We start from the raw sequence: 121,896 nt of genomic DNA, 5'->3' as shown, positions 1-121,896 counted from the left end.
TAAATCAACCTGAGGAAAAAATACTAACATTCAAATTTCACTTTTAATTTCAAAATAAAATGGAATGGATCAGTGTGACAACAGCATTTTTTTTTTTTTTGAAAACTAACCATCCCTGGTAAGGGAACATGTGAGTATTGCAAGTCCTAGTGGAGTCATTTTCCCCCAGAAGTTATGAATATGGTGTACTCGTAATGTGGATAAATGCATTATCCCAATGTGCACTATGCTGTATGCTCTCATATTTAGATAATATATATATAAAAAAAAGCATGTGTAGCAATGTGTATTCTGATGGTTGATACACGGCTTTTAAAAAGTAGGTATTCACAGTTCTCAGTTTTTTTCATTCCTCTTTTATCAAAGTCCACATCATTTAGGAGCTCAACTGACCGTTGTGATGGCTGGAGTCTTCCCAGCTTCTTCTCCTTCAGCCCCTTCGGCGCCTGCTTCCACCTGATTGAACTTACCAATCTTTTTCAAGCTCTCCAACGCAGACTTCAGAGTGTCCTTCAGGCTGTTCTCTAGAATCCACCCTTCACTTTCACACTCAGGGTCTTCAGGATTTGGGATGCTTTCCAGAGCGGTGTGCAAAAGGCGCAAGCCAACCATCACCGATGTCTGCACCATGCAAAGGAGAAGACAGAGACTGTCAGAAAAAGCTTCCTATCCCTGTCTTCCACCCTGCCTCCAGAGGCTGTTTTTAGTCGGTTTATCATCTTCTAACACCAATGAGAACAAGTGACCACTTACTGTTTTTAACAACCTCATAGGATTTGTTCTGAAAATGGTGGATGATGCGTCTGTTATCCTATCCAAATTCCCAAGGAAGTGATTACATCTGGTCTTCCAAAACCATGATGGGTTTAAAGTAGTTGGCATTCTTGTAATTGTTTACATGGTGGCACCTCTGAGAGCTGCCCTGGACCTGCAAGGTGCTGCTTGCTGCTAGGCTTTTGAACTGGAGATGGAGGAAACTTGCAAACTGCCTCAGGTAGCTGGGCAGACTTGAAGTTGGGTATCAGGCACATAGCGTGGCCAACTGCAAAATTCACGTTGGGCTTTTGGACTCATTTGTAACAAGCTCAAGCATGTGTTTCTGTGGACCAGTCGTTAGACTTTTTACCCTGGTCATCCTGCCTATGTATGATCGGTGTCTCCAAACTCTTGGAAGACTAAAGCTACCATTGGTTACCCTCAACATTTTCAGATGTTCTTCTACTTTCACTCAAGGCCAGAAAGGGAAAATCATTGGTCAAACAAACCAAAAGGGAAAAACATTGGTCTAACAAACTTCACCAAATACTTCAGTATCCAAATGCAACTTCTCATCCTCTTTAACATAGGAAGACAGGACACCTGACTCCTTGGTCTTCAAAAAAGGTTCTCATGACCCTGAATCTGGAAATAGTCTAATTTTGTTGTGGACCTACCTAATACAACAATGACTTTAACCAATTGAAGCACCACTCTATAAAGGCCACAAGAAGGGGTAAGTCATATCATTCTAGTCACAAGATTTATAGTGTTTGACATCTTCCTTTCAGTGAAACCCAGTTTTCCTGCTCTCACTCCTGGTACTAATATCTTTCGTAACAGTTGTTGTGAGTAAAGTTTAATATATTAACAGGTCTGGACCTAAAAGCTTATTTCCATGTTGCTCTCTGCCTGTGCTACCTCACTGTATGTCAGCAGTAGCTTTTTCTTGTGATTGACTTACTAAGTCCCACCGTTTGACAGCAAAATTAGATGTACTCTCAGGCTCTAAGTCACTAAATATGGTTTTGCTTTAAAGAAGAAGATGCTTGTGTTCAAGGCAGCAGCTGATCTGCCCTTGGATGAGATTCTGTAGCATTTTCTCTCAGTTTAAGACTTCCTTTTCATAAAAGTCCTACTCAGAAAGAGTTTTGAGTCCCCAGGTGTAAGAGGCTTGCTAAAAGCTGTATGAAATGCTCAACCTCTCATCACCTCCTCTGACCTGAGCCTGTCTTCTCTGCCAGATGAGAAGAGGGTCCAGAAGATTGGAGACAATGATCTGTTAAATTAACCTGTTTCCCATATGATAGCATAGGGCCTTAAACCATCAGTTTTGCTGAAGTAATTTATGTTGTAAGTTATGTATTTCAAACCTTCCATGAAGGCAGCTTTTCAATAGTCACATCTCTTTCCATTTGCAAATCCTGGCTAGGACACTTAGAGCTGCATGCAATGCACAGATCACATTATCAGATAAATTATAAATGAAAACTGGACACGTCTGCTACCTCAAAAATGCCTCAGCATGCTTCAGTTTTGTAGGGATACTTAGAGTTGACCTAAGTCTGTAGAAATATTTTGAGGGACCTTGATGAGCCTGAGAAATGGGCTGAGAGAAACCTCACAAAGTTCAACAAGGGGATGTGCAAAGTCCTGTACCTGGGAAGGAAAAACCCTAGGCGCCAGAACAGGCTGGTGACTTGCCTTCTGGAAAGCAGCTCTGCAGAAAAGGACCCGGGAGTCCTGCTGGTCACCAAGCTGAATGTGAGTCAGCAATGTGCCCTCGTGGCAAGGGAGGCTAGCATTTTAATGAGCTGCATTAGGCAAACTGTTGCCAGCAGGCTGAGAGAAGTGGTCCTTTCCCCTCTGCTCAGCACTGGTGAGGCCACACCTGGAGTGCTGGGTTCAGTTTCTGGGCTCAAGAGAGACATGGACAAGAAAGACATGGACACACTGGGGGGAGTCCAACATAGGGCCATGAAGATGACTGAGGGACTGGAGCACCCCTCCAATAAGCCAGAAAGAGCTGGGGCTGCTCAGCCCAGAGACAAAAAGGCTCAGAGGGATCTCATCAACATACATAAATACCTGAAGAGAGGATGCAAAGATGGAGCCAGACTCCTTTCAGTGTTGCCCAGTGCCAGGACAGGAGGCAATGGGCACAAAGTGGAGCATGGGAAGTGCCCTCTGAATGTCAGGAAACATTACTTAAACATAAAGTTGACTAAGCATGGGCACAGGTTGCCCGGAGAGGTTGTGTAGTCTTAATCTTTGGAGATGTTCAAAAGCTGCTTTGACATGGTCCTGGGCAACCTGCTCTAGGTGTCCCTACTTTAGCAAGGGGCTTGGACCAGATGGCCTCCAGAAGTCCAGCAGAGAAGAGTCCCACAGCTAGCCCAGTCTTGCTCAGTGATGATTTACCCTGGCCAGTGAACAAACCGTCATGAAAACTCTTGTCATTTTACAGCAGCTTTAGAGTGGCAGGAAGAACAGGCCTGTGACATTTCTCCAGGGCTGGGAGGGCTCGTTAGGTCTGCATCCGGTGCATCCCCCTGCACCACAGCATGCTTAGCCTCTCAACCTATGCCAGCAGAACATACTCTGTTCTCCGAACTGGTCCCTTCTCCCTTGCTGGCTACGGGCAGGTTTTCAAAATTATTGTGTGCCTCTTCTGGTGCTGAGTTCCCCCCTGGCACATGATTTGCAGTGCACATTCCACTCTGTGCCTCTCCTGGGCTCCCAGCTCCCATAGGTCAGCACTGTGCTCTCTCTGTGGTGCCATGCATGAGATGAATTTGGCACCACACATTTTATACAGGTGAAGGCCCTGGCATGGCTGGGACCACTGCTGCCCTCCCACCCTTGATTTGAAAGGCTTTATTCCAGCCCCCAGTTTTCTCTTCGCTGGCTGAGGCAGGTCACAAAGATGGCCTGGCTTGCTCTGCTTGACCTTCTGCAACCAAGCCCATCTGTTTGCCAGGGTTTAGCCGGAGGCAGCTTAGCCAGGGCACCGTGTGATCTTTTTTTGTCACCCTCATGACTGATTGTCACTCCAGGGAAGCCTACAGCTTTGCTAGTAAAAGCAGTATGCAGATAATAATATACTTGCAGAAAATACAGCTGGCTGCATATATTTAGTTTTTCCAAATGGAAGTCCTAACACTTCAAAACAGGTTTGTACAGACACTTGAGACCCCAAGGCGGTGCCACAGAGACTTGGTGCCTGGAGGTAACAGTGGTGAGGAGCCCTCAGTGCCCCAGGCCCTGCTGGCAGAGCCCTCGCAGGCCCCACGGTGGTTTTGGCCACACAGGAGGTGCCAATGGCTCTGGTTTGCACCAGTCCCAGAGGCAAAGTAACACAGGACATACTTTTGTGTTTGCATTTTTCCTGTAATTTCTCAGCACGCTGGCTGAAAGTGAAATACAGCATGTAGAGCCCACAGCCCCACTCCCACCGTGTTCCACCCTGGTGAGGCTGAAGCCTGACTTCACCAGGAGCCCAGGCCTCTGCTGCGCTGCTACTCAGTAGAAAACCATTTTCTACTCTGACTGCAACTTAAAGAAAGTGGTTGTATTCCAAGGGAGGATAAATTGCTGTCTGCTTCCTGCTTTGCTTCCTCCCTTCAAAGTTTCCCCTAAAAGCAGAGAGAGTTTGAGACCAAGAACTGGACCTGTTATTGTGGTATATTAGGTGAGTCATAAATATCCGGGAGGGCCAATTAATATAACCTGGGACTGCAAGTGCTTGCGAGATTTTTTTAAAGCTTTGCCCTGAATGTCCTCTGATTACCTGAAAAAAATATCTCACATTTCATTTCAAAATAGATGAAGGAAATAGAGAAGATCATATTTCTCATTACTCCACAGGCTGAAAACACTACCAGTGTGGAATTTGAAAAGTTAGAAATAAAATGCTGTATTTTTATCACTGTTATTAATGTTAATGTATCACTATCACTGCTCTCCCAGAAGGCAGCAGAGTTATATTATGGCTTCTACTCATGATTTTTCACAGCTGGCTTTAGTATTTCTGTGCAATTTTCCCCTGAGTTTTTGAATCCCCTTCTGATTTTCACATACAGCTGAAATTGCCCTCTCCTCAAGGACGCAACACTTGAATCTGTACTGATAGGCGCCAAAAACTTCTGTTTTCTGACCAGCATAACGATGCTACAAGTAGGTAGGACATCTACCAGGTGTGCAGAGTAGTTATTTTTACAATAACACAACATGGAGTAACTTTGTGATGGTTTTATTTTCCCACTCAGTTTGTAGATTATTTGGGTAGATGTTTGTTTTTTTAAAAAGCATGTTCCTCCCAGGGAGGAGTAGACTCGTGCTTGGAACAAAATACAGTGCATCTTTCTGTATTTGTGTTTATCCAAATTTTGAGAAAAACAGCCAAACCATTTCAGATAGGTGATGCAGTTGGGCAGCAGCCGTTTCCAGTGTCAGAAGCAGCTTGCTTTGCTCAGCACCCTGCAACAACCCTTCCTTTCTCTTCCCTTCCCTTCTGCCTCCCAGCCCTCACGCGCCAGCCCTCGTGCCCCTTCCATCCCACGCTCCTTTCGCATTAGCACTGATTAAACACCACAGCGAGAAAATTGGCTGTCTCCTAAGGGCAGAGGGACATGTTTTTCTCACATCTAATGGACAGTATTTTAGTAACTTCAGGTTTTGGTGCCCTCATCTGTACTGGGCAGTATTTTCACCTGTTTACACATATACAACAACTTCTGGAAGTACACTAAAATAAAATTAATCTGCCTGCTTTGCCTAAACCCTTTGTGTGTGTGTGTGTTTGTGGCCAAAACCATTAATGGGACTGATGGAGAACCTTAAATCAAATGCTGATCTGAAGCTGGACACTCTGCCTGTGTTATTTTTATCACCGCATAAAACACTTAATTACACTTTCTGTCCCACAAATTGATGCCATCTCTTTCTGATGCACTGCTCTAAGTACTTTCTATTCCCTACTAGTGGGAACCTGGGTAGAAATAATATACCTGGAGAGCTGAGCTCTCTGCATAGGGCACAAAGCTGGTCCTTTTATTCCCCTTGCTCTGGGGATGCTCAGCCCACTACCAGGCTTCCCATCTCCAGGCTGGGACCTTCCAGGCCTGCTGATGTCCACTGCTGTGTGGGATTTCCCTGCCACAGAGCAGTGGCAGGTGATTGATGTATTTTACACAGATTTTTGGGTCAGAAGTAGACATAGGTCTGGCCAAGCTAGAGCTTTGGCAAAGCAGGGTGAGGGAGAGAGGGCACCGTGCCAACAGGTTACCTCGAAAAGCCAGACGAGGAGGACGACGGCACCCATGGAGCTCATCATGCTGCTGTAGTAGTGCAGGAGGGCTTCCCGGCAGCCACGGCCCCAGAGGTTGAGCTCCTCTGTTTGGTAGTCGTAGCTGTAGTGAGCCGAGTTGTTGGTGACCTGGTACTGGATGCAGGGCCTTGGGGAGCTGGGGTTGCAGCAGCTGAAGGGGACACCATCAACCAGGTACCGTCCATCCACGTTGCTTTTGATTCGACTGCATGCAGGCAAGGGCAGAAGGACGTGTCAATGCACACATACATGTAAAGACACACTGCAGTGAACTTGAACATGGAAGGAAGCAAATGAAACACAGATTTTCCACAGTGCTTCCTAGCCATGCAACTTCTCTGCATCCCTTTTTTAGAGAGTAACATTCCTCCTGGGTGGTTTTCCTCCCTAAAACCCTTCTCCATGTCAAGGTTGCTCTGAATCTATAGGTAACCCTTCTTTATGGACACAAGCCCTCTTGAGTGAGTTCCTCAAAGAATGTAATGTTTAAGAAAAGTAGCGAGAAAGTTAATGAAAAACAATCAGAAAAGAGTGATTGATCACTGCATAGTTAGGGTGGAAGGACTGCTGGAGGTGACCTGACTCACAACAGCCTTAGGACCCACTATACCCTGCTAAATCATTGATCCAGCAAATCTAGTATCTTCTCTTCAGTGACAATAGCTCCAGGAAGGGGCTATGCATTTATTATTGGCTTGGGAAGGTATCCAGTATTTAAAACATGAAATGTGTTTCAGCAACAAGATGTTCAGAAATTCCTGAAGTCCTTGCAGGAGCTTCCCGACTATAATTCATCTGAGACCATGGTTGCTCTCAATAAATATACATTTAATCCGGTGCCTTATCAAGATGCTTAGACAGGAGATATTTAAAACATGAGTAGTTCCGCTGGGGCTACAGAAGAAAACTATAATAAGAGCACTGTAACTCTAATAAATACCATTTTACTTAGAAAATGGTACAGAATGGAGAGCCCTGGTGATTTAGAAAGGAAACAAACAAACAAACAAACACTGAGAGTCACTTGTAGCTTTTAATAACAATATTTTAAATTTGTGTTATAGAGATGATGACAAAAGCCCAGTGTGGCAAAATTCCACTTTGCAATCAGCGCCTAAATACATCTAAACACCAAATGCGGTTCATTCCCATTGATGTGTAAATGCTCCACGAGATCCAGAGAGATTGGATCAGACCTTAATTCTACAAATAACCTAAAAATTGCATTGCAGAGGATGGACTCCCACCTTCCCTAGAATTAAGGAGAACTTTGCAACTGACTTGAAAGGGGCCAGAAGATCCCACCAGGAATATGAGCAGAGTTTGTGCCTCACCATGTAGCTCAAACCTTGAATTCACTCATTAACATCCATCTGTGAAATTTTAATGCCTTATTTCCTGTTTCAGCAGCACAAAGAAATTGCTGTGAGCCTCGGTCCCAAATAAGACATCGTTTATTAAGGACAATATAACCTTGTTTTCCCTCTGTGCTTTGTCCTTCCACTGCTAATGGATTAAGTTATAGCTCTCAAATCTCCATATAATGCTGGCAAGGTGAACTTATTATGTTTTCAAGTAGTTATTTATACCCACAGGCATACCTTCGCAGCACAAATACTCCCTTATTAAATAGTGAATGTATCTGTTATAACCCTGCAGTGCGATATGTTAACCCTGTAAGAGTTTTCTCTATACCATCCTGGTTGAGAATTGTAAAAGTCTGCAGACCACCAGCTAGTCGAAACAATATGCAGAGAGGCACATAAATGAAGTAGCCTTTACACTGTCGAGCAGGGATCCCACGAGATGCACAAAGCTTTTTTCAAGAGTACTTCAGACATTTTTAACATACTCAGTATATTTAAAAAGCAGATGGCTCCTAGTTTACAAGCCTCTCTGTGTAACCATCCAGTACCAACCTAACGAGTGACATTCCCAAAGAAATCAGAATAAAAATCTCTTCCTCTACTGCTTAATTTATTAAAAGATTGTGGCTATTTATGCTCAGCATTAATTTTTTCATTTCAAAAGTTCATTTGTTCTCTTGTTTATTTTTTACTTGTTCTTACTGCGCCTAAACTCATTTTGAGATTAATACCTCTTTACACCGACAATAGAGCCGTTAAGGTGGTTCTGGTCAACAATCAGTTCTGGTTTGCATAGAGGAAGCTAGCGCGTTTTCATATGAAGTTTAAAAAAATAAGCATGAATATAGATTTTATACTTTTTTTTTTTTTCACATGTTTAAGAACATACAGTGCGCCTGACTGTAAGAGACAGTATATAAAGCTGGGAACATCGATGGATGCTGACAGACCCAAATTGACAGAGTGGTGAAGCAATCCACTGAGTGAATTTAATAATGAATTCTAAATCTTAAGGATTGAAAACACACGAGTTATTGGTAAAGCATTTCTGTTTCTGCTTCTTTTCATGAGATTCATTACTTACCAATATCTAAATTGGAGTTTTAGAAGCGGTGTCAACCCAGTGGCCTCTGCATGGGAACTTAGGTCTTGTGGAAATCTGCTTTAGGTACAGTGAGGTTCTGATACTTTGCTGTTAGCCACACGCTTGATTTTGGGAGTAGGAATGTGTGGCTTGGTGTAATGAGTTTATAAAGAGGTAAAAGATAGAAAAAAAAGATATTTTTTAAGTCTGTTTACATTGCACCATGTAAGAGTGGGAACTGCATTTTACTGCTTTGCATTTTACATTCTGGATAATGTTAGAGGAATCTGGCAGAGGAGAAGGTAATCTCACTGAGCATTTGGCATCTCTATTAAAGCAAGAGCAGAGAAAAAAAGAAAAACATTTTATACAAGAAAACCCTGCAGTCAGCATCTGTTGTGATGTATGTTTCTTTAGCCTAAAGCTGACCAAATCATGATACTATGCAATACAAACCCCACTAAGTCACTTACTCTTTCACTTCCTTGGAGCTGAAGTCCAGGTATCTGTTGCTGATCCACTGAATTTCAAACCAATCTTTGAAGCCATTGTTTCCACAGCATTTGAACTCAATTTGGAGCATGTCAATTGTCTTCTTCATGAAGCATCTTCCGGGGGTGTCTGTGTCCCGGTAGAACTTCATGCCGTTCTTCAGCCCCTGAGCCAGCGTGCTCTCCAGAGAGCCCCGCATGAGAAAGCAAATCAGAGCGACGAAGAAAATGAGTATGTTGAAGAGGAAACATAGTGCCAGGTAGGGTTTCAGCAAAGGTTTCCACTTGGCAAATTTAGTGGGATCCAGAGAGTCGTAACAAATTTTGCCAGCAAAACCATTGAAGGCGCAGGATAATATACCCATCAATATCAAAGAATTGGGCACAAAATGGCTTTCAGAATTGTCCATCACTTCGCTTCGCTTCCGGAGCTCAATTTTGAGGAACAACCCCATGCTAAAAACAATGATTCCAGCAAACACTGAAAACCAGTTCATGAGCCATAGTCCCTGGGCTAGTTTTACCCGTTTCTTCTGGTTGAATTTGACTTTCAGCAGTGCCATCTTTGCAATACGTGAGGTGTTGAAAGGTTTCGCAGCCTGAACCCCTCTTCTCCGTGTAAGCGATTCGAGGAAGAACCATTCAGGCGTTTAGAAAGGCTCCGACCGGCACAGCCTGAAGCGAGATGCTGCACGGCCCCTCCATCTTGAGCTCCCTGTGCGTGGGTTCAAGCAAGCAAATACTCAAAGATCCAAATTAACAATTTCTCATTAGTAAGAATAATGGGCAATTAGCGCCTACAACTATTTCTGGTGGTTCCTTCCAAGCAAAGGAGAAACAGTCTCAAGGTTTCAAATGATTTGATCTGGATCTGCACGACGTCATTCTAATACCTTTAATCATTTGATCCAATTTGGAGAAATGTCTGTCAACAGATGAGTGGAAATAATCCCTCATTTTACTATTTAGTAGATTTGGGCTTTCTTGTGATAGGCTGCTTGGCAGAATGTGAAAACCCAGCGATATAAAAAGATCCTTGTTAAAGGAAGAACATGGATGGTTTGAGGGAAAGGGAAAAGGGCTCTGAGATAAAAAAAAAAAAAAAAAAAAGCTTTTTGAATACATAAATACACTTCCTCTGCATGACCCTGATTTATTCATACCTACAGCCAGAAACACCTTTCCAGTCCTCATCCTCCCCTGTTTACCCGAGACGACATCCCGTGGCTTATGCATTCTGGAAGCAGCTAAGCATGTCGTTTACAGTGACCTAAAAAACCCAAGCGTGGCATTTTCTATTTACTTTCAGGCTTTGTACAATCTCCGGGCCTTGACAGGAGGGAAAGCGAGAGGAAAAGTTCAGAGAAACTCAATAAATAACACACATGCGTGCTTGGAAAAGCTCTGCAGTGAAGAAAAATGAACTTAAAGGAAAATCTGATCCCACTGGGCTGGAGCCAGCACAGGGAGGGAGAAAGGGGCTGCCCTAGGGTGGGGATGGAGCCTGTGCCCTGGCTGTCCTGGGGAACGTGGTGGCACCCGCTGCCAGCACGGGGCCTGCCTGGCAGGAAAGTGAGTGGAAAAGTAAAACACAGTGCTCTGAAAACAATGCTTTTGTAGAACTGCTGCTGCCTGGTACCATGGGTGCTGCTTAGTTATTGCTTGAGATTCTGAGATACTGGAGGTTTCTCAAGTGATGGTGAAGGGTCAGGCTGCTGTGTTTTCCTGTGCTAAGTCAATAGCAGGTCTTAGTGATGGCCCTCCCCTGGCCTGTCTGGACCTGGAGAGCAGCTAGTAACTGGGCTTTTCTTAAAGCAGGTCGGTTGTGTCACTGCTGCCCGCACAGGTGAGCGTGCAAGGGAAAGGAGGAAGGAAACTGCATCGGGGCTGTTCTCTCTGCTTGCTGAGAGGTGGATGAAAAGGGCTATTTCCTGGGAGAGTCTCTTAAATACTTTTGTGCAGAAAGCTATAGCACTGAAATAACCTCTCTCCTGGTTTCTTTTATCCTACCCATGCAGTGCACTTTGCTACATTTCACTGACTTCTCCGGAGCTCAGCTGGGGAATACAAGGTAGTTTGGAGGGTGTATTTATCTGACAGCCTGAAGTCCATTATATATAAATGAACCTGATTTTTTTCTCCTTTTCTTTTCAGTGATGACAGAGTGAAACTTTGGTAAGTGTAAACAAACAAACAAACAAACAAAACATAGGACTATGAATCAGATGGATATACAGTGAAACATGTTCTGCTCTGCAATTAACAGGACAAGAAATAGTAAAACTGCCCACAGCAGATGTAAGCCTGGTGCCACTCTGGGTACTGGGAAGTTTGTATTCCGGGGCACAGATGAGCCTTCACACTGCTACCTTAATAATTTATCATTCAGATGCCCACAGTAAATATGATGAATCAAGATTATGTGATTGGATTGTGTGCACTGTGGTGTTTCCTGTTACTTCAGGAAAAGAGATAGTGAAACAGAACATGTAGCATAAGCCTCAGGGCTCATTGGGGCCTCCAAATCCACTGCCTTACTCCTCTCCTTAATGAAGGTATCAGGAGAAGTCCTGATAAACCACCTGTAAGTGGTTAACACTTTCTGGGGGATGATCCCTGAATCACCTGATGCCCAGGAAGGTGATTCACAATTAGGCCTCTGAGACTTCAGGTGATTCCTTTAAAGTCATCACTGGGAGTAATGAGCACAATTAAAGCAACCCAGAGTTGGATGTTTGCTGTGTTTATTTAAGTAGTTTTGATAGGCTGATACAACTTGATGCAGTAAAAGCTACTTGCTTATCAAGTTGGGTTACCATACTGATAAGTTTTAAAGAGGATTACCGATGGTAATTCATGTGCTTTTGCTTAAAATAAATAAATAAATAAAAATGAAGTCAGTGCTTAAAAAGTTGAGAGTTGATGTTTCCAGCCCATCCCAGACAGAGGTGGCAAGCCCTGCGTGACCTTCAGCAAGCTGGTGAACTGAGGGGTGTCTCCAGCACGGTAACCTAGGGAAGAGGAAGGTTATGGGGGATCATAAAAAATGTGGTTTGGGGTGTGGACAGCATAGCAAAGAAAGATGGTTTTGTCAGTAATCCGCTCTTTTTGTAAATATTTACCTTGGCTGGGACTGGCCTTTAACTGGGTAAGTTTACTACCTCCTTCTATTTCAAACAGAAAATCTTGAAACTGATCCATAGAAGACAAAGGCTAATTGCAGCAAGGATGGTTGAGTTAATGGTCTCCTCAGAGGTTCCATATTAAACAAACACACAATTCATACGCTGTTCCAGAGGGGAAAAAAAAAAAAAAAAAGTTAAAATATTCAAATGATTATTGATCTGCTAGGACTCACTGTGGAAGTGTTCAAATTCAAAATATTGTTCCAGAATTGTAATATCTACTGATAACAATGTAATACTGATACCTTTCCAAAAAAGCTAACCTAAAGGTAACACACAATGTTACCAATTAACTTTGGGAGGGGAGGAATAAGTTGCTTTTAATACCTATGATTCAATCTAGTATTTGCTATACAGTCTGCTGCCCAGCCCTGGACCTACCATTCTCCTTACCAAATCTTCATGAAAGTGAAATAGAAAAGGCAAATTCCCTTTATACAGGTATACCCTACATGCCTAAATCATTAAAGTGCTTTTAGGTGGTAGTAAAAATAATTTCTTGGCCTAATATGCTTCGTTCATGCTGCTCTATGATGTGAAACAGTTCGCTTTCTTACTGGTGGTTGTTTTGTTTTTTTTCTTCCTTTAGAAGTGGTTAGGTGTCACTGCAAGGATGAAGGTGCCCCTTTTAAACATCATAGGATGTTACTGTGTGGAGCTAAGCAATTTGTTTATGTACTGTAGTTCATGGTTTTGCTTGGGTTTATACCCATATGGTGTGTGTGAGGACAGTGCTAAGGCACAACGCTATGAAATGGCTGTGCTGTGTGGTACGGATAACAGGAGGAGGAACAAGTCTGATTTGTGACTCGTCTCTCCTGCGTTATGCCAGTAACTGGGCGGGCTGCCCAGTTTGTGGCATGTGAAGTGCCTGCAGGCCCTGAGGCTGGGAATGGAGGCAAGTGGCTAAATCCAGTGCCTGGGCTGTTGTGTGCCCCGGGAAAGGTGAGGAGGGGCACTGGCCCCTGTGGCTCCCCAACAGCACTGGGGCGTACAGTGGGGTCTTCAGCGTGGTTTTGCTCTGGGCAGTTCCCAGCACTTCACCCGTCCTTCATCCACAGTGTGCTCAGAAAACACAGTCTGTTCTTGGACCACAGGATGCTCATTGTGAGTATTTATTTGTATGATTGTGATGCCTAGGGTGTACTGCTCACTGCTGAAAGAATAACTTATAAATCAACGTCTGTACTTGCAGAAATAGGGAAGAAATATGTTGGGAATTTAAAGAAGCTTCCAAAAGGATCACAATAGCCATTATTACAGGAAAACATCAAAACAGATGGAACCTGAACTCAGATAAATTAGATCATGTTGTGAAAGGAAATGCTGAAAATCCACAGGCTTCTCTTGCTATTTGTATCTATCCTTGTGTATGATGAAATTGGCTTTTTGGAACAGTGCAGCCTATAAGCTCTCTTGTGTGGCTGTCTGATCTGCAACGAGAAGGCTGCACAGGAAAAAAAAAAAGCCTCAGTCATAAGTGGGGAGGGCCTGATGAAAAGTAGGAGACGAGGGGAGAGATGAGCAGCAAAAGGATGATACGCAAGGGAGGGAAAGACGTGTACTTGTCTGCAGGCAGCTCTCAAATCCAGCAAGTCTGCCCTCAGATCCCACTCCCACATCCTGGGACAAATCCACTTGGAAAGACAGAAGTAGGTGGATATGGAAGGGCCCGGGGCTCAGTATGTTCAGTGGAAAGAACTGACGAATTGTTTAGCGGGAAGCTTTTGAAGTATTTTTGTAGCACCTGAAGCTTTTCCAGGTAAAGGCACTGACACTTGATCTTTGTCTATATATAATTATTCCCCAAATAGTGAAAACATATATATATATATTTAAATCAATTAAAAAAGTATAAATCTAAGCTTTCAAATATATGGGTAAAAGTATGTAAGAAATTATTGTGTGTACTTCTTACCTGTTTTTTTCAGGCAATAATTTTGCTAGAACCCGGAACCCTTCTAAATGAGATAGGGCTGGATAAAGAGAAAATACCAATGTCTTCCCTTGTGGTCCTGCTATTCAGAGAGCCAGTGCAGGCAGAAAAGAGGGGCAGCCTCTCTCAGGGTGCGATGGCCAGGTGAAATGCTGGCCACGCTGGAACCAGCAGCTCGGCTGCTGTTCTGGGATCAGGTTTTCTCACCACTCAACCCAAAACATCAACAAATACCAACACTCAAAGATCTGCACAGTGCTGAAGAACTCTTTTTGAATAAAACTATTTTGTTCTCAGACACATGAGCTGTAAAAAGCTGAGTTAGATTGCTGCTAACAAAGTTACGTTTATCTGCAGATTTCTGTAAGGTCACCAGCTAGAGCATGGCAATCCAAGCAGCTTGTTTTTTGAAATGTTTTAAGAGTTAGCTCTCATGACTCTGGAAAACTGTTCCATGCCTCAGTGCTCTGCACGGTTCAGAAGCTTTCTGACCATTAGTTCAGGGCTAATTTTCACCTAGTTCTATTGTGCCAGTATTCCTGTCATCCTCATGATATAGTCACACCATGCCCCTGGCAGGCATTTGTTTTCCAGCCACTGAAGCCTAGCAGAAGTTGTTGCTGTTATTACTATAGGGGATGTATTTCTAACGAAGCTCCTTATTTATTCTGGAGATGAAACAAACCAGAGCTGAAGACCTTGAGGAGACATCGTTCACTCCAGTCTTGTGTTGTGCTGGTTACGTGACTGGGGTGCAGCTCCCCACCACCTGTAGCACGAGCGTGAGCCTGAGTTTGCCGGCTGGCCACTAAGCTGTGAAACTGCTCCGTACAACCCAGGGCTGAGCAAAGCCTCCTTAACATGATAACCTCGGGAGGAGGAGATTCTTGCGAGCCCTCTGTAGCAGGTTAGACACAAAGCAATCCCAGCTCCTGGCCTACAGGAGGTTGGCGGGCGATTTTCTTCGTGTCAGCATTGCTCATTGTACCGAGGGAAGAAAGGGAGCGTGCTGCCCTCCTCCTCCAAGCTGCGATTAGCAGAGGCACAAAGCAGCTCTGGCCAGGCTGGCATTGTGTCTCCTTGACCCAGGAGAACAGAGAGAGCCCGGCACACCTCCTGGGACCTGCTGCTGCACAAACCCTGCCCAGCCCTGCCTGATCGTTCTCAGGTGCAAGCTTCAGAATTACAGCGTGGTAGCCAAGTCGCTGTCCAAACAGCTCAGGGTGCATCGTGACACGCTCCTTATTCTCTTTGAGGTTTGCTCGAATGTGATGCACGAGCTGCTCTGTCATAAACTCATCTAGAGACAAGATGGCACGCAGGTCCTGACTTGTTAAACCCATCGTAAACCCCAGGTGCTCTCAGTGAACCTATTTCATCACGTACCTGCTCAAGAAGTGTTCTGACCTCTTGAATGAAGTGCTTCAGCCTTACCTGCTGGCAGCAAGGGTTTGTTTCTGATGTCTTCTTTGGCAGTTGAGGCAAAAGGTAAACAAACACAATCAAGCTGCAAGTCTTGTGAACCAGCCTCTTAGTCTTACGGTGCTCATTGTTTAGTCGGTAAGTGGTTGCAGTGGAATACTCTACACAACTCTATAGTCTAGAGCTGCCAAAGCATCCCCGGTGTCCTATTTCCAAAATGTACACTGAGTACATCACTAAAGATTTTTTTTTTCCATCTTAGAGGAAGAAATTAGTTTAGTAACAGCTGGGAAGTTTTAAATATGATTATTATATATAACTACCTGGTTAAACATTTTTGTATTTAGTTCTACCATGCTTTTAAATAACTTTTGTCAAAAAAATAAAGGTGAATGAGTACACAATTCTCAATACATCTGAGTTCCCACTTCACGCTAAATTTGACTGAAAAATGTATTTCTCCTCAAGTAGCTAACTGTACTTCTGGGACATCAGCTGCTGTTCCTCTCTCACTTGCACAGTGCTTGCTGGTTCTCCTTTTGCTTCCTGGTAAGGCTTGCAGAAGGCTGGCTGTTCCTGCACAGGTGAGTAACACCAGAGCTGCCTGCACTCCTGCTGTCAGCAGCGTTCCTTCTGGGACACACAGACAACAACCTGCTAGTGCCTGTGCTGTCTGTGATTTCCTCCTACATGGGGAGATTTTTACAAGTGGCATCGTTAAAATAACACAGTGAACAGCAATGCATAGGTGCTTCTGTTTCTTCCATAAAAAAGACTTGGGAATGTTGCGATTTCTATACTGATACAGTCTATGAATACACTAGCAAAAAATTTCTACTGCTTGCGTTCATATCCTGCACTATTAATGTAACGTTTCTGTTTCAGGAATTTAAATTTCTCCTAGAATAATTCTGTATAGGGAAATGAACATTTTTTAAAGTGCATGGAAATGTGCAATTACCTGTGTATATATTAAACAGCTTCATAAAAGCATGTAAAAAATTAGCTGTTCTCATACTTGCTATTCTGAAATTGCATTTTCTTGGCTCGTGTCATGCTAGAGAAATGGATTAATTTACCTATTTTATATTACAAAAGTAACGCTAATCTTTTAATGGAAAGTAATTGCCTGGAATGTCTTCAGCAATTTGCTGTAAGGTTATATTCCTGAAGGGTATTATCTAATAACTTTGGTTTGACAGAAGTACTTTGAGAAAAGGAACGTGTGAGAACTCGGATCTTAGTAACTGACCTCTGAAAAAGATTTTGGACCCAAGTTCAAGTCTAAATTCTGTGTTTTTAACTTCTGCTGTTTTTTTTTTTTTTTTTTTTTTTCAGACAATACCATGAACTAAGGAGGGACAGCTAACACAGCTACATGTTTACAAGCCAGTTTGTGAGGTCTCTGAGAAGTGCACATCCCCGACACCTGCTGCAGCCCAGCAGCAGCATCCACTTGTCCAGCTGAGCTGCTGTCTGGCACCACAGGACATGAACATGATGCTTACACAGTCTCTACCCAGCAGAACAAAGGCACCTCTGTGGTTTTTACAGGCTCAACAGTTTGCTACTGCTAGACTAGAGGATGCTGAAGGGATGGATTTGTCACTACCAGGAAGCGATGGGAAGAAATATCAACTACACATTCAGGCTCTGTACTTAATTTCAACACATCCATCTAATTTAAGAGACTCCATCTAATCATACTGCTTTGACACCAAACATTAACAGCTCCGTACATTAAGCCATGACTAAGGGTGTTTTCTTTAAATTGATCTATGCTGCTGTCACTGCAGGGAAAAATCACCAGAAACAACTCCATCCAAAACAAATATATTTGAAATGCAAAATCCAGTTCAGACTAAGTATACATAACAAAAGTAAACAAAACTGAAAAGTTGTGGAAAAATATTAAAAAAAAATTTCCTTCCCCCTTTAAATTAAATACGTTGAAAACAAATTAAGTTTTTTCTGTTGCTCGAAAGCAGTCAAGTACTCAAGTGAAGTTTCAAGTTTTTCATGGCAATGATGCAGTTTTTGATAGTTTAATTAGTATTCATTTTCTGTTAGAGGCACATACAACAGGGCAACAAACATTTTGCAGAGTTCTTATATACAATTCTGAGCTGCTGCTTAGGCAAGGTAAGGAATCACAAGTTAAGGATGTTTTTGAATACTGGTTATTTCACCATTAACAGGTTACTGTACAAAAAGAATCATAACACTGATATTTTTACTGGTGTTGAACGTGACAGAAGAAATGGACTCAAAGTCACTGTGCACTAAGGGCCTTTATGCAAAGTAATGTACTATTTTAGAACAGAAATATCATGCTTGTCACATTTTAATTCCCTCTGCCAACATTGCACTTGATATACAGAAGCAGAGAGATGATCGATGATCATGTTTATCTGCGATCACAGCCAAGCCTGCTGGCTGGTACACAGACAGACCAGTGGGATGCACCCGGACATCTCTGCCCTGAGGCTTCTGTCACGTTCACCAGCACCTACTGCATGCCCTAGGAAGCCTGCCCACATCTGGTTTTGTTTCAAGGTAAAACTGTTTGCAGAAGGAGCATCGTTTCACATAGCATTTTCAGTCTGCGAAGATTCAGCATTTCTGTAACCTCTACAGGTTTGCTTGTTTCAACCAGTCATTAGCATAGCAGGAGAGCATTCAATTTTCATTAGACTTTTTCCTCTTTATCTTGCTTAAGACTAAATAAAGACAACTGACGGATATCACCCATCAGCCGAACCTGGCTCCCCATTACATCACAGCCTGGTTCACCTGTCTGATACACTTCCCCACCTGTAAAACATCCCCCTCTCATCTTTTGTCTCTGTTGCCTCACTGAAGTCATCTCCCCCATACCCATGACTGGTCTGTAGTTTCAGCACCACAGAAATAGGACAGATTAGGCATTTGGTCTTTTTTGTCTGACTCCAACTTGTACTACTTGCAGGTAATTCTAATTCTGTCTGGGTGAGTGAAAGCAGCACAACAGCTCTAGTAGAGGCTCACTATTATTTGTGTACTGTGCCCCTTGCCCCACCTTAACTAAAAATGCTCAGCAATGAGGTACCACAGTAGTTGGCTAATTCCACAGTGAAATATAAAGATTATAGCAGTAAATTGTTTAAGAACAGTAAACTACATTTGACTGGTGTTTTTTGGTTAGTGAGGACAGTCGTACATTGTAACTCACAATTCAAATACCACCTGCAATCACTTTATGGCCTCTCAGGGCAGAACTCCTCCTGCTTATGAATCAATGCATTTACATCAGGATTTCTCCACGGGTAGGTACCAAGCTCCCCCGCGGTCAGTCCCAGCTGCTGACCCTCTCCTCCTCGGGGATGAGGCACCAGTTGGGTGAAGGCTTGTCGCTCGCCAGCCAGTCAAAGTCATCCACCAGGTTCCAGTTGTTCCTGCTCCTGTCCAGCCCGGACGACTCGAAATCCCCCTCGATCCCCGGGTAGCTCCAGGCGTAGGGCGCGAAGGACACCTTGCTGCAGTCCTCGATCACGGCCCGGCTGGTCACCTGTATGTAGAACCGGCTGTCGCGGGTGCGGTGCGTGCGGAGCTGCTGGCAGGCCACCACCAGCTGGCAGTCGCTGCAGCCGTCCACCAGCACGGAGGTGGACACGGGCCCGCAGAGCACGGTGCAGCCGCGGCAGTCCCGCACCCGCAGCGTGTTGGCGTTGCCCCGCAGCCGCACCCGGCAGCCGCGCAGCTCGGCCAGCACCACGTCGCGCTGCAGCAGCTCCGAGGGGCCCAGCTCCAGCTCCCGGCCCTCGGCGCCGCTGAAGCCGCACAGCGGGGGCCCGCCCGGCTCCCCCTCGGCCACGCCGCGCCCGGGGGCCGGCGGCTCGGCCGGGGGCTCGGCGGCGGGGCCGGGCTGAGCGCCGGGGGCCGCTCCCTTGCGCAGGGCGCGGAAGGCGAAGCGCTTCTTGGGCTGCAGCTGCTGCCGCCGCGCCGCCAGCGCCGCCTGCAGCCGCGCCACGGCCTCCTGCGCCTGGCGCAGCTCGTAGGGCGCCAGGCAGCGCACGCTGTCCGTCAGCAGCTTCTGCAGCGCCTGCAGCCGCGCCGCCGCCTCGTCGGGCGGGCCCGCCGCCAGCAGCTCCTCCACGGCCTGGCGCTCGCGGCCCAGCGCCGCCAGCACCACCTCGCTGCGCTCCTCCTGCACCGCCCGCGCCTCCCGCTGCCGCCGCTGCCGCTCCACGCCCTGCTGCCGCTCCGCCTCGCGGCGCTGCAGCCGCTCCGGCAGCGCCGGGGCCGGCGATGGGGACGGGGACGGGGCCGGGGCCTGCGGCGGCTCCTCCGCGGCCGCCGCCGCCCCTCCTGCTGCCGCCGCCGCCATCTTGCCCGCTCGCCTCCCCTCCGCAGCCCCTGTGGCGTCGCGGCCGCCCATTGGCCGGCGGGGCGGGGAGGGGCGGGGCGAGGAGGGAGGGAGGGAGGAGCCCCGGGCGGTTCTTAAAGGGGCCGGCGCGGCGCCGCGGGATGGGTGAGTCCGGGCGGCGGGCGCCCCGCGGGCTGCGGCCTCCCGCCGGGCTGCAGGACCCCTCCCTCCCTTCCCGCGCCGTGCGCGCGCGGAAGTGCCCCTTCTCCACGCCCCGCCCCTCCCTCTCCGGCCGCGCGCGCAGCGGCCGTTGGGCCGTTGGTGGGGGGAGGGGGAGGGGCGCTGTGGTGGGCGCGGCCCCGCTGAGGGGAGGGCGGGGGAGGGGCGGTCCCTTCCCTTCCCTTCCCTTCCCTTCCCTTCCCTTCCCTTCCCTTCCCTTCCCTTCCCTTCCCTTCCCTTCCCTTCCCTTCCCTTCCCTTCCCTTCCCTTCCCTTCCCTTCCCTTCCCTTCCCTTCCCTTCCCTTCCCTGTGGCACAGGAGCTGCTGGCAGAGGGTGTAAGACAGAGCACGACAGAACATGGCAATGAATCCCATTCCTACAAGCTCCGTGCCCCATTCTCCTGGCACATCAGTGTTACCTGCAGTACATTAACTGTGACCTAACGCTACCCATTTGTACAAAACCACGATAGCCCAGAGGGTATTCTCAATGTGCAGTCCTCTCGTGAGGGCTTGAGGGGCTTTTCCCTCATGATTTTTGCTTGGAAGTGTTGGGACTGTTCCGTCACATAGAGAGCCTCTAAAACTTGCCATCGTCACCTGTCTGAGGAACACAGCTTAATTTCCGTGTCAGACATGGTACAACATTGTTAGGGGGTAGGAGTGCCCACACACACGATGTCAGCCCGCGTAGGGTGACAGAAGAAGGGTGGCGAATGCCTGTAATACTTGCAATGCACAAGAGGCTTGCACTAAAATATAGATTATTCTTTCTTTGTCACTCACAAAATATAAAATTAAGGAATGCCAAGGAGCTGCCTGGTAGAGCAGGTTGGTAGAGTGTGCAAAGTACTGCAAGGTCATTGCAAAGTATTTGTATATTGATCCACAGCAAGCCGGAGGTGATGGTCTGTGAGGCTGATGGAGTAAGGGTGGGCAATGTGGTGTTCAGCGCGTTATGGCACCGAGCTGTCTCACTGCTGCAAGGTTAACCTGAACAGAGCTTTGCTTCTGAAGTATGAGGCTTTAAGGCATAACAATGAAAAGCTCTTATGTCACAGAAAAGGAGAATGCTCAGTCATGAAAAAGAGAAGGAAATCTTGAAGCATTCTCACTTGATTTTCTCTACCAGTATATTTAACTGATGCACTTGGTAAGTCTTTGGCATTTTTGCTATTAAATAGTCAAATCCACTCCTACAGTAATGTAAATGTAAATTAATTCACTGTAAGACAAAAACGATCCTTATTTGTATCTTGTTTCATAGGAAAAGGGTGTAAGTTTCACAGCAGGCCTTTTTGCTCCCACCAGTGTAGATAATACTGATGGTAACTGTGATGCAAGTTCTTATCCCATACATGAGAATATTCATAGACAAATAGACTTGTGCTGTTTTTTCAGTGTGTGTAAATATATAATATGGGGTATGGCTTTGTTATTCTTAAAGAGATGTGACCACGCGGATGAAATACAACATGTAAAATACATTTATACAGGAAAAAATTACAAGCAAACACTAATGTACACTGGTCAAAAAATATAACTCTCTATTTTATGCTGCGGTATAATGATTATTTTTTTATGACATTCAGTCACTCAGAAAGAGATTTTTTTTTTTTTTCCTGGAGCTGATTGGAGGTTTCAGTTAATGAGGACCAAATACACTTGTGAATAGAAGCTTCTGGGACAGATTGGAATCTTTTCACATTGCTAATGCACACAAATTATTTTGGGGTTAGAAGTAAAATAACCCCAGATACAAGACAGTAAAGTGTATGACCATAATGAAAAATCCAAAAAGGAGCAATAAAATTCTTCCAACCATCTCATCTCGATACTCCAAAATTACTTTCCACACTTACAATTTGAGGTTTTGGTATAATTGATATTGGTGTGTATATATATATATATTTTGTGGTAAGCAAACGCTGACAATTTTCTTCCTGACTTTGCTGGCAGCAACATTTATGTTTTAAGGCTGTTTAACATGCTCCAATATAAGCCATAGAAAATAGAGGATTTACAATTTCCTAAGCAGTAACCACACCTAAATATCAGCCTTATAGCTTGGGCTTGGACTCACTTCGGTAAGCTGCTGCAAGCAGTCTAGCTGCTTGAGAATACTGGATAAAAGCCAGGCACATAGTTCTGCCTATAATTTATTTATTTATATTTTTCCCTGGACATGCTTTAGTTCCTCCCTGCTTTGGAAGTAGTTAATACTCATTCCAGTCACATCTTTTGCTGTTGCTTGGGTTATATACTGTTATTTATCTTACGGGAAGTTGCAGGTTGCACATGCTTACTTGGAACTGCAGAAGCACTGTGGAACTCTAGAAGCTAGACTACACATGCTTCTAGATTTAAATCTGTATCACATGGATATAACTCCCGAATGCTGTCTACTTGGAAATATTGTACTGATTTAAACTAAGTCAACAGCATTAATGAGCGGTCTTCTTGAAGTGAGGTGCATTGCATAGGTTCAGTGAGGGTTCAACATCCTGTCTCATTCCATCATTATTTCAATAAGAAGGAAATACATTCAAGATCAATATAGGCAACTGGGTGTCTGTTAAGAATCCACACAATGGATTCTTGAACCTGAGGTTTCTGAGCTTGTGAAAACTAAGAACTTTATAGTTGTGGTGTAGTCTTGAGATGTAGGTTTGCGTTCTCTCAAACAGAGGAAGGAAGAAAATACAGCTGTTCCTTACGATTGGTACATACGCCAGCACCGTCATTTTTTATCTCAACGAGTGTACTATACATATGTTGCACCATAAAACACAAAAGTGCTGTTTCATCTTTTAGCTGTGTTTTCAAGAAAAGCAGCAGCCTGTGTCTTGTATGGAGTTCTTATCTGCTAGATGGGATCTCTGAATGCCTGTGCGATTGGGCTTCTCCAGAAGAGATTAGCAGATGAACGTAATTACTTCTGGCTACAAAGTAGGTACTTCACTGACTTCCACAACTTCCAGTAGTATTCTACTGCCAGTTTTAGTACGGTCTCTTTGAACTTTTCTGGCACTGTGATCAGCCACGTTAGATGTAAGCTATATTATGATTCATTGAAGATACTGTTGACTACATTTTTCATGGTGTATTGGGGCTTCACTAGAAGAGACTGTCAAGGCTCTGTATTTTTTTGTGTTCTCTTGAAAAAACATTAACAAATTCCTTTAACATGTTTGGCATACCTTTTTTATGTATTTATTTTTTTAAAACGTTTGTTTGGACTAATATATTTTTTATATATTTGGCCATATGGAAAGGCAAGACAATGTAAAATATGTGTACTTTTTAAATCACTAATTAGAGAGTTGGAACAACAACTGTAAAACTTATTTGGTGCATCTTAATTGCAGTGAGTAATGCAAAAGCTTTGAAACGTAATCCTTGGGAATGCTTAAGACACTAATTATATTCCAACCAGTCAAGGTGCACTTGTTTTGAAACAAGTCTGAGCTGGTCCCTTCCGAGAACCTGGTGTTCCCAGTGCCAGAGGTGGAGAAACAAATTCATTTCTGTGAAAATGAGCTATCCTCCAAAGGCCAAGACAGACATCAAGTGTACCATTTTATGGCAAGTGACACTAACAGATTAATAGAGTGAGTCCCAAATACACACAACACAAAAGCTCAAGAAGAGAAGAGATCTTAGGTTTGGTCCAGCTCTAGCTTCTAACTGATACTTAGGACCCTAACTTGCTAATTGACCTAATGAAATTCCAAAGACCCAAGTATGTAAATGACAGATGCTGTCTTACGGACTCTCTGCTTATGCTATGCATCCTTTGAGGTAGTTATTAGTTCTGAAGTTCCTCCCTAGGAGATTTTTTTTCAGTGCCTTACTTTAAATGTCTTTTTTTTTTTTTTTTTTTTTTTTTTTTTTTTTAAGGCATTTCAGAAAACTATGTTCAGTTACAGGACTAGCCAGTTCCATGGACTGCTTAGGTTCAATAGTGTTTCAAAGTTTTCCAGTTTTTTGGAATCGTGAATCTTAGTTGCAAACCTATTCCATTTCTCTTTCTGAGTAACTTCTATGGAATGAACTTGAAATAATTTTATCCAAGTTTACTGATTCTCTGTAAGCTCTCCTATAATTTATTCATAGTTAACAAAACTAAACTTTTTTTTTTTTTTTTTTTTTTTTTGCCTTTTGCTCATCCAATGAAAAAATCTGGCAGTTATCATTTTGCAGGACTGCTTCCTCATATTAGTAGCATTTGACCCTCATTTCTAAAGAAAGTCTGAGAATAAATTCCATTCATGTTGATGAACTTTCTCATGATAATATTAAGACTTACAATAGAGCAATCTTAATTCACATCCAAATCTTATACTGTTGGCTTCTAGTAGGGCTCAATAAATATACAAGGAAAACCATTTTTTCTCAGAAGTTGTGACTTAGATGAAGCTTTATTCATAATGTCCCTTCTTTAATTAAGACTTTCTTTTTATCTAAACTATAAAGGATAGTTTAGCAAGCTTGTATTTCTTTCCTGAACATGAATACTTTTGGAGTGACTTAGTATTTCACTGTGTTTCTGTGATCCCTGTAATGCCTGTTTTCATGCTTTAGATCTGCATTTTGTACTTAGGTTCCTTCCATTAACATTTTTTAAAATTTATTATTATTATTAAATTCATGGCACTTCAGTTGTATAAGGAGTGGCCCTTTTGTCAGCTTCATTGCCTGGCTGCTGTTTCTACTACTACTGATATTTTATGTTTAAGCCTTGTGTCTGTGTGCTCATTATTTACCTGATTCGTTCCCATTTGTCTCTGCTAAACTAGCTATTAATACTATACAATCTCCTCCCAATTTTCTGCCACTGTTTTGTAGTTTAAATTTCTTCTACAAATTTTGGCAGTGTTATTTGTTGAAGATTATTTCTCCAGATGCTGTAGTAAAGCTCTGTCTCTTCAGAGGTGTTTTTTCTCAGTACACTCTAGTGGCTGAAGGTTTTAAGATTATTTTAACTCGGGAGTGAGAGTTATTAATCTTTCAAATTCAATTCTCCTTTTTAAGGTACTCTAAACTGAAGAATGAGACTCCATTTAAATAACCTGGAGCATGATATAGTTATTCTTGATCTGTTCCACTAATAATTTTCCATTGTAATTTGTTTCAGTGAGAGGTCCAGTCACTACATTTTTGTTTCTACTGATCACCTTTCATAGCTCAGTTCTACCTCTCCAGAATTTGTTCATGATTCATCACGGAACAGCCCTGTTGGCCTTTACACAACCTCCAGTCACATAAACCTGTCTTTCTCCTGGTATTGGTGTAAATCACTTGTTCTTAGTTACCTCCTCTTGCTACCTACACCCTAACCAATCACCCTTCTGGTCAAGTACTGGCTAGGTGGTCTTGTGTTTGATGTGGAGACTGATACTGTAGTCAAGCAACTATTGTGCGTTATGTTACGCAATTACGACACTCATTTTATGGGTAATGTTTTGTGCAAGGCCGCACCTCGAGTGCTGTGTTCAGTTTTGGGCCCCTCACTACGAGAAGGACATCAAGGCCCTGGAGCGTGTCCAGAGAAGGGCTACAGAGCTGGTGCAGGGCCTGGAGCACAAGGCCTGTGAGGAGCGGCTGAGGGAACTGGGGGTGTTTGGTCCTGAGAAGAGGGGGCTCAGGGCAGACCTCATTGCTCTCTACAAATGCCTGAAAGGAAGGTGTGGGGAGCTGGGGGTCGGCCTCCTCTTGCAGGTAACTAGTGATAGGACTAGAGGGAATGGCCTCCAGTTGTGCCAGGGGAGGTTGAGGTTGGAAATGAGAAGACATTTCTCCTCAGAAAGAGCAGTCAGGCACTGGGACGGGTTGCCCATGGAGGTGGTGGAGTCACCGTCCCTGGGGGTGTTCAAGGAGAGGTTGGATGTGGTGCTTGGGGACATGGTTTAGTGGGTGACATTGGTGGTAGGGGTTGATTGGACCAGATGATCTTGGAGATCTCTTCCAACCTTAATGATTCTAATACTGAAGAGATGTTTTCTATGATTAACTGAAGTATGTAATGCTTAGGAAAATTTTACTGGTGTGTCCTCTAAGTACTGGTGGTAATTATTCAAAATTTGGCAGTTCATATGGATATCAAAGAACTGAATTTTTCACATGGCATGTTGCATTTACATACGAAGTTGAATTCCTTGTCTTCCTTCCTGGCACTATCTGAGTGCCCTACTTTTCAAGTGCTTTGACCTCTACTTCTGTATTGCTTGTAGCTTCTAATGATGACCTATTTGTTACTGTGCCTTCAAGCTCAGAGTTATTTATGCTCATCTAAATTAGTAATTCTTAAAAGCAGTATGCAGTTGAAGTGTTGCATCTGCTGATCAGCTCACACGAGAAACATATTAAGGGATGGAGGGATAAAGAAGAATGGGAGGAAGGAGAATCATAAATAGAGCTGAAGTAGTCCACAATCTACACTTGGCACGAGGAAAGCAAGACTGCAGTGGAGTAAATGACATTCTTTTCCATCCGATATAGCTCAGAGAGGGTGCAGTGGGTCGAGGTTACAAAACAGCTATTCATGCAGGACTCTTAGGATGACTGTGGAATTCATTCATTTAATGCTTAGTCCTTAAATTCTTTCATATGAATCTTCTGCTTCGGGATTTGCTTTTGGGGTGGTAATGTAGGTTTGCACAAGAATAAGAATGTTTGCAACGTAGAGGTGGAGAAATGGGCTCTTGACCTAGGAGAAACCGGAGGGCAGAATGAATGGGGAGAGTTCTGTAGCGCCCTTATGTTCCTCCTCTCAGTAACTCAGCCTACTTCTCGCTTCTACACATTCTGTCATTTCAGGGCTACGTATCTCAGCTCACTCCAAATGTGATTTGGTGTCTTTGCACACCTATGAGAGCAGCAGTTGTCAAATTGCATGGTCACAGTTTGACAGCTGATGTCAAAATATATCCAAGTATTATGTTGTGTGACGGGTGCACATGGTGTTCCTGGTAGCTGTACTTAAGAATTACTACGCCAACGTCTGTCTTCCAGAGATTTCTCCTATTCCTTTTTGACACTGGTCTTTCTCCGTATTTCCCCCTACTCCTCCTGAAACTGCTACATGAAAATGAATGAGAGAATGAATGAATGTGATTGAGGAAGCTACAGAGAGACGGCAACCGAATGTGCATTGCATGCAATTTGGAGAATAGGGCTGGTTGAAAAGGACAGCTCTGGACAGGTGACCTTGGGGTGTAAGTTTTGACACATTGGGGTCTTCGGCACTAATGCAGTAAGGCAGTGAGAAGAGGGGGAGCTCCCAGGGCAACGATAGTTCAGATGCATCATGTGATCCTCTTAAAAAAAGCATGAGTAGCTCATCACAAAAGTACAACTTTACAAATGTGGCTTGGAAAATTCTGTTGTACACCAGCAAGTGAGTACAGTGCAGCTGAAGACCGAATTCAAACTTCTTAGTATTGAAGGTAACTTACTGAAGGTAATTTTGCTTTAAGGGTGTATTTCAGTGTGACGTAAGTCACGTCCAAGTCTTGATTTTGTTTTTTTTAAAGTAACTGTTTCTACCTAGTCAAATTTGTTTTTGAACAGATGTAGTAAATATAGAATTATATGCAAATTTGCTGCTGCAGAAAACACACAAAGCTTTAGTGGGTTCTGGTTTGACTTTGTCCACTCAGTGGCAATGTAAAGGGTTTTCAACCTTAAGCTCGCTGACTTTTGTAGATCCTGAGAAATGGTACAGCTTCAGGTGCCTCACTGCGGATACATCACTTCTTCCATTTTTGTACTGTCCCTGCCTAGCAAGGTTATTGTCAGTGCTGCTTTTGAACGTCATTTGGGGGAAATAAGTGTAAATTATGGTATCATCTTTTACAATTTACAGAGGCTTCCTTGTGTTTGTTACGATGAGGCAAAATCATTGTCCTCATTCTTCCTCTTCCGTGTTTGTATTGCCTGCTTCCTGTTTGTGGTTTCTGTAGGACTGGGAGGCTGATAGCATACCGATCAGTTATCTGCCTCGGAGTGGTGTCCCTCTGAAGCAGTTCCTTCCTGTTAACCAAATCAGAAGAACAACTGTGGTGTCTCCCCAGTTCAAAGGTTCTTACTGGCGCAAAATTCTCTGAAGTCAGCAAGGCTGAGCAGGCTTTCATTCACAGCAGAGTTTTACCCCTGGAAACGTGCTGAAGTTCAGGTCCCTGAAGTGTGGCCTTTTCGATTTTCTGACGCTAGTGTCAGCAGTAAGAGCAATTAGGACGCTGAGCTCTTTGACATGCGGCGTCCACATCCCTATCGCTGACCGTTCACACCCGCGCTGTCTTTATCAGAAGTGAAGTTTGTAACTGGCCACTCCGCTCCACAGTGCTGTGTGTGCGCTCAGTCTGTCCAGCCTGTGCGATGGCTCTGCTGGGCTCACGCTACGGCCTGGCCTTTCTGCTTATACAGCGGGCTGAAACAGCACCTACATAGTCTGCGGTGGGCGTGCAAGTAAGTGCAGGTGTGTCTTGGATTTCGCCTGTTTGGGACCAGGCTTGACCTTTGCTTCTCATATTATAATATGAATTGGCTGAATATAACCAGATTTTAATAATAATAATAAAAATGTAGGTGCTTTTTTGTTAACATAAAAAAATCTGTCTGTTTCTTAGAGGAGTTCCACCTAGTACAGTGCCCATCCGCATTTTCATGTCATTGTGTTTAAAAACCAAAAGGGTACTTTTTGAACTGTAAAGCTAATAAAAAAGAATGCTACTTTAAACCCTTTTCTCAAAGGAGTTTTAAGAGTTACTTTATTTTTAGGAAAAAAAAAGGCCGCTCTCTGTAAGACTTTGGGAATTACAAGTACCGGCAGGAAAACGGTCTTGAAAAAGATTCGTGTTTTAAAAGCATTAGCTTACATATCTCTTCATGCTAAGAGTCAGTTTCCAGTTTTTTTATTATTATTTTTTTAACATGTAAAGGTCAATAAATATGTAAAGGCTTGTAAGGTCATCTGAGTAAAGAATGTGTGATTATATTTTTAATGAATCCTGTGAATATCTTGTTGAATTAGCCTTGTACCACCAAAAAGCTTTGAACAGAATTATTCTATTAATGCTTTTAAGTGCGAGAAACTGTGTAAGCGGAGCAGCGAAGGGTCGGTGCTGTAAGCTTTGACTCGCACCAGCATTTTTACGTTACCTGAAACTTTTTAAAGCATTTAAGTTACCTGAAACTTTTTTACAGCACTTGGAGTTCGTGCCCTTTGTTTCAGCCACGGGAGATGAGAGAAACAGCCAAGAGATTTAAAGCACTGCCACTCGCAGGAGGGTCCCATCCTAGCTCTTTCAAGGTGACCCTGCGCTTTACCTCGGGGGGTCCCGCAGTGGTTTTACAACCTCGACGTGGCGGCGAGCGGGCGAAACAAACTTTTATTTCCAGTTCGTCAGCTCTCGGTTACCCCCCAGCCCCCCAGCCTCTCCCTCACCCCCAGCACCTGAGCTCTGCCGTACGGCTCTCTGGAGGCTGGGGGGGGGCTGCTGACAACCGCCCCGACCCCGCAGCTGTCCCGGGGCCTGCGCTAGGGCAGGCCGGGCGGCGCGGCAGCGGGCAGTCAGCATGCCCGCCCGGCGGCTGCGTGTGGCGCCGCGCTCGCTGCGGCATTGTCTGGCGGCGGAGCGGCGGGCCGGGGCTCCGGCGGCGCGGAGCCGTGCCGGGTGCCGCGCCGGGGGCCGCGCCGTGCGGTGCCGCGCCGTGCTGTGCCGTGCCGTGCTGTGCCGCGCCGTGCTGTGCTGTGCTGTGCCGCGCCGCTCCGCTCTCTTTCTCTTTCCCCCTCTGTCGCTCTCTCTCGCTCGCTCTCCCCCCTCCCTCCCTCGCTCTCTCGCTCTCCCTCTCTCTCTCCTACACTGCCAGCCCCTGATGTGATGGCGAAGAAACCCCGTTGACAAGGCACTGCTTTTTCATGACGGTGAGTTTCCCTTTGAGTGTATTATAATTTTGTGATAAAAATTTCAAGGAAAAAAAAAACACACAACCTCCTTCCTCCCTTCCTTCGGGGAGGGAAAAGAGAGGGGGGAAATCTATCTCCAGACAGACAGAAAAGAAAGAGGAGCAAATTAACAGCCAGGAGTTGCCAAAACCAGGATATTAGGTTTCAGCCCAGAGAGCTATTGGCTCTGGGGCTATGTATATAAATATATATCTAGAGAGAGAGCGAGCGAGAGGGGAGACGAGGAGGAAGAAGAGGGATATTTTGTGGGTGGCTGTTGTTTGGGCAGATGTGGATTCACATGGAAATGAACTATATATTTTTTTGCAGCGAGGCTGGCGGTGGTGGCTGCTGAGGGCACTTAAAAAAAAAAAAAAAAAGTTGTTTCTTAAAATAAAGGCGGGGGGGGGAGGTTGAAGGGAGAGATAAGGTTTCAGGTCCAGGCTGATAGCTGCAGAGAGGGGAGAGGTTTGGGGTGGGTTTTTTTTTCTTGCTGATGCCATGCAAATTCAGGAGAGGAGGGAAGAAAAATCTCTTTTAATGACTCATTGATTGAGCCGGTTTAAAATTAGTTGTTGTTGTTGTCTTTTTTTTTTTTTTATTTTCCGCCCCCTTGATGGCCATCAAGAGAGGGATGGAAAGAGGAGAGGAGGGAGAGTGTGTGTGTGTGTGTGTGTATGTGTGAGTGTGAGAGAGAGAGTGAGCGGGAGAGAGGGGGATAGAGAGAGTGTGTGAGGGAGAAAGAAAAATAATCTTTTCAAATCTCCTCCCTCTTTTTTTTCCCCCCTCGTTTCTTTGCTTTTCTCTAAAGCTCTGTGGTCTGTGAAACACTCTTTCTTCCTCCTCCTCGGGAAAATGGAGACACTTCGTCTCTCTCCTGGCTGTGGAGCTGGGAAGGATTTTTCTTTCCTTTTTTTCTTTTTCAGTCCTGGCTCGATTTTTTCCTTTCCCCCGTCCACTCGCCACCACCCTAATCCTGTCATTTCTTTGAGCCTGTGTCTCAGATTTGTGCCTTCTGGGGATTTATTTTTCACTCGTTTCCTCGTTTTCGGTGCCGCCACTAGATTTGATTTGATTTGTTTGGTTCTTTATTTGCAATTTCCTCTGAATTGCTCTGTGCCTCCCGCTTTTAAACCCGGAATGGAGACGGCTCTCCTTTTTGTGTGTGCGCGAAAGTCTTGGGCGGTAGGTCTGGGCTAAGGCGCTTGCTCCTCCGCTTCGGGATCGAGTCTGCCGCGGTGTCTTTATTAGTGCTATTTTTTATTTTTTTTTATTTTTTTTTTTTTTCCAGAAAGAGAGTATTTAACTGTAATGTGGCTATTTAAACGTAACAATAAACCACCTCTTTCTGGAGTAACCCGTTTGGTTTTCCTTTTGAGTAGATGCGAATCTGTTTATTTGTGCTGGCTGCGTTTGTCTTCTGCAGGAGAACAAGCGTTTTATAAGTAGTTTCTTGCTTGTGGATAAAACCAATGGCTGGTGGGTTGTGGAGGGGATTTTCTGCAGTCCTCGGAGCTCCCTTTTGCTGCGTTATGGGAAGTGTTACTGAGTACCCGGGTTTAATTTGCTTTTCCTACCCACTGTAAAATTCACTTACGGATCATGGCGATCTGCTAACGTGAAAAACCGGGCAAAAAGCGTACGACGCTCAGAAGACGCGTTAAAATGTACTTGGAGTTGCTATTAAATAACCAGCGGGGGAAGGAAAGAGACGCCGAGGCCTTTCCTTTCCTTTCCCTTCCCCTGCTTCTCCGCCGCCAGCCGCTTGCTCTCGTCTCCTCGGGGCTCAGTGGGGCTGAAGGGAGGCCGGCTCGGGGCAGAGGGCGGCCGGCAGCCGCTGCGGCCGTGCCCGGGCTCGGCTGGCAGCCGGTGCCGAGCGGCTGCCGGTGCGTGTGGGAGTGGGAGCGAGCCGGGAAGATGGCGCTGTCTGGCTGCCTGCCAGCGTTTGTTGCGCAGTTTCGCCGTGACTCTCCTCCCCCACGGGCGCCATTTTAAGGCCCTCGCCGCTGGTCGCTGCGCCGTGGAGGGGCGTTGCCGGCGCGCCTCTCCCGGGCCGTTTCTCTCTGTCTCTGGCAGGGAAAGCCTCTCCCCCAGATCCCACAGCTGCTTTTTTTTTTTTTTTTTTTTTTCCTTACGATACTGATGTACGGGGTTTGGTGAGGGATTCTAGGCTGTGCGCGTCGAGGCGGGCACAAAGGAGGATTCCTGTGAGCAGAGGTCTGCTGGGGACGGGCCCTGCAATCCTCTCCCGCAGCTCTGCTCGCATCCTGCCCTCCTCCAGCCGCCCTGCCTCGCCTGTCAGGGGCCTCTGCTGCAAGCAGCACTCTAGTTTGGTCTGCTGGTGTAACATCCACGTTTCTTGAGGTGCATTCAGGGTTTATAAAGGGAAAAAAAGGTCAAACCTTTTCAAAGTGCAACCCTTCTGATGATCTGATGCCCAACATTGTGCGATACCGTTAAAGAAACCTATCTCTATAAAATGCTCTAACATACTGCGTGCAGCAAAGTAATCATCATAAAAGAGCTTGTAACACCTTCAAAAATGTCTGCAAAAAATCAAGGGCAAGTAACTTTGTAGTGATTGGACAACTCTTACTTTATTTTACTTATCTATTTATTTTTAATTTTTGGCTAGGGCTGATAACTTGCCATCCAAAATTTTTATTGCTCCTTTTTTTTTGCTCCCCCAGAAATTACATTTTTTTTTTTTCCAAACAATTTGAACATGGCAGCACCATTTTACTAGGCTTCTCAGGGAGACTGTAGCAAATAGCCTTCTATTTTTTGATCAAAACATTTTTATTTTTTATTTTTTTAACACATTTCTGTACAATCTGATCAATGGTTGTGGTGCTTAACAGCAACATCACTGCTCAGGAACAGCAAGGATGCTGCCAGACCAGCTCATGCTGAGCCCACTAAGGAGTGTGGAATGCTTGTTTAATTCTTACTTTTATGCTTTTTGACACATTATAGAAGGGCTTCCCCATGCCTCTTGCTCATTTCTGAAGGAAGTGGGAGGTTTATTTTTTTAAATTTTTTTATTTTTTTTTTCCTTTGGGATTCAATCCTCCACCTGTTGGTGTTGAAGGGTTTTCATTTGTGTTTCTAGTGAAATACACATTTTACTGCTTGAAATACCCTGAAAAAGTTGCCTACAGACAAACTCTTTTCTAAAGTCATGAGAACAACCTTGTTAGTGTCTTAGTGTTTTTTTTTTTTTTTTTTTTTTTTCCCTCTTAATGATACACCTGCCAAAAACCCTTAACCAGTAATTTGGTTAAAAATCTATGTGTGGAGTGTAGTATTTGCTTACATATTTCAGAAATATTTTATACATGATGTTTACCTTGAAGCAATTATTTTGTGTTTTTGTGAACAGTAGTCTTGGGAGTAAGATAGGAGTGATTTTTTTTTTTTAATGGTGGTATATTTTTATACAATAAAATTCCTGTAATATGCACTAATGACTTGCTGATTGTGTGGAATTTTCATTAATGTGTGACAGTAACGAGGAAATGACAAAAATGTGATTAAAAATGACTAGCATGCATTCTCCCAGTATATAATACTTGCCAAATAACCAGGTATGCGCTCTGTTCTGACATGCTTCCATTAAAGTGAAAAGTATTCTTCATCTTGAGTTGCGATCTTTGGAAGGTAGAATTTAGATATATACAAAAATAATAGACCTCATATATTTATTCGGTCGGGTCTAACCTTTAAAATCTTTTTTGTGTTGTTGGCTTGTCTTTATTTTGTGTTGTTTCAGATAGCACCTTGCATTTCTCTTAGCTTGCTTGTGTTGATTGAGGAATGGAGAAGCTCACCATGTTGATGCCCTGGCCCAGTTGTGCTTTTTTGCTGCACCTTGGCTTCACTAGTGTTATACTGTTACATATTAAACGTATTCTGACTGTGTCCTTACTGTGAGGGCTTGTGTGGTATGTTACTCCTGTATTCTTGAGTTACAAATACTCAGCATGTCTGTGGCCTTAGGTGAGGTCAGGGCTATGTAGTAGTGCACTTGACAGGTATGGTTCTGCTGTATCTTAATAGTTATGTCACCCGTACAGAAATGCATTTTTCCTGCCTCCGCTGCCAGCATCTTCTTTTCTGGAGAGTTTATTTATTTAGTTTAACTGTACTCAGAAAAAAAAATAAACACCAAAGCCAAAACAGTTGTACTAGTGTATTTCCTCAAAAAGGAGAGTACAAGAAAGTTGCCAGCATATGCAGAGAAAATATCAGGAAGGCCAAAACCCAGCATGAGCTCAACCTGGCCACTGTGGTTAAGGATAACAAAAAATGTTTTTACAAATATATCAACGGTAAGAGCAGGGCCAAGGAGAAACTCCATCCTTTACTGGATGCAGAGGGGAACGTGACTACTGAGGATAAGGAAATGTCTGAGGTTCTTAATGCCTTCTTTGCATGTCTTTACTAGCCATCCAGACCACTTATCCTCGGGGTACTCAGCCTCCTGACCTGGAAGGCTGGGATGAGGAGCAGAAGAAACCCCTCACAATTCAGGTGGAAACAGTTAGAGACCTGCTGCTCCACCTGGACTGCCACTAGTCCTTGGGGCCAGATGGGATCCACCCAAGGGTGTTGGGGGAGCTGGTGGGTGTGATTGCTGGGCTGCTTTCCATCATCTATCAGTGGTCATGGTCATCCGGAGAGGTCCCAGATGACTGGAGACTTGCTGATGTGATGCCCATCTATAAGAAGGGCCGTAAGGAGGACCTGGGGAACTACAGGGCTGTCAGCCTGACCTCGGTGCCAGGAAAGGTGGTTGAACAGCTCATCTTGAGTGCAGTCATACAGCATATGTGGGACCACCAGGGGATCAGGCCCAGCCAGCATGGCTTCATGGAAGGCAAGTCCTGCCTGACCAACCTCATCTCCTATGACCGGGTGACCCGCCTGGTGGGCGAGGGAAGGGCCGTTGACATAGTCTGCCCAGACTTCAGCAAGGCCTTTGGCACGGTCTCCCCCAGTGTTCTCCTGGAGAAGCTGGCAGCCCATGGCTTGGGCAGGCACACTCTGTGCTGGGGTAGAAACTGGCTGGATGGCCGGGCCCAGAGAGTGGTGGTGAATGGAGAGAAATCTAGTTAGTGACCGGTCACCAGTGGTGTTCCCCAGGGGTCGGTGTTGGGGTCCATCCTCTTTAATGTCTTCACTGATGACTTGGATGAGGGAATTGAGTGCAGCCTCAGTAAGTTTGCAATGACACCAAGCTGGGGGGAAGCGTCGATGTGCCGGAGGGTAGGGAGGCCCTGCAGAGGGACCTGGACAGGATGGGTCGATGGGCAGAGGCCAGTGGGATGAGGTCCAACATGGCTAAGTGTGGGTCCTGCACTTTGGCCACAACAACCCCATGCAGCGCTGCAGGCTTGGGGCAGAGTGGCTGGAAAGATGTGCAGAGGAAAAGGGTCTGGAGGTGCTGGTTGATGCTCACCTGAACGTGAGCCAGCAGCGTGCCCAGGTCAGTGGCCAAGAAGGCCAACGGCATCCTGGTGGTGTCAGGGATGGTGCAGCCAGCAGGACCAGGGAGGTGATCGTCCCCCTGTGCTCTGCTCTGGTGAGGCCACACCTCGAGTGCTGTGTTCAGCTTTGGGCCCCTCACTACAAGAAGGGCATTGAGGCCCTGGAGCGTGTCCAGAGAAGGGCGACGAAGCTGGTGCAGGGCCTGGAGCACAAGGCCTGTGAGGAGCAGCTGGGGGAACTGGGGTGTTCAGTCTGGGGAAGAGGAGGCTCAAAGCAGACCTCATTGCTCTCTGCAACTGCCTGAAGGGAAGCTGTGGGGAGCTGGGGTTTGGCTTCTTCTCACAGGTAACTAGTGATAGGACTAGAGGGAATGGCCTCCAGTTGTGCCAGGGGAGGTTGAGGTTGGAAATGAGGAGACATTTCTCCTCAGAAAGAGCAGTCAGGCACTGGGATGAGTTGCCCAGGGAGGTGGTGGAGTCACCGTCCCTGGGGGTGTTCAAGGAGAGGTTGGACGTGGTGCTTGGGGACATGGTTTAGTGGGTGACAGTGGTGGTAGGGGGATGGTTGGACCAGATGATCTTGGAGGGCTTTTCCAACCCTAATGATTCTAATATTGAAAAGATGCTTTCTGTACATGTGAAGCATACTTAATCCAGAGTTGAAGATCTTGGCAGGTGTCTCCATGGTGGTATGCTGCTTGGATGTTACACCCTAGATGTATTTTCAGAGTTTTGCTGGTATACTTCCACATTGATTCCAGGAAGAAAGTTGTGTCTGCATAACCGCGGTTATGTTTTACAATGGGGCTGTAGTGGTCAGTGATTGTGCCTTTCATGCTGTGGTACGCTTACGATAAGCCTAATGGTTGGTACTTTTTAATGTAGGTGTAGCAGTGGGAGTGTGAAAGAGTGGCATCCCTGTCTGAGTAACACGTCTGGTCCAGGTATAACAGCCTTTCTGATGATGTTGTTCATTCTGTTCAGAGACTTGGGATAATTTATTCTAGTCGTTCTGCGGCAATAAGCTGCATCTGCGGTTGGAAGGTTTTTATACGGTGACATAATCTGTCCAGCACAGGCATGGGAATTGTCTGCAAAAAAACAAACATTTTGTTTTCTTGCAATAGAGGAAAACCAGCAAAATTCACTGTTGGAGCTACAAAGCTGGGATCAACAGCATTGGCAGAGCCCTCATATCAATGTAAATGCGTGAACACTGAGACTTTAGCTGATAATTTTTTTCAAGAAGATCACGTAATTAAATGTACAGGCGGATCTCTATTTTCTAATGTTCACTTTCATTGTGGAAAAGCCATCTGCTGTGTCTGTAATTTGTTTGTTTTAATGGAGAGTTGCTGAACTTTTGGACAAAATAAAAAAGTATCAACTAGCACAAATGGACTGGCAGTTTGGTTCCTTTAACTCCTTTACTTGCAGTAGTTCTAAAATGCTCCAGCCATTTCTGATGTTACTTTGAGTAAGGAAGTGTTTACCAAAAGGGAAAGAAGGAATGGGCAAATCTGTCAAAACTTAATACAACCACATTTCTTTTATTGGAGGTATGAAGGAGGGGTGGAGGCAGGAGTTTGTTAATGAACTCCCAGTGAATGAACCTCACTGCAGGAGATGGATCCTTTTTGTGAGGGCTGATCGTGTGCCCTGGCTCTGGTGGAACTCACGGTGATTTTACTGTGAGCTTGTTCTTGGTGGGGATTTTCAGGATCTGGCATTGAAGCTTGAATTTATTGAGATGTTGACTACAGAAGAAAATCTTCAGCCCACTGACGTGGGCTGCAAAATCTCCATTAGCTTCAAGAGGGACAAGATTTGCAGCGTGACCAGTGTGATTTGGGGGCAGTGTCATGGACTGTGCTGCTGAATTTGTTACACATCTGTCAGTTTATCAGATTTGAGATCCAGTTGATTTCCCAAACATAGTAACTGAGAGGCATAGCGATCTCCAGTCAGCTTCAATTAGGGGCAGTAGTATGCCTCCTCCTCTTCCTCTCGTGGGATGATGCCAGGGCGTTCCCAAACGGTTTACAAATGTTGAAAGAACTCTTGGTGCTGGAGCAGCTCAGAAGATGGAGCCCCAAGTAGGGAACAGCACGGCAACGAGGATAGTTCCCGCTGGGCTGAGTGGAGCGTGCAACCTTGTGGGTCCCGTGGGGCCAGCAAGCAGCCTGACCTCCAGACTATGAGTTACTCAGGATTTTCTCCGTGTCGTTTTGAGAATCTGGTGTCAGGTGAGAGCCTTGTCAAGAGTGTGGTGTTGCCAGGAAAAGCTCAGGGTGCCCTAGGAAAAATTTGGATCAAATAAATAAGAAATTCAGTTCTGAACATGTAATGTGTGTCTGAGGGAAACCAGATTTTGGCCAGCTGCACTGGGGGTTCACGGATATAGCCAGAGTGCTTGACTGTGGCTGGATTAATTTTCCCTATCATACACACTGCTAGCAGCTGAAGTGAACATTCCCATTTTTTCTTCATACATTTAAATATCACTTGTTCTTGGAAGCTTGAATACCTTAAGGTGTTTGCCAAACTCAAATCAAGAATAATTTTTTGTGGTATGATAATGGGAAATCAAATTTACAGGATGAATGAACAGCCTATTGTGCACACTGCTGTGCTTTAGTGTGTGTGTTTTTTTGCCCTTCTGTATGCAGAGCTGGCATTTAACACTTGTATAAAACCCTGCCCGTCCTTTCAGCTGCTCATCTCCTGCCAGGTCCCAGAAACCGTGGGGATGCATGCTGTTGTGTAGGTCACGGAGTTCAGAAGAGGTGGTAGCACTTACGTGTTTCCTAAGTGCTGCTATTTATCTGAGTCCTGAGTGCTTTTTTTTTTTTTTAAAAAAAAAAAAAAAAGCGCCTGTTTTGGAATAGTTCATCACAGGGAGGTAGTACATTGTTCTTCTGAATATTTAAAATTACAATTTTCCTCCCATAGTGTCACATACAGAAAGCTTTTGAGAATAGCAGTGCTTTAAACTCTGGCCTCCGCAACTGATTTCAAGCATTGTGTCTTCATCTGGAAAGTACTACCGCAGTTCATAACACTGGAATGAAACCATGTTTTCATGTCTTGAGAAAGTCCACACTTGCAAATTGCATTCTGGTACTAGTTTAGGATCCCAAATTTTTTCCTTTGTTGGTTTTTCTTTAGAGTACAGTTACTGGTAGATTTTGCAAATACATAATAGTTGCTTTTTGTTGATTACTTTGGAAGGGAGAGTATTCATAAGAAATATGTATGTTATAGGATATAAGCACTGTGTGGTTTATAAGAAAGTTGCTGAGCCCTTTTGCTTTGTAAAATACATTTTAGAAATTTATTTTGCTTTCTTGTTCCTGTTGCCCTGAAATGACAACTTTCTGATCGTTGTCTTTTTGCCTGAGTAAAATTTGAGGGATTTGTATTTGCAATCAAGATTTTCAGCAGTTGCCTGTTTTTTGTTGAGTAAGGCGTCATTATTCTGGTGCACTAACTTTTTACACTGAGAGAGGGGAAGTGAAAATAGCTCTTCGTAATTGTTTTTTGTATTCTGTTTGGGTAAAAATCAGCTTCTTGAAAGGGCCGGATGTGGCGAGCAGCCCTTAAGCTGATCTTCAAACGTGCTTGGTTAGTTAAGAGACTGAAATCGCCCAGTTTGCAAGGTACTAGTTTGTTCCAAATAGCGTGGACTTGAGATTTAAGAACAAAATACATGTTAAGAAGGGTTTGATTTTATACCCTCAAAATATTGGCACTGCTGCTGGGAGGTGTGATGGAAATCTGTGTGAGGGAAGGACTTCAGACCTGGGCATTTTGCCTCTGCAGTCGATGCAGCATCAGTCATAACGCTGCCGTGGTCTCTTTCATGTGATTAACAAGGGGAGGATGCTTGTGTTTGGTAGAGTTACCTCGTATCTCTATTCAAAAAGAAGATAAGGGATACAAGTGTCGTAAATTTGATGTTGAAATTCAGTTCACTACAGTGCTGTTCTCTACAGTGGATATTACCATAAGTTTGATTTCTTCTTTTATTTTCGTTATTCTGATGATGATTACTCTTATGGTGACAATTTATTTCTCCAGCTATTTATAGTGAAATTATTCATGTTGGGGCTGTAGATTGTAATTCTGGGAAGTGGTGTAGAACAACACAACAGTACAGACAACTTCATGGCTCAGTTATATTATAATTATTATAAATAATAATGGAGATTGCTTTAGAGTTTCTCTGACTGGTGGTGTACAAAGTCTTAGGGGACCTGTGAGGATTAGACCATCTCCTAACTTGGACCATGGTTGCTGTAGGCACCAAGTACATTACTTTACGCTGTCTGAATTCTCTCTCACTATAAAGCTGTAGCTACAGCAGTCATTGCCTTGTTTTAAAACGCTGATTTCCAAATGCCAGCGTTGACTCTCAAATTCATGGGCCAGTGTGCTGCCAGCCAGGAACCGATACCATGGAGTTGCAAGCAAGTTGTGAGTTTGTTGATTTCTTTTTACAGTGGTTTTACAGATAAATAAATTTACTTGTGGCTTACCAAGTTTTGATGTTGATCATATCACACTTCAGAGAATTACTGCTCTAAATGATGCCTTTCTGTAGTAACCACTCTTCTAGGATTTTTACAAACCACGAAGATGGTATTTTACGGCTTTGTGTGTGAAATTATGCATGAAGTTGGTAACGAAGTTACAAATGACTTCGAGAAAGGAAAATCTTTGTGACAGGCGTTAAGATAATTGGAGTGAATTTAAAGCCAAGTAGTTACAGTGGTTTTGCCTTAATGTCTAGTATAATAGTGAAATGTATTGAAATGTCAGCAACTGGCATCAGGGTTTTGGGGAAGAGGTTCTTTTGGCTCGCTGCCCAGGATCGTACCTGGCATTTCTCTACACTCTGTAGGGCTGTGGAAGGTTTAGAAATGTAGGGAGAGTAGAAATGGTTATCTGTGTCTCGTGACCAACTAAAGATGATGGGCCTTGTGAAAAATTAAGTGTTTAAACTTTCTTGGGATTCATATTTTGCATCATTCTGCCTCCCCCAAACACTTCTGCCATTGCTTCTGTGTTAAGAATAGCGTACAGTCTATGAAATGCCTATGAGTAGTTTAGTTTGGCTGTTTCTGGACAAACCATTTGTAATGACTGTGCAGGCTATAAAAAATGTGTGTGTTGTAGGGTACTTTGGGTTGTGTAGCACGGTGATGAAGAACTGGGGCTGGTAAGGACCATGGGCAGGTTCTCCGGCCCTGTCCCCTGCTGTAAGCAGCGCTCGCTGCAAGGCTAGGCCGGGTTGGTCAGGCCCACGTGAGTTTTGGAAATAACCAAGGACTGTAATTCCACGGCTGTGGTGCTTGAGCCTTCTCGTTTGTGAATTTCTTTTTCCTTACATGCAGTTGGAAGTCCCACAGGTCTTGCTGCATTGCCCTGGGCAGAAGAGGCTGCCTCGGCTGCTCTTAGCGCCCCTCAGCCAGTGGCAGGCCGCATGCAGCCTCCGGCCGGCCAGGCTGAGGAAACCCTCTTCCCTCACAAGGACTTCCCTGGTGTTGTGCTCCAGGTCCCTTGTATTGTGTTGGTGCTCTGCTGGACTCTTGGGTTGGCATTTACCTGAAAGCCGGGGGTTGAAACTGGACACAGTATTTCAGGTGGGACCTCACAAGTGCTCTGGTAGCCCTGTGACAAGCCAGAACCCAATCGGGAAGCTAATCTAAGCTGAAATGGATCGATGTACTTTGTCAGACCAATTTTCTGTTCCCAGTGACTCTTGGATGCCTGGAGTTGACTTGGGGAAAGTGAACAGGAGGGGTGTGGGGCTGCTTCTTGGTCTGTCCTGCGGTTTAGATTAGAGGGCTGGAAGGAAGGGGGAGGCTTTCAGGCCATGTAGTAGCAGCCCCTCAGAGGACTGACCCATGTAGCTGGTAGTTCACTGTCAGCTTTATTACTTTCGCGTATTTTATGATCTGTTCAGGGGCGTGCGATAAGGAAAAGTTTGGTTATTTTCTAGAAATAAGTCAGGATGTTGTTACAAGCAGGCAGCGTGTTTCCCCCTGGTGCCGGTGACCCAAGTGGAAGCGTGCGCTCTGTTCTCCTTCCTCCAGTACCAGGGGCATGAAACGAAATAGCAGAGGCCTGGTGAATAACAAGTTACAGGGGATATCTGTGTTGGGTTGTGACTGCTAATTAGCAAGGATTGCTATCGGTATATTAGCTGGATGCACCAGCAGGGCTGAGTTTGCCCTAGTTACGATGAAGTGAACTTTGCATTTAAATTAAAAAAAAGACACTGTTGAACTGCGTTGATGATAATTAGGTACCTGTTAGGACACAGTGTAAGAGCTGGCTGCAGGACTGTGTGAATGCCCCAGTGGCTGTCTTGCCCCAGCTGTCTCTGGCAGGGGCTGTTGTGGGGGCCCTGTGGGCGGCTGACCCAAATCCAGGAGCGAGTCCATCTTGAAGAGCCTGTTCTGGTGGTCTCCACATGCTTTTGATGACACACCTCATCAGTAATACATTTTTGAGCCCCTAATATGTGTATTTATTAATGAATTAGATATGGGTACTACTGAAGTTTTAATATTTTCTTCAGGTGCCCCAGCAGACTGTCGTGTGCACACTCTGCTCGGCAGACCGCTGGTGCAGGCTGTGTAGCTCTCATCCTTCAGTTCCTGCTCACTGTGTCGAGCTGCATTGTCACGCCGTCTTGGTATAATATGGTTTATACCCATGCCATACATCAGTCATTAATTTGGGCCACTATGTGTTAACAAATACCACCAAGGACAAAATCGAACCTGTATGTAAAAAGATAAAGGGCAGTTAGCAAGAAAAACGACTTTTTTTTTATTATTTTATTTTTTTATTTTTGCTACCACTTGTGCTGTAGAAAACATTAGGAGAATGTCATGGGGTAGGCCTATGTTTATTAACACACTTTGAAATGATTATCTGTGTCAAGGTCTCGTGTTGCTCAGCCTGCCCTCTTTTAGAAAAAGACTGAACGAGGAGCTGCTTTTGGGCGTTGAAGGACTTGGTTTGATTGTGCACCTTTTCTGGTGGTGTCCCGAGGTTAGGAGAACACAAATTGTCATTGAACACGAGCATCAGTCAGAAAGATTCAAAGCTGCAGTTCCGTGGTGAAGTAGATCCTGGGAATACATAGCAAAGAGAGAACAGAGTTGAATCCTAATAGGTAGTGAGTGGATGTGGCTTGGCTGTGAACTCGCTTGCTGTTTGGCAGACCGCGTACCTGTGAGTGTGGTGTTCAGACTGCATGGTTGTCCTGTGGCGTTCACAGAAGCTCTGCCACTCGGCATCACGTTGGTGCGGTGTTACACCACTGTCCCTGGGGGGATATTGAGGTGGCAGTGATGTGATTTCTGCTTGGTTTGCAGTTCTCAAGGTGTTGGGAGGATGCAGCCCTTCCGACTGTGATTGCTCAGAGAGACTTGAACGTAGCAAGAGCTAAGTATGATAGGTGTGACCTTGGCTCTGTGGTATTACATTCATCAGCTCTATCAAAGCTTGGCAGTTGTTATCAACAGCTCTTTGGTAAACCTTTTTTTTTTTTTTTAATTTTAAAAAAGGTAACAAATTTGTCATTTGTGTATAGAATTCTGCTAGTGATGGCAAGAATTTCGTTAAAAATTGCCAGAAGGATGTGCTTCTGGAGAGGCTGGTAGCAATTCTTGGTGTTTACCAAAATGTAGCTGTTTTCATCATTTTTTATTGTCTGTTGTAACACTCTGTTGGGTAGATTTTTCTTGTATGAGTTGTGGAATGAGAAAAACATCAACAGATTATTTTTTTCTAATTAAGCTAACTAAATGCTTAGCTTAAGGGCCGAATAGTGAAAAGGATGTATTACCATTAAGATTTTATCTCCTTGGCATTTTCATGCATTTTTTTTTTTCTCCTCTAGTTGTTACAAATGCAAGTGTTTAAGAGTTTGGTGAACTTAGCAAATTCATTTAATTTGTGTTGGTAGTTTTATTTCTTGATTTCAAGTAACAGTGTCAGCGTTGCTATAGTGACATGGGATGGGATTTTCAGAAATAGGCTTGCAGTGTGGAAAAAAGATCCTGTTGACTTTCAATAGATTTTTTTTCCCCCAGTTAGCCAGGAACCTTTGAAACCTGTTTTGGGGAGCTGTATATGCTATATAAGCAAACGATAGCTTTCTGCAAATACCACTACCAGTGCAATTAAAGCAGAATGCTAATCACTTACTGATTTGCTCTTGCTAATGCACACTTACATTGAAATTCACGGGGGCATCATCGAATGTCCTGTAGTCGTTCCCTCAGCGCTCAGTTGGTGGTACGAGCAGCGAGCAGGTTTGCTACTGAAACGGGAGAGAAGGTATTTTCCTTAAAATGCAGAATTGGCTCATGAATGCTAATTTTGTCTAGCTGTGGTGGGTTTGCCCAGTTGGGCAGCTGAGCTCCACCACTGCCCCTCTCTCACTGCCACTCCTCAAAGGAAAGGAAAGGAGGAGAAAATACAATAGAAGGGGCTCAGGGGTTGAGATCAGGACAAGGGAGATCACTCAACAGTTACTGGGATGGGGAAAACAGACTCAGCATGGGGAGATTAATAAAATGTGTTACTTGTTACTAGCAAGCTAGAGCAGTGAGAAACAAAACTAAAACCACCTTCCCCCCATCCACCCTCTTACTCATTTGTCTTCCCCCTGAGCGTGGGCTCCTCTCCATGGGCTGCAGCTCCGGCCTGGGGCCTGCTCCTGCGGGGGCTCTCCATGGGCCGCAGCCTCCTCCAGGCCACATCCACCTGCTCCACGTGGGCTCCTCCACAGGCTGCAGTGTGGAGATCTGCTCCATGTGGGACCCATGGGCTGCAGGGGGACAGCCTGCTCCACCAGGGGCCTCTCCACAGGCTGCAGGGGAACTGCTGCTGCCTGCCTGGAGCACCTCCTGCTCTCATTCTGCACTGCTCTGGGGGCTGCAGAGCTGCTTCTCACTCCTCTCCTCTCCCAGCTGCTGTTGTGCAGCAGGGTTTTTTCCCTTTCTTCAATCTGCTCTCCTAGAGGTGCAAACGTCACTCCCTGCCTCAGCTCCGGCCAGTGGCGGGGCCCTTTGGAGCCGGCTGAAACTGGCTCTGATCTGCCATGGGGCAGCTGCTGGATCCTTCTCACAGAGGCCACCCCTGCAACCTCCCCACTACCAAACCCTTGCCACACAAACCCAATCCACGAATGTTTGAAGCAGCTGCCTGTAGCCATGATCAGTTTTTGTGTCCTCCCAGAGCAGTGGTACTGAGGCACCCTTACAGCGATGGCCCCTCCGCCTCTGCTGTACCCTTTCAATAGGTGTTTCAACCCTTCCCTGTGCATACGCATTGGGAAGATCCCCCCCGGCCTCCTGCTCTGCTGGCAGAGTGGTCCTGGTGTGCTTGGCCTCCTGCATGGCAGGTCCCTTCATCAGCTCCATCATTAGGGACGTTGCAGGGGAGGGAGCCCGCAGAACGATTGGTGTGGAGCTGCTCAGGGGCAGTAAGTTTGTGTTTTGCCAGAAGCAAGAGGTGGAGCCCAAGGAATTAAAGACAAACCGTAGTAAATCTGGGTGTTATGTTTGATGGTAGACTTTGAGGGGGAGCTGAGGGAAAACCAAACATGGAATGCTCAGGGATCAGTTCGGTTTGATTGCACAATATTGTGGGGATGAGGCTGGATAACTGAATGGAAGCTGGGGTACAAAGAGGTTTAGGGAATGCTCGCAGCGGTTGGTAATTGAACTGGTGGATTAGGTGGGATCTCACAGAGAATAAGGGAGGATAAAGAGGTTCTGAGAGCAGGGAAAAGGGAGGAGATGTTACAGTCAGATGAAATTGTGGGAGCTAGGGTGAATGGGAGAACCAGGGTCATGCAAACAGGAGCTTCAAAGGAACAGCAGTCAGAGGAAAAAGCGAGGGAACATCCTTGGTACAGCCAGTACCAGACTGAGCCAGGCATGAGCACGAGAGCTGGCGGCTGTGATGCTGTGAGGCTAAAAAGGCGCTGCGCCCGCTGGATGCTTGCATCACTTCGGTAATCCAAACAAATTCCGCACCCGTTCTTCAAAGGATTGTCAGAACTCTCCACTATTAATCACACGTTCATTTAAACACACTTCTGAGTATTGAGTAGACACTGAAGTTGTGTGTATTGCGGATAGCAATAGCTAAGAAGGGCATTCTAAAAACACAATGTTCTTTCTAATGCCTTGCTTCTTGTTAGCTGTAGTTTTCTCTCTAGCCTATGAAAGCACTGTTATGATGCTGACCAAATCTCTTTATCTTTTTGGCTGGTTAAAGCCACTAGTTTGTAACTGTCTTTGTAGGCTCTGTAGTGGTCATATATATCCTCGCTGGGAATAGCTGGGAAGAAATTCCCATAGAAGGATTTCAGTGAGAGTCTTGAGATAGTATTTGGAGTTGATCTTTACTTTTTTAAGTCATGGATGTTCTCTTTGATCAGTTTGGTTAACCATTTGTCTTTCTCCAATTTTATTTTATTTAAAAAAAAAAAAAAACAACAACAAAAAACCTAAATGATAATGTACTGCATGGGGTTTTGTAGATCCTTACATGTGACAATGTAATTTTGAGATAAATGTTTCAAATTTATATGGACCTCCGTAGAAGGTGCATGTATGTGTAAGAGCTTACCAGTAGTAATCACCTGACTCCCGTGAATTGTTAGATACAAATCATTGAGATATTCTAGGATGGTTTTATTGTTAAAAGCAATCTTTTGTCTGATGCGTGTCAAATATCTCCCCCCTCCGTTTTGTTTCAGTTGTCATGGATGATGATGATGATGAATCCTGTCTCCTTGATCTTATTGGGTAAGTTTTCCCTATGCAATTCTTTCAGAAAAGGTGTGAAAAACCATTTTACAAAATTATCTTCTAGGAAGGGATTCTAGGTGCCTTGCAAATGTAATGAGTATCTATGATGCGTTGAAATGATAAAAATAAATAAATAAATAAAAGCTATGCTTCCCTTCATGCAGAGATATGTGTTTAACACAGCCTTCAGTCGCAGTTCATGCTAGAGGCCACTCTGCTTGTTGGTCTCCTCCACAAGAGCAGCTGAGGGTTGAGTGGAAGCTGGAGTTCTTAGCTAGTGATAATACCAGGTCATTGCACAAGCACATCAGTAGGGGTGCTGTTACAAAGTTCATTGCAAAGAATTACTTTTTGGATTAAAAAAAACAACTTAGCTTTTTGAGCAGTGAAGCTAGAAACTTCGTTAACAGTATGCTTGTATTTTAAATAGAAAAGTAAACTCGATTTTTTTCTCAACAAATACTTAACTTCTACTAATAGCATGTATACATAAAAAGAAGCTAGAAGAATTGCTACCTAGTACTGTTAAGTATCCACAACAAACCAGGATTTATTAGCATTTTACGGAAAGATGCTTGATTGGGGACTTTTATTTTTTTTCCTTACTTCCATCACAGATTTGTTTGCAAATTGATAATGTATTTCCTGTGGGAATCTCATAAAACAATAATTAACAAGCAAGATTTTTGTGGATTGTTTATATGACAAGTTACCCTTTTTTTTTTTTTTGCCTAGCTTTAATGTCAGGTATTTAAGAACAGGTAATACCCTATAATACATTAAAAAAAAAAAAAAAGATGAAACTTGAACATCTCATACGTGGTACTTTGTTCAAACTGTCAGAAATTAGTGAGGTATCAGTCATGTAGCAACTATTACCAGATAATTTCAACTTCATACAAATTATTTTTTTACTCTTAAATGTAGCAAATAAATAGGCCTTTTATGCTTCATATGTGCTCAGAACTTCTGGCAAAACCAGTGAGAGATTTAACTTCAGAGAAGACAAAATACTGTTGCAGTGGCTGTATAATTTGGGGGTTACTCTGTAGATGCTATGGCAATGCCAGTAATGGCTCACACTTCCATTCCATGTGGTATATACTGTGCTACTGATGGTAGCTGTAAAAAAGGAAAGCACATCCTGCCTGGAACATAAGGATGATAATTGGCTGCTTTGGACAATTAAATGCTGCCTTGTGAGTGTGAATCATGAGGATCCCGGTACAAGTTTACACGTGGTCCAGAAAATGAAGTGCTCTCTATCCAGATAAGTGTTTGAGAAATTGCAGTGTTCTTCCTGCTGCTCGCAGCAATTAGTGCCCTAAGCAGCTAGAAGAATGGAGGGCAACATTTTTTCCCAACAGATCTTTGATATTTGGTAAGTGTCTTCTAAAATTCCTCAGTTGCAAAAGACAATATTTAAGGTGATGAAGTGTTCTTCAATTTTAATTGCGTTTTTCATGACTTGGCCAGTGAGTGTAATTGGTATTAAATGGCCCGATCATGTATCAATAAAACTTATGATAGGCTCATGATCTTGTATAGTGATCTTTCTTCTAAATTCTTGACATTCAGTGCATCTCCTATGAAAATAATATTTTTGGTTGACAATATTTGTTACCACTTATATGTTGTAAATGTAATTGTACCATAAAGTCTCTGATGAGCAATACCTGTTTAACATGAGTTAGGTTATCAAATGTTATGAATGAATTTTTTATTTTTTTTGCCAAATAAAACAAAGAGCATGTGCGTGTGTGCTTTCAGAGGACTAATTAACTTGTTCCCACTTTATTTTCCCATGTAATCCCAAATAATTCCATGTAATACATTTTTTTTTTATGAGGTCTGTATGTGCAGTTATGTTAAAATATTTTTAATTTACTTGAATTTCCAATGCTCGTTCTGTCAGACCACATTTTAAATCTTAGTTCTATTCAGTGATAGTGCTAAATTCATGAAGTGCACTGAAATTGTATTTCAGTAATAAGTTATTTGTATGGTTGATTTTGCTTGGAAAAGATGCAGCTTTTTTTCTCCAAGTGAAGAGACTGTTACTCTATCAAAAACAAGTGTGTTTTGTTAATAGGGTGTCAGAAAACATTGTAAAGGATTCAAGTTTATAAACTTCATATTGATTTAGATATTAGCTGAGCAGGCATTATAGTTGATCCCAGTAGAATAGATGATGCCTCTTGTAGTTCTCATGTTATTTGGTCACGTATTTTCCTTAGGTTTTGTATTACACATTGTGAAATACTGAATTGTAAGAGAATGAGAGTAGTACTCTCATAAAAGGAGGTAGAGTGCAACCAAGATTTTGTGATGTACAGGGTTTATCGCTGGAAATGCCTTTGTGCAATGACAGTAGAGGTGATCAGCATCTGCAAATCATGCTGATAAAGACACACAGATCTTAAGATGGTATAAACTCTTCAGCTTTGCATGGGAGCCAGCAGAACCTGATTTATGATTTAAGAGTATCTGTCTCAGTTAAATCAGCCTCATTAGCTCAGTTGCCTAGAAGTGGTAACTTTTTTTCTTTTTTTCTTAAGGGACCCACAGGCACTGAATTATTTTCTACATGGACCTAGTAGTAAATCTGTAAGTAGTATTCCTGTGTACTAGACATGCATAACCGTAATTGTGTGTATTATTTCTAAACATGATTTGTGTCTTTTACCAGAGCAATGAAGACTTGACGAATGCCGAATATTCTGTAGCCAACTCAAATTCAATTTTTGCCAACTCCAATGTAAGTGGTCAGGAGAGAAATCATGTTTTTATTGAAACTGCATGCTTCTTTTACAGCTTTATTTGGCTTTTATATAACCAAATAAAGGAGATTTGGGCTTTGACCTTTTCTGTATGAAAATTTTGAGTGCTAGCATAAAATCACCTTGTGCTGTGTAAGTATTTTTATTAGGTTTTCAGTGGTGACTTAACCAGAATACATATAGCAGTACTGGGCTGTTTTTCACAAATATGCAAAAAAAACACCTTGTTGATCCATGAAAATATTCTGCAGTGTAATTCTGTTCAGTGAACAAGATTTGTAAGTTTAGTGATTGTAGATGTAGCAGTGCTGAAGCGTAGACCTTCAAGTCAGTCATTCATACGTTTCCTGTGTATTGTGGGGTAATTTTTTTCTTACTTCTATGTAGTATCTGAGCTAGCAATTTTAATTAAGGTTTTTTGTTGTTGCTGTTCTTTGGACTGAATAGCTAGCTGGGGGTGTTTTCTTCCTGTCACTTCAGTGTTAGAGAAGTCACTTGAAATTCATTAGGTGTTGTAAGTAGTCTTCAGTGTTCTTTCTTTACGAGGAGTATTGCAGCACTAGACTGAATTTTACCCATTGAGGTTATGGACTTGCCATCCTTGGAGACACAGCCAAGGCTGATCTGACTGAGTGCTGGCAACAGACTTGTTTTAAATACGGTCGGACTAGATGACTTGTGGAGATGATTTCTGTCACACGTTTCTATCTTTTTTTATTTTTTATTTTTTTAAAATTTAAATACAGGTATAATGTCTTCATCCCAGAATTCAGTTATTTCAGTATATACAGTTGGGTTTCCTTGGTAATCGTCTATTGTAGTGTTGTCTTGACTCTGCATGTTTTTCCCATGTTCCTAGCGAATAATGTGGATATACTGTAGATGTGTAGGACCCTTAAATAATTGGCATAAACGACTCCTGAAAACTGTTTATCTGTTCATAGAGAACCAGTGACTTTTGTCTGCCTACAGTATTAGGATATGATGTGTTTGCCCTATCCTTCCCCGTTCATTATCATTATTAAATATTGTGGGAGAAACATAAATGGTGTGACAGTTCTTTCTCCACAGAGCTTACAGGCTGAAAGATCAAAACAAGACAGCTCAGCCTGTTGAGATAGTTGTGGGGGAAGTGGGGTACCTGGTAGGGTGTGCCCAATTTTCTGCTGATCAGTAACAGTGGTGTCAACATGGTATGAGTCTAGCCATTATCAGACAGCAGTTTCCTACATGCAGCTTGGCAGAGGTGAGTTTTGAGGACACATCCTAAAAATATACCGGGCTCTTGGGGAGAAAGGATGACATACACATTTGCTGTTGCCATAGCCTGGTTGTTCTTTGTAGACGTTCTTCTGATAGGCATGAGTAAGTGGTCAGGGGGTTATTTCTGGTGCATTTTCAGAGTGTGAGCTTTTAGAGTGATTTTGAGAGGAAATAAGTACTGAGGAAGATGGATTTTTTGGGTAGGAAATAGCAGTTGGGAGAAACGAAAACATTAGGTGAATGCCAGAAGAGCTTTCTGGTGTATGAGATGGGGGGTGATAGGTAATCTAGAAGACAGATAAGAGGCGCAGGGTTTTCTAGTATCTGTTTCTAGGGTGGCTTACTGTTTTGTTTTTGTTTTTTTTTTAAGCTCTCCATATCATGTTCCCTTTGTGCTCTGCTCTTGTACTTTTGTGTCTTTGTAATGAATACCAATACCTTCTCTTCTCTTCCTTCTTCCCTTGGGTAGAAGCCCTGTGCTGACTTGCATGAAGAATGACTTGATTGCGAAGATAGATGTTTACAGCACATTGTGAAGGGACAAAGTATCTAAAATCAAAGTCCCAGTGGTGGATGGTTTCACAGGCTTTGCTTATAAATTAAGACACCTGAAAAGTTGAAGGCTTCTGACCTTTTTGTCATCAAAATTCTTGCAGCTACTGAAAGTTTACTGAAAGTTCCGCTTTTGTATATATTCAAAACTGCTACCATAACATAGGATTGACTGTCTTGATACCCATCTCATGCCTTTCAGTGGGAAAGATTACAAATTCGGTGTCAAGGGGTTCAGTGCCTCAGCTGGTAAGCCTTCTCAGCCAACATATGCCACAAACAAGATCAAGTTTGTGGTGACTAAAGGGAGAGAAGGCAGTGTCTGCTTTTATTCCCTCCCTTCCCCTCTGAGTTGGATGATTACAGAACACCTCTGCTGATTCCAGGTTTGTTTCCTTGGGCTGTCATAAAGTCTGTGTTACATCTCTCATGAGAGAGTTCCCTAGCTATTGCCCTATTTCCTGGGTTGTATTCAGTGACTTCTTCCACCTTTCTACTGTGGTATAGCAGAACAGTTTCAGAGAGCAGAATATTCACAGAGCCACTGAGAATAAGAGTCTTGGTGGTGCCGATTCACGAAGTTGCAGAGGTGCTAATTTCTCCTTGAAAGCAGGATGGTGTTCTGTGTGGCTCTTCTTACGAATCTGGGCAGCAGTGATTCAGATGTTAAGTTGGAAGATGCTAGTTTCCAGCTCATGCGTGTAAAATTGTTTTTAAATGTTAAACAGTCCTGGGAGCAGGCAGTGAACCTCAGGATTTCCCATTCCAGAGAGGGAGTTTCAAGCTGTTAATCTTGATTACATATAATATTATTATTTATTATTACTATTGCTATTGTAATTATTATTAGCAGTAGTTGTATTGTTAGTTCTGACTGGAACAGCATTAACTGGAAGCCTCTAAATTATACAGTCTTGAAAGATTTCACGTTGGTTGCTCTCACTGGAGACAAATTACAGATGCAGTAAGGATTTATCCCCAGGAACATGTGAGTCTTGAATTCTAGTAGAGCCCGATTTAGTGATTCGTTTGTGCTCTGCTTGATGGTAGCTAGGTACATTCAAGGACCTAATTTGTAATTTCAGGTGTTCATGAGGTGTAGACATCAAGACATTTAAGTACCAGTGACATTTAAGTACCAATTTAATGCCTTTTGTTAATACATATACGTATATAATTGATGTTTATATTTTTAAAATATTATATTGAGTTCTAAGAACAATCTCTTAATATTGTAAAACGTGACCGAAGTTCTGTAAACTACACAGGATGATTCAGAGACAGACTGGGGTAAAATTCTACATTGAGTATGCTTGGGGAGCTGTAATTAGGGTGGGGACATTACTGCATGTGATAATTACAGCTTGCAGTGCCTTCACCTGTTTATACGAGGTGAAAACTAATGTCTATGACCTTCAGGTAGTGAAGGCTCGGAATATGAATGTGAGTGATATTTTCACACCCACATTTTGCAGTCATGGCCAAAGAAGAAATTGCATGTTGGTTTTTTAATAGTTGAAAGAGGATTGTGGAATTTAGAAAGGCGTACTCAATCTAACTTAGAAGTATTGCAATTTTCTAATCCCATTTAAATTTGTCATTCCTACCCTCTTTTAGAAACCTGACATTTGTGTTGCTTAGAGATTCTAGGCATAGTTTTGTTTCAGGAAAATCTGACAGTAGGCCAAAATAAAATATTTTCATCTCACAGTATTTATAGATGTAGCTTTGAAGGATTTTTCTTTCAAGGTGCTACTTAATATTTGGTGTAGTGTCAATGCTAATAGCTTCTCTGTAATCTTTTTAATGAAATAAACTGCCAAGTCTGTAGCACCGTTTTTCTTAGTCCTTTATTTCTAAAATTATTCTAAAAAAAGAATTAACGTCGTTCCTTAATTTTTTGAACTGGCCACTAATTTGCATTGTGCGCCTGTAGTATGGCAGTATTCTGGAGATGGAGCTCCTTTCTTTTATCCTTTCGTCCACACTGTGCTCAGCTTGAAGAAGGGAAAAGGGTTCTTCAAGAGCATGTATCGGATCCTCTTGAAACAGTGCAGCTGCAGAGCTGCGAGTGGTGGTGTTGGGAGGCTGGAGAAGTGTCTCCAGCAGTCTGTTATGAGGGCACGAGTGGGATGTCAGTGATGCACACGTTTGTGCTGGCCTGCTGTATGGGATGAACCTCCCCTTATAAACATTCTATGCATAGAAGATAATTTTATAACAAAAGCTTGTTTGCATGAAAAAGCTTAATGGGGAAACAACTTAGAGCTGGTAATTTCTGAAAATTATTTATTTATTGTTGCTTTATGTTTCAGAACACTGATCCTAAGTCATCTGTAAAAGGTGTAAGCAGTCAACTTGGAGAGGGGCCTAGTGATGGACTGCAGCTGTCCAGTAGCCTTCAGTTTCTTGAAGATGAACTTGTATCTTCTCCTTTACCTGATCTTAGTGAGGATCAACCTTTTGATATTCTTCAGAAGTCCTTGCAGGAGGCCAATATTACCGAACAGACTTTGGCAGAAGAGGCATATTTGGATGCCAGCGTAGGTTCTAGCCAACAGTTTGCACAAGCTCAGCTTCATCCTTCTTCATCAGCATCCTTTACTCAGGCTTCTAATGTTTCTAATTACTCAGGTCAGACGTTGCAACCTATAGGAGTTACTCAAGTGGTACAGCAACCTGTTGGAGCATCTTTTGCAAGCAATACAGTCGGTGTGCAACATGGCTTTATGCAACATGTCGGAATTAGTGTTCCCAGCCAGCATTTGTCTAATAGCAACCAGATTAGTGGTTCTGGGCAGATACAGCTAATTGGTTCGTTTAGTAATCAACCTTCCATGATGACCATTAATAACCTTGATGGATCTCAGATAATACTGAAAGGCAATGGTCAGCAAACACCTGCAAACATGAGCAGTAGCCTCTTAGTTCATAGACAGACTCCAAATGGTAACTCGCTGTTTGGTAACTCAAATTCAAGTCCAGTAGCACAACCTGTAACAGTCCCATTTAACAGCACAAATTTTCAGACATCCGTACCTGTCCATAATATCATCATTCAAAGAGGTTTAGCACCAAACTCTAACAAAGTACCCATTAATATCCAACCAAAGCCTATCCAGATGGGTCAGCAAACTGCTTACAATGTGAATAACTTGGGAATACAGCAGCATCATGTGCAGCAAGGGATTCCGTTTGCCTCCGCAAACTCACCTCAGAGTTCAGTAGTTGGTCCCCATATGTCTGTTAATATTGTTAATCAGCAAAACACAAGAAAATCAGTTACACCTCAGACAGTTAGCAATGCTGGAGGTAGTATTGTTATCCATTCCCCCATGGGACAGCCTCACGCACCTCAGAACCAGTTTCTCATACCTACGAGTCTGTCTGTTAATTCCAATTCGGTTCATCACGTCCAGGCCATAAATGGACAGCTTCTTCAGACTCAGCCTTCCCAGCTGGTTCCTAGCCAAGTGTCTGCTGAGCATGTAATGCTCAACAGGAACTCCACAAACATGCTGAGAGCCAACCAGTCGTATTCCGGGCAGATGCTGAATAATCAGAACACAGCTGTTCAGCTTGTTTCTGGCCAGACCTTCACAGCTCCTGGAAACCAAGTGATAGTGAACCACGGGACTTCACAAATCGTTGGTGGACAGGTGCCACTGCAGCAGGCGTCGCCAACAGTGCTGCATTTGTCACCCAGTCAAGCTAATGTTTCTCAAGGTAGATCGAGTTTCACTACGATGTCACCTGGGCAGTCTACAGTCTCAAACATGTCAGCCTCCAATCGATTCGCCGCTGTAAGTTCTTCTGGTTCGGTACATCCTAGCCTGGGACCATCGGTTCAGTCTGTGGCGTCAGGGGGAAACTTCACGGGAGATCAGCTCACGCAGAACAGAACTCAAGTTCCCGTCAGCGCATCGCATCGTCTTCCAGCATCCTCTTCCAAATCTAACAGCACCTTCAGTCACACATCAGTTGGAGTGACGCAGCAGCAGTTCGCCTTTGGTCAGGTATGCAAGCTGCTTCGGGGTGCAGCCAAAGAAATGCTCCTAAACTGTGCTAAAATCTGGTTAACAAAGTGGTAATGTTATATGGAAAACATTAATTTTGGTAGGTTATATTGTTACAAGTACTGTGGAACTGCTGAAAATCACCGTAACCTGTATGCATCATTTCACCCAGTATTTTGTAAAGTCTTTCATGGAGTGAATGACTGTTGATTTCATTAATTCTGAAGTTTTCAATGGTTATTTGTAGTGATAATTTCTAAACTGGTGTATTGATGTATTTCTGTACCCATTCAAAAGAATGGACACTGTGAGGTTAAACAGCTCTGGGCTCTCCTGAAAATCTAGCTATAGAGACCGATGTTAAAGTCTTGGGTACATTCTTAGCGCCTCCAGGTCCTTTGACCTCACTAAGAATTACGTATGTGTTTTCAAGGTTTGGCCGGTGCAAATTTGAGATCAGAAGTTTTCTTGGGAAGAAGAGTTCTGATAAATATTAATGAAACAAAGCTTGAATGTGCTTTTAGGATGAAAACTGGTCTTTTTTGTCCAGTTGATGCGGTTGCAGAATATATTGAATTTAAATTTGTCAGCTTTCATAAATAACTTCCTCACATAAATAACTTCCTGGCATTTTTTTCCCCATTTTTTTTTTTTCCTTGGTCATTCTAAAATACTGATAATTGTCTCAGAATGCAATTGTACCAAATATCATGTTTTTTTTTTCTCTTTTTCTCAAAGATATTGCATTTGTCAACTGAGACCGAAATAGGAAGGATGTAACGAAGCTTTACGTAGAAAATAAAGGCAAACATGTTGTAGGACCAATTTTTTTAGTCTTTGCCAAAACTGCTACCACAAGTTGTAAAGCTTTGTTTGCAGATGAGAGAGTAGTTCTCTACATACTCCTCTATCTTCATATTTATAGGATGTGTGTTGAGGTCAGTGAATTTCAGCAGTTTCAGAAGCACAGTATTTCGTATTGTTGTAAATGATAATTTTATTTTTCTGCTATAACTTCAGAGCCAGAAATGGCAATATGATTTTAAGTATAGAGAACAGGTTCTACTGTTCACCAGAATCTTTTTAGTTTGTACCTACCTTTTAAATGTTATATGGTATCATAAAGAGTGTATCATTAGTCAGTAAGCATTGCAGAGTTTATTCCACTGATTCTTTGTATTTTGTTGAGACAGTTCAGTCACCTTTTGCAGTTTTGAGACTCAAAAGCTGAGCTGTCTGAGGGCCACATTTAGTTTCTATTCCTCTCTGATTAACTTTATTAGATTCTTGAGCTTACATTGAGAAGTTGAGATGGCTGAGGCTTCACCAATTACAGGTTTGAGGTGGAAGAAGGACGTGTAGATTGGATGTGTAGATCTGACTGTAGATTTTGTTTTTGTTTTTAATGTATGTGGCACAGAAAAAAGCTATGAACCAGACATCACCAGTTTCTGCATCGAAGACGCAGGATAATTTGAGACAGCCTCAGCTAACAAGTCTTCTGAGCAACACACTATCAGGTCAACTAAGGTCTTTTTAAAATCATTTTCTCATTTTTTCCAGCAACAGAATTAAGTGCTTCTTCACAGTGTTAGGCTTTCATTGATGGCTCATGCTGGTAGAGTCCTAAAGGTTATCAGAATTTAGTTTTTTAGTTGCAAACTAAGTTTTTCAGTATTGGATGTGTGCTATTATTTTTCTCAACCATGGCACATATTTTGTAGAGTGTAAAGTTGAATTTGTACTATAAGCAGTTGCTGCTTTCCTCTATAAAATCCCAAACTGTACCTTCTTCTATTTTTCTTTTTTTTTTCCAACTTAGAAAAGTAGAGGTAGGTCACTTTGAAAATACAGACATCAGCTACAAAATTCTGTGAAGCTTCTGTAGCTTCTCTTGTGATGGCTGCTTCAGGTCCAGAGGAAATAAAAATAGTGATCACAATGTTTTGTGCAGGCTGCCATCACTCGGTTTGTTTTTGAATAAGTCTGTAACTTTCAGTTAGAATAGATAATTTCTTGTTTATGGCAAAATACTAGGCTTTTTCAGTAGCATCATGCTATTAAAAAAGCCAAACCCAATGCCAGATTATAACGTGTTCAAAGCAAACAGAAGAATGCAGTAACCTTAATATCTTTGTATGTTAGTAACCCTTTTGAATAAGGTCCCATAATCTACTTGCTTTTTATTTTTTATTTTTTGTTGTTCTGTGCTGATATGCAAGCTCTCCAGGCATTCTCTCCAATCAGCACGATGTATGTTTAGAAAAATAATAATTGTGTTGGTTGTAATGTGTGTGTGGGGGGTAAGATGCTGTTTGCATTCCTGTGTAAGGCAATTGGAGGAAGTCTGCCCAGCTATAATTTAGATTTTTTTTGTGAAGTTAGAAAAACTTATGCTGTTTAAGTACTTGCAAGAACTTTACAATATTTAGGTTTATATCCTTCAGGGAAGGTTAGTATAGAAAATCTTGATAAAATGTACTGTGTGATTTTTTTTTTGGTAAATTTTTTGGCCCCTATGCTTGTAATACTTGAATTTCTTCTTACCACTGCAGTGGTAGGAGGTGCTTATATGTAAGGTTTTTTGTACTTTGCAGTACAGAGTATCAGTCCTTTTACATCTTTATGTGTTGGTTTCTCTGCAGGGTAGTTACACTAGTGTTTTTAAGCATATGAGGAATCTCTCACCTAAAAGCTAAAAGCTCAAGTAAAATGATCAGGACAGGTACATGAAATTGTTCTGTTCTTGCTTAGGATGACAGAGTCTTTTTAACATATTCTTTATAGGACAGGACTCTGGAGGAAAAGTCATACAGCAGTCTCTAGGAACAGCACAGCCACAAGAAAAAGGAATAGGAGCATCGTCAGTTCAGCAGAGTGTACAGGTAGAAAATACTTTCATTTATATGCTTCCTTTTCCCTTCAAACTTCAGTGAAGTTAAAGACGCTTCAACTCCATAGTGATAATGTAGTAGTCCTTGCAGGTTGTTTTACAATGCAGGAAGGCACTCAAGCTTGTTAAATTTTACCTTGACACAAAAAAAATGGGTATTTTGCCAGTTGATATTATGAATGCTGTTTTGAGATTTACTCAGTAAGTGGAGTCTGACTCTGTGGTGTCCTGACGATAATTTCGTGTGACATCACAGTTCTTCATTTAGCTGAGCATGAGTTAGACCTGCTGGTATTCTTACTTCTTACAAACTCTGCTATTCTGTAGCTGTCTGGGAGGGGATGGTTTCTGAGAAGTAGCAGAAAAATTCCGTCTGGCCTTTTTTTGATTCTTTACTGCATTGTCTTCTTTCCCCAGTGTTTTTTTTTCCCCACCAAAAGTTTTCCTATATATGGCAACTATGTAGAAAAATTTAACACTGCTTCCAAGGTTTGGGGCTGAAAGGGGAGACCAGATTTTTTAGAGGTGGAATACAAGTACCTTTGGAGGAAGGACACAGTTGTTACATTCATGGACTGGAGTAGCTGAGGGCGAGAGGTGAGGGTCTGAAGTAGGCTAGAAAGTTTGGGATTAGTTGTGGATAGAGCTAAACTGCAAAGTCACAGAAGACAAGAGAGGCTTTGATTTAGAATTTTTGTTCCTTGCAGTAAGGCTTTCAATGTAGCATGGCATACGTATTTTTCGTTGTCTTACTGATTGATGTACAAGTAGAGCAGAAGATGCATAACTCAATTATGAGTTCAGCTTGGTTTTGTAATTATTGGTCAGATGTGTGTTCTCATGTGGTGGTGAATACTTTTTATTCTCTGAAGCTAGAGCCTTTTTGACCAGCAAGTACCATTGCACTGTGCCTGCCTCATGCCACTCCTACCTTGTTAAGAAGGATGCTCTGAACCACATCCTCTTTGGTTCCTTCTAATCATGTTGCAGTTCAAAAGAGCTTTCCCCCAGTCTGTTTTTAAATCAGAAGTAACTTTTCCTCTGTGGCTGGTTTTGTTAGACTAGTTGATTAGTGTCGTGCAAAAATAAAAGTTTTAAATAAAGGCTGTTTCAGAATGGCTTCTTGGGGAGAATATGTAGATTGCAGTAATGCCTGTCATACAATAGGAACATGAGCCTCTCCCATCTCAGAAAACATAACATCTTAGGGCAGTGTTCCACTGCAAAACCTTGTGGCTTCGTAAGTGTGCAAGAAGATGACTACATGGACCTGTCTGATTGCACCTTTGATGCTGAAACAATTTCTGGGACTGCTTTCGCCTCCCTCCCAACCACTGTGGCTTTAGAAAATTGATATATGGAACCCTAGCCTGCTTCCTTGACAGATGCTCTGATCCATTCAAATCGGGCAAGGTGATGACAGCTGAGACATGCAGACAGTTCTTGAGAACATATATATTTTCAAGTTTTTAGTTGTACCTTTTCACCTGCTAAATTTGATAACAAACCTCTTCTCTAGTGAAGCGTGTATGTGCACCACAGTGGAAATTGCCTGGAAACTTTACATTTGTGATGCAGTAGAAGTGACTTCCGTATTTCACTGAGTATTTCGTTGAGTATTTCATAAAGTGCCCTATGAAAACATGAGATGGTTAAGTGTTTATACTTGCTTGGTGATTGCAGTTACTACTGTTGAAATACTTATTTGGCAGAAACGAATGTTGAAAATTAGGCTTTACAAAGGAGGGCACATACTGTAATTTGTCTTTTATTTTGTACCTAGGTGGATGGTCATTTAGTTGGACAGAAAAGGCCTGCTGCTAAACAGTTAACTAAAGGAGCTTTGTAAGTCATTCTCTTCTTTTTTAATTTTATTGCAGATATTTTCTCTTAACTTTCATCTCTTTAATTTTTGATAGTGTATAAACTTTTATATGTGTTAGAGTATGTGCTAATTATAGATATCATTAATTTTTGTTGTAGTATTCTGCAACAATTACAGAAGGATCAGGTGAATGCTGTGACGCCAGATAAAAGTCAGTTCAGATCATTAAATGATGCAGTTCAGAGACTCCTTTCATATCATGTGTGCCAGGGATCGCTGCCAACAGACGAAGACTTAAGAAAAGGTAATTTCCTTTAAAATTGGCAGTAAGATTGTAACGAATGTACTGAGAGAATTCCTCATCTAATTTAGAGCAATAAGGGAAGGAACATTTCAAAGTTTGTGCACTTTACTAACCCTTCTGGTTACTGAAGAACAGTATTTGAAAGTATACTCTTGTCTTTCTAGTGGACAGTGAATTTGAATCTGTAGCTACACAGCTTCTGAAGAGGACACAAGCTATGCTGAACAAATACAGATGTTTACTTATAGAAGATGCAATGGTAAGGTGTATAATGCAGATACAATAATGTTTATAATGATTCAGTTTGCAAAAAATACAGGAATGTGAGAACTAGCATTAAGATAAATTTTGTTGATACTATTTATCCCTATTTTTACATACTGTCTAAGCAAGGGTGTTGTTATATACACATTTCATAGACATTGGAGGCACATCAACAAAGTATAAGCTAGTATACACATCAACAAAGCTCTTTGCTCTTCCTCTGAGGAGGCTGTGGTAGTCAGGTGATATGTTTCTGCAAGAGATAATGCCTGAAAGAATGTTGTAAAGCTCCATTCAAAGGCCTCCAGACATATTATAATTGGAGCCAAATTTATTATAATTTAGGAAATCATTAGTTCTCCTTAGAAGCTAGGTGGAGTCTGACATTTCATCATAAATGCTTCCAATTTAAACGCTTTCACAGTCCCAGGTGTGAAGTGAAAAAACTTACTTTAAGAATGTATTTTACAAGGATTAGGGAATCTCATTGTGGCTTCAAACATGCTGGTTTTTGAGTCTGGAAAAGTACAGAATTTAGGTATAAAAGACATTTAAATCACTCGTTTAGGAACAGGAATGTGTAGTAAAGCAGGAATTCTTAATAAAAATGTTGCAATTCGCATGGTTTCAGAATCTGGCAGTCCCATTAAAAAGATAGTAACCATCATATATTTGGAAGTAATTGCAGATGCAAAGGGGGAGATAGAGGCGAAAATCTGTTCTTTTAGCATCTGGTATTTTGCATGGTGTGTCCTATTCACTCATTTTGGAATGAAGTTATTTGAAAGAGTGTTCAGGATTACTGGTGTTGTGACTTGGTAGCCAGTGAACTTTTCTTCTGTGATGGATGGGGCTACTGGCTTGACAGTGTGGTCAGCAAAATGCAACAGCACCAGCTAGTTGAAAGTACTAGTATTGCTGGGAGAGAAGTGCAGCTACAAGATGATAGGGTGGTCCCAATTGGAAGATTTTTGCTGTTCTTCCCTCTGAAAGAGAAAGTTGCTGTACATGATGTAAAAAAAAATCGTGGTGTCCAGTGGTAAATACAATCAGTTGTGAAAAATTATAACTGCTATGACAGGAATAGCAATTCTCTGTTTTCAAATCTTTAACAAATTAAATATACCATAAAATGTGAATAATAATTTGTGGTTGAGTTTCATTAGTTCTTGTGGTCAGGGTCAAGATCGTTGAAGATGCCGTGAAATTGTGAATGTTCTCCACAAACACATAATGAAAGTCATTCTTTTTCTTAGAGTAGTGACTAAGCTATTAGTGCTTTGATTTAGTACAGACATATGAGTTACCTCAGAGATGGTTGTTTTTTCCTTTTCCTGCAGCGGATAAATCCATCTGCAGAAATGGTTATGATAGATAGGATGTTTAACCAGGAAGAAAGGGCATCTCTGTCCCGAGAGAAGCGTCTTGCACTAGTGGATCCTGGTAAGTGATGGTTGTCTTCTGAATCTTACAAAAGCAGCATAAGCGTGGGTTGTTTAAAAATATCTCTGGCCCCACTGAGGCACTGATTGCTAGCCTATTTTAAAAAATAATCAGAGGAAGTATGATATGGCAGTTTAGATTGAAATACTCATCTTCCTAATACCACATTTGGATATTTAGAATGCTTGCAAGTGCCTTTAATGTGGTTTTACAGTGCCTGTTATGTGCATATCATGCTGGTAAATTTGGTCATAATCTCCTGCCCTAAAGCATTAGTGCAGAGGAACACTTAAGTGTTTCTTAAAGACATGAATCTCTAGGCTGTGGATGTTACTTGAATTTCAGTACTAAGGAAAAGATGGAACGTGTTCTTTTGGTATATAGGTAGTTAATGTAAAATGTTGCTACTTAATTTTCAGATGGTTATCAGGCCGATTTTTGTTGTTCTGCCAAACAATTTGATAAAACAGCTGACGAAGCACAGACCAGCAAAAGTGACCATCAGTCTAACAAAACATTATCTTCTCGAAGTCAGACTACCAAAACCCAAGCCAGAGACCGACCAAAATCCAGCTCAGCAGAGTCCACAAATCACAGTAAACTTCCTCTAGTGCCTAACAACATTTTGACACCACAAGAAGGAACAGCTTCTACTAAAAAATCAGAGAGCCTCACTAAAGCTTTAAAGTTTGAGAAAGCTAATTGTTCTTCTGAGAGCCAGTACAAGGCCCTTTCTGAAGAAAAGATGGCTGGTAAAGATCTTAACAAGTCCATTGAGAATTCTTCGAGTTCTGAAGACTTGTCAAAAACTGTATCAAGAGGCAGTCATGGAACACACAATAAAATATCAAGGAATACAGTTCAGTCTTTCTCAAAGGTAACATGTAATAATTCCCTCAAAGACAAAACTCTGCGGAGCCCTCCAAAGAATGAGGTTTTACATCCTGATAACATGAAGGGCTCTGGTGAACCCCAGCAAGACTTACTGCTGAGTAAGAGCTTAGAAACGACATTTAAAAACATCTTGGAACTTAAAAAAGCTGGGAGACCGCCACAAAATGAGGCATCGAGTAGTGGCTCTGTTGACTTAGAATTTCCTAACTTTTCACCTATTGCTTCACAGGAAAACTGCCTGGAAAAGTTTATTCCAGACCACAGCGAAGGTGTTGTAGAAACTGACTCTATTTTAGAAGCAGCTGTAAATAGTATCTTAGAGTGTTAATAGTTACAGTACCATGGACAAGATATGTTTCTCTTAGCAGAAGCAAATGTGAATGACACCACAAGTACAGCCTGACATACATTTAAGGTTAACCTTTCTAAACTAGATTCTGTTCTGTGTTTGAGAGCAATACTCATTGTGGTTACAGTGAGATATCCAAGTAAAGTTAATCCTTGTTAGAATGCAGTCTGTTAGGGCCTTACTATTTCAAGTATTATTATGATAGTGCTTTTGATAATTGTGCAGTACTGCAACATAACAAGGTTGCAGGTCGTTAGGCCCTATGTAACATGGTAATATACTGACAATCACAGTCATTTGAAAGGATATATTTATTAAGTAAATGTTTTTAAAAAGTGATGGAAGCAACAATTCTCCCCTACCCTTCTTTTCCACAAATCATCAGATTTTTAAGTTGTTCTGGAAACCCACTGTACCTCTATTCAGAAGTGATAATTTGCTTTGTTAAGGAACCTGTGTTCTAGAATTCTTAAGTTGGAAGGATGTCATCAGTGTGTTTACAAGGCTTCATAATTTAAACTTAAAGTGCTTTTCTATTGCTTTCTGAGCAGAAACTAGTACTTGATATATTTGTAGTGGGTAAGTTTAGTCTGTGGGATGATATTATATGATCTTAGTCACAGTGGCATGATATGAAGTAATAAATGCTTGACTAAGGAAGGTAGAATGGAAGCCAATGAATGGCAAAGTGTACAGGATGAGGCCATGATAGAGCCATGAATTTATATATATAATACATATATATGTTAACTCTTGAGGAAGAGATTTTGCATTTTATAATTGGATGTAGTCAGCCTTGAGTCTTTCTGAAGTGGTATAAATGTTTTTTTTTATTTGTTGGTTTTTCTTTTTTTTGGTTGCTGTTTTTTTTAAGACCAAGTGTCAAAAGCACTTTTATTTGAGAACTGTTATGATATTTGTAGCTTATATTTTAAGAGGACATTAGCCTTACTCTGATGAAATTTAAAGGCCAGTGTTTATTTTTGTTTGTTTGTTGTTTTTTTTTTTTTTGCTTTTTTCTGTCAGAGAATGTTAAAATCATCCACTGTAGCAGTCATAATTATCAAGATATGTACAGACCAAAGTCGATCAGCAATCCCATTGTTAAAACATATCTAAAAGTGTGTAATTATTAACTCCTATTGTAGAGCCAAGTGAAACCATTGCATGGTTTGTATTTGGCTCACTGTCATGTTGTTAAGATAGAATCTTATTATTTTATTTATTTATTTTAATCTATGCCATCTTTCTTTTTGCTGCCCATGCTGCTTTATCGGAGTTTACTTTGGTCATGAGTGCTTTTGTGCACATAAGTACGCTGACGTTAGTCACGTGCATGTAGTACATATGTCTGCTCAGGAGGATATAGCTTTTGTGATTTCTAAGGTATGCTTATATTCTCCCCCAGACCTTCCCCACAATTTCTTAGAGAAATTTCTTAGAGATTTCTTAGAAATTTCTTAGAGAAACCAGCCATTCTCCAGACTTACTAATTACAGTTTTCATAATCTAGAGGCTCATCGTGACAAACTGTGGTTGTCAGTTAGATTGCCAGGAAAGAAAACAAAAGGTAGAGTTTTGCTATCATGTAACTCAGTGCATCTGAATAGTGCAAAAGAAAGCAGAATTAGATCCTTGCGATAGTAGATCACAGTGCAACTCAGTATTGAGCTACAGTCCACTGTCTGACCACTAAAGGAAACCAAATCTAGAAAGCAACATGAGAAAGATGAACTTGTTTAAAATTCATTTTCCCTTCAAAGTGAATGGAGATACTGTTTTTTGTATGTTACTAATTGCCATTTAAAAAAGATTGTGCCAATTTTAAAGTACATGTTTGTAAAATCCCAACATTCCCAAGTGTTGTAGAAGATATTCAAAGTAATAAGTATTGCCAGTTTTAAATTTTTAGTTAGGTGTCCATAGAATAGACTCTCAGGCAGTTAGTTGTTTTCTTATTGGCAAAACTGACAATATAGTCTTCACCTATTGCCTTTTTAGATTTAATAATATGTTTATGGCTGTGTATCACGATGCGTTTGTGTTATGATTTTTGGAAATTGAACCATTCTAAACTATCTAGGAAGGAAAACAGTAAGTTACACAGCTGTATGTTAACTAGTTAATTTTTTCTTTTATAGGAAAAAAAAAAAGTTGCACATTCATGGATTCACTTGATTTTTGTACCACCTCAGAATGGGTACAGCATCTGTACAGCAAATACATAATTGACGTATCAGGCTATGTGTCTTCTATTGGATCTTACTTGGGGATGGGGGACAATGGATATTAAAAGTGACAAATTACAAAAAAAGTAATCGCTGTTGATTTGGTCAGACACATTTCTCTGAACTACTTGTGAAAGGAACCCAGTGAACAGTCCTAGCAAGATAAATGTTGAATTGTTCATGTTCTGTTGTTTACTCCTTTGAATTCAGTTCTAAAGGAATTCTGGTACGTGGTGAAGCAGTAAATGAAAGAAATGTATTTTTTGTTGTGTTTGAAAGAAAAAAAAGTATAAATTAATCATATGGAATCAAATCCAGCAAAGTATTATGAATGTGCATGACTTTAAACATGTTTTCATTATTTTGCTGGATCAGCATTGTGATTTCAATGTTATTTAATACTGCCTAATATTAAAACAAATTTTGAACTGGCAATTAAGAAAAATATGTTCATTTTGAAGATTTTAGTATAATTTATCTGTTAGATTAGGGAGGCCTTACAGACTGACTTCACTTAAAGAGGATGTGTCACTTATTGTCAGTGTGGTATGGACTTTATTTGCTTAAATACCTTCATTTGTAAAGTATGTCTCACTTGAAATTGCTTTGTATACATTTTGTAAAAATATTTATAAAATGTTTTGTAAAAAAAAAAAAAGTATAACAAATTGCAGTTTATTTTGTTATGTTGGATAAATACTGTTAAAAGACACAAGTCAGTAAATATATTGTTAATCCATGGATAGGAAATGTTTAGTTGGAGATTACAAATTGAAACAACCATTGCAATACAGCCAAAGATTTGGGAAAAATGTGCATCTGTGATTGTCTTGATTTACCCAAGTTGAATATTTACATTACCAAAAGAGGGTTGTTCTAAAATTTAAGTAACGTGGTTGCAAAATGTTCCTCCTCCTGTGCTTTTTTTTTTTTTTTTTTAAATTCTGATGTATTATAAAATATTTAATAGGCCAACTTCCATTACACTTTATGAAACTTTTGAACATCTGCTATTAAGGATTGGTTCATGTGGTGTTGTAACTACACACAGTAATGCAAAATAACATGATTGACAGTGGTCCAGCTACGTTGTCATTAGAAAGCTTACCACGCTGAGGGTGCTGAGAGACACTCTCCTTCTCTGGTATGCTTTCACAAAATAGAGGCATCATCTTCTGATACCTCAGAGAGATGGAAGAAAAAGAGGTTTATGTTTGTCAGCCAGCCATCTCATCCGGGCTGCAGGTTTCAGAGTAGTGCCAGTTACATTTGGCTGCAGATAGCAGTGTTTGTGGTATTTCCCATTCCTTCCTTTTGGCTGTGAGAAGACATTTCAGTTGCTGATGATGTAATGCTTCCTCCTGCTTTTATAGGGGTGATGAACTTTTTCTTGCTATGATTGAATTTTTCAGAAAGCATGCTGAGATTCTGATCTAGTAAAGCTCTTATGCTTGGAACTTCAACACTTTATTTTCGGAGGCAATGAAAACGAAGGATTGCTGAAGTGCGCTGCCTCTCATCTTGGAATAGGGCCTGCAGTGTTGAAAGGTAGCAGTCTTTATGGTTAGTATTCAGTTATTTTGTCAATGAGACAAAATAAACTTGCATTTTGAATGCTTCTCACATGGGTTCAGTCAATAACAAAATGAATAAAATCAGCTATATGTTATTTTAATCTGTTTGGTTTAGGATGGCTAAGTATCTTGCATTTTGTTTTTTCCTCTTTAGCATCTCCCGGTAGGCTTACCAGGTGCCTTCTGGGCTGTGAAACATTGGATGTGCAGCTTACTATGTATCTGTATTCACTACAGAATATCTTTTTGTTACGTGAAGGTGGTATATTTTTTAATCACCTTTTAATAGCATTTTGAGGGAGGAGGGGGCTGCCTGAGTTTATTCCAATCTTCAGGGCAGAATATCGCAAGATCTGGGCATGCAAGTTAACACGTAGCTTGTTTGAGAAAGTCTGAACATCTTTCATTTTGAGGATACATAGAAAAAAATCGCCATGATAAGCTTGCCACAAGAGCAGGTATGTAAGTAATTTTAAAGCTTAGAGAAATTCTTCTTCTCTTTAGGATTTTTTTTTTTTTTTTATGTAAGCCTTTGACTTCTCCCTTTAAAATTGTACTTGTTGTTGCTTGGAGTTCTCACAACAACATGTTTGTGAAACAGCTTCAGCTTCAAGAAATGCAAGAAATTGTCTTTGTCTTGGGGATCAGCTGTCATTTTGGTTAAAGGAAGTCAATGCAGAAAATAAAGTAAGCAGGGTCAGGCAGAGATTGAACATTATAATGCACTGATGGACCTGTACGCAGATTTCAAATTAGTAGTGGTGGGTACGCTCAATATTCGTTTATACCTAATGGATCAGCACCTGTCATTCTGTGCTGCTAGTCTTGCAGCTAGTTATTGTAGTGGAAATTGGAAAATGAAACAATTATCCATAACAACCGGTTGCAACAGGTAAACAAGCAAACTTGAATAATCTTGCTGTAGTACGGAAGAAAAAGATAAAGGATACATAAAGTGTCCCACTGAAGCAGTATTTTTGATTTACAAGAAAAAAAAGCCCTTGTATGCGTAGCATAAAACCCTGTTTTATCTTTTTCAGAGTTAAGGTAAGACACAATTTATGGGGGAAATATGTTTTACAAATACAGAAACAAGCTAAGTCAGAATTTAAGGCTCCTCTTGAGAATACTCTTAGCTTGGCCTTGCATCCTGGCTTTTGTTTAGGTGTGTGCCATCATTTCTGCAGATTATTAGTTGTCTGGAGTGTAGTGCTCTGTCTGCTTCACTACTGCTTTTGTACTGCAAGATTGTTTTTTTTTTTTCTTTTCTTTTCTCTCCAGTTAATTCCTTTTTTTTTTAAAAAAAAAAATCTTTTTTATTTTTTGAAGAAATGTGTAGAAAAGGAGGTGTTTGAATTTGAGGTAAATTCTTGTAACTATATTAAATTAATGAAATGACAGCAATCTTATAATTCAGTGCTTTGAAGGAGAAGCAAGATTAGTTAGTCCATGCTGGTATGTCTAGACAGCTTTAATGTTTCAGCTAGCTTTTATGTCTGCATAGCATACATGTAGTCTACTTCATTACATAGTGCAGTCATGCCAAATTTTCAGAATTGTGCTGAACTCCTGGGTGTATGAATTGCTCACTGTCACTTATTTGTCAATATTGCAACTCGTTCAGATAATGACGTTTCATTCTAATTAATTTCCTATTACAGTCTTGTCACTGTTTCTGGACACCACTGAGATAGAAGTGGTGTAGACCTCTGACAGGCCTTTCTAGAAATCTGGCATTTAGGACCTGATCTCCAGTCCAATGAAATCAGTGGAAAAAATGATTTTCAGTTAAAGGTTATGATGGTAATACTTCTCTTAAACAAACAAAATAAATCAAAGAAATTTACTTTATGCCCTTGGGTAGAAAGTGATGCAAGGACTTTCAGAGTCTACAATGGTGAACATCTCAGCATGCAAGTGGACAGCATAATATAATTAATGAAGTTATTTTGGGTGTTGATTTTAGGAAACGTTTTCATATAATCAAACTGCTAATTGTTTTCCTCTAAACATTATATGTGTTTAATAATTGCTGCACAGTTCTGAAAATACGGAGCTTTATTTTCTTCTGTGAACTTTGACTTCAAATGTTCATGCTGAGATGTGAAACCATGCACAAATCACAGTAAGAAATCATTGCAAGTGCTAAGTGGTACAGTGGCCAGTATGATACAAACTAAATGCTAAAATAGCCAACGATTATATGAGGATAAAGTCTTGTCTGGATTACTGTCATGAAATGCTCAGCATTCAGTTCAAGTGAAATTCTGAAATTACAAATTGTGAAGCATAATTGGAACAGCGTGAGGTTGAGATCATTAAAATATGTCATTCTTGAGCTACGTCAGCACAGCCTGGTGCTTCATCTCAGCAGTTGGATTCTCCTTGGCTTCAAGCTATGGCAGTTCCTTCAGAGAAACTTGAAGCGTACAGCCTTTTGAAATTCTCAGATGGCGCATAAGAGACCCTGGAAAAAGGTACCTGCTTTTTAAACTATTCAAATAGCTTTTGAAAGTGCAATCAGAGATCATGCTATTGTTATTTCTGTGAATGAGTTCCATTTGCTCACGAGTCAGGCAGCTTGAAGTGAGCTGCATGCAGTGTGCACTTGTTTGCCTACACAAAAAGAGAGAAAGTGACAGAGAATTTGGCCCAGTCTGGCTTCAGCGATTATTGTTTTGTGCTCAAGGGGATAATACTCTAAATATGGGTATTTAGTTGCTTTTCTTACATTGCAGCATTCAGCCACTGGGCCAGCACTGACAAAATATATATATAACTGTTTCACTTGCCTCTTGGGTTCTCTAAGTGATGTAAACAATATAATTAATATTGCTGCACTATTACTGAATTTGAATAATCTGTTTTTAATTCAGTTCAATTTGAAGCTGATTGCACTTCTCTTTAGAACTTCTCTTTCCAAAGTCTCATTCTGAAATGCAATAATACACAGAAACTAAATGTATATATTTTAATTTCTGAATGGATCTCTTAGTTTTTATAATTTATTATTATTATTTTAAAATAGACTGTGAATGATGTGTGTGTTACGCATATCCTTTAAGCGAGCAGCAGAACAAAGTCAGAAACCTGCTTTAGTACATCTCACAGATTGATATTGCTAGGTGTACCTGATATACGAGTAAAAGGCAAATAATAGAAATGCACGTGGTTAATATTGCTTAGGTTGACCAATTCAGTGTCACCTTACTTTCAAGGTAAAATTAATTAGGGAACGGGATTTGGAAGGCCCTTATTAGCAGGGGCAAATAATAAGTCTGTGTCTGTGAAGGGTTAAACACTGAGTGCTTAGGAAGGAGGGACTCAGAAACCTTTATGCACAGAGGAAGAAATTCAGATGAACCTGAAGGAGAATAGGCTTCAAGGTTTGCAAGTCTGCAAGGTCTGGTTTTAAATTGAGCAAGAACAGGTTACTAAAAATTGTGAGTAGACTCTAAAATATTGTGGGATTGCAAGCGTTTTCGTGATACGGAGTGATCATCATTGATAATACTCCATACAAGAGGTGAAGAAGATGTGGAATCTGCTTGTTACTGTGCTGTTTTTTCTCTTTTCCAGTAAGGCTACTTTCCCTACTGATAAAAAAAAAGAGAGCTTCCATACAGTAAAAGGTAAATTCTGAGCGTTCAGTGGAGACATGCACAACCTTATGACGCCTGTAATATTTAGTGTTCAATTTCTAAGAATGTTACTCTTCCCTGATGAGGAGGGCAATTTGAATTCTGTGACAGACAGTCTGAGACCTAAATTTCAGCTGTTTCCAGGGAGTTGAAGACCTGTTCTTTTTAAAGTTGACTTACACTGCATTTGATTTGTCTAAGCCCAAAGGGAAGCCTGCCCTACCCTGATTTGCTGTTGTTTTGTCCTTTGGCAGTCAAATTTCAAGCCCCTAAGTAACTAAGCATCCTCAAAAACCTGTAGCTTAAAGACTCTTCCAACTGTTTCTGCAGTAGTCTTCTGTCAGAGATGGCTCGTTTTAAATCAGAGCCGTTGTGATCATAGATGATCATACAAATAATTGTAATGGTTTATCTGTGCTCTCATTTTCTCTAAATAAGTCATAGTAATTTGGGGGGGAATTCGTTTCGAATTTGTAGACTAGTTAGCTAAGATGGCCCCCTGCTACTTGCCCGAGTGTGTGTTTAGCATCTATCCCAAGAGGTTAAGGTGTTTTCTTTCTTACCTGGCTGTCAGAATAAATAAATATTAATGTAAGTATCAGGGCAAGATGATTACTGACAGGGAAAACTTGGATTTATTCATTTATTTATTTGTCTATCTGCCATGCTCTTTCAAAACAGAAGGTGCTAATAGCCGTTTTATGGCAGTTCAGCTCTCACAACTCTGATACCAGGGTGCAGTCACTGAACGAATGCAACACTGAAGGTTGGAATTAACCGTGCCACGGATGGTGAGACCAGGTTAAAGAAGCCTCCAAATGTTACAGGCAAATATAGTTGTATTTGTTAGTGCTGCAGTCCAAAGGCAGTTTGTGACCTGAAATCCAGTTTTCTTGTATGTATGGAGGGGAAGAGAAGTAGCAGACGTAAGTGGTTAAAGGCAGGTTTTTTTTGTTTGTTTGCTTGTTTTTTTTTTTAGAACAGTTGAAAGAGGATATTTACTTGCTTCTTGCTTTCCCATCTTTACTTAAAAAGATGGCAATAGCTTTGGATTGGTGAGTTGACTTGGTCATCTGTAAAAGCCTAGGAAAAAAAGAAAAGAGAAAAATGGTGAACCATGGGGATGGAAAGCAGCATACTCAACTGTCTGTGTGTCTGTTCAAGGGGCAGTTCAGAAATGTCAGGTTCTGTGCAAATAAACAGTAGGTTTCCATTGTCTGCTGCTAATTATCACCCAAATTTGATTTGCACGCTCTTCAAAGGGACTCATATCTTCCCATTTAGTTATTTGCTGCACTGCGATGAATCTTTAATTCAAACCAAACGCGGGTCAGTTTCCAGCTGAAAAAAATGTGAGGAATGTGTTTATCCATGGTGATATCAGTGCTTCTTTTTAGTTTTATATGTGTGTTGATTCCCGTCCTCAGTGGGGAGGTGAATTTGTGTCAATCTGTGAATTGGCTTTGGTTGTTTGGCAGGTTTGTAAAGGGTTTGGTCAGTTGTAGAAAGGCTTAAATAATTGTGCAGAACTGGAATGGTTCTGGTGGGCTTTAGAGTAACTAGGTTAAGTCTCAGAGTCATACAGATAGAACAAATTCTCATTCTGGGTACATTTTTTTTTTTTTTCTCAGATAATATTTTGCGTTATGCAGAGTGGGGTCAGTTGGTCTTCTGTTCACATTTCTTTTTCTACTTCCCTAACTTCTTAAAATCTTGGTAGGCAGGGTACTTGCTCTGCTGTCTGCAGTGATAAAGCCTGAAGTCTCTGAGGGCACTGAAATAACCATTGCATACGTTTCCTCCCACCAACTACAGGACATGGGTCTATAATGAGGAAATGAGCCAATTTTGGCAACATCTGATACATCGATTGACTAAGTGGATGTTTAAGGCTGCCATAAAAATCTCACGGGGCTGAATTGTCTGGGCAAGGTTCTGGGCAACCTTCTCCATGTGTCCCTGCTTCAGCAGGGGGTTGGACCAGACAACCTCCCAAGGTTCCTGCCAACCTCAGCCATTCTGTGACCATGTGCCAATAATGCTTAGTGAGACTCGTGAATAATGGACATTTAAGTATGTAGCACTAATTATTATCATGGTTTCACTGACTGCACTTTTGAATTGAACATTTGAGGGTCACACAGGTGATGGTTGTATTGAAAAAAAAAGGGTTGCTTTCAGTCCTTTGTGACCTGGGAAGAGAATGTGTCAGAAACGTGTCAAAAGAGCAAGTTTCCACTCATTTCCTTAGTATATATTTAGGTGGGGGAACAAAATGAACAGAATTACAGTTGCCTGTATGGCTATTTATCTTGCAAAGGGAGCATATTTTTCATTTTTATGCACTTGTAGGTTAAGTGCTGTCAAGTTAGCACTGCCCTGTGCCCTGAGTACTCTGTCATACCGTGCATTTGTGTGCTTATGCAGACTCACCACATTTTGACCTTTGGGACCTGCAAGTATCTTTGGCTGTCAGCTTCCCAATTAGCACTGCCTGCTCTTCCTCCAAGGATGCCTGTCTCAGTGTGCAGGGTGGCACAGGCTCCGGGTATTGTACTCAGTGTAAGGCGTGTCCATTTTTTGCCTCCCTGACCTGCTGGGGAACGGCTGGCTGGTGCCAAGACCAAGCAGATCAGTGCCTTGACTCTTGTCAGATGCTCCTTTCATACTCCACGTGTGTTTGCTCACAGCACCAGTTATTTCACAGGTTTTTGGTACCTGGTCCTGTGGAATCTGGTTTGAGCCTCATGTCTTTGTGAAGCCAACACAGCAATGAAGTAGGTGTCATCCGTAGCAGAGCTGGCTCTTGAGTGTTTACCATAAAGTGCCAGCCATCGATCCTCTGCTGGAGAGTCCAGCCCGTGCTGTAGCTCCTAACTCCAGGCAGTCATTCCTAAAGCGTTCACTGCACAGCACAAGCTCCTCATTTTAACAGGCTTTGCCTGCTTTCAGCACGAAGGATAACTGATGTCCTCTGTCCCCTGCAGTCCCTGCCTGTACCCAGTGCCCCCGGCGCTGCCGTGGCTGCCAGCTCCCCCTCAAGAGCAGGCTTGCCTTCATCCCGCGGCTGCTCTGGGAGCACAGGTGGGAAGGTCGTGTGCAGGCACTCAAGCCCCTACTTCTTCCGCACCTTGAAATTGGTCTGCAGCACAGTGCATTATTTATTTAGGGCCCTTGTGCTGTAATTGATCCCGCGAAGAGCAGTCTGCCATCCAGCTGGCCAGGCACTTAGCAGCCCCAGCAGGGGAAATGGTAAATCCAATCAGTGAGCTGCTGTCTGCAGAGGTGGGAGAGAAACTTAGCTAGCTCTGCTAATTGGTAGCAGGTTTGTATGGTTGCATGGAGTTTTGGAACAGATTCTTGCAAAAACTGTATTTAAGACTGCACAGCGTTTGCTGTCCCACGTGTGGGAAGTCACAGCCTGCCCGTGCCAGGCTCCTGTCAGGCGAGGGCAGCGAGGTGCTGGTTTGGTGCAGATGGTAAAGCCTTCCATGGGTGTGCAATTGCCTTGCAGAGATCTGGCCTGCTTTACCTTTGGTCAGGTAAGTGGGCTTAGGCTTAAATCACTTCTACCTCCAGAGAACATGTTTTTGGGAGTGTTCCCCCTCCCTCCCTGAGAGAAGAAAGAAGGCATGGGGGCAAGTAAGCACTACAGTCTAGGTAAAAGCTAACATTTACTCTGCAGGCTCATTTATTTTTCCTGTTTGCCTGTTTTTGCAGAAAGAAATAGCATGTATAGATTCTGTGACCAGACACAATAGCACTGAGAAGTGTGAATTTTTCCCAGCTGTCTTAATGGAGTGTTGGTTTTCAAACCTAATTTGACTGCTGCTTGCTATGCAATTAACACCCAGTTAATAGGTTTGGTTAGTTCAGCTGCCTGGTACCTTGCTTTGTGTTGGGGTGGGTGTCGGTGCAGACACCTCAATGAAAACATCCGTTTGAGATAAGTGAGCAGTCGGAGAGCAAACGAAGTCTGAGGCTGTGGAAGCGGGCTAGGAAAATCTGGTCGTGTTACAATTCTATTAACATTAGTTTGAATAAAGTGCTCTTTTCTGTCATGCCAAAAAGCATGGCAAAAAGAGAGGGAGTTGAGAGATAGGAAATTAAGAAAATGTTTGAACAGGGTTACAAAGGAATCAAATAAAAGGCAACCTGCCAAAACAGTGACTGACAGAGAGAAGGTGAATCGGCTACCACCACTTAAACCTGAAGTACAAGAGAAAAAGGACAGATAATGAGACAAAGAAAAACTCCAAGTGAGGCCATAAAAACTTTTATTAAGAATAAAACTGTTCCAGAATAATAACAGTGTAGTAATTACTAGCTGGTGTAACAGGAGTGGAACGTACTGGTACAAGGGTTTGAAACCTAGAGCATGGTGGGACTAAAAATAAATCACCACAAATGAGGAGAAACTCTACACATTTTTTTTTTTTTTTTTATGAAACAAATTTGTAAGTGTTGTAAGTTTTGAGGTAAAGAACTGAGCATCCCTTTTCAGTAGTGGCCTCTAGGTTGCTTCTCTAAATCTCCCGTAAATTTAACGATGCTCTATACTAACAAAACAAACCCAAGATTTTTAACTGCTTACGCTAGATCAGCCAGAAGAGGAAACTCTTCCCCAAATTCTGGAGCTGTGGGGGGGCTGGGGAAGGGGCATTTGCCTGGATTTAAGATCCCCAGACCTGATGCAGGCCTGGCGGCTGCAGTTTCCCCACCACTTTCCCACTCCTCCACGAGGTGGGGGAAGCAGCTCATGCTGCAGCCCGGCGTCTGCTCCCCTCCGTGCAACGGGCTCCTTGCTACTTCCCTCCTTTATAAACCATAACAGGGATTTTACAGTCATTGTCCTTTGCCAAGGGCTCCCTAAAGGATGCTTGCTCTGCTGCCAAGGGAAGAAGGAGGATATTTTAACTTGGGCTAGGTGTCTGCTCAGGGCTCTGCTTTTGCCAAGAGGCTCGTTTTGCTGTTGTCTGCCCTCTCCCTTGTCTCAAAACCTATTACTCAATTGACTGATTTTTCTCTTTGCCTGTGATCTCTGCTCTCAGTGAAACAGCATGAAAAAGAAAATACTGGTTTTAAAATTCAATTCAGTTAAGTCCTGTTAAAAAAAATAAAAATAAATCTGTTATTATTCATGTAGACATGACAACATACTTCTGTTTTAGGTGGTCATCACGTGGCAGGTGATGTGAGTTATTTTTCAAGGCATTTACAGTGGTGTTAGGGTTGTTTTCACGCTGCTCAGTGCTTAGGTGATTGTGAAAGAAGGACAGGAAGATAAAAAGCCATTGGAATGGGATGTTTTTAGGTGACATACAGTATGCAGAGGAGTAGAACTGAAGACTAAAATAGTAAATTGCTTGGAAGGAAGGCTGGAAAAGGGTCTGAGAGGTACTTGTGAGTTGTTTATTCATCTGTAATGTGATCAACTATGCCCATACCACTATTGGCAGAGGTTTGTCTGAGGCTGCAGTTAGGTGCTTACACAAAATGCCGTTTTGCTTCCTTTAACCCAAACATTTTCTGTGAGCTGGCAGTTTCCACCTTGCCACAAACACCGCGTTGCCCCAAGTGCAGGGCTGGGAGCTGCAGCTCCTGGTAGGAAGCAGTGGAAGGTGAGGGGGGTGCAGACTTGACAGACAATGTTTCCACCAGAGAAAATGTCAGTGGACCTGTTCTTGTCCTGTTCTTATTGAACAAAAGCTCCTGTTTTCTGGGGGTGGGGGCAGACACTTGTTTGGTTGGTTTAGTCAATGTTATGGGGTTTTTGTTTGTTTATTTGTTTTAACTAGCGTTATTTGTATTTATTTAACTAAAGGAAATAAGCAACATCCTTCAATTTTGCCAAAATATGAGGGCTTGGTTGAGGAGTGATAACCTGCTAGTGTGGTAAATCGGTCAGGTGCCCGGGCTGGATTTACTCTATGGAGGCTGAAAGGTCCGGTGGCCTTAGGCACGATAGTGCAGTGTTTGTGTTAACAGAAATCATTCTGCTTCAGTAATAAGGAAATTTAGCAGTAGTATGCTGTCTCTGGTGGGTATTGTAAATATATGGGTGCTCCTTCCAAAACTACCCAAAGAAAACTGCATTGATCCTGACGAACATAACCTTGGACAGAGATAACCGACCCCAAGCAGTGCTAAGCATCCATTTATGTGAGCTGTCTGTCCAGAGAAGCCAAAGCTTTTCCCTGGCACCTGGCTGAATCTATACGTTGTGCATCCCCTATGTGGGAGGATAGCTCTGCTCTTTCAGGGGTACCATCTGTAGCCTCTGGCAGCTGCCCTATGCTGTATGCTGCTGCTGGCTGGCTGGGCAGGCAGTGACTGTCCCACCTTCTCCACCAGCAGCACCTCAGGGTGCTGCAGAGAAAGCTCTGATTGCTGCCCTACGGGGTTGGGCTGGAGTGAGGTCCAGCTTCGTGGTCTTTCCTTGGCCAGGTGTCCTAGGGCTGGGAACACCAGCTGGGTAGCTGCCCTCCCTGCTTCTCAAAACTGCAGCACCCCCGGGATGCTGCTCCCACCCCGCAGCCTGTGTAATTTGTTCTGCTGATTGCACTAGTGCTAGTTCCCCTCATCACAAATATGCTACTGCTTTTATTTATTTATTTATTTATTTATTTTCTTTCTTCCTTAACCAGGCCTTTTTATATTTGCTGGCAGCTTGGACTAATGAGAAAAAAAAAAAAAAAAAAGAAGTGGCGAAGTGAAAAATACACCAAAATTTCCCTTCAGTGCTGTGGCCAAATCTATCTTTTGGGAGCTGCTGCTCTGTCCTGCTCTGTGCTGGAGAGCCATTTTTCTCATCTTCACTTGTGCTACAAAACTGTGCTTCCTCTTATGCTGAGGCCAAACACATCTCAGGAAAAAACTGCTCGGTTTGCCAAACACGCAGCTGATGACACATGTATTTATGCTCCCTGGCAAACTAAGTTAAACAAACAGGGACTAAGTTGGGCAGACGTTACAGGAGGTAGTACTTCATTATAACTTGACTGCGAGCAGCTTATTCTCCTCTCCAATTATGGCATCACTATGCATCACTTTCCCAAGAGGGGAGTATTCTGCGGGAAAAAATTACCGCATAAAAAGTCTTGAAAGTGCAGTAACTGTACAGTAGGGGACAGTAGCTAAAATGAAATATTTAAGCGCGTGTACATCTGTCTCCTTTTGTAAAAAGTATGGTTGTTTTTACCTCAGATATTAAGCTGCTAAATTAATTCCTGAAAACTCAGTCACTTGGTTCTCAGCGTGCCTAAATTCAAGCTGCATTTCAGTAACATCAGGTTCTGTGCAAATAAACAGTAAGTTTCCATTGTCTGCTGCTAATTATCACCCAAATTTGATTTGCACGCTCTTCAAAGGGACTCATATCTTCCCATTTAGTTATTTGCTGCACTGCGATGAATCTTTAATTCAAACCAAACGCGGGTCAGTTTCCAGCTGAAAAAAATGTGAGGAATGTGTTTATCCATGGTGATATCAGTGCTTCTTTTTAGTTTTATATGTGTGTTGATTCCCGTCCTCAGTGGGGAGGTGAATTTGTGTCAATCTGTGAATTGGCTTTGGTTGTTTGGCAGGTTTGTAAAGGGTTTGGTCAGTTGTAGAAAGGCTTAAATAATTGTGCAGAACTGGAATGGTTCTGGTGGGCTTTAGAGTGAGTTGTGCAAGTCCCCAGGTTGCACAGGCACAGAAAACTCTTGCTATACTTGAATTCCCATCCCACCTATAAAAAGTTATCTGTGCGAGGATGAAATGGAGAGATGGAATAATGCAATCTACATTTTTTTTTCCTGTTGCATTGACTCTGAATTAAAGAATGCACGCATATTTTCTGCAATCTCCTTGGCTGTCACTGTGACCCTCCACCATGTCCACAGCCAAAAAGTTTCAGTCACGGAACTGAAGGAATTCTGCACATTTTCTCTTTAAAATTAATAGAATGCACCAAATGCAAGAAACAGGGCTATGGCAACAATAAAATTTCATTGTAATAAATACCACATGTGATCACGATTTACGAAGAAGACAATAAAGACTAATTTAAAAAGAGAAATCCCTCTATTCTCTTTCATGTGGCTGACAGCAGCATCATTTCTGGCTGTCTTTACTGGAGATTTATTCAAAGATTTAACACCCCCTTCTGTTTTTCTTCTCCTAGAAGCTTGGAGGAGGATACTTTATTAACTTACTATTTATTCTCTAGATTCACATATGACCTCTGTTTTCTTTTAACTTGGAGGTAGTTGGTAGGAGTTCTGGATTTTTTTTTTCTTGAAAGACATCTTTTTGAGATATTTCTGTATTATAATGTGGTGTTTCCTGCATTTATTTATTTATCTTCTAATGACTTATGTTAATGAACTTTATTTCAGATAAGTCTATGAACACTGGAAAGCCTCTCCTCAGATGCTGTGTGTTGTCTTCAGGTACTTTCAAGATAGGGTGTTTAATTTCTTGGCAAAGAAATTAAATGGTGCCCAAACAGTTGAAATAAGTTTGAACCAGTGACCTAATGTAAAAATATTTGCTGCTGTCAGTGGAAGAAAAAATCAATAGCTTCCTTATGCCTAAACATTTTGGTCTTCTGTCACAATTAAAATCAGTGTCCTTCTGAAGTGGGGCTGTGATTCTATAATGAATATTGTGTATTTCTGTTGTGGCCATATCTGGGAGGTGCATCTCAATAGGATTTGATGTGAGGAATTCTTTTTTTGCCAAGTAGAAACATTTTTTTTTTTTTTAATAGAGGTCACTGTTTCTGGAGTCCAGGCTATGTAATTTGTTAATCTCCATAATATATTTACAGTTTATTTCCAGTTCTGCCAAGTCCAATCCAAACAGCTGTACATTTTTCCCCCTACAATGCAGGTGTAGTATGTAGTGGTAAAATGTGCTGGGTACAGCGTACAGGACACATTAGGATGTACATGACAGACCTTTCAAGTTTGGAATATCTCAACATTTGTTGACAAAAGCAGGGGGATCTTACTAATTTAACAAAGACACGAGTTATAACAGACTTAGGAACAAATACTAGCCTGTCATGAGTGGAGTAGAAAAAAATCTTAAGGGATGTTTGGATTTATAGATGTATTTCGTATAAATTCCATTTATTTTTCTTAGAGTTTGGTTTTCATGTGTGTAAGCACATCTTCTTTCCTAATCCTTGCGGCTATTCTGCTCAAATGATGAACAGAACAGCAGTATTGCTTCTAAAAGATGTGATTACCTAGCCAAATAAACTCATTTTGTTTTTCTTGTGCTGATGATCAGTTAGGGCTGCATAAGGACTCCTTGAGAGTTTTTCTTTGTCCTTTAGGATACTGGACTATCTATTAGCTTTCCAAGGTTTATGTCTTCTAGATGGCTTACTATATCAAAATCTTTTTCTAAACAGAGAATTCTTCAAGTTCTCAAGAATATAATTTGGGTTTTAATTAAGTACCCATATCTAAGTGACTTCTGAGCTTAGTACTTGCTGACAACGTGTTGTTGCTATGCCTTTCCAAGAAGGTGGCTTTTTTTAGCAGTCACTGTATTACACACGTTTGTGTTATTCCTTTACAATCTTCTTTATCAGTGGGAGTATCCCATAATCTGACCAATGCTTCTCCTAAAGCTGGTTAAGATTCACCAGAACAAAAACATGAGTCTGCCAACTTTCTTTCCTAAATCTTGCTGCCTCAATTTTTTCCCATACATCCAAGACATAAGAAAGACTTTACCTTTTTTATATTCTCTGGTTCTCTAGATAATACCTAAAATGATTTGTCTCTGTTGGAATGAAGCCCCAAAGTGATGGTCACCTCTGAGCAGAGATTTCGAGAGTGGATCGTGATGGGCTCTCTTAAGATCTTCTATGCCAATATTCTTCTATGCTAGATCTTCTTTACCCATAGCCTTCACAGTATTTGGAGTTCACTATAGTAAAACCAGACCATTTATCTTTCTAAGGAATCTGCAGGTTGGCTGCCTGGAGCTCCATTGATACCATATGGAGCACAGTACAATTGCTAAAATATCTCAGAATCATGCTTTTTCTGTTCCCACCCTTCTTCCACTGAAGATCTGGGGTTGTGACTCTGGGAACTTGTGAATGGGTTGGATACAGCTTGCAGTCACTAGTTTTGAATAAGCGTGGTCTTTCTCTTGAGAAGTTACATAGCAATAATCGGTATCCTTCAAGAGTTGTATTCCACTTGCGTTCACATTTGATACTTGGTTTTACAGTTCTTTGTAGTCTAGAACTTTTTGACTTGAAAATCGAGTAAAGATGAGAGCTTGAAGATGGGCTCCAAGTCATATACCTTTCCAAGTAAGGAAAAAGGCATGGGAGGACCCCCTATGAGTATTGCTGTGAACAGAAAAATCCTGGAGGCACATACTAGAAACAGGAAAGCACGCCGACATTGAAAATGCCTGTGGAGAACATATCCTGAGGAGCTGTGGTCATCATAGATGGTTGTTGGTGGGGAGCTCACAATACCTTGGAAATCTCTTTGCCTGGATTGTTAAGGCTTTGATTATATTTTAAGCTGAACCTGAATATAAAAATATTTTCTGATTTTCAGATCAACCCCTGGTTGTGTATCCGTCTCTAAGTGTAACCATTTTTGTGGGAATGACTGATCTCTCATTTTTCTTCCTTCCAGGGGAGGGAGAGTGACCTGAGGTTCTCTTCTGGCTAAGTAGTTTAGAATAAATGGATTTTAAAGCAAAAATATATTTTTGGAGGTATGTTTACTTTAACATTCTTTTACTTCAGAAACAATGTTTTTATTTTTGAGGTACCAGACTGCTTGAATTTTGTTTAATGCTTGCTGTTTGTAATAAAATGGAGGAGGAACCCTTCCCACTCCTTAGTCTTTCCCTCAGTCTTTCTGTCAGTCTATCTCCCTAGATAGCTTCTGTGACCCCTTTCCTCTTAGAAGGCTTTTTAACTGAAGTGGTCTTTTGATCTCCAGCTTTTTAGCCAGGAGAAGCAGCTTTGTTACTTTGGCCAGGAGCCTTATGTTGTTGACTCGCCACTTGTGAAGAAGGTACTTAGCTGGAAATACCTTGATGCATTCTTGGTAATTCAACACATAGCCTCCTACTTACATAGATTACTTCTATCACAGAGGAAATTCTAATAAATCTCCAGGCATGCCTAATTTGCATCCCTACTGCATATTATTACTCATAAATTAATAATGCAGGGAGTCTGTTATATCAGAGCTTGTGGTGGACGCTCCCACCTGGACTACTGGGGGCTTGAATTGCTTTTATGTATGCAGCAATTTACTGCAAACTGGATGCACAGTATTTGTTTATCTCAGCTGAGATGCTTTTGGTCAAAAAGTCTGTTAGAGCAAAGAGTAGTATTATTTTAGTTTCTTATCTAGTCCTAAACAGTCATTTGCATTAACTATGTTATTACAGTCAAAGTGTGAGTATCAAAATAAGAAATGCAGAGAAAATCAGCTCAGTTAGATATGATTTTAAATGAGCTTTCAAAAAAATAGAGCTTCGTACAGCTCAGCCCTGAATTGAAATGCGGACAAATTAACTGACTGTAAACCTTCATGGGGCGTGACAGAAATAAGCTCTGTGGAGAACAAAGATAGACATTTTTATCCACTAACATTTCTTCGGGATATCCTAGCTAATTTTCACACCAGAGGAGTTCCGGGGCTGATGTGACCCCCCCCCCTCCACTGCTTTCACACCTAGGCAACTTTATTAATTTCATCAGCGTGAAGTCAGAAAACTCTCTCAAAGCAGAGACCAGGTCCATAATAGAGCTTTTATAAGGGCTCCAAGGCTGGCGGTGTCCAGGGCATAAAAACACTTTGAGAAAAGTCTTTGAAGAAATATTCACCTTTTTTTTTTTTTTTTTTTTTTTTTTTTTTTTTAAGCATGTTGATATTAAGAAAAATGGGCCTTTTCTGTCCAGTGGAGAAACCTTGTCATAGTTAGCCATGCCTTAGACACCTTGAGGCTGTGTTATGTTATTGTTGTGCAGTCCATACAGGACTGTACGTTGAGACCATTGGAAACTGGAGCTCGTGCACAAAGTGGAGCTTCATGCCAAGAACACTTTAGGTCGGGTCTGCTGCTTGTTATTAAGATCCTGGGTAGAATTCAAGGTGTTAGCTTTAGCCTGCAAAGCCCTAAGCAGGCACCCAGGAGGCTGCTTCTCTTCCTGTGAGGCAGCGCTTATAACTGAGATCAGCCAGAGACACCCAACCTCAGCTGTGGAATTTACTTCCTAAATCCATCCACCTGGGCTGGGACCTGCCAACTGTTAGTGCGGGCTGTGAGCTTTCTTTGTCAGCCTGCTGATCTGGTAGGGGAATGGTTTGAGGAACAGGATTTTTGCTGGGGATGGTGGTGGCACCATGGAATTTTATCTTTTGGTGATGAGGTGTGGGGTTTTCTGTTTGTTTCCTTTATGTTAGGAGTAACAGGGTACTGTTTTTGAAATGATACCATAGCTACAATTTATACCTGCCATCCTGCCTCTTGAACTGAGGCATTGCCAAATGTATTTTAATTAATTACATTTCTGATTCCATTGAAATCAGTGGGAATGTGCAGCTCACGATACTTTTCTCTGAGAAAAACTTTTGAGATCAGATAATCTTTAAGACTTTGAGATCACTGAGGAGCCATTTTAGAGCAGCAACATCAGTTGGAGAGAACACAACAAAGAGGAACCCCAGCATAAGGGGAGGCAGAATCCATGTTAATGTTTGTCATGCAGTCTGTTTTATGCACAACTCATTAAATGAGGTGCAGGAGAGGGGAAGCTGCAAAATGATATATGCTTGGCCTTGTTTGCTGAAGGAGAGAGGTAGGACATGCAGCTATGGTTCTGCAATGTGGTATGGACATCGTGCAAGCTGAGCCGACTGTTTTTGACTGCAGGTTGTACAAAGTACCACGACATGGTCTCACAGGGCAAATCAAGGAAATTAAAGCTGGAAAACTAAACTTGGCCTATTTTGGCACCTAAGTATTTCTGCAAGCTCTGCTCTGCCCCTTAAGAAAGTGCCTATAAAAAATATTTGGGGTTTGTAATAGTGTAATCCATGGACAGGAAGAAATGGTGGCAAACAGATCTGTCATGTTTAGCAATAGAAATAAAAATTCAAGTAATATATATATGTTTTAAGTGTGAGAATGAGAAGTCCAGTGATTCAATGGAAGAAATGTTGCTTTTCTGTTTGTTTCACCTCAAGAAGGAGGATAATGCATTTGAAAGCTGAAAACGTAGTTAAATCCCAAGGATGGAGTATTTTATTCACCAGTGGCTCATCCCTAATATTGTTTGGCTATAGGCAACATCTCCTATCAGATAAGACGGGATTTAAAGCTGTGAGTAATCCCTTCACGAGACAGCACAAGCCAGATTTTTCTGGTTTTGCGTATATAAAGATTTCATCCTTGCATTTTTATTCCCATTTGCTTAGATCTCAAGCTTGGGTGTTGCACTGTGGCCATCCTAAAGAGGAAGGCAGTAAACCCTGCTGGACTCCATGGGCATCCCACACATGGATCCTGAAGGCACCAAGTTCCAACCTAGCACAGCCACTTGTACAGAAAATACATCAGATGCTCGATCAGCCCAGATTGTTTTTATATAGGGATATAGCTGTTGTAGGAAGCTGGTAAAACTGTCTCTCTTTCTTCAGGCCCTTTAATAACTCACAGTGAACAACCCCTCGCCATACTTTGTCAGGACAAAAGGCTTTTCTTCAGAGGCAAAGCTATCCCCATGTACTAGCGATTTTTCTAAACTGAATTCATTGCTAGTAATGAACTTCTCCCTAGGAAAAGGCGCGTCCCAGCCCTATTGAGTTTATTTGTAAGTCTGATTGACATATGATGGGACAAAGTTAGACTGACAGTGAGTGTTTCATTGATGTGGAATTTTACACCATATCTGGACATAGTATATACTTGGTTTATGATCCAGCTGGGCATGCTTGTTAGTTATTGTTGAGGTCAATCAAAGTGTAATTGTAACATAGGGAAAGACAGTCCCAGGGCTACAAAGATTTGTTTCCAACAGCTGCTATTCATTATTCATTGAACTCTACCCTCTGTTTTTGAAATTAATAACCCTTGGCCTTCTAACAAGGCATCAGACTTTAAGAATATAGATTTAAAAATCAAAGATGCACTAGTTTCTTCCCTAGATAAGTGAGAGCACAAAGCACTTCAAGCTAGTTGGAGCTGTTGGCTGAAGAACTTAGTATTTCTGCTTGTGGAAAACCAGATGTGAGTTAATTAACCTGAAGCTTACGGGTACTGTATGCTGTATGAGAGAGAACCAGCCAGTGTCCAATAAACCCCAACCTTATGGAAGTCAGGGGGACCACTCAAACCTGCAGTTATATAACATTTCTTAAAAATTAAGTATTGGAAGTCCGCAATGGGGGAATATCAGATTAAACAGAGTTTATTCAAATTGGAGCTTGTGCCTCCATTAAATTAGAGATTTTCCAACATCTATTCACCATTGTGTGAAGTATAGCGTAGTCTTTGGCTTAGGATCACTGCAAGAGTCAGTGGTGTCCCATGAATCCCATTCCTTTGACCTCCGTGAATGTTGCTCCACTGAGCAGAAAAAGTCTCAGGACAGCTTTGGAGCACGGCTGAGGGCCAGGCTGGGCTGCTTCACTGCCTCATGCTAGCTCTGCAGTTCTGCTGAGGTCCTGTACTGCTCCATTTATTGCTACTGAAGAGCAGCTGCAGGGGGACCTGGGAGTTGTGGATGGGGTCCCACTAAGCTTGTTTTACAATAGTGTTGTTTTGGGACTCTTTTTGGTAGCTGGGTGGAGGATATGTCTCTTGATTCCATGAAGCACAGAAATGTGTGATTCAACTGAGCAGCAGTTGTCATTTTTGAATGGCAATGTTAGTTGTCTTGGCCACTGCAAAAATCCTGTACTCTGCAGCAGTTAGCAAGTACTGCTCTGACAACTTTCAGAGTACAGCTATCAGTGATGTTAGTGATAAAAACAAAGTTATATAATTAACCACAAGATAACTTTGTGACAGACCCATACCTAAATATTTATATACATGCAAAGAAAGAAGTTTTAAAATGTTTACCCTTTCCGTAGGAGAAATATTTTGACCTCTCCTGCCATCCTGATGTGTTGGGCACAGTCCCTGGCTTGTGGAGCTGTAAATCCTGTAGGGATGGGCCCTGTCTCACTTTATCTTCATGTGGCTACTGCTGTGGCAATTAGATCTGGCTCTCAAAACCCATCTTCTGTTCTCAGCACCACACTTTTTTTTACCTCTCTCCCCCAAAACACTGGATTATTCTATACTGACATGAAAAAAACTCGTGACATGATTCCCCTTGAGTAGTTATTGCAAGTTTTGATAAATTTTAATAGTGAGCACCTCAAATTGTCCTTATGTTTCTTCTTGCACTGCAGGTCCAAGTTTGCGGAAACCTATTATTCCAGTTGACTTCAGAGGATCCTGGATCTAGTCCAGGCACATTTTCTCCATTTCATCACTTTGTCATCACAAAAGGCAAATACACTGTGGCTAAAACATGTACATGATATTGTTCTGAGGCTGGATGTCTCAGTGCAGGCACTGTATTTGCCTTTTAAAAGGAAATACAATTCTATTGACTGTGATGCACGATCATAAAACCAGTAACTATGGTAGTTGAGCATAAAGTTAATTAAAATTGGCCTTAGCGGGTTAACACAGCCATCTCTTTAGTCTCTGAATCAGTCTCTCATATCCTTTTCTTCCTGTGTAAATTCCACTACTTATTCATGTGGGATACTTTAAACCATTGCTAAATGTTACATTTATGGCATGTTTCTATGCAAACATCGGGATATCCATTGCACATGAGCATGTTTCCTCAGCTCTGCTGGCCTTGTTGGACAGCTTATCTACTGTTCTCCATAAGTCTGACCTTTCATGTTTAGTTACTTTAAAGACAATAGAAAACCAACTATCTACTCAATTTCCTTGTAGCTTGGGGGTAAGGTTAAAATATCATGTAGCTACCGTATGGTTGACATTATACAGCCGCAACTGATAAGCAAATATTTTCTTTTTAAATACATACTACGTTTTGCAAAAGTGCATAACAAGTTTTCTCGTTCCTATTCTTTGTCCTAAAGAAGACCTAGTGCTGTTAAATATAAAAAAGTTACCATTGGTGTTTATCTTACTAAATCTGTTCACATCAATTGGTTCTGCCTACCCCATATTTCAAAGCAAAATGATCTGGAAAGGTTGAATAGATTGCCCTTCTCTTCAGTTCTTGGCTTAAGGGTGTCCTGTTTGTAATTAAGGAACAATTTCTTCTGTGAAAGATTTTTTTCTTTCTTTTTCTGTCTTCCTCTTTTCTTCACATAATATTTGGAGAGGCATGTGGAAGCCAGAGAACAGCTAATGCAGTTGGATAATTTGTCACTATAGAGGTAATCTGTTTTATTTTTTGAGAAAATCTGAAATGGCTTCTGTGTCATGCATTCAAATTCAAATCTATACGCTATCAACACTGAATTTGGAGGCAAAGGGCTGAATGTGAAGGTTTTGATTGCAAGGCCATCTGGCATTATTATGAAAAACATTCTTAAATGCTTAAAAGAAACCTAAACCACATTGCTCTGTAGGTGCTGACTCCAATGAAATCGAACCATCTCGGTGCAGGTTTGTTGTCTGACTGCTGGAGAGACTGTGGGAAAGTCAACTGCTTCTCTGCTGATGAAGTGGCTGCGGCTGGGAATCATGGTTTTAAGGGAAAAATGCTAAGTGGAATGTCCGGCAGGTTGAAGAAAAATATTTGAAAATGGCAACACTTTTTAAACATCTTGCAAAATTCATGCAAAACGTGCTTTTTTAATAGACTGGGAAAAGATAATGAAAATATTGTTGCTCCAATTTGGTCCTAAAGAAATAGACCCCGAGGAGAGAGGAAAACTTATTTGCAGTCACGGAACGGTCTGAAAGCATTTGGGCAATACATCGGAATGTGCCTCTGGATAATGTGGTAACTGGTGTAATGTGGAGTGATCTCCTGAAGTCTGAGTTTTCAGGATTCTGTGAAACTCAGTTTGTGTTTCTGCTTTTCTTGAAGTCTGGGTGCTATTTGCTTACAGGCTTCACTGCTTAGATGGAAACAAAGGGATTAGTAATAGGATGTAAGGGCTTTTCTTTCTAGGTCAGATTGGATTTAGCACTGCTGAAAATGACACCACTTGTTTAGTATTCTGTATCAAATGCACAATGGCCAGGTTCATAGCAGTCTGGGTCATCTAAGGTCATAGTGCAGCTAAAGTTGAGAAAGCATAGCAAAGTTGAGGAAGCATTTTCAGATTCCTAAGCAGGGAGGAACAGCATGGACTATTCCCACACAAGTCTTTATTTGTATTTATATTTCCTTTTTGAGGTGGAATGCTTTATTCTTAGATGCCACATGTAATGCTAGGAAAGCATGCATCAGGTCAGGCATAAACCTGATTAATTGTTTCTAGTTTGAATTCTGGAGTCTGAATTGTATTCCTATTACCCTGAATCAATTCTGTTTCTGAGGTTATCATCAGGTGCAAAAGGTCCTTCATTAGGATTAGAGAAACTAAATTATCTCCATTTTGTGTAGGAATGACTCTAAAACAAAACAAAACACAAAAACAAAACCAAAAAGGCTAAGAAGTGTAAGTAACTTATAAGTATGGATACAGAGTTTTGATCAATTCATATTACTTTATTCCACCTTAAATTCATGGGACAGCACAGCAGCTTGGTAGCTTGTGGAAGGTGAATGCCATTTGTCCTAGCCTCTGTATCACCGGGATGGATGATTTGAGTCGTGTTTGGGAGCAGATAGAAGCTGTAATGCACTGGGTGACAGAGAACAGCTGGAATCAATGGAATGGGAATTTGAATTTTGTTGTCTCTGACTTCTAAGTACCAAGCCAGGTGTGTCTAGCGTGCTTGTTGCTGTAGCATCTGTCTGCTGTAATAGTAAAGTCACAGTTTGAGGCCTTTGTTTTGTGGTGGTGAAGTACTTCAGCCATGTGAAAACTGGACTCCTAAGATTTATAAATTTGGCGAAGTATGGGATCTTCTCTGTAACTGAGTCCCATGTCTTGGGACAATTAGTTTCAGTTACTTGTTGCAGACATGCTGAGCTGTGTTGGTAGAGTATTTCCTGTTTCAGGCAGACGAGATGTCATAAATCTTCATTTTCTCTCTGATAAATTGTGTGTTGAAGAAGATAGAACTTCCTTTGATATGAAACCATGTTAAAAGAAGAATTATTCTGATGAGACAAACTAAGAGATAGTAAAAATAGCAAATTAGGATACAGGGGAAATGATGGATCCTTGAGGGGAATTTTTTTGTGGTCAGTTACAAATTCTGTACAGCTCTACTTAAATGTTTGTAACATTTGAGTTGGGATCTAGGGGGTGCATTCACAAGCTGCTGGTACAGATAATTACTGAAAAATCTGGTGCTGAATTTTGGGCACAAGATGGATTTCACCATAAACACACCTCCTCTGTTCCCATAAAGTAGTCAGCCTCTATATGTATAGTCAAGTCTTGCCTTATTCCAGAAAAAGGGCCTGCAAATAAGCACAGATCTAAAAGGTGGAAGGGGTGATTCACCCAAAATGCTGCCTGAGGAGTTCACTTTGATCTTCTCACCAGTCTCAAGTGCAACACGTCAAGAAATAAACTCTTACGTGACTTGATTGGTATGTCCTGGGTTTGACTCATCGCTGCATCGTTCCAGTTTTATATTGATGTGACACCACAGGAGTGACCTCCAAGCTTTTTAGCTCTGTGTCTCATTGAGGCATTTTTTAAGCATCCAGTCATCTTATTAACTGCGAGCCTTTCAATCCTGTGTGTAAAGCTGGAACTCTGGCAAGGGCAGAGCGCGCCTTGCTGTTGTGTCTGCTGTTTGTCCAGTACACCATTCAGAGCATTTCACAACAAAAACCTCCTGATACATGCAGATTTGTCACGTGTCCTAGTGTAAAGCACACTGAAATCACTAGGGACTTTGCTGCAGGCACTGCAAAGTTTTAGGTCTTACTTTAGACCTTGCATTTACTTCAAGTGAAGCATTTGTAGTGCATAAATGTTTAACCTGATATTTAAGCCCTATTTACTTTAAACAGAATGTTTCAGCATATCTGTAACTTCACTGCAGAGCCATAGCTTTGTTGTGAATAGCTGGTGCTGCTCTGACAGGCAGGACAGCTCCTGTATTGCCTTAAAAATCTGAACTTCAGCACCTATCCCTCCTCTTCCATTACAACAAAGAACTGGGCCTGTTGACTACATTCCCCCTCTGTCCATCCATTTGTCCTTCTCTTCTGAGAGTAGTGCAGGGAGCAACCCAAACCAAGATCTTTCCGGACAGCCAAACAGGCCGGGAAAGGGAACACGAAGTTTTGCACAGTAAGCAATATGCATGAATGATGTAGGAGCCAATTTTCTCTGTGTTTTAGGCATAAGTGTCAAAGAAGGGTGAACTTTTATAAATGAAATACTGGTTTTCAACCTGGGAAGTCTGGATGTTTTTTTCTGGACTTTGGGAGAGGAGACCCTGAAAGGTGTTGGGTAAGACACTGTCAGGATGTTGCCCAATAGTTCTACCTCTGTAAACCAGAGGTGATGATATGTCTCTGTCTTGTCTGCTGAGCTTTTGCATTCTTGATCTGTGCTAGATCTCCACACCTACACTAGTTAATGTGTGATGATTTTTGTATCCCATTTACCAATAACCACATGGGCTCTGTCTCTGACTCAGTATTGATCCATGAAAGCTTTGTTACCCTGTTAAGCACCTTCAATAACAATTATTCCTTTTTTATAACTCACCTTCCCTCATGATCGGTCTGCACATTTTTGAGTTGCTTTCGTTTCTCCCACTGACATTGGATGTTTTAAGGAGGTAACCCCCTGGCCTCCTCTATCATGCTGTCAAATGCTGAACATCAAACCTGTGCTTGAATTATCAGTTGCATGTGGATTATGTTACCTGTCTCTGTTCTGATCTGTTTCTGTTTTCCATATGATACAGCTGGTGTAGGGTTTTTTATCATACAAAAGCTATAACCTTGAAGAACCAACATTAATTTCCTCTGGAGCCTTATGAAAAATATCAGGGGTGCGCCTGACTTGCGGTGACAGAGCTTTTCAGCATACTTGGAGAAAGAACTGCTTCTGGGCACACATGGCAGCCAGATATAACTTACATGCACAGCAGCGTACATATAGTACTAGTTCATTAACTTTCCCTTCACGAATCTGCTAACCAGATACTTTACTAGCACTTTTAATGTAGCATCACATGTCAGTAATACCCAGCTGCAGATCAGACTGAGTTTCCATAAGACCTCAAACAATAGTGATTAGGTGAAAGCTTAATACTTTTAGACTCTTATAAACCCTCTGTCTCATATATTACATCGAACATTCATGAAAGGGAAGACAGAATAAATTAGTCAATGTAAAATGTAATTGGAAGTCTAAGATAATCCCATAATTCCCAATATTATCCCTAATAACGTGATCTGAAAACCAGTGATGAAATGGAGCAGCAAGGTCATTACATGCCAAAGTTGAGATAAGATCTTCCCTAGATTCTTTCCTGCAAGTCCTAACCAAAGAATGTGAAAGTAATTTAAAAAACTCAAGAAGTAGTCCTTAGTCTGAAGGGGCAAGGAACTTATAGATGCATATAACGTTCCTCAGTCTTTCTGAATAAGACTTTGCTGAGACAGCCACAAATCCCTGAAAAGAAATCACTGTCATTTGGGAGCCTGATGCTGATTTTTATCAATTCCTAGACACAATGCAGCAGATCCTGGGTATGATGAAACAGTGGTGCAAGGGGACCTTGAATGTGCTCTAATGGCCACCTGATTGAAAAAGCTTATGGAAAGGGGCTTCCATCTGGGCTAGCTTTCTGGGAAAAAGGAGATTTTTATTGTATTTTATTGTATTTTATTGTATTTTATTTTGAGTTATCTTTTTCCTTCATCCCAAAGCTGCAAGAAGGGCAGGGGAGGTGCGTGGTGGCTCTGAGGGTGGATCACAGCTGTATGGTGATTCTGAGCTGGAGCACCTGTGTCTCCTCTGGCCTGTGGTGGCAGCTGTGCAACCGAGGCCTGCTCATGCCTGCAGGCTTTTTTCTTCTCATGTGTGACCAGCACTGCCACCGCTACCAGCTGGCAGATAAAAGCAGAGTGGAGAAGTGGCTGAGGTTCAGCTGACTTTCACCCAGTCCACTGCCTGGAGATAAGCACCTGTGGCTCTCTGGTTCTTGGGATCACTGTGCCAGAAGGCCTAACAGCTAGGAGAGTGGCAGTACTATGGGAAGACCACCAAACGTGCAGTGATGCTTCCCCTGCGCTGAGAGGGGAGTATGAAACCAAGCAAAACTTGGGGTTTTTGTTCTCTTTGTAGACAAAAGACAGCCAGGTACTAAGAGAACGCAAGTGTTCCCAAGGCAGCTGCTTGTATATGAGTGGTGCGGTGATGTCTAGGGCTCAGCACCACGCAGACCTCCTTGAAGCTGCTCCTTCTCTCCCTCTTCTTTCTTTCCATAGGATCCTAGGAAAAAGGGTAAGCAAGCATTTCTTGTTTCCACTGGTGTAGACTGTGAATGCAAGGGGAGTTTCTATGATTTTGTCTAGAAAGGAATTGTGGTCTGGACATGTGGTCTTTTAATTTGGAAAAATCTTATATTTTCCAGGGTGCTTGCCATAACTCAGGGAGCCTTTGGACTCGCAGCAAAAGTGGGTGGGTGGAAAAGCTGTTTTCTGTTTGCTTTTTTTTTTTTTTTTTTTTTTTTTTTTAACACACAATGTTTCACTCTGTTGTTTGAGACTTTGCCACTAAAACCTTGGGAAGAAAGGAACCTTCTTCCCTGTTGCAAGGCTGGTATTGTTCAGGATACCCTGCTGGGCTTCTGAAGACAAGTGATGACAGATACCCTGTGACAGACGTAAAAAAAACAGTTCTGGAATCTGAACAGTGAATCAAATATAAGAGCAAAAGCTAAAGTGACTTGTGTGTGTCTTCATAGTTGCCTCCCAGTTTCAAAACAGGCTATATAAGAGTAAAGCATTTAAAATACTTGGGAAAACTGCCTACTTTGAATAACTGGGAAGAAATGTGAAAGATAATTTGTAACTATGAAAATATGTAGCAGTAAAACTTCTGGAGAAACAATGCAGTGCATGGATATAGAGATCTGGAGTTGTAAAAGGCTGCAAGTCAGATAAACCACCAGGGATTCACTTTTACTATGGTGAGAAGGCTCCGAATTCTCAGTACAGATGTGAGATGTCTACGCCCAATCTAAAAGAGTCCATCCCTTTGGACAATTAAAATTAGATTGTTAAAGTTAAATGCCTGGCTGGATCATTAACTTTATTTTGTAATAATAAAAGGATAGCGACAACTTCCAGTAAAAGAGGCAAATTATGTGTTATTCCTAACCTATGATTCCTATGGATTATGGGCAAAATCACAGCCAACACACAGCACAGTTCCCCCTTGGACAGATCTGGTTTAAAAATCACTGCTATGAAATAAACACAGGAGGCTCAGTCAAGTGAGCTCTAATCCAGTTTGGTTGAATGGCAGAGAGTTATTCCTGCACATAAACATTTCAAGTGTCGAGGGGCCTAAGGGGACGTCATACTCTGACCTTGCCTAACCCGAGAGCAAATAGATGAAGATGGAGGAGTAGCTACGTTTGTGGCAATGGAAGAGCAGGAGCAGGGAAACAGTACAGCTCTAACATGATTAAATCAGGCTTGGCTAATCAGGGCTGTCTGGGGGACTGAGACACAGCTTTGAGGCAGGGGGGTGGCAGGTACAGCTTTCACTCCCCACAGCAAAGGGGAAAGTGTCTGCTAGATCTACCAAACTGAAGGAAGAGGAACTTCAGGATACCTCATCCAGTCAAATGGCAAAGTTGGTCACTAAGCACATGTGAAAATGCTTGTCAGAATCTTGTTTTTCTGTTTTCCTGCTTACATCCTGTGGGTAATCAAGTACACTTGCATGCTTACAGGTTCTACAAGGGTTAATTCATTGGGACTTCCTTGGGGATAGAAATATTTGGAAGCACTGGAATTCCAGTTTCTCCAAGTGTGAGTGGATGTTATCTGTTCATGTCTGACTGTGTCTTTGATATCTTCAGATGGAAGGTGGTGGTGACGCCCCCAAGCCATTTCATGCCAGCCATATATCACCATTCTGGCACCAGTCCTCCTTTGACATCTGACCTGAGTGCTATCAGTTGCAGTACATTCAATTGCCTGCCAAAGTCAGCTTTCTCCTGCATGGAATGCCATTTCCTGCAGCTCCTGGCAGAACCCATGGGCCAGAAATCTCTCTAGCTCTCCCCTCAAGAATGTCTGTGAAATGCCTGCTTCCACCACGGAATAGGCTCTCTTCACTCCTGTGTAGCTTGCACTTCTGGGGACAGGATGGATAGGCCTCAGTGAATGAGTGAACAGTTATCCAGCAGCTTGCTTTGCTTTTATTTCATCACCTCTCACCCTGAGATGAGTTGAGTCCCAAAATTTGGTGGGGAGCTGAGAATACCTGAGCTGCCAAGAGTCACCTACCTGAAAGCTCTGCTCAAAGCTTTCATTGCTGAGAGCAGCAGGCAGGTGCTGGAGCCAGGAAACTAGCTCTACCTGCATTCACTTTGCATCTTCTAGTTTTTCCAGCAAAAAGGCAGAATGAGGGAGAAAACAAGATTAAAGCAAACAAACAAAAACAACAAAAAACAAACACAGAAATGTTAAATAGGCAGCTCACCTCTGTGGGGTTTTTGAACATCTCCTCCAGCAGGGTCAATGTTCAGCAGGGGTTTAATTCTGCCCCACTGAAAATAATACAAGTTTTTTTTTTTTTGTTGTTGTTTTTGTTTTTTTTTTTTTGTTTTTTTTTTTTTTGTTCTTCCCTCTTCTCTCCAGTGTTTTTTTGTGGGAACTTCATCCAATCTACTACCCACATCCAAATCATTTTGTGCACAATAAAACTGTGTGCTCAAGTTGAGTCTTAATGCTCTGCTTTTTATTTATTTATTTATTTTTTTAATGGTTGCTTTTTTTCGTGTGATTTCTGGAGGCCTTTGCAAAAAACAAATTGAAACCCTTCTTAAAAATTCATGGTGTAGATTCCCATGCAATCAATCAGCAGGCCTGCACTGTTAGTGCTGAGTACAAGCCTGGCCTGTGTGAGGCAACATGCTCTCATGACTAAGGATGCCACAATAGTCTGCCTTGAAACTCCAAGAGCACCAAATTGTGAGAAAAAGCAATGTAGGAGTTTCCATTCTCACAATGATAGTGGTAGCTGAAAAGTTCATTTTGCCAGTGGGGTTCCTGGTTAAATGCAAACAGCAGCGGAATGTGGAGCTTGTGATTCCTGACTAGGTTTTATAACATCTACTAAGTCTTATTTGGAAAGGCTCGCAATATAACCTTTCCCCATTCATACCACCTGGACCACTGGATTTTTTGTTTTTCATTTTAAAGTTAATTATTCACTATATATATATATATATATATATTTCTTTTCAAAATTGCAGAATTGCCCTTTTCTTGTTCATACTGAGGAATATAAAGACATAAGGCAAAACTTTACTTTTTTTCCAGCTCTCATTATTTAATGCAAGCAGTTTTGCCCATCAGAGAACAACACTTCCACTGAGGACCTGTAAGTGAGTTCTGATTTTGCTTTAAAGCCATATTTCATCTAATATTGGGACCACATTTCCCTGCTTGTCTATAGTTAGAGCTCATAAAGAAGAAAGACTGAGCCTTTCTTGCTGACAGAGTACTTTGGAAACTTGGGTTTTGAGGTTAATAGTTTTAATGTTCTGATCCCATGAAAGAAAATAGGTAATTAGGACATTTTTACAGGGGAAAGATGGCAAGGGGGGGATGAGAGAGGTCCAGCTCTCAGCCTGACAACGGTAGCCTCTTGAAAGTGGAACTGTGGTGGGCAGTTTCAGCGTGGTGATTTGTTTGATCTGCTGTAAAATCCTCTATACCAGTGTGCAGCTACCACCCACTTATATTTATTATGCAGTTTTATTTTTGCTTGGTAATATTTTTCTTGTGTTTATTTTAAAAGGTCTACATTTTGTGGTGACAGTCTCCCATTTTGCAAATTAACTGCTAGCAGATGTTGCTGTGTGGTGTGAAGCACACACAGCAGCCTAAACCACCAGGCTCTGGATACTGGCTTAGGAAAGCTTTGTGTTTTTCGAGCAAGTTTCAGGAGTATCTGTGAAGTGCTTATGTAGAATCTTATTCAGAAAATAAATTACTGTTGTTTTTATAGCTTTTAGATGTTTTTAGTGTTTGGAATTACTGCTGAAACCTAGCAAGTCCGTACTTTGGTTTAAGAAATAAAATATCATTTGAGCAGTGTTATTTAGGAAGGGATTAGCTGCTGGTACGCTATATACAGGCAAAGGCAGGTAAATCATACTTAGAGCTGCAGTGACCTTGTATTTTCCACTGTAAGATCCCTGCTACTGCTGCGCGTATCTCTGCTGAAGCTTAGCTTTTGGAGCTAAAATCTCCATGTGAGCTGTGTGCTTCGAGTAGGCTATTTTTGAAACTATTCCTGAAAAAATGAGATCAAGAAATATGGATTTGTGCGTTTCCCTTTGCAACAGGGGTATTTCAGTTCAGCTGGGGCATTGACCTGTTGGTAGGGATTTGCTTTTTTTTTTTTTTTTTTTTTCCTCCCTGCAACTGTGAAATCTCACCCTGCTTTGGACAAAGCCTGCATTTCTGAGAAGCTGAGGTTGCATGTGTTGCAGGGACTGGCGAGGCAGGCAGCTCACCTGTCCAGGCCCCTTGCATATCATGCTACAGCTGCTCAGCCAGGTAACGCCAGATGAGGTGTAAGTGCTCACTGTTCTTCGTGCCTTTCATGGGTAGGACAGGAGTTGGGGGGGAGGAAAAGGGTGTTACACTGCAGCAAATAACTCAACCTAGATATGGAGAGGTGCTTATAATTGTAGATAGGTATGAACAACTTTATGTAGTGCTGGTCAGTATAGTCTCACTGTCTAAATTGTTGCAGGGGTGCTCAGGAAGAAGCAGGGCTGTGGCTTCATCACTGAAGGCTTTTAAGATCTGTTTGTGCTTGCGTTTGTTAGGAATGACCCAGGTATAGTCGGCTCTGCACTAGACAGGGGAATGGGCTAGAAAACCTTTAAAGTTCCCTTTTAAATCTACCTTCACTGAGCCTTGCTGTGTAGCCTCCCTCGAAGAAATTGGAAAGTTACCCGGTTTTGCCCCATTAGAAACACCACTGTAGAAAAGCTGTCCACTAGATGTCACTGGTACTTCACTGAAAACAGACTCGAGGGGCCTTTTCTGGTGGGTGCTGAAGGAGGTGATGTGCAGGTGGGCAGCATCACTCTGCTTGCCCCCCTCACCTCTGCTCCTGTGCTGAGGCTTTCCCTGCCTCTCCACGGACATTGCATGCTGGCCCTAGGGACTGAGCCATTCCTGGGCTCCCACGCAGTGGCTGATAGCTTGCATGAGCTTAGGACCCCCCCCCCCCCCCCAAAATGCTACATTATACGGGAGGGTTTTGGAGAACCTGTGGATGGGCAAAATGACACTATCTCAATTTCCATTGCGCAAGCACATTAGTGCAAAATGTCACAATTGCTGTGAAAGCATTCCAGTGGTACTCTAGTTACTAGGACTGCCAAGGATTTTATTTTCTTATCTTCCAAAAGTAACAGCCAATTCAGCATTGTGTTCTCTCTAAAATAAATCTCTGTGCTAAAGGGGGAATATGAAGACTCTGGTGTGATTTTTCCATTTAAAGAAAAAAAAAAAAAAAAGCTGTAAGGAGGATCTGGTATGTTCAATACCCTTGTTAAAGAAGGGTTATCATAAAGGTGGCAGATAAACAGAAGCTGATCTTCCCTGCTGTTTTTAATGCATACGTTGGACAAATTATATCTGCTTTATTTCACTTGACCTGCTAGAGGTCTCCCCAGTTAAATCACCTGTAGTTGGCCTATAGTTGACCCTTTGTTGACTTATTTAATCATCTGCCTAGTTTTCAGAACAGGTTATGAGCATTCAGACTGAAATCAGTCCTTGAAAAGGTCCTGTCATTAGGCAGCAAGGCTCATACCTGATAATCTGCCCGTCACATAATATGAACACAGATGACAATCACTTACCTCTTTTATGTCATGATATAAGGCTGAAATTGCCTAAAATGAGGAAGAAAGCCATTATTTAATCAATGGAATTGCGTCAATTGAGTAAAATTTGTCTCTAGTGTAAACAAATGGAATGTCTTTGCGCTCTGTGAAAACAAGACTAAATTACTTGCAGATCTTGCAGATAGAAAAACATAGGAAGTAGACTTGTAGGCTGACACATTCAAGGTTTTGGAGTAGGCATTTAAAATAATTATCCAGATTATACTGGATTACTTAATATATTTTTTTGCATCATGCATATGCACTTTTATTTCTGAAACAATAAAAACAGTATTTGTCTTTTTTTCAGTTGTTTGGTTACATGAGAAATGCATTAGGATGATGTATATTTATTACTAATAAAAGTACCAGTTAAATTGAAAATTAGCAAAAAATATTTTTGGAAGTGGGTTGAAGAAAAGTCATCAGTGTTACACAGTACAGAGAAATTTAGGTACATGTACCTAAAGAGCCTTTAGCTGAGACAAAGGTCTTTCATTAAGAGAAAAAGTTATTCTGAGTTTCTTCTTTGTAGCCTCATATTTATGTAAATAGCAAAACACAAAGAATTTAGCACTTTCTAGGCTCGTATATTTACCCAATTACCAAGTTTTCAGTACTGTTAACGCTCAATGTGTAGTGGCTACCTCCTGCACAATCTGTATGTGGAAACAACAGAAGCTGCATGGGCTACTGAGATATCAGTCTGCAGGCTTTTTATATATCCTTAAGTTTTCCACAGATCCAATTGGAAAAAAAAAAAAAACACAAAACAAACAAACAACAACAACAAAAGCACAACAACTTGAGCATGTTAAAGACACACAGTTTGTAATCTGTAAATATCAGAATTGCTAACTTTCTGCATTACATTTTGTTTGCATTTTTGTACCTGGACCTAAGTGACCAGCTGGAACAGGATCAATCATGTGCTTGAGCTGGTATCTCTAGAATGCAAGATATGCCTACGTAAGTCTTTCATACCAATTCAGAAACTTGGATTGCTCTGCAGAGAAGTTCATAGGAAGAAGCTAGTCTGAGAACCGGGTATTTCATCAAATATAAAGTTCTTGTTGTGACCTTCTGGCGATAATGTTGGATGATTGAAAGAAACCATGTGGGAGTGGCAATAAACCTGGGGTTTAACTTGTAGGTCTTGATTCAAGAGACTTCCAGGAAAGCCACTATAATCAATGAAAGCCTGAAGAACTAGTCTGAAAGACATTTAATCAACTCAACACCCTGTAGAGCTGGTCCTTAACTGAGACACGTGAGAGCTGACAGGCAAAAAGTAGAGAGGCAGGCAGAATTTAAGTAGCAAAGATCATAGAAAAGGCATAGTAAATATGTACTGCATTAGCCCTCACCTTCCTCTTTGAGTTGTCTAGAGAGTTGTGGTTATGCAGGGTAGGGCAGGGAAAGAGCTGTATGCTGCAAGAGTCCTCGCCCCATGGCTACTGTGTGCTCTTCTGCCACTGTCTGTGCCAGGCTCTGGCTTGAGGAAACCAGCACCCTTGCTTTCATGCCAGCTGTGCTCAGGGGCTCTCAAAGGCACGTGGGTGTGAGGTGTGACTGCTGTCCGTGCAAAGGTAGGACTACCTACCTACTGCCTTCACCATCTGTCAAGCTACAGCATGTGGAAGAGGGCATTTGAAAGGCACTGGGCTGCAGGGATGCTACCTGTCTGTCAGACAGTTAATTGTGGTGAGGGAGCAATGGTTCTGGTGGTGTTTTCTTCTTGGGCTTGTTTTCAGGAGGATAAAATAGGAAAGAAATGACATCTTGTTCGATTTGAGGATTTGGAGTCAGAACTATGGGTCCTGTCCTTGACCCTGCCAATACAGGAGCTGCAAATTGTAAACCATAATTACAGAAGAAATGGGGACTTGCAGCCCCCAAGATGTGAGTTCTGGGTTTCTGACAACTCACAGAGCTTGTGCCAGGTGGGGCTTAAACATCTCCCCTTCATGTGTGATAGTAGTTCTCATGCTTGCTGCCTGCATTCTGCAGGGCATATGAACTTGAAACTCCTTTGGTTTATTTGGATGTATGGCTTCTACAGCTCTCTCCCACATCTGTCTTCGCTAGCAGCCCTAAAGTCTCCATCTGGCTAAACACAAGTCAGGGAGTTTGTTGTCACTGGGGTTTCTGTGTGGCTGTTTATCTGCAAGAGACAGAGTTCTTGTATTTCTAAGGTGGCAGCTTTAGCTGGATGCTGTTCCTCACCAAATCTCAGACTCCACAAGCAGCCAACTGCAGTGGGACATTTCCCATTTTATACTGGTGGTGCAGAAAGGTGTCCTTTCTGCAGGCAGATTTTGTGGGAATGAGGAATGTTTTGTCCAGCTGAGAACAGAATGGAAGGGTATGGGTGTGGGGAGGCTCTGGGTAGGAGGAACTGTAAATCCCTGGGGTCAGTTAATATTCTTCTGGCTTTTGAGAAAGCAGCAGGAAGGTGACTGCCAGCTCCAGTTTCATTAGGGTGATGCTCTCTGGAACACCCTTGGCAGTTGGTTTCATTTACAGGTCAGTTTACTGATAAAGTTCACTTCCTTTAATTGGGAGGATGCTTTGGGTATCTGAATATGTTTATTCTGAAGTGTCTGACATAATAGCTGATAAAGAAAACATTATGCTAGATTAATATATAACTCAATTTTTTGACTTTTTTTGAAATGCCTTTTAATTTCTCTCTTTTCCTTACTTCACTAATATATATATATATATATGTAATAAATATATATAATAGCTAATAGAGTGACATCTCTGTGTTTGTCTGAGAGTCTGATTCCTACCACTTCTTATTTAACACTCTAGTATCTGGTTTCTCTTCTTTTGTGACTTAAGATAATTCGTTACCTTTTAACTGAATAAAAAAAATGCTCCTCATTGTTATGCTTTGCATAGTAAAGCATACTTGAGCAGCAAGGTAGAGAAATCTGCACCTTGAGAGAGTATCATGTTGTACAGAGACTTCTGAGAGATTAGCTTTTGAAGAACCTCTTTGTTTTTATTCTGAATTTGATCCAGTCTTGGGGATTTCATTTTCTTCTCCAGATCATTATGTTTGCATGTTTTCTTATCAGACGAAGAATAAGTTTAGGGCATGAGCCTGTAAATCTATTTTCACATAATTTATTCAGGGTCACATGGTAGTGGTGCCATTGAAGGGAAAGATGTTGTTTATCTTTTAGTTTTACAATGATGTCTAGTTCTTGCAACGTGGTTTTCATCTTTAGAGCTCAGCACATTATTCTGTTTTCCCACACTGTGATCGGCAGGGATTGGAAGGTCTATCAATAAAATTAATATTTTTTTCTCTTTCTGCTTTGCCATTCTTATTGCTTATACGTCTCCTTATTGTGTTGATCATCCAATGAAGTCAAGTTGCCTTTAGTAATGCATGATTGGAGTTTTGCTAGATAGCCTTAGTTGAACAGAGGAACAGAGATTTACCAGGTGAATTTTTTAAGTCATTTTGGTTTTCTCTTGAGTCAGCCCACCAGGTTGCTATTTTGAACTTTTGTTCAAAATAATGTTCTCTTCCATTTTCCATAAAGAAACATGAAGAGTTTATTGTTTCCCTGTTGTGCTCCCCTAGCAGTTGCTGAGGTTTGTGAATGACTGTTTCTATCACTTATGAAAATGCTATGGATACTTTGTGGGATTTATAGAAAAAAAAGTTTCTGGTTTCCTCCTCCTTCCTTCCATTAAAACTCTGAATATCCCAGGAGTGATTTCAGATGTGTTCAGAACCATAACCTGCAATAAATGATAGTGTGCTGCTGTGTAACACAGCCAGGTGCAGTGTAACCACAGGGAATCATGCCATGGATGCCATGCATGACACAGACTGCACGTGATAAGGGCCGAAGCCATTGTGCTGTAGGATGAAGAGCTCCTTAAGCACTGGGAGCGATGTGGAGCTGCAGATTGACAATGGACTGCCACAGTGATGAAAGCAGAGAAGTTTGTCTTTTTAAAAATAAGCGTTCTCCTCTGAAAGATTAATCCCATATAGGAAAATAGAGAGGAAAAATAAACTTGACTTCTTACTTAAAACCGAGGCAAGGACAAAGTCCAACTGTATCATGTCACATATAAGGAGAATATAACGCCTCTGAGACATTTTGTTGCAAGAGAGGTGAAACCTCTGCTGTTTCCATGACAGCCCAATTCTGCATGCACAAGCTGAAGCCTTCTTCAGCTTTGAAGAGAGGAGGAAGAGGACCAAGGTCAGTTTTTAAAGTGGATTTGAAAGATGTGTCTAATTCATTTAGCAGCTCAAATATTATTAGGGGTTTAGGCATTAAGGAATCAGAAGTGTAGTGATCCTTTAAGGTCTACAGCTTCCATGTCCATCTCCCATGTCCATTTCCTGTTGATGTTGATGGGAAATGTACTCATATGAGACAAGCAATGCATGTGGCCTCCAAGGATGATTTTAGTTGTAATTTCCCAGGTCTTTGGATTCTGCTGAGGAACCTTCAGACAAAAAAACAATGGTTTCCTTCAGGTTTCTAACAACAGCTGGTAGAAGTGTGGCTTTGTGCAGAGAATGCAATAAACTTCATGTACACCTATATTAAGCTGTTCTCCTATAGCAGCTTGGCTGAGTGCTAGTCTGTGCTTCTTGGCAAATCTGCTCACCATATCTCCATTCTCTGAATAGATCAGCTTTCTGTAGCCGCTCTGTAGTTAGGTTGTTTCCAGGTAAGCTTAGAGTAAAAAGCAGGATTGAATTCTAATGATAAGAAAGAAAGTGCTAAGGTGTTCTTGAGTGCTTGTACCGCTAAGTCATAAACTTGGTTTTAGCAGGCTCCAAAGACTGAGAACCTTTGGTCTACTGGATCAGGAGCTTCTATGTTTCACTTCTGTGTTTCAGTTAATGCCGTAACCCCAAAACAGTTGATCTGGAATAACATGGGTAGTAATCAGAGTTGAAAAAAATACCCATAGGCCACTACAAACAGTTGAAAATAATACAGCCACCTGACACTTCTCTGCTGCATCGAAGCTAGGTTGCTGGTATACTGGGAACCGCTCTGTCATAGAGTCATAGAATGTCCTGAATTGGAAGGGACCCACAAGGATCATTGAGTCCAAATCCTGGCTCCACACAGGACCACCCAAAAATCAGACCATACATCTGAGAGTGTTGTCCAAATGGTTCTTGAACTCCAGCAGGCTCAGTGCTGTGACCACTTCCCTGGGGAGCCTGTCCCAGTGCCTGACCACCCTCTGGGTGAATAACCTTTCCCTACCACCCAGCCTGAACCTCCCTTGACCCTGTTTGTATTTCATTCAGATAAACATGGAGTTGTCCAGCTGTTCCTCTTGTCTGCTCTGCCTGATTTCTACACCAAGAGATATTTTCAAACCCACACCACAGGAAGAAATTTTCCACTCCTACTTACTTCCTGGGTGCTCCAGGGTGAGTTAGGTAGTAGTATCTAAACAGGTGGGAATCCATAGGACCATCTTCATTAAATGCATATTTTATTGCATTTTAAATGGTGATTAATAGAGAGTCTGAAAATAAAGTAGAGAATATGTAACAGTTGGATTCCTTGTGAACCAGAGGAAATTCATCAAAATCTGCTTTACAACTTCTTTACAGTCTGCTTTACAGTTCCTTACCCATTGTGCAGAAGTGCAAGTTCCAACTTCTTTCAAACTCATTGCCAAGAGAGCAAAATATTGTTTTAACTTTATTTTCTTCTTATTATTTTCACTCTCTGATTAGTCCTCTTGTTTCTGTATGAATAAATGTCTGCATGTCCATCCACAAACACTTTGTGTTGTGCTTCATCCAACAAACAGATGCTGTTTAATTTCTTCTGATCTCTTTTTTTTCTGATTAACCTCTTCATTGTCTATATTGTTATAGACACAATTCAACATTTTTCACTTTATGTTCTTTTAAGAATAGAATAAGGATGATGATTTATTGTTTGTATGATGTTAGGCCTAAAAACCCTTCCATGGACTCTTACTCACTTGCTTTAGGATTTGTATAAAACCAGAACAAAGGCAATGTGTTTGTGTTGTGTACTTTTTAACTGGTTATTTTAGAAATGCAAGAATTCATCTTAACTGTGAGCCATTTTTTTTCTGTTCTCTGTAGACTAACTCTATTAACTCTATACCAGGATTAAAAAATCTGACCAATTTAACAGTATATGCTCATTATTTTGTCCTTGATAACTTCAGTGATTAGAAATAATGAAATGAGAGCCTGCCTATTAGAGATGTTGCCTTTCAAAAGGATAACTTGATAATTAATTTTTCCTGAGAAGGATGCTATCTTAGTTATTTTCCTTGTAGGAAATTCTGATTCATCAAAGCCTGGTGTAGTACTTAGGTAAGTTCAGGTTTCACAGAAAACTGAAAGGCTAGACAATAGGATTTCACAACAAGATTTTATAATGCCTTAATATAACTTCAGCCAATTTAGCAAATATTATTTTACTTATTCTTCGCATCTAGATTTCTAAAGCATACTTAATTTTCAGTCTAACTTGTTTCCTACAGTTCATGCTTGTGTATAACTTTCTAGTTATTTGGAAGTGTTTTTTACTGATGGTCTTTATGCTGAGAAATAAAAGAAATACTAGAAGACAGCAGAGCTCCTGGAGAGCCATCTTGCTTGTATAGCTGCTGCATCCCTGGGTATCTGCCACTGCCTCCAGGGAGTGGGATGCAATGAAACAGTAGACGCTCCTTTGAGGGATTCTCACTGAGTTGTTGACAAGTTCTTCATGGGCTGTGGACAATATACCACTATGCACTTGTGTCGCACCACAGGGCCTCCCATTGACGCTTATCCTTTTCATTTGGCCTCTGACCTCTGCTGTTTGCCACTTAGCGAAGCGGCAGTTCAGAAAAGAAAGCAAGAGTCAGGCCAAAGTAGCTTTCATGTACCTTGCATAGCCTAGCTTGCACTTCTTGCTATTTTTCAAATTGCTACTAACTAGTACAGATCCTGTGTATTTTTCCATTTGAAATGAAGCCCATTCTTGAGTATAAATGGACAAAACAGCTCTGCTGTTACCCAGATGTGTGAATTTTGACTCTGACATCATTATCTTCTCTTTTTATTTTTTTTTTATTTTTTTTTTTATCAGAAGTAATCCAGAACCAACCCTAGAGAATTAAAAAATGTACAAATGTGAATTTACAGGTTTGGTCCCTGTGCGATTTCTGTCTTTCACACGTGTTAGTGATCTGTACTCAGGCTTACTGAGCTGAAAGTGAAATGTCATGTCTAAATAGAGTTTAGACAGTCCATGCAAGAATGATTTTTGAATCTGAATATCTCTTTCATTTGGATAATTAAAACACTATCTTACAATTTTTTGTTGTATAGATGTCAATCTTTTACATTTGAAATGGAAATAATTGCATTACTCTGGATCTGTGACTGGGGAGCTATAGCACCCCAACTCTTACAATGATACCAGTGATTACTTCAGTGGGGCTTCCAAGTCTGTTAATTGAATAACTGGATTACAGAAATGTTGAAAAGCTTCTTTGACCAGGATTCTGTTGTGTCAAGGTGTTGTAAAAAATCAGAATGAAAAATTATCTTTCATGACACGTGGGTTGGGAAATAACAACCTTCTTCCATTCCTGTGCTTGATCCCTGGTAGCGGTTGAATGGTGTTCCCCCCACCCCACTCTTTTCTCCTTCCACTGTTTTTGGAAGAGGTCATCAAATCAGAGGGCAGAGCTAGGGGGAGGGAAGATGATGGTGATTTAGAGATCTAAAGGGTTGATTTTTTTTTTTTTTTTTTTCCCTTCAGCATGTAGTATCGATGTAATTCAGCACCTTTCAAATGACAACTATAGATGTGTGTTGATTACAGCCAGACAAGAAGCTGGCCTACAGGTCCACTCTTCTAGACCTACAAAGGTAGAGTAAGGACCCTTTGCCTTTAAAAATTAGCAGCTTTCCCACTTTGTTGACAGTTAAATTGAAAAGATTCAGTAAAAATGAAATTAGCTGGGACATGTAGGAAGGATAGCTGGAAAGGCAAAGCAAAAGTTAAAAAAAAAAAAAAAAAAAAAATTGGCAGTACTCTTTTTACAAAACAAAACTTTGAAAATATGCTCAAGAGTTTTATAAGCATAGCTTTTCCTGAAAGTCAGTGGGATTTGTACTCTAAAACCCATGTAGACTTTTGAGTGTTTTGTCTATTATTTATATTTCAGTTCAGCTAAAACAAAATGTACTGACAGTGTTTAGTATAGATGTTGAAGATGCAGAACTATTGACTGGAAAGTGACTAATTCAGCTTTAAAGATGTTTACTTAGCAAGTCTTCAGTGTTGATCAGAGGTTTCATAGCTTTAGCTGTGTTTTGCATAGTGCTGCTGAAACCAGAGTATTACTTAAGAAACTGTTATTTATTTATTTATTTTCATTCAAGAAATAAAAGATTCTGACCATTATCTGGCTGGAGATGTTCATGATTTAAAAAACAATCAAATCTGAGGGTAGAGAAATGTCTGATCTGAGATTATTATTATTATTATTTTTAAAAAATTGCTTTTGGCAGGAGTATTAGCAAAAGTGACAATCCAATTAAAAGTTTCTCAGTAACAATTAAACATCAAGGCACTAATGGTGAAAGGAAGCCACTGGATATCCCAACAATTTAAGTTAATGCAGTAATTAAGTTATCTTCATTTGCTCCTTTGTTCTGTTAGGATATAAATAGTGGAGTGCTGAGTGGTTGATCCTTTTCTGTGCCTCTCAATGAACTAAGAAGGTGGTCTTTACTTAAGACAGACAGACAATGATCAGACTATGAAGGTGGTCAGTTGTAACTTTATTCACACTGGTGATCAGTGGATGCCAAACGTTTGCAGGATTGGGGCCAATATTTATAACTTCAATCTACTGCATACCTCTTTTCTATTTCTTGATTCTTAACAGGTGTTCTCCCCCTGCCCGGTGCTCTACAGACTGTGAAAGCAATTGAAAGTATTATTGTTAGACACTAAATACATCATGAAGATTAACTTGATAAATGATTAATTTTGGCTTCATGCTTGAAATTTAAGTCAATTGTCTGGATGAAATGTGTAAATCCCTGTATAACAGGCATTTATCTCTTTCCAGACTTCTCAGTTCTCTGCACAAGATGAAAGCAAACAAGTGGATAATCTTTTCTGGAAGGTGATTCAGTATTTTTACTCCAATAGGAATAATTTCCTGAGGTGTGGTGGCCAGCTGTGTGCATGCAGTGTGTGTAAACAATATGGCACACAGGTACTTTGAGTATTACCACAGGTGAAGTTGTGAGTAGCCTAGGATCTGACGGACATTCCAGATAGAAAATTCTTTTCCCAGCATCAAGGTTCTACAGGTCCTATCTCTGCACTTGGAGTTTACTCCTGACAAGAATGATAGAAGTATTTATTGCTCCCGATAGCCTGTAGGAATTTTTCTGTGTATACTTTAGTGCATATATACTCTTTTGGATATATACTTTCTCTCCTGACCCCGGCTTATCTCCTTCTTTTACTTTTATTTTCCTCTCTCTCTCTCTCTCTCTCTCTTTTTTTTTTTTTTTTCCCCAGATAGGTTGTACTTTTTCGAAGCTCAATACTTGCTTATGTTCCTAAGTGGTACAGCTGAAGGGTTACAGGCTGGTTATCAAAGTGCCTTTAAAAAGGGAATTGTCAGAAGTTAACGTGTATGAGCAATATGTCTTTACATAGCAATTTTCATGGGTTATCAGAGCAAAATATGACTTGCTTTGACCGTGGTCCCATCATAAGTTCTTACCTTGAAGAATTCAATCTCCTACTTTTACAACCTATTCAGAGTCCCTTTGGAGGTTTTAAACACAGCATGGTAGGAAGTTGGTTAACAGCAAATAAACCTGTGTGCTGACCTGCCCATGTGCTAATAATAAGTCATGAGTCTGCTTTTTAAGAAACTCTGTCACAAATGGTGGTTGAAAAAATAAATGAACGACTGAATTCCTACAGATAAGACCATCCAGATGGGACTGCTGGGGGATAGGTTAATGAGTTGGCCTCTCAGCCTTGACGGTGTTCCTTCAAAAAAGGGGCACATGTTGTTCAGACAAGCCCATGGCCTCCCTTTTCCAAAGGTGAAATTTACCATGGAGAGAGGGGCCAGTGAAAGGTCTCTGCCTCAGGCTTGCATGGGGCTTGACTGCCAGATAAGGTTTTGTGCTATCAAACCTAATTTTTAGGGAGTAAACTAGCCCTTTTGGTGAGTTTCTGAACAGCAACCAAGCCTTTGCATGGAACTTCTGTGTAAGCTCTTCTATATACTCCTGTTTCTTAAAGATGTGCAGAGGTCTGCATTTATGGGTTAGGTAGGGGATATGTGATTATCTTGCTTTTGCCTTTTAATGAATGTTCATAAAGGCTCTATGCGTGGGAAATAGGCCATTATTTTTTTGCAAGAATTGGATGGCTTTAATTTCTAGCTTTGTTTTTTTGTTATATCACTATAGTAATTAGTTCCACTTTTCCATAATACTAATCAGTTCAGCATTTTCTGAAAGGACTTTCTGTACTGCAGAAATTACTTCCATTTGCATGGAATGTTGGATTTGCTTAAAATAAGAAATGACGTTTTTGGCCAGTAGACACATTAGATATTAGGTACCTATGTTTTTTTGGGGAGATGTGGCAAAAGAATAACACCAATAAAAACAACAACCTGTAGGTATTATCTGCATTGCAACAGCATTTAAGATTCTGGCAGTATGTGGTTGTATATGTTTTATGCTCTGAACAAAAACATAACGTGGATAACATGAACTGAACTCCTTGGTTCTGGGAGTTGCTTCCTCTTTTGGCTGATGGACAATTTACAGGGTTAGTTCCATGATTTCTAGTGTCTCAAGAGTGCATTAGAGTTTCACAGCAGGAGATTTGTAAAAGGGAAAGGAATGGTGTACAGGGAATTAAAAGGTCTGTAAAACTAGAGGCACTCTCTCCTGTGAGGAGTGATCTTGTCTAAATCAATAAACGTCCATGGTCTGTGTTTTTCAGCTGTGATTATTAGGACTGCGTGTTCAGTCAGTGCATTCTGAACAGAGCCAATATTGGCTTAATAACACCAAAAGATGTATTTACAGTTATTTGTCCAAATTCTGAATAACTCTTCCTTTTGTTCTCTGTCCTTTGCTATTCCCAAACTATAATGCAAACACATTTTGGCTCAGAAATCAGTGAAATAGGGATGCTTAATGATCTAGGGATGCTTAACTGCAGGCATACAACTACTCCAGTTAACATTTGTAAAACTTTCTACAGGCTTAAAGGTAGGCACATGTTTGGATGGTTTGCTGACTCCAAGACTCATTTTTTCTTAAGTACTGGGAGAAGAGAACATTATATTTAATGACTGTGGCATGTGCAATAAAAGATGTTCTTGGATAAAGAACATTATTATATGCCATTCATTTTGCATTTTTCTTTATTCACCGTTACCTGGTCCCCTGCTGAACTGTTTGTCTTGGAACAAAAAGCAATAAAGGGGCATCAAAGGTGCACCCTGATATAACAAGTAGTCAAAGGCAATGACTGAGCAAAAAAATCTTTAAAGTCCAAGATTTATTTTGCAGAAATACTATGTAAACATTTGGAAAAGTGGAATATAGCTAAAAAACTAGGAAGCAGGAAAGAAAGGGCTATGTGTATGTTTTCACTGAAAAAGGGTATTTTTTACAGCAATGTAACTGGTGCCTGCTAAATCTTACTCTGCAAAGTCCTACACACATTACAGGTTTCTACCACGCAGTACCTAGGTAGGGTTGTCTCTCTTCCATTCAGCAGTGACTGACATTATCTACTCTGATCTCTTAGGCTATAGAGCTTAGATTCTTCTAAGTGGGAAAACTATCATTTAATAATGTAAAGTTAAGAAACTATCACAGCAGAAAAAGAGTAATATTGGTCATGTAGTGAAAACCTGTGTTCATTTATGATGGTTACTTAAAGCAGTTCTAATTCCAGGGTAGCAGCTAGGGAAATGAAATTTATAGGTATTAGACAAAGACACAGTTATAGCTGTGTACTTAAAAGTAAGAACATGAAACAGAAAACCAACTAGCTGGTTATGAGAAGGACATGTTGTTTATGAGCTGTTCAGTTACATTTTCTGCTGATCCATCTGCTTGTGGAAATCCTTTGCCATCCCTTGAAGACTAAAATATCATTCCGAAGATAGAAGTAGGATTCGAGTAGTACCATTCTCCCCAGATATCTTCTGATGAGGTGTCAGCTTCCTTTTGGCTGAGTCTGGAGGATAGATAAGGGACTGTGGTTACAGGCACAAAGGGCTTTTATGACAAGGTGAGAAAGAGAAAGTTTCAGATTAGCAGGAATTTGTATCTTTACTATGCTTTTAACTTCAGTTTCAAATCTTAAAACAGATTTTCACTGGTATGTGAACCCAGTGAACTCATGTCCTATTGCGTTTTAATTTCATCATGCTGACTCTCTGACTTCAAAGCCTGCTCCAAGTCTAGAGAGAAGTTTACAATCTACTTGATTTGGCTACAGAAACATGGGTTTGTTGTGTGCATTCACCAAACAGAGAAAGCTCTTGGAAGAGATCAACAAAGGATAAAAAAAAGGCTGCTATATATTTCTAAAGATTCATAGTATTTTTACCTGGATAATAAATAATCTTATCTAGGTGTTCACTAATACTAATATTTAAGGAAACAAATAGAAACCTCAGCAGTAGGTGTTTAAACTAACTGAAAATAAAATTAAGTAAATTATTAAAACACACAAAAAAACCCTACAGGAGGTATTTCTTTCCTCTCCCTCTCTCTCTCCAATCATTGTCTTATTCTCTTGTTTTGTTCATCCAGAAAGGCTTTAGATTTGCAAATCTCTTTTCTGCAAATTCAAATTTTGGCGCTCTAAAATTGTGACTTGTCAAAGTTTATGCTAAGTATGAGGATATATCACATTTCATAAATTTGTTAAGACTCTCCATCAGTTCAGATGGAAATCTAATAAGTGCAGTGCTATCTCACCACTTAGGAATCATGCTTAGCAGTTTGTGTGGCCATCCTTTGAGATAAAAGTCAGTGGTGTGTGAATTCAATTTTCACATACAAAACTTTTCATATCACTCCCAAATTCCTGTGTTTTAGGTGTACCCATATTTGTTATGTTGCTTCAGGGAGTGTCAACTGTACTTTAACTGTGGGAAAACGAGATTAGAAAGAAATAGTATTTCATTCATTGGAAAAGGATAGATAGGGTGGATCTGGTGACAGGTCAGAAGGGTAGATTTCACATTCCCTTTCTGTGGATTGTTGAAAGAATCCACGTAGATTAAAGAAATGATATGGTAACTATCGCAGTACGGCATAGAGATGGCAGTGCAGAAATCAGCAAAGAATACTAAGGATAGGACCTCAGTTTGCTGTCTGAGCATTCCTCAGAAGTGGTAAGAGACTCAGGTTTCTTCACTAGAAACTGGATGGCTCTGAATATACAGCTTGATTCAGGCAATAAGCCAGGTGCAAATATCCTTGTTGTGCTTCGTCAGATCTCTGCATTCTCATTTACAGTGGGGCTCTCTGTACTACAATGATTTGGCCATTAGTGCTTTGGGGCAACTACAACTGGGCAAGTGGTGGCCAGTACTAGACCTACCTGCAACTCAGTTCTGGATATGCGTATAAGGCCATAGGCCCATCTCTGTGAGGATCTGCAAAGGTAAATGAGTAGTCCAGTGCTGAAAAATGCCACTACTTTTTGTGATCCAAGGAAACTGTAGGGTACTCAAAAGTTTGTTGGGACAGGGCATTTAGAAGCATAAAAATAGATGTAGTACCTAAATTTCATATCTTAAAATCATAGAATGGCTTGGGTTGGAAGGGACCTTAAAGATCACCTGGTTCCACCCCCCTGCCGTGGGCAGGGCCACCTCTCACCAGAGTATATTGCCCAAAGCCCCATCCAGCCTGGCCTTGAGCACCTCCAGGGATGGGGCATTCACACCTTCTCTGGGCAACCTGTGCCAGTGCCTCACCACCCTCTGAGTGAAGAACTTCCTCCTAACCTCTAATCTAATATCCCCTCTTTTAATTTAAAACCATTCTCTCTTGTCCTGTCATTATCTGCTTGAGTAGAAAGTTGCTGTCTATCTCTTTTATAACCCCCCCCCCCGCCCCCTTAAGTACTGAATAGCTGCAATAAGGTCACCCCGGAGCCTTTTCTTCAGGCTGAACATCCCCAGGTCTCAGCTTGTCTCCATAGGAGAGGTGAGGCAGCCCTCTGATCATCTTCATGGCCCTCCCTGGACTCTCTCTAACAGCCCCACACACTTCTTGTGCTGAGGGCCCCAGACCTGGATGCAGCACTCCTGGATGCAGCACTATGAGGGGCTTCATAGGGCAGAGCAGAGGGGGACTATCACCCCCCTTGACCTGCTGGCCACCTCTCTTTTGATACAGGGGCTTACTTGGAAAGTCCTTACTTGGGCAAAGCAAATACCAACTTCTTGGGAGTTTTGCATGATGTAAAGGCTTGCTGATAGGCCTGTGGCTATTTTTTTTGTTTGCTCAAAATCAGTTTGTTTATTTCTGCTACATCTTAGTGTAGATTGTTATCATTCAATGGTAGGTGATTATATAAACAGTCCTAGGGTGGTATAAAATCGCAGTTACATCAAGAATCTGGCTCTGGGTGTTCACTTGCATTATCTTAATTTCTCAAACTTTTGCTTTTCTGTATATTACATGAAAGTCTCTCATGTCTGTGCGAGGAGATTTATTTGGCAGTAAAAATGCCCACTTAAATTGAAAGTTCCGTTATTTACTTTATAGAAGTGAATAGCTTTCAATAAATCAGTCTACTTTTGCTTTCCTATTATTATTTATTGTTTATATTACAGTAACAGACATATCTCCTGTAAAGCCTTTCAGCTTTCATCTGCAAAAGGGAGGAAAACTTGACGTCAAAGCACAACTGAAGGGAAGGTGCAGCTGGACTTCTGAATTACTCCCCACTGCTGGGCAAGTGGCAACTCTCTCTGTTATCACTCAGCATTAGAAATAAGCCATCGTTCACTTGCTTTTTGAGGCAAGAATTATAGCCCCCTTAAAGGGGTGCTCAGGGCCTAGAGGAGGAGGACAACAGTTTCTGAGAGAGACACGTGGCTGCTGCCACAGTTCAAGAGAAAGGCAGCAAGCAGACTGCGTGCTGCAGTAAAAGTGCTGTGTAAACCTCTGAGACAGTTAAGAATACCATGTGCAAAAATCCAGAAGCTCATCTGTAACCCTAGACACCTACATGTTTTAAAAGCATGACTCTAAGTGTCTTCTGGCAGGAGGATTTAAGTCCTTGGCCACAGCTGTGTACCCTGACACTCAGAGTGGCGTGGCTTGGTGCAGGATGGGGGATCACATGCACTTTGTTGTTCTTTGGTGATTTTCCTTCAGGTTAAGCATTGCAAACTCTCATCGCTGGTGTATACGATGTGAAGAATCTCTTTCTACTTAATTTCACGTTCTCTTTTTGGTGGGATGTAAATTACTTTTAGTTTGTATGCCTACTGATTTCTACATTGGAGACAGTGACTCTGCTTACAGAAATCTACTATCCAATTTAAGTGCATTCTTATTTAATCCTGTTGATGACTTCTTGGGACTTCATCCCAGGGACTTCTGGAGGTGTTTCACCTCTTTGTTTCGCCTCCTTACTGCTTGTACTGCTGAAAATCCTGTTCAAGCACCCCAGTGACTGAAAGAAGCTGACTAAATATTTTCTAAGGAAGAGCAGGACAAGTCTGTACAACTCGTTGCAAAATGTACTCATCTGCTGGTGTGCTGTGGTGCAGCATGCTCTCTGTGTCATGCAGCAAGAATCCCCAGTCTGTCCCTGTAGCTTTTCCTGATGTTGAAACTACTTTCAACCCTGATGTTATTTCTGTCTTTATTTTTGGCAGCAGGGTGAGCAAGTCTAAGTTTTGAAAGTCAGGGAATGAGAGAGATAGAGAACTGCTTGGTGAAGGGGTCAGAAAGGACAGGCTAGCTGAGAGTGGTTGGGACTGTTAATGCATTCCTCTTCCCTCTCCTCATGGGGCAGAGGAAGGCAAAATCCTATGTGGAGCCCAGAGACCCCTTCCTCACGCTTTCATCTCACCCACCCTATAAGCTTTGTGTCAAAGCCAGCCTCTTCCTGCTGGAGGATGACTGGATATGATTCCTTTCAGAAGCTGTCAGCACTTCTCCCCTAACTGCCCTGTGGAGATGCCGTTGAGTGACATGAAACACTTTTCCTCCTGACAGGATTAGCGAGCCATCTCTCCATGCTGCCCAGCTTCCCCCTCTGCCTCCACCTGCACTCATTACATGGCCAAAACTGGGGTCTTGGATACCGAAATAGCATCGTGTCACTTTTCCCGTGTTTGCTGCTGAGGAACTGTAATTAGAGGAAACTTTCACTCTTCAAACAGAAAATTAACCCATTATTGGAACAAGAATGGAAATTGTTTTATCTATGTCCGTTTCTTTTGTGCCTCTCCATTTTTATCATGTGGACACCTAGGAATTGTCCTCCATTATGCACAGTCGATGGCCTTTCCAGATCAATTCCTGCTCTGGCTACAGTCTCATCAGGTATCCTGTAAGAGAGGAGAATAAAATGGTGGCTAGCCTATCCCAACAGAAGTGCCATGGATGATTTCTGATAAACAAAAACTTCCCTCTCTCTAGGAATACATAGGATAAAACCATGCAATTAAGACTCCCCAGTACAGGATTTTTATCCCACACGCTCATTTTGGCTCCCTGAGTAACAGTATAAGATGGACAGACAGATATTTTCTAGGCACACTGGTGGGTGATCAGTCCAGTGACTTGCTGGTGGGAATAAAAAAATTAGTATTAACTTGCATCTCCCCATGCTGTAGTTGATGCTTGGTTATCCTACCCCTCTCTCTATGGTTACCTTGGCCAGTTTGTATTCTCCATTATTAATTGGGTATATTGGGTTATGAAAGCAGGCCTTATCTTTCATTTGGCAACGTTTCCCTCATCCCAAAGTTGTGACTTTTTGAAGGAATGTCTTGACTGTAGCTGTTAACTTATGCTGACTAGAGCATTGTGCTTGACAGACTTCCAGAGACCTTGCCTTGCATTTAAATGTATGCTTTTCTTATTGCCAAAATATAGATGCAAATATGTAGGAAAAAAAAAGTTTATTACATTATTACATAAAAATAACTAGAAAGAAACAGCACGTTTCTTTTTTAATTTTTATTTTTTATTGCATATATAGTTGGGATAGTATGTATTTAGCCAAGTATGTATTTATTCAGTTTGAAGTATGTATATTGAAATCAATGTTGGGTTTACTTATGCCTGGATTGAATCTGGCCCTGCAAATTAGCAATATTATGTTACTATATTACAATATGCTGTCATGTTCATGCCTCTGAATTTATTAAGCAGGATGTAATATGGCAAATCTTTACAAATTACTCATTGTTTTGGTACTGGATGTTGGCAGTGTTATCATTAACGTAGCAAGCCAAATGACCCTTGCACTAGATTTTCCATATTATTTTCCAAGCAGATGTCAATGCAAGAAACTAATCTCAGTTTATCTCGAATTATTGCACTTTCAGGTGGTTATTCAATCCATGAAGTATGGGACAGTCCATATCCACGTTATCCCAAGGGAATCCATTTGAAAGAATTGTGACCTCTTTGCTCTTGAAGGCGAGAGGAAAATGTTTTCTTCCAGCTCTTTACTTGATGGAAGCTCTGCTTCCATATGGTGCCAACTCTATTAATCTTTTTTTTTTTTTTTTTTTTTTTTTTTTTTTCCCAAGGGAAAATAGCCATTCTGTCCTTTACCACCTTTAATTTGTCCCATTCAGGTTTGTTTCTGGCAAAGAGGACTCATTTCTTCTCTAAAGAAGCAATCTTTTCTTGTAACAGCCTATTTTCTTGTAACAGCCTCTCAAACATTATGATCTTACCATTGCTTGACCCTTTTGGAAACACTGAAATGTGAAAAAGGGCACTTGGATCCCATGGTGATGAGCAGGCTTAAAAGCACTTAGGTAGATCAAAAAGGCTGAGTTGCTGAGTTTTGTGGCTTCTGTTTGGATTTTTTTGTTTCATTTAACCTGTAGTGTCAACACAGCCAAAACTCTGAAAGGCATACCAGACAGGAAAAGCCAGTTGGGAAATGACCTGAAACTGTTGTAGGCACTGCACTTTTAAAGCGAGCATTTTTATTGTCTACAAAGCAGCCACCGAATATCACTATCCTTGTGTTATTATTATTAGCTGGTGCCATGCTGAGTATCCCTCTGAACAGTGGTATTTCATGCAGAAAACGAAAATCCAAGAAAGCTCTCACTTCAGACCGAGAGTTTTGATTTTCTTATGTCAGAAATTTTTCTTCTTCTGATTTTGAAGCCAAAGAAAAACTGTGTCACAGGGCCTGATTCTTTTCATCAGGCACTTGAAATCAATTATTAGGCATATGCAGAAAGGACTTTAGAAGTGCTTCAGAGAATCCTGATTATTTTCCTAACACAAGCTTTCTTTTATTTAACTTGCATCGCTAAAAAAGAAAAAATAGTTGTCCGCTATTCAACAATTATGCTATAAAAAGAAAGAAAAGAATGAGAAAACCAAAGTCTTTATAATCCTACAAAGGAAACCAAGTTTAGAATGACCTCTCTCGACCTTTACTATCAAGGCACAAAGTATATGTTTCTTAATGTCCAGTTCTAGCTAAACTTAATCTATACATTGTCTACCATATTCCCTCTAGGGAGTGCAATGCCAAACGAGCACACAGTGTTCTCACATCAAAATGTTCCACCAGTATCGCTGTGGGCTGCGGGGGATATTAAGTCACTCAGTCCCCTTGCTGCTTTAGCCTGGAGAAGAGGCCAAAGTTCAACAGTTTCATTAATTCATTCAGGAAGAGAGGAAAGTAAAAACAAACCAAGGATTTGTTTTCATTGATTGTCCAGGTCTCATTGATTGTTCAGACAACCAACTCATTTGGTTGTCTTTCCCTTTTTCCACTTCTTCCTTTTCGCCCTTCCCAAAATCAGTTGATTATGGAGCTTTACTGTCAGCAATGAAAATATGGAAGATGCATACACGAATCATTCCATAATGTTCACGAGTATGTGGTCTGAATTTTAATATTTGCTTTAAACTAATCAATTTAATTTTATCAGACTGATAATTTTTAAGCATAAACTGTTTGTTATGGTTCTATATCCTCTGAAACCTGATTATTTTTATTTTTTTTTCTAATAGTCATTGAACAAAGACTATGTTTCCAGAATGCTGGCTGGTTTGCAGAGCTCTGGCAGTGTAAGATAGCTCCTTTTCTCTCTGAAAATGCAACCTCACGTAGCATATAGCAATTAAACAGTTGGGAAATCTGAGAAACCATGTGGTCACAGGAGATGCAATCCTACATCAACTGCAAACTCCCTGCCAGATGAAATAAAAATAGCTATTAATTTTGCCATGTTAGGAGCTAAAAAGTGCATACTGGAGCCAAGCTCAAAAGCCACCCGTTTGTGTAGGCTTTCCACTGAAAGTAAATGCAATCATGCTGTTAAGTAGTGAAAACAGAGGCAACTATCTTAATACAGGACACTGCTGTTACACTTGTCTAATCTGAAGAAATAGTCTGAGATTGATGGGTACAAATTTGAGAACCCCATTGGACACTCAGAAATCATATTAGGTGTGGCAATGTGTAATTCACCCGTACAAATGGATGAAAGTTAAAGCAACAAAGCCAAAGAAAGGAAAGAAGGGCTGGACCAGAAATATGGAGAATAGGAATAGATTACCTTGGTTAACTTGGTAGTTCAGGAGTTCATGAGAAGTTTGTGACTGCAGTTCACTGTTTTTCTTCTGCAGAGCAATTTCCCCTGTTCTCTTCCGCCTCTTTGATGTTATTTATTTTCTAGTAACACTGACCTTGTGCATTGAAAAATAGTTTCCTCCACAGAGAACCACCAACTGAAAAGGTTCTTCTTGAGTATGAATTCACATTGTGTAAATAAAATTTTCTTACAAGTTTTTCTGGCTCATCCATAAAATTGTATTTTATATTTTAGGTTAAAGGCTTCAAAAAAGTGCACAAGCATCTTGGAAGCCTATATTCTCTGGCTTTCAATAAGATCTGAATTAGTCATTTAAGTCAGATTTGAAAAGAGAGCTGAGGCTCATAAATCACTTGTGTGCTCTTTAAATTTAAGGTAAATCCTGAATGCATTTTTTTTTTCTCTATACATTGTTTGTAATGATAATCTAATGTTTAGCCAATGCTTGGCTATAGAACAACAGAGAGTTGTGAGATGACCAAGCTCATTTCCTGAGCTGCATCTTTTTGTTTTCATAACAAGTCTTTATTTAGTGTTTCATTTAACAAGCCTTGTGGACTATCTCTTGATTAGATTCTACATGTTTCCTGCCACTTGCATGAGCTGAAAAATGTAACCTTAAAGCCAGAGCCAATACAAATATTTTTTCATAGAGTGATATAACAACCAGATTTTTGTTTCACAAAATTCAGACCTACTAACAACTCTGAAACTTTCCTCTATTTTCAGTCTGTCCTGAAAAAACGTTTCATGCAGTCTCTTCAAACTATATGTTGGTGTCTTGTTACAGATAATCCTTGGAAGTTAGATCTTGCAAAGACAGACATTGAGAAGTAGCCACTACAATGTCCTGGTGTGGAAACTAGAAGCCTACCTTTGGCATCTTGTCTCCTGACACTTAAGGATGACCCTAGTTCATGAAAATGGAAAGAACTATTCTCCCTGAATAGAGACTGCAATTCATCATCCTACAGATAAATCTGCATTTTGTCAGTATATCAGTCATTTTTATTTAATGCAAAAGTATAGGGAAAGAATTCATTCCAAAGTAATCAGCAGTGACCTGTTAATATTTGAACAAAAACAGGTGGTAAGAGCAGCAGATTGATAGAAACACACTTTTCCAAGTCATGTATATCCAAGTCTTTTGTGTTCGTGTTCTGTTTTTCTTATATTGTGCTATGAGGTCCTGGCACTACTGAGAAAGCTGGGGATTTACCAATGGGAGAAATTATTGCAGAATCACCATCAAAAAAAAAAAAAAAAGTTTCAGAACATTCATTAGCATTTCAGAAAATTGGGATGTTGACATTCTTTGGATTAGGTGAAAATCTGTCCTAGGATAACCTGTGTGCATTGCACACATGCATGGAAAGTGTCTCAGAGTCTCCTCCCCTGTATAATTTTTTTTACTGTTTTGAACATTCATTGTTATGCAGAAAAGTTAGGAATATCCTCCAATTTGCCTTACAGTCAAAATCAACTATGATTTCACCCTCCCCCTCATTATTCCTGGGTGTAATTGCTAATTTGTGAGACTAACTCTGTAGGACCCATACTCTCCCCTTAGGCTTTGTAGTGGAAACCTGCACCGACAGCAGATGAGTGAAGTACCTGTGTTTGCACGGAGACCAACAGCTGCTCCAGAAGGAGAGAGTCATAGTGGGTATTTCTGGAGAATTTGAATCAGAAAGTGTGACGGTAATATCAAGGCCAAGAGAAAATAGAATTGGATTCTAAGGGAGAAGTTTGCTCTATAGGCATAATTTTGGGGAAGAAGCCAGCTGAGACAGTCAAGGCCAAATTTTGTCACCATGGGATATGCCCCTGAGAGGTTCAGCCAAAGGACTCAACCGTTGGAAGTTTTTCAGTTTTTTTTTTTCTTTTTCTCAACCAGTGTAAGATTAATTTATAGTGTTTAGGCAGGGGGAGAAGTTGGGGGATGGGGTCAAATTGGTGGCAAGCTGCCAAAATCTGCTTAACTTCTTTATCAAAAGAAAAATAAACTTTCATCTGCTTTTCTGATGTCTTTGAGTGTGAAAATGGGTGTGTTGCAAACTGAATGCAAAAGCTGCTGCACAGCAATGAATTTCAAATTCTAAAAGTTTATGAGACATTATTAAACCTGTAGTTATGGTAGTATGTTAGCAATTGCTGAGTTTTACTAGCCTTACTTGAGTTCACTTAAAAAAAAAAAAAAAAGAAAAATCTCAGTGAACTGCTGCTGCTCTTGGTTTCCAATGGCCAATGTTCAATTGCTGCTTGGATTTCTCTGCTGATTGCTTTGATTTGCTGCTCAAAGGCCAACATGTAATTCACTCAGTCTGGTCCTGAGACTGATAGCAGTTTTTTAAAGTGCCATCTCCCGGTCTCAGTTTTTATTATTTATTTATTTAGATTGGTGTAAGGCCACTGCAGCTTGCTTTTCTATTGTGATTGTTAAGTGAGATGTGCTAGGTCTGCAACACAGACCTATTTTTTTTTTTTTTTCCTCTTTCCACTTCTATCTAATTGTTGTAAAACTGCAATTTTTCAAGGATGCCAAAGCTCCCAAAATATTTTAACTCACACTTTGGTATCCAAATTAACCATTGGCTTAATAAGTTACCCAGTTACTGAATTTTCCTGGCTCTTCTGTCCATTTTAGTATTTATATTTGTAAGACTTCTTTAAATATGACCCTATTTTTGGTCACTTTAGCTTTGCTAATCTTTAATAGTTAGGCTTAAACTTTGTCAGGTGTCTGCATCAAGAAGAATAAAAAAACAACAGCAACACTGTTTCATTTATATTTTAAGTGTAAAATATATATATATATAAAGCATTTTTAGTCAAGTATTTTGAATCAAAGACCTGACAAAGTCAGAGATTTGGTTACATGGGTCAGAAATATATCTTTTTTATATTTACCCTAAAAATCTTCTGATATTTGATGAAATTATCATTTTTTCTTGGGGGCGTGGTGTGTGTGTGTTTGTTTAAGAAATCCAAATCCAAATATACATGTATTTTTAGGAAAAAAAAAAAAAGGGAAAAAAAAAAAAAAAAGAAGAGGTTGCAAAGCCCAAATGGAATAAAGCATTGACACTTTGGGTGTTGAAAATTTCAGTTTTGCCCAGCTATTTCCAGGTAATTTCTTGCTTGATGCTATGTTCTAACATGCTTTTGGATATTCAGTTATAAAGCTATTAGGAATATCAATGAAAATGGCAAGAAATCAAAATTTTTTTTTTTCCTCAGAAGATTTAATGTAAGCATAGTTAAGCAAACAAACCCCTCTGTCACATGTTGAATGTGAAAAAAAGTGAAGACAACACTGTAGAGTTGCTCATGGTGGATGTGACAGAGTTGCAGTTGAACATGTAAGGGTTTTCCTAAATGTTAAGTCTGCCACAGGCAAAACAGTCTCAACTTGGGAAATTTTATTAATTTATTGCCAACTTTTAATTACTGATTTAGTACTGAGGAAATAATAATAATAAAAAAGACAAAATAAATGAACACTTGGGGAAGCACCTGTCCTCTTTTTCCAGGCCTGGCTTTAGTCTGACGCCTCTCCTTCTCAGCCCTGTCACCACAGGCATCACCACAGCCTCTTGTGGTCCCCTTGGTGAGGTGATGGACTGCACAGCAGGGTGGGGACACCAACCTAAGGGCTTTCTGCAGCTTCTCACTTGCTTTTCGGACTTCCTTGACAGGCTGAAGTTTTGGGGTGCTCAGTTAGCAGGGATTGGTGATGAGCAGCCCAGGATCTCCTCCACACAGGTCCTCCGCTACCCACACCCTGCCATTTAGAATGAGTAGAAATTTAGGAATGTTGCCTAGCTTTATTGATTCCTTAAGTATATCTCTTGTAAATGCAGGACATTTTAGAGAATATTTGTTTAGAGCATCTGAATATGAAGTCACGTAGATACGCACGTTATTTGGAATTGGATTATACTGAACCAAAAGTGCTTTTGTGCAAGGGCACCTTGTATCGTAAGGGTGGGCCAAGACATCTCATCATCAAGTGAATGCTAATGGAGCTTGCCATAATTAAATGTCTCTGAAAAACCTGGAGACAATTTCCTAACAACAACAACAAAAAAAATCTGAAGGCATTTTGTGGTAAGAATATAAGTTGCTATTTGAATATTGGCATCTTTCTTGGTATTGATAATCTGCTGAATAACTTGAGGTGAGAGCACTGTGGGTGAACATACCCTGAAATGCAAATCTCAGAAAACACATTCAGGTGTAGTATATTTGGTATGGAGCTGATTCATTATTAACTTTTATATTT

At 41.3% G+C, this 121,896-nt stretch overlaps 3 protein-coding genes across 8 annotated transcripts; 1 reads left to right on the top strand and 2 right to left on the bottom strand.

Annotated features, from left to right (window-relative positions):
• Positions 1 to 384: 384 nt before the first annotated feature.
• On the bottom strand, positions 385 to 9,590 carry PRPH2 (peripherin 2; the record flags this gene model as incomplete). Its single annotated transcript, XM_082758325.1, has 3 exons — positions 385 to 621; positions 6,044 to 6,290; positions 9,010 to 9,590. 3 exons carry the CDS (start codon positions 9,588 to 9,590, stop codon positions 385 to 387), a joined length of 1,065 nt encoding a protein of 354 aa, XP_082614451.1.
• Positions 9,591 to 17,387: 7,797 nt separating this feature from the next.
• TBCC (tubulin folding cofactor C) lies at positions 17,388 to 20,111 on the bottom strand. Its single transcript, XM_082757864.1, has one exon. It carries the CDS (start codon positions 19,985 to 19,987, stop codon positions 18,899 to 18,901), a length of 1,089 nt encoding a protein of 362 aa, XP_082613990.1. The 5' UTR covers positions 19,988 to 20,111; the 3' UTR covers positions 17,388 to 18,898.
• Positions 20,112 to 22,945: 2,834 nt separating this feature from the next.
• BICRAL (BICRA like chromatin remodeling complex associated protein) lies at positions 22,946 to 66,879 on the top strand. Of its 6 annotated transcripts, none has more exons than XM_082757500.1 (12): positions 22,946 to 23,083; positions 46,365 to 46,413; positions 48,975 to 49,023; positions 49,106 to 49,174; positions 53,327 to 55,027; positions 56,448 to 56,547; positions 57,815 to 57,912; positions 59,704 to 59,765; positions 59,904 to 60,049; positions 60,214 to 60,308; positions 61,654 to 61,756; positions 62,176 to 66,879. In XM_082757500.1, the coding sequence occupies exons 1-12, from the start codon at positions 23,005 to 23,007 to the stop codon at positions 62,976 to 62,978; spliced, it is 3,354 nt and encodes a 1,117-aa protein (XP_082613626.1). In that variant the 5' UTR covers positions 22,946 to 23,004; the 3' UTR covers positions 62,979 to 66,879. The 6 variants fall into 6 exon arrangements, with proteins under 6 accessions (XP_082613626.1, XP_082613630.1, XP_082613631.1 ...); XM_082757504.1 differs by lacking the exon at positions 22,946 to 23,083 and adding an exon at positions 28,103 to 28,603 and having other exon boundaries at positions 62,176 to 66,745; XM_082757501.1 differs by lacking the exon at positions 22,946 to 23,083 and adding an exon at positions 28,972 to 30,062 and having other exon boundaries at positions 62,176 to 66,744.
• The last annotated feature ends 55,017 nt before the right edge of the window (positions 66,880 to 121,896 follow it).

The sequence above is a fragment of the Aythya marila genome (genome assembly GCF_965140915.1).
Source record: "Aythya marila genome assembly, chromosome: 3".
Taxonomy (NCBI): Eukaryota; Metazoa; Chordata; class Aves; order Anseriformes; family Anatidae; genus Aythya; species Aythya marila.
This window is presented reverse-complemented; position numbering and strand designations above follow the sequence as displayed.

Bases quoted from the DNA above. Each gene is read 5' to 3' on its own strand.
- TBCC (XM_082757864.1), bottom strand. From the start codon at position 19,987: ATGGGCGGCCGCGACGCCACAGGGGCTGCGGAGGGGAGGCGAGCGGGC.
- BICRAL (XM_082757500.1), top strand. From the start codon at position 23,005: ATGGGATCTCTGAATGCCTGTGCGATTGGGCTTCTCCAGAAGAGATTA. The intron at 59,766-59,903 runs GTAAGTCATTCT...TTTTTGTTGTAG, and splicing joins CAGTTAACTAAAGGAGCTTT to TATTCTGCAACAATTACAGA. The intron at 61,757-62,175 runs GTAAGTGATGGT...CTTAATTTTCAG, and splicing joins TCTTGCACTAGTGGATCCTG to ATGGTTATCAGGCCGATTTT.